The sequence below is a fragment of the Beta vulgaris genome, chromosome 8 (assembly GCF_026745355.1).
Source record: "Beta vulgaris subsp. vulgaris cultivar EL10 chromosome 8, EL10.2, whole genome shotgun sequence".
Classification (NCBI taxonomy): Eukaryota; Viridiplantae; Streptophyta; class Magnoliopsida; order Caryophyllales; family Amaranthaceae; genus Beta; species Beta vulgaris.
In genome coordinates, this window is record NC_079209.1 from 61,008,114 (window position 1) to 61,151,090 (window position 142,977).

Sequence of the window (142,977 nt, forward strand, 5' to 3'; positions counted from 1 at the left end):
TGATGATTCCCCAAGACAACCAATCGAGATTTTAGCCGTTCAACTTCACCATTAGACAAGTATTTTGTGCGATAGACCCACTGACTACCCAAGGCACGTTTCCCGGGAGGAAGTTCCTCCAATGTCTAAGTACCATTATCCTCTAACGCCTGAATTTCAGCTTGCATAGACTGTTTCCACCCGTCACTCGGCATAACATCCTTGAAGGACCTCGGTTCAGTAGTAGAAACAATAGCTGCAAACAAACTTCAAATAATTTGCAGAAAAGTTTTGAACACGAGCTCCAGATCCGGCAGAAGGTGACGGCCCAGCACGACAAACCCGAGCACCTTAGCGGGCTTGTCTTCGGTGGGAGGCTTGGTCGTGCGAACTCGTTCCTCTTAAACAACTAGTTGGTACGCACGGTCAAAGGAAGGCAAGGGATCACTTGACAAAAGTTGAGTGCGAAGACGACCATAAAAATCAGAATATAAACCCATCAAAAAATCATGAAGGCGTTGATTTTCACGACGTTCGACAAGAAGAGAACCAGCCGAGCATGGGGAGGCACATGTGCACAACATTAAGGGCTCATGTTTAAAGAGTTCATGCCATAAAACATTCAATTCACCATAATACGTGGAGACACTCATGTTATTGGTTTGTTCACATTTAGCAATAGCGGATTTTAATTGGTGAATCCTAGGTCCGTTAATAGTAGCAAATCTAGTTTTTAAATGACTCCATAGTTGATGAGCTCCGCGAAATTTGCTTAACGTACCTTTTACGTCAACATCAAGAGTGTTGAGTAACCAAGAAACAATCATTCGTTGACCGTCACCCAGTCGGCGTCGATGAAGGGGGCTATCGGACCACGCAGCGAGCCGTCGACGAAGCAGAATTTTCGGCGAGCCTCGAGCGCGAGCTGGACGCCACTCGCCCAGTTATCATAGTTGTCGGAACGGAGGTGGGTCGGAGGAGTAATGAAATCGCTGGGACGGTCGCCGGTGCCGAGAAAAAAAGGATTAGTAATATCAATCCGAAAAACAGACGATTCCGGCGATTTATCAGGGGTGTTGCCGGCCATGAGAAAAAAAATGATAAAGAGAAAAAAAAAATTACGGCTCTGATACCATGTAAAGAAGTGTTTTGGGTTTAATTGCTTGCCTTTTCTATTAATATCAATTATCAAACATATATATAATACATCAAAGTAGGAAACCATATTAACAAAGCACCCTATACATAAGAAAAGATATCCTACAAATCCTATACAATCTTTCCAAATAGATCTCTAACACCATCAAACTTGAAATCAAATTCACCATACATTGGGAAACATGTTGGTCATAGATGGTATGAATGAATAAAAAGTTATAAGTTCTTTAATAATCCAAGATCATTCATTTATGCAGAGAAATCACAGATTGATAATATTGAAAAATTGATGGAGCATGCGTCAAATACTAGTTTTATTGTCACAATTAAGCATGAGTTTCTTCCATTTTGGTGGCAGAACTTGTTAAATCAATCACCTCTTTATTTTAGGGCCTGTGTTTCCCCTGTTTATGTTCAGTTCAGTTCAGCTTTGGACAATACTTTTCCTCTCACATATAACTATTCATTTTAGTTAAGTTCAGTTCAGTTTAATTCAGTTAAGTTCAATTCAGCTGTTTTATACCGAAGAAAACATGCCCTTAATGTTGAATTATGTTGAACCCTAGTTTTGATAATGACAAAGAAACAAAGGAACAAACTAAGTAGTGAACTAATGAATTATTTAAGTGTATGGTGTTTAAGGTATCAATGCAAGGAACTGGAGAATACGAAGTCAATGAAGAAGTCAAGAGAGGATTTCAAAGGCTAAGTAAAGAAGTTTCTATGTTGATACTGGAGCAAGCATTGGATCAAGAATAATAGAAGCTAGGCGTTTTATTTTCTAGTTCCAATGTAAAGGAACAAAGAAAGAATGGTAAGGAACTGTGGCAGAATATTTGAGAATGAAGCGTTTGTTCCTTTGTAAGGAACAAACTAAGTGGCACTTACAAATATGTTAAAGGAACTGAACTAATATAAGGAACTAGACTTAGGCGTGTAACATGTGTAACGGTTAAAATGATAATGGAGTAAGTCATGCCTAGATTATAGGAAATTAGTTATTTCTAATTTCAAATGATAAAATCAGTTTTAAAAAGAAAATCGTTTTGGAAAAGATTTTATTTTTTCGGAAAATAAGAAAATAAATATCCGGTTGTTAGAAAGATTTTATTTCAAAGATATTATTTTCTTAAAGATTAAAATTCAGATTTAAAGAAAAAGAGTTTATAAAAACTGATTTTCGGATAATGCTCAAGGAACTCCTATTAATTAGGAGTAATGGCTGCATTTTATCCACGTTCATTTATAGTTCATGGGATCATGGGACATGATGTAAAACGTGTTCCTTAGGGGAAGGAACATCATGGGTAAATGGATTAAAACTGTACTCTAACATTAATCCCACGTTCTTCATGATTAACACTATAAATATAGAAGTCTAGATAAGTTCCAAATTGTGTCTGACTAAGTAATTAAGTGAGTTTAACTTATTAAGTGTCAGTGCCTTCATTCTCTCATAATAGCCATTTGTTCTTTGCCTTCTTACTCTAATTCCACTAAGCTTATTTCGATCAATTGTATTTTGGTTTTTTGGGTAAGGGAACTTTGAGTGAAGTTCTGTAAGAGAAAGGCTTTGAGTGAAGCTTGTATGTGTGAGAAAACTTCGAGTGAAGTTGAGAGGAACTGCTTAAGGGAACAGTGGTTCAAGAACTTGAGTTTAGAAACTCAATGTGGCTCGAGTTAGAATTAGGTTGTAACAGAGTTGTTTGGCCTAATTAGTGAAAGTGTTGAGTTTAAAATCCCTAGTGGTCGAGGTTGTTTCTTCTTGTTGGGCCCAAGAAGTTTTTCCTCGTAAAAATCCCTTGTGTTCCTTTAGCTTGTTTATTCGTTTAAGTTTTAATTTCCGCAAAAAGTTACGTTTATTTCTACACCTACAATTCACCCCCCCCTCTTGTAGTGTTCCTAGGTAAATAACAAATTAGATTCATTTCTCAGTAGAAACAACAATTTAAATGACAATGAAGGTAGAGACAAATTTCAAGGAGTTTTAAAAACTATTTGGGTAAGTTTTATTTGTTTCAGTAAAAATTTCAATTGAAGAAGTATAATGAATAAAAGTTAACTTTTTTTCTAGTTATTAAATGATTTATGGATTATTAATATATATTTCATCCTTCTTCTGCTTCTGAACAAATGCTCCATTTTGATTTTTACACTATTCAAGTGCTCACATAATCTGATTTGACCATATTTGCCTACATAAATATGTATAATTCAGTGTTGCTTTACAAAATATAGAAGGTGTTTCATACATATAATAATTTCAAAATATCAACTTTAATTTTATAAATTTGAAGTACTTCCTCTGTTTTTTTTATCTTTCTCACTTTCCTGTGCACATCTCCCATTGCACATATTTCAACTTAAATATCTTTCATTATATATTAGTAAAAATTATAACGATTGAATATTAATAATGTACTAATTGAGACAAATCAAATAAGACAACACATGACTATATTTTTTCTTATAAATTGAAGAAAATTGAGAAGATTATCCCTAAGTATGAATAGTGTCAAGATTCTAAGTGAGAACGATAAAAAAAAAAAAAAAAATAGAAGAAGTATTGGATAGCTAGAGAGGTTAATGGTGAAATTTTCACATATGCAAATGTCCAAGTGATAATAGATCATCTATTTAGAAGAGGGAGTACTTTTCTCCAAAAATAATCTGGAGACAATACTAATTTATCATGCGACATTAAGAGTTAGTGTCGACCTTTTAACTTTATGATAAATTAGTCTATAAAATAATCTCATATGAAATTTAATATTTTGAAAATGTATATTGAAGCACATCCAATAACATCTATACAAATATATTAAAATGTGTGCATGACAACCTCAGCTCTATGCGCCATGTGGCACCCTCCTTTTACCACTAGGATTTTGTCACATGTCTATTAACCAACAATAAGTCAATTGATCATTATTTTAACAAATATATATGTTGAAGTATGGGCTCGAACCCCTTACATGAGGTAAGGATTTCAAAAGATTCATCATCTGATCTAACATCTTTTAGTGATTCATGTTTCTATAAAATTATAGATATGTGTTGTAATTAGCAATATGACGGTCAATGCCTATATCCAACCATAAAAAAGTTTATTTTTCCTATTTGATTTCTTTTTGCAGTCATCCCCTTGCTCCATCTCATAATGATGCCTTGAATCGAACGGATGACGTTATAATAAGAATCAAGATACATTTACTACTACATCAAGTGATATATAGAGAATCATTTTAAAATTAAATTATTAATAGATGAAAAAATATAAATACTCGGGGCGGCATAGCCCGGACTTAAAAACTAGTTTTATATAACAACCAAGAACATATATAATTTTATTTATTGATATAGGAGATGTTAATTAACTAGAAAAATTCTTAAAAATTATTTATGTTCGAACATAGGAGTTGCTAAGCGTAAAATTCGGAAAAAAGAGTCGACTGTATGGAAAATACTACAGGGAGTTATGTAAGGGCTCCCTATGTGGCCTTCTTCTTGAAATATAAGTAGGTGTCATCAGTGGCTCAGTCCCAAATGTGGCCGCTATTTATGAAAGGGCATAAGCTAAAACTAGCTCAACATACACTGAAGGGTTATTGGTTAAATCAAGTTTTAGTCTTCATCATACCTCATGTAAATCAAAACTATGATGTATGTATGTATTAATGTATGTACTTAACTCAAAACTTATTTGGGAATAATTATGTGATGATAAGAAATAAGATTTTTATTAGTGTTTTTTTTTGTGGAGGTGGATTATTACTAGTATTTTAGAGCTAATAATTATTGTGGGAGATGTTTTTGTTATTGGACACATGGAATTTAATAGTAGATGACTAGATCAAGTTACTGAATAGGATTGTTGCTATATTAGAACTAATTAATTAGTGTGATGTTACTAAATACTAGTACTATTTATGTAAGGCAAAAGTTAACGAGCATTCTCGAGGTATTAGATAAGATAATTAAAAATAAAAATAATAAACCAATTGATGCATAATTTTGACATGTATTCTAAGATTTTTACCATTTCAGAAATCAGAAAATATATTAATGATTATTTGCTTTATTTAAAACCAGTTTTTTTTCGCAGTTAGTACTAAACACGACTACTATAGTGAATAATTTATTTATTTTGGGGGGTAATACTTATGTGAATAGCAGCATGCTGACCCATGCATACAAATGACGCAAATTACACATTTGTGACTTGTGCAATTTATAGTATTTAGTATAAGTATCAACTAAGTTAGTACCCATGCGATGCATGATTTTAACTAATATAATGTATCAATTTCTAATCACCACATATATATATGTGATTGCAATGGGAAAAAATGTTGTCATATATTTCAATCTAGGAAATGACTAGGCATTTTCCAAAACTACTTTTAGGTTTGAATCTAATCCATGTATATTATATTCATCACAATACTAATCAGGTTGCAAATAACTTATAAAATCAAGCATAACCTAATCAAAATCTTTTTATAATATACTATCTCTGTTTCATAATACATGCATCATTTCTCAATTTGACACTATTTCTCGATAACATCTGTCCAAATACTGCTAATTTATTTCTTGTAAATATCAGGAAATAATCTATCAATACTGCAATTAGAGCTTAATTTTTTTTTTGAAGAAATGGTCTCATTGCACTTCCCTGGACTCTCTTATACTTCCTCCGTTTAGAAATAGTTGCACTGTTTAATGTTTTTACGCTCGTCGATGCATGGTTTTAAACGTTAATTTCTTCAATTATCAATGAGTTAAAATTATAAAAAGTTAATATTAAAAAAATATATATTAAGACGAATCTAACAAGATCTCATACGACTATGTTTTTCCTAAAATATAAATCACCAAATAAAATGAAAGTGTAAGATGTGAATAGTAAACACTATGCAAATGGTGCAACTATTTCAAAACTGAGGAAGTACGTCCTACAAACCAACCAAACAACTAAACAAGCACACTTTTGCTCGCACAATAAATAATGTATTTTGGTACCTTATCCTGTTATAACGAAAGAAATAAAGCAACTAAGAATTAAAGAACAATCGACGACACTTGAATTAACGCGTGGTTCACTAACAATCCACATGTAAATGAGAAACATTTTATTATCTTTAGGAGAGAGAGAGTACATATTACAAAATATGAAGGCAGAAGTCTATTATAAAAGTGAAAGTATTGTGTCAGACCGTCTGACACAATACATTTGGTCGGACGACCACTCCTCTCTCTCAATGATGCGCTAAACATGAAACTCAAATTTTTCTTTGTTCGACAAAAACAACAATGAATTTCGGCAAAACATAAAACTTTGAATCAACAAGACCCACCAATAAATCAGATAAAATCAAAAGTCAAAAAACACAACACACAAACTTAGAAAAATCGTCGGTTCCTAACTGAGGTAGCGATGGAAATAGAGTATAATAATTTGAAAATAAAGGTAAGGAGCAGAAGAGAATTATACAATAGAGTGACTTGGTTATGTTTGGGGGATTCAAACCACCACTACTTCTATGCTTCTATGAAAGAGAGGTTTGCCACTAACAAAAGAAATATGCTGCATGACAGGAGTGGAAACCAAATTACTGATGCAGAGCGATTCGAGAATGCTGAATTGTTTTTAAACTTTGAATTTGAAGAAATTGGTGGGTTTTTTTAGATGATTTATGTGAAAGCCTTTTTTCAGAAATATTATTTAGAGGTAAGTTACTTTCATTTAGAGGTAAGTTGCTTTCATTTAGAGGTAAGTTGCTTTCATTTAGAGGTAAGTTACTTTCATTTAGAGGTAAGTTGCTTTCATTTAGAAGTAAGTTGCTTTCATTTAGAAGTAAGTTGCTTTCATTTAGAAGTAAGTTGCTTTCATTTACTTAAGTTTTGTTTTCAGTTAGAATAAAACACGTAAATGAAACAATAAGATAAGTAACTGAACTTAGAAGACATCCAACTGAAAAAAAATTGAAACCAACTGAAAAAAATTGAAACCAACTGAAAAAAAATTAAAACCAACTGAAAGTCGTCCGACCAAAGATTATGGTCGTCGGACGGTCTGACACAATACCTTCTTTTTATAAAATTGATATGGTACCCTTCTAACTAACCTAATTAAACAGAATGGCCTAAACTCGAAACTAAAAAAAACAGCTACTAAACTGCATACACTGAAATTTTCGTGCTTGGTTAATCCTAGCGCCTTCTCCTAGCCAAAACTCTAGCCATCCTCGATGGTCTCCTCTTCGCTATAGAAAAAACCTCAATATTTAAGGCGATAATCTTACAGCTACAGTTCATATTAGCTAACCAATTATTCTCCTTTGTGTACTTTACGACGTACTATTAGCTAACCACATCCTCCACAAAGAAGATTGTCCTGCTAGTTATCTAGCTTTCCTTGGCCATTCATGGAGACAACATACATGTGTTGGAGTTGGGGGGTTAGTTTTCTCGCTACAAAAGTTGCTTCAAAAGAACAAAAAAAAAAACTCCTTTTTCCACGTTGGTAGTTTAGAGTGTTTTTTAACTTCTTTGTATAGAGTTTTGTCACCACTTGGGCATGTGGTGTGGCCGGTGACGTGGTTGTGGGATATTTTAATCCAGTTACTTATTTTTTGCTAGAAATGAGCATTCGTATCTTCGCTGATTTCGTAACCTTTATTCTTTTCTTTAACTATAATTTCCGTTATCCCTTAATATCCGCCTAATTAATTGTCTTTCCTTTTTTCGGTTTTTTTTCCTTTCTCTACATATATTTTAGCTTGTTTAGTACTCTGGGAGACAAAGACAAAAATTCTTCTACTTGAAAATTTCAATGGAGTTCTTCTCTTCTTTGGGCATTGTTCGAAGTGTTCTCAAACTGTGACTATGTGCTACACCGGAGGAGCAGTGGTCGTGTATCCTTGAAGGTTGATTGCCAAGAGTTCGTGTGTATGTAACGGGGGAAATTCAACTTTAGGACAATGTTAATTCAACTTTCAAATAAATAAGTTTATTAGAATTGTTTTACCAATTATATTTCCTACAACATGGACCCTAGTACAAGTTAATTTATGTTATTTTCTTATATCAAATTAAGTATGGTCTTGACTCTTGAGTGAAGACTTCCTTAACTAGTGTTGGTTAAATTGTTTCCTAGATAAACAAAAAAAATTATGACTTCATTTATGTGAGATAATGAAGTATAGAGCAACTTAAATGTGAAAATGTTTTTCTAAACTCGTATCAAATGGAACAGTTTTGCTTTTGATCTAATGGGTTATATTTATGTAAAACATAAAAGCCGCAAATTATTTTAGGACAATATTTAGTCAAAGAAAAATCTATATATATCTAAAACTCAAGACAAACGAGACATTAAGCAATAAAAACATGTGTTTTAAAACTCGAACTCATGACCTCTCATTTGATATGCTAATGCACTAACCAACTACGCTACAAGCCTACAATACTTATGCTGATCTAGATAAAGGAAAAAATGATTAAAAAACAAGATAATATTTCTATTTTTAAAGACTTCATATGTATGTTGATAAATTATCCGGACCATATCGCCCGGGACAAGAGCTAGTAATCTTCTAAACTCCTAAAATCTTTTGTATGACTTTCAAACATGTGGTGCTCATTTATAGTCTACTCATTTATATCTCATGCATGTTTTCCCCCAAGAGAAAGTGCAGCAATTTCATACAGAAGTAGTGACCGATTGATAAGAGTTTCCTTCAACTAAAACAAAGGGTACTATTCTTCCTTTGACATCTAAAAGTAGTAAGAATGCATTTATTGAAGCCTGAATTTGCAACTCATTGCATTTAATTACTTATAAGAATAATGCTTTTCGATCTCTTCTTGCAAGTCTAACTAAATGTACGAAATCAACTCTTTGAAAAAAATGAAGCAGCTGCTGACTGCACACGTACATAGCTGGTAAAAAAAAAGTAAAAGTAGATACTTTTTGCGAGCATACAGGGGCGGGGCAAATATGGGCAAAAATAATGGAAATTCTATACAATTTCTTTAATTGAGCCTTCATCTGTTGTTTAAAAAAGATAGAACTATAAGATCGTATTTCCAACTAGCTAATGACGACTATATTCAAAAGTTTAAACAACAAAACTTTGATGAATTTCATGTTCTCATTATTCCTTCCTTTATACTTTTACTACTGATCTGAATGTTTTCTTTTATCTAATCTTCAAACAATTTACAATAAGGGTAATGTTATATGTAGCCCTTAGGGCTAAGGATAAGCATTAAATACATTTCTTAAAATGGAAACAGTTTAAGAATTCAAGACAAAATTACACATCATTTGAGGTAATAAATGCTTGATTCAAGTTTTTATTTCCATTTTAAGTTTCTTATATATTTTGGGGGCGCTATTTTGTCGCCATGATTGCATGGGCCAAGAACCACCCCTGCAAATATATGGCAAAACGTGTATATTTTTATGGGACGGAAAGGGTAACATGAAGCAAATGTGCATAAGATCATTAATAATTCCTTTCCTCTGATGTTTGCATTGATAGGTACTTCCTCGATCTATGTTAGTTCGCTTGTTTGATTTGACGGTAGGGCGTAAAACGTTTTCTTGGAAAACTATTTTCCTGGAAAACTGTTTTCCTTTATTTTCAGTTTTACATTGTTTGGTTGGCAAAAGAGTGTAAAACCATTTTTCGTTGTGGTAAAATTACTCTTATAATAACGGAAAATCATTTTTCCTTCAAAATGAAGGCAAAACTGTTTTCCGTATCTCTCTTGTACATTCCTCTCACTACCTTTTTACTTTCCCTTTCATTTTCCTTTCATTTCATCATTTTTCTTACATGGAACCAAACAACGAAAAACTAATTTTTAAATTGTGTTTTACATTGTAAATTGTTTTCCATGAAAATCATTTTACACTGAAAATGTTTTACGTCCTACCAAACGGAATCTTAATTTCTAATTAATGACAACATTACATGTTGTTTGTGAAATACTTATTTTCTAATCCTAGGTTTTCCTTCTCCAACCTTAGACTTGGCCTTCTAAAAAAATTAGCAAATACTACTTGCTATGATTGCCCAATCAGGCCTAATTTTATTTACAAACTATCCTGCATATCCATGACTCCACGTTAAATTATCCCATCATAGGACATAGATTAATATATTATGTAAAATAATTGAGCTATTATATTATATTTATAATTGCTTGACTCCCCATGTTCTAAGCAACCCCCACCACCCCCACACGAATTGAACACGGTATGTGCTTATGCCATATGACTTGCTCATATAGAATTTTTCTTATAAGAAATCACCTACTTTTAAATTAAAACTACTTATTAGGCCCGGGCTATGCCCCGGGTAAGAAAATTTTCATTTATTAATATTGTACTTTGATATGATAGCACTAAATACAACTTGGTCTAGTGGTTAAAACTTTAGTACATAAACTTGAGGTCACGGGATCAAAACCTATACTATGCAGTTTCTAATTTTTTTTATTGTACATGGATTATATGAACTAAAACTCCCTAGGGAGAGCACCACGTGGCACCGTTCCTGGTTTACGCACGCCTTTTAATATATTAGTATAGATTAGGTAATAGTAAGTCCAACAACATATATTAAAAAGAGATAGCAGCTAGGTCTAGAGGGAAGTTATGAGCATTACGTTCATGCATAACTTCCATACCAAAGTTAGCACGGTTAATGATATCAGCCATTTACTAGTTGTTGGTCCAGGTGATGCTCCTCATCATGATCATTACATGTAATTTAATTGATATCTAACTTTTTATTCAATCGTCCCTCGATTTTCTTTTATTATCAGCACAAAGTACAAGAAAAAAACAATATCATTTAAAATTTTGCTGAATTATTCCCTTCAATGTATAGTTTCAATATAAAAATTCTTCATATTCTTTAATGCATAATTAACTCTACAAATAGTCAAATTATGAAATAAGAAAGAAAAAATGGACTTTTTTAATGCACAATTAACTCTACAATTAGTCAAATCATGAAACATTAGAGAGAAAAAATGGCCTTGGAGCATACCTTAAAAGTCAAAACTAATGCTACTTGCATAAAAAACTTTTTTAAAATGAAATTATGGAAAGTGTGGTGTACTTACATGTCAGCCATGTCCATTAAACTAAATCTGACTCAAATTTAGAGGCCATTATGGAGCCACCTATAAATAATTAGGCAATAATGTATGAAAAGACTAAATTACCCATGAATATCCCATAATACCCATACCTATGAAGTTGTCCCCTATATAAAGTCCACAATTGTGAGTTCAAGAAAACATATACATCAACCACAATATAATCCTCTTAGATACTACTCCTTTAGTACTTATTTACATACATTACAAAAAAGATGTTGAGATATAAATTCTTAGTAGAAAAATATAAGCATTTTTATAGTTTTCTAAGTATATGTGTTGTGTATCTAATTACATCCATATGTTGGATAACCTCCAAAATAAATGAATTTATCATTTCTCATACAACACATTTTATGATTGAAGTTTTCTACTTCATTCTTGTTTCTATTTGTGGATTTGTGAGCTTAAAAAACATTGATCCAAGAACAAGATTATTATCATCATACCCTAATAAAAACATTAGGGATATAGATATGTTCTTCACCTCAGTTTCAGCAACAACTGTTTCAAGTATGTCTACCATTGAAATGGAGGTATTCTCAAATTCACAACTTGTTATAATAACCATTTTAATGTTCATAGGAGGAGAGGTATTCACATCCATGGTAGGCCTCCATTTTTCGGCCTCGAAACTCACATATACACCCTTAAGTGCAAGGAGTAGGGTTAACTCTGTTGCAAACCTTCCATTACCATTAGAAAGTATTGAGTTGGGAGTTATTATCCCATGTAGTAGTACTGAAGAAATTTCAAATAATCCTACAATGGAGAAAACAAAATCAGAAATAGATTTCCTAATAAAATCTAAATCAACTAGGGTTTTAGGTTTATTAGTTTTGGGTTACTTATTAATAGTACATATACTAGGGATTTCTATGGTATTTGCATACCTAAATATTTTTTCAAGTGCACATAAAATTCTTGAGAAAAAAGGTCTAAAAACATTCACTTTCTCATTGTTTACTATAGTATCAACTTTTGCAAGTTGTGGGTTTATACCTACAAATGAAAATATGCAAGTTTTTAGCAAAAATTCTGGTCTTTTATTGATTTTAATCCCTCAAATTTTACTTGGAAACACATTATTTCCATCTTTTCTTCGATTTTCGATATGGGTTTTAGGTAAATTTACAAAGAAAGATGAGACAAAATATCTTATGAGGAATTCTAAAGAAATTGGTTATCATCACTTGCTTCCTAGCAAACATTCTAAGCTTTTAGTTGTGACAGTTTTTGGGTTCATTTTGGTGCAATTCATACTTTTTTGCACTATGGAATGGAATTTTGAAGGTTTTAATGGCCTTAATTTGTACCAAAAATTAGTGGGAGTTTTATTTCAATGTGTAAATTCAAGACATACTGGTGAAAGCATTGTTGATCTCTCCTCCATTGCCTCAGCTATCTTGGTGTTATTCATCGTTATGATGTTAGTTTCTCTTCTCTATCTCTCTTCTTTTAGTACTTTATTCCTCCGTTTCATAATACTCGCTACACTTTTCATTGTGGAAAGTTCTACATTATTTCTCTCCTCTCATATATGGATCTCTTTTCTTTTTACTCTCTACATACCTCATTCTTCTCCGAAAATTGCCTAAAAGTCCGTGAATTGAGAAGTATAGTGAGTAATATAAAACGGAGGAAATATATTTATTGACATGCATATATATATATGGTAACTACTAACATGCTTATGCATCATTGCATGTGCACATGTACTTGATTCTGTACAGCGTATTTTGCGTAAGATTATTATGTTGTAGAGTGATATCATGAATGATTTAGTAAGGTCTATTAAGATATTGATTATTGAGTACGTTATTTTGTTGATAAAATTCATGTACTTTTTAGTAGTTTATAGAAGAAAAATCTTCATGAGTATAAATTTTTAGGTGTTTCTAGGAATATACCTAGAATCTATGACTTTTTTATTCAAACATGAAAAAAAAAAGTCACAAATTCAGTAAATGAATAGTCAAAAGTCTAAGGTATACCTAGTACTACTTGTTGGAAACATACTAGTCATGTTATTTGAAGGAAGGTGTAAATGTAGAAACAAACACAAATAGGTATGATAGTGAATTATATTGACGTATTATGACTGCTATTAAGCATATGACTCAACTACTTAGAACATAATAGTCATGTTGTTTGAAGGGAGGTGTAAATGTAGGAACAAACACAAATAGGACTAATAGGTATAGTAGTCAATTATGTTGACGTATTACGACTATTAATAAGTATATGACTCACTCAGGTCGTTTTTGCCTCAAATAAATATAATCATGTGGTGCTTATAAAGGTTCACAACGACCCTCACGAGGCATAGAAAGAAGATCCGGTGTGACGAGAACTCATCCAATGCGGTTTTGTTCTCTCACTCGCTCAGACAATCTATCGCTCTCAGTAGTTAAATAGAGAGAATACACAAACAAAAACTGAATATATGCAATAATTTTGATGACTTTTTTTCTCTATAATATTATATTTAATATCATTTTCTCTCTTTTTATATCACGAGGATTGTCAATTCTTAAGCTCACTCTAAATCTTTTCCAAAATTTGTCACCTAAGCATATTGCATTAAATTGATATATGACGAACCTTATGCCTAGTCGTGTGTTAGCTTAGCTCGCATGCATGCCAACATGGTCAGTACTGTTGATTAATACATAAATTCAATGGTGAGCAAAACAAGTCTATAATATGACAGAAAAGGAAGGGTCAATGATCCTTAAATTAAATTATATATATATAGTCAACGTGGAAATATTAGTCAGTTTTTTTTTTTTACACTTGCGGAATTTTATTAATTACTACAGAAAACTTGGAACTAGTTAGAGCACATTATTGAGCTATTTTATAAGCAATAGAAACTTATTGGCGATTGACTTTCAGGACACCATATGAAGTGAAGGAAGCAGCAAGAAATTGGATTTGAGTGATTATCCAATGATCACTCAAATTCAATCTCTTGTTGCTTCCTTCACTTCATGTGGTGTCCTGAAAGTCAATCGTCAACAAGTTTTTACTGCTCATAAGATAGCTCAACAATGTGTTCTAATTTGTTTTAGGTTTTCTAATTAATAGAATTCCGCAAAGTGTAAAAAAAAAAAAAAAAGCTACCAGAAATACTGGTCTTTATTCTATTAGTAGTAGCGATCGATTTTTCTTTATTTATTTCAATATCTAACACATAATTTCAACTATTTATAAGATAAGATAAAGGCTAACAGACACCTTTGAGGCGCTTGATAAGAAGAACATGTTATTATTTTTATTTGTTTATATAATTTTATTTGCCTCAGCTACCTCATTATTAAGGAAATCATTTGATAAGGAAAGAGAAAAATATTAAATAATTTAACTTTAGAATTATATATTTTCAATTATTGTATATAGATATGAGTAATTAAACACAAAAGTATATATTATTTAATTATTTTATATAAATATGATTATGTTTTATGTTTCTATTCATTTTTTGATGTTATTAAACACAAAAGTATAATAGAATAGCTTCTAGAAATAAAGAGGGAACAATAGGGGTAAAAGTCAATTTATGTGGAAAAGAGAGTAAACTATTAACACTTTGCTAAATTTTAATTCTTTTCAGAAAAAGTGTATAATAACGGGGTAAATTGGAGAGAATAATCTATTCTAGATCAAATTGGCAACCGAAGTAAACTCTTATTCTTTCAAACTCTCATACTTCTTCATTTCAAATTAGATGCGACAAATTAACCTTTTCACTATTCACACTTTTTACTTTAAGTAGATTTGTGATTTATACATAATGAAAAACATAGTTAAGTGGGATCTTATTAGACTCGTTCGTGACATACTATCATAAAATATAATTTTTACTTATATGTAATTATTGATAATTGAGATTAAAATAATGCATCGACATACGTAAAAATGAATTTGTCACATTTAGTTTGAAACAGAGAAAGTATTTAAATTTTCATATGAGACAGTACACTCATACTTCCACATGTGTACCTATCAAATGTAGGAAAAATAATTGAATTCTAGAGATTAAAGAATTGCAAAAAAAAACTATCTAGTGTAGGTTTCAGTTGACCTATATTATGTCAGCTGCTGGATTTGTCGCACAATAATTGATTTTTCCCTACCTCATTCATCTTGCATTTTATCATCAAGGGATATAGCATGAATAATATAAGCTAAGTACCACGATTGTAGTTCCTGTTTATAGAATGTATAATTGTTGACTTATTTAATTGATATGGAGTAATATTAGTATTCTAAACGAGAGATAATATATGTTATAAAGAAAATAATTAAGTACTCAATTATTAAATAATCAAAGAGACTAATAATATTAATTAATGTGTATTTGTTGAATGGTACCTTGCTTGTACTTGTTTAATTAATGCAATATTAGTTCTTGTTAATTGGTATGGAGTAATATTTAATATTTTCAACAAGAGATAATATATATTATCGACAAATTAATTAAGTACTCAATTATTAAGAAATCAAAGAGAATAATGGGGATCCCGATTGATTGTTATTATGATATTAATCAAATTAAAATAAAGGGCCTGTTCTCTCCAGCTTATTTTCAGTTCAGTTCAGTTCAGTTCAGTTCAGTTCAGCTCTAATAAGTTCAGTTCAGTTCAGTTCAGCTCCAATAAGTTCAGTTCAGTTCAGTTCAGCTCCAATAAGTTCAGTTCAGATCAGTTCAGATCAGTTCAGTTCAGTTCAGTTCAGTTCAGCTCTATTCTTTTATAACCATTTTGTTAAATATTATTATTATTATGTTGGTATAATTTATTTTACTAATTACTATTATTATTATTTAAATATTATCATTACTATTAAGTATTATTATTATTTATTATTATTATATTATTATTATTATTATTATTATTGTTGTTGTTTCTATATATTTTTTTATTGTAGCTTTACTAATTATTATTACTATTATTATTAGGAGGAACATGGTTTAGGTCAAAGCACAAATAAACCCCACTTTTTTTAGCCCATAAACCAATCAAATCGCGTCAAGACGGTTTATGATGTAATTTTCGCGGTCCGACCAATCATTATTTTTATTACTAAATATTTTTAAATTATTAAATCTAATTATGAAAATAGTAATATTAATTTACTTCTTAGATATTATTGTTATATATATCATCGTCAAGTATTAATATATTAATACAAATAATATAAAATAATTATTATTAATTATCATTACTATCATTAATTATTATTATTATTATTAATAATTTATGATTATTAATATTATTTATTTATAACTGTCATTTAAAAATATTCAAAATACTACTATTATTATTATTCATTATTATTACTTATCATTATAATTATTATTTAATATTCATATTATTATTGTTTAAAATATTATTTATATTTTTATTACATTCAATTTATTTCAATGTAATATAATTCAATTCAATTTTATTCAATTCAATTCAGTTCAGTTCAATTCAGTTCAGTTCAGTTCAGTTCAGTTCAGTTCAGTTCAGCTCTGATAAGTTCAGTTCAGTTCAGTTCAGCTCCGATAAGTTCAGTTCAGTTCAGTTCAGCTTTGATAAGTTCAGTTCAGTTCAGTTCAGTTCAGCTGTTTTATGCCGAAGAGAACAGGCCCAAAGTGGGTTAATGCATGATTTTCCTGAAATTGATTGTGCTAGACCTCAATATATCTCTTACGTAATATAATTCTGATAATATTATATGAGTAGAATGTATGTAGGAGAATATAAATATAAAAAAGGGTTCGTAATTAAAATAAATTTCATTATCTGATTATAGAAAATGGATTGAGCTAAAGGAAATGAAGAAAATTCTAAACTATTTGTTATTAATTATAAAACTTTCAAATAAGTCGAACAACCATAAATAATAAGTATGCTATCTGATACGAAATTCTTGAACAGCCACAATTGATAATATTCATTTTTCTTATATCATTTACGAAGCTTTGTCTCTTATACTTTTCTTGATCTTAAGCTTATATCAAAGAACTTTCTTTATATATCTTTGAGTTTTAAAAAAATTATCAATATATAATCGAAGTCCTAACTTTGATACATATGCACGTATATATGCTTGAAGTTTTGCAAGATTTTCACCTTACAACTTTTGGGCTTAGGATTATTCAAAAACAAATAGAGTAACTAAATAAGATATTAATGATTAAAATTATATTAGCGAATCTTTGAAAATAATTGTTGCCGAGAATAATTATCAAAATAATGCCTTCACACTTCACAAATTAATTAAATAATTATGTCAAACATAAAGTTAAATAAGTTCCTAAGTTTTGATTTTGGAATCAATCATGGGCTATAAATTATTGATTAAGTGACATGATACATGGTCTTCTCCTGATCCATCCAATTATTATTTTAATTTTCATGGACTCATTTAAAGACTAAACACATGATCATTCCTAGGATTCTTTTAATTTATAAACAATATATACTACTCCTTTTAATTTATTCTGAGATAATAGCTGTGATTATTCTAAAATTCATGATTAATTAGGTGGATTTTTTTTTTTATGTATCTTAACTATCTTCTATGTTTTAGATACATGAAATGTCTAAATTTTTATTTTGGATTGATCTAGTTTTAGGTATATTCGAGTGCATATTAATTAATATACATGTTATATTGGTCGATAGTTTGGGCAATAAGTACAAATTTCTTGATTGACATAAGAAAAATCTTAACTTATACTTCTTCCGTTTCGTTTTAAATGTAACAAAGGGTATTTTTTATGAGATATAAAATATTCATTTGTTGCATTTAAAACGAAACGGATGAAGTATTCAAATTGCAACCATAATTCTAACAATTTTTTTTTTCACTTTTTGGTTCTTCTTTAATTTATTTGCATATTTTTACTCAGGTATCTTCCACCTTATACTTCATTTGTGCCAATAAAAGATGAGGAAGGAGAATTGCCTCAAATACTATGTAAAAGTGAAAAGAAAAGCAAAATTATGTTGAAGAATATCATATTTTCTCAACTCAGTTATCTTGCCATCTTCATCATGATCATTTGCATAACAGAGAGGCAAAACATTAAAGATGATCCCCTCAATTTCAACATTTTCAACATTGCATTTGAAGTTATTAGGTAAGGATCTAATTTTCCTATTATTTTTGTTAATCACAATTAGTATTAATTTAGAGAATGCAAAAATTATTAAAAGTGACAGTCTAATTTTAATATAAAAGTAGACCTAGTAACTAAATGGATTAAACTAATCACTGAAAGAAATTAACCTAGCCGCTATTGGGCTAATTCTCTTTTTAATATTGAGCTTATCATTGCCTAATTTTAATTTAAAAATAGGCGAGCTTTTACAAGACAAACTCTTAGAAAATATGTACGTGCATGTAGCTAGAAATTAACTTTTTAAAACTTTATGAAAAGTAAAGTTTTATATCTAGTTACAAAAAATAAAAACAAATAGCTCATATTTTCTCCGTATATTCTTACTCGTAGAAATTTTAATTTTAACAATATTTTCTTTTTCTCTCTACCTCTCTTCTCGTGAATAGTTGTGTCATGATCCAATGTTGCAAGTAAAAGTAAGCAGAGAGAGTATCACCTAGAATTACTTACGTCGATCAAATTTTGCTACATAAATTTCAACATAATCAATTTATAATGACATATTATCACATTTTCCCCCAATGCTGATCATTTTAAGTAAAGATGACATTTGAGGCTTGGCCAGGCTAGGGCAAGCTAGCTTGTGCACGAGTCGTATCAGGCCAACCCGACCAAAGACTAGGGCTCGGCCACGGCACCACCCATAATCCCACCATGTTGTTTGGTCATGTTATGATTCCATGGTGGGATTATGGGTGGTGCCGTGGCCGAGCCCTAGTCACCGTTCTCCATTGTTTGCTTATTTATTAACATCGTAGAAATTTGCATTAAGAAAAAACGGAATTACAACCTAAAGCTATTACAATTTACAACAAAACATGAAACAGAAAGCAAACGAACGCTAAAACTAAATATTTATTGGCAGTGCATATGGAAATGTTGGATTCTCAACAGGCTACAGCTGTGGAAGGCAATTAAAGGCAGATTCAACTTGTGTGAGTAAATGGTATGGATTTGCAGGGTATTGGAGTGATCAAGGAAAGATAGTTCTTATAATAGTAATGTTCTTTGGAAGACTCAAGAAATTTAACTTGAAAGGAGGCAAAGCATGGAAGCTCCTTTAAACCAAATTGTTACAAAATATCTAGAAATTCTTAACTCCTCCCGATATATAATACGTCTTATTCATACGAAAATATATGTTCGTTATGATTATCTTTATATGAGTAAGGAGTATAATATCGGGTGGAGTTCAGGATTCTTTGTTGTATGTTTATTTATTTAGATTTAAATCTGAAAGTGTGTGAAATTGAGTTTGCATATCTATGTTTTTAGTTTATAGAAAAGTTTTTGTATAACCTATTTAAAAGGGATAATGTACAATAAAATACTCCAAATCCCTTGTGTTTCAACTTAATTATGGTTTTGTGAAGGGAGAACAAGAGGGGGTGTAAAAACTTTTGTTGTATTTTGGCACAAGAATGTTGTATTATAGAAGCAATCAATAAAGTTGTACTTCTTTCGTTTTATTTTTGTTCTACTGTCTAACTTTTAACACTATTCACATATTTCACTTTGACTAATTTGTATTATTTATATATAAGGAAAAATATAGTTACGTGGCTGTGAAATAATACCGTCAAAAGCCTAATCTTGATAACTCTGAAAATACTTTTCCAAATCTAACTTTAGTAGCTTTTGTATAAGACTACTTCAAAGCTTAAAAACTCCGAGCCAAACACTTCTTAGCCAAAGTATTTGAAAATTAATACTTCCTCTTAAATACTCGCAATATTTGAAATCTTCACAAGTACCAAGGAAAAAAGCGAAATAGAAAGATTAAAACAGAGAAAATATTGCCCAAAAAATCAACGTTGTAAGTAACAAAAAACTTCCTAAAATAAAAAACGTTGCAATTATTAAAAAAAACGTGGAGAAAGTATAATTTTGACTTACTAAAACACACCAAACTACGCCCAAAATAATGGTCAAACACACCTTGAAAGTTAGATAAGGTACTTCCATGTACATACAGTCATACACTGTTGCATACTTTTGTCACTTTATACCACCTATGAATTTTTTTTTAAAAGGTAAGAAGAAATCCGTTGCAATAAAAAGGAAAAATTGGGAATCTCTCCTTATAAGGGGTGAGACTCGATCCCAGGATTTTTGGAATCGGAGGTGATGCCAACACCACTAGGCTATCACTTGCCGCTCATACCACCTATGAATGTGATCCAGTCCATCCCCCCTTAAAAGAAAATAAATACTTCTAATTTATACTGTGCTAAGATTCTCAGTATCTGACAACTTTTGGGTGGATTCAACTTCAACACCACATGCATGATTAATAGTGAGCTACTGAGTAATGCATCAATGCATGCAATCAACCAAGTGACCAACCAACTGAATAAGGCGTACAGAGTTGAAACAACTAATAATGCCAAATATGTAGATGAAGAAAACAACCAACCACCTGATGAACATAATTGTTGATTCATTCATTGAGCATCTTAAAACAATAAGAGCAGAACTCCTAAATTGTCAATCTTCTGCTACATGAAGTTCTGCAAATACTTGTTTTGTTTCCAATGCCAGAATTCGCAATTACTGCCTACCCAATGCAAGATCGTGCCAAGTATCTCCATCGGCTACTGGAGTTTCTTCGTCTGTGCAGAGAAACAGAATCACAAAGCGTAACCAATACTTAGCTTTTGCAAGAAAAGTGTAGGGGAAAAACACGATTTTAACAGGAGAAGTATTTACTTAAAAATGACAATAAATAGTTGTAATGGAAACTCAATACTGGAATTAGGGTAGTTGAACACAGTGACAGAGAGAAGGGTATATCCTAATCGCCTCAAAAGAGGAAAAAAAAATCCTCCGACGAATTAGTTGTAGCAGAAACTCCCAATTCTGGAATTTGGCTAGTTGAGCATAGTAGAGGAGGACATATCTGAATCCCCTCTGAACAAAAAACCAAGTGAAAGCAAGTTGAAACTATGTATTTCAGAACAAAACTCAGCTTATGAACAGGCCGAAAGAAAATGTATATTCATCTATTCAGATTCTAGTCCATATTTTCAAATCCTCGGCCCACCCAAGAACCAAGGGGAAAGCCATATTTTAGACGTGCAACAAGTGAGGCATATAACATGCGTGCCTAAATGTGTATTGGACACAGGCACGAGTCCAACTATCCAAATCGATTATGTGATAGAAAAAAAGTTCATGGTTTTGTCCCAAAAGGAAGTATTGAAGAGTTCATATCCCCATTTTGGAGAGTTCGGGATCCAACATGGACATTGGAGGTAAAATGAAGAATCTGTGTAACATAAAGTAAATAGACAAAACTTCCCAATCCTATTCCTGATAGTTGATAAAAGAGTAGGATGAAACATACAGACGGGTTGTTTCCTAAGTTACATCTTGAAGTCAAACATGCATTGACAATGTCCTCTTTAGGAATTAAATTCGCCAATTTTGAATTTGTAACACGGTCCATAAAAACAGGTAAATTTTTGGACCATGGAATATTGAGATTTGAGCAACAAAGACTATGCTCTCAAGTTCACAAACATCTAAAGCTCAGTCCAAGAATTGGAAGGGTGATGACAAATTGGGGAGAGAGAGACGAAAAAACCAAATCCATAACACCATCCAGAAGCCCTTGGTACTGATACCACCTCAACATGGGACACATCAGACATTTGGACAACAATCCCTTCCAGTGAACAATAATGAACCCAACTTTTTACCTCAATACGGAAGGATGATTCGTCAAAGTGAATTCTTCTAGCTAAATCTTGATATACATATATCATGTGCGCATGCTTGTAAAAGGAGCACATAACACAATAGAAAAAAACCAAGTATTTCCTCTTAAGACTCCTTCCGCTAACAAGTTACCTAAGCTCTAATATCAAGCATCATTAAATTTGCAACATGTAACATTACCTCACATAGCCTAAGTATTTTGTTTACTTTTTGCGTATGAAAAATACAAAACCGGCCATTTCTCATAGGCGAACTGGAAAATGTTGCAGGAAAATATTGCACTACAAGCCCTTAACTTTCACTTGCAACATTGATCTAGAAAGAATATAGTATAGGAAAGGAAAAGCTTTTTTAAGATTACATGACAATGTTCATTATACGGAAGCACAACACTTAGCTTGTTCATTCACATATGCTGCTGTTTGTTTTCAACTCAAGAAAAGGTGAACCTTGGCAATTCATTCTCAACTATCGGACATCCAGCTAAAGGTTTAATAATCATGTAAGGAAGACAGCACGATGTCTAGTTTAATAATTGTTCAAGGTTTTCTATGGTAAAGCTGCGAAGATATCAATTTTTTAGGCGTGCAACTATTAATCCTCATGCTTGAACCTTTCCACTTGAGAATTAAGTCAAGATGACAATCTTGTAGCATTCAGCATCTAAAGCCAATGATCCTCACTCAAGACTTTTAGGCCACTTGCCCTAGTTCAAACAACGTAAGGAAAACATGAATAACAAATCTTAATTCCATAAACATAATAAAAAATAAAAAATAAAAAGAAGTTACCATCAGCCTTCCCGGACGTCATTTACCACAAAAATATTGGTGATGTACCCACATCTTTGAGCTCACCCACAAGGTTCTTAAACATGAGTCTAGATGGTGCAAAGCATCATCTTTAGTCTTCCCATAACAATCATGGACTGTGTAAGCTTAGCTTAACCAAATCAAAAACTCTAGAGATCAAGAAAAGTCTGCAATGCCCGATTTCGTGGGGGAAATGCCTATTGATCTAGCAAATTCTATATTTAAATTGGATGAGACCTTAAAATATAGTAAATAAGTTTTTTGCAAGGGAGGTCTCATTCCTCAAGCTACTAAATATATGCACTCAGGTACTAATAGATGCCATCGATCTTAACAAAGAAACATAGTTAATTTTGAAATGTCTGTTAAACTCTCTCAGTGATCATGTTGAGACTTGAGATTGTCCAACTCCGCCAATTTCACCATATCCTGTCTAAATTCAATCACCAACCTTCAAAAATAGAGGGAAACTACAATCTCTACTCTCTAGTAGTTATCTTTTCATTTTATTTTGTTACTTCACTAGTTAAGCTCCCTAAAGATTGTAAAGCAAGGCCGCATGTGAGTGTCCAAACACTCTCCATATCAACATTGATCTACTTCATGTGTCCTAGTTGTATATGGCAAAGCATATTATTGCTTTTCTCCGGGTTTCGCAGCCAAATATGTATTCTTGTCTATGATTAGCATCTGGCTATAGATAAACCGGATGAACTGGCCAGTTGTTCCCCAATTAGTTTTGCTAAGTAAATATTGTTGTGGGCTTTCTGATTATGATAGCCTAGATTTCCATGTAACGCTTATAGAAAACGACAAAAACTAGAGAAGAATCCACCTTTGTTCCTTGTTATCATTGAGGCCTTTTGAAATCTAAGATTAGACACCAGCCCACAACCAGTGAGTCATAGTGTCACCAGAAGGCAAGTACAAATATGTAATCCCCATCAAACAAATCTGTAATTGCCAAAATACTCCAACAAGACTGATTTCGACGAAAGGTAAAGCTAAGTGCTTATATGGTAGACACAACTTAGGAAGTGGAAATTCCTAGAAAGGGGAAGATTGCGAAGTTGTTTGGTGAACCAGAACATAGGAAATTGCATAAGTTAGAAAGTTCTACTTCTCGCAAAATGGAGAAAGTATGTGGAACTTCCCATGAAAGTTGCTCCCAATACTAAACGAAACAAAATTTTGAAAATGCCACTACATCAGAAAAATAATATCCTAAGACATACGGCTTCTTATGTGCAACCAAACAACTGCTAAGAACATACAAGCAACCATCATAAATCCAATGATACAAAAATTGCATTACAATCAAGTCGGAGACCTAATCAGAGAAGAACCCATGAAAATCCCAGATGCATCTGCCGTTCAGAAGAAAGAAAAAAGCTACTACAATTACAAAAATAATCCTTCTTTACTCTCATATGGCACACCGCACATATTACCCAGAAAAACTGTAAGAATTACAGACCCCTTCAAACCACGACAATCTAATAAACCACAAAATAAACTTTCTTTAACTACATACTAAACTAGCATCCATCATCACAGAAATTAGAAAACTGAAGAGGTAGAAACAGTATTAAGGACTTAATTAAAGGCAAAACAAGCACCAAAAAGACCGAGAAAGAGAGTGAGAGAAAGAGGACTTACTGGGGTCATCAGCATCTTCAGTTCGAGCAACTGCCATTGGTGGTAAGACAATTTCTGAAACAAACACAACCACAAAAAAAAAAACTGAAATTCAGAAAGAAAGAAGAACATAAAAAGAACTAAAAACAGAAGAGAAAAAGAGAGAGAAGGGTAGAGGTTGTCACCATCATGTGGAAGAGTATCTCTCATCCAATCTTCATCAACAATATCAATAAGGATACCTAAGCTCAATAACTCCGCCATTTTTCGCTTCTCTGCTAATTCTGATCATTCAGTTGAGAGAAAATTCAAGTACATCAGTTATAGTACAAAGTGGCGGATCCAGGATTTTGGATAAGGGGTAGCATAAAATTGTGAAAGTACTACTATTTGATTAAGCAACATGAAAATTTGGACTAAAATTATCTCCATTTTCATCATATGCCCATTATGAAAAGCAAAAAAATAATACCCATCTCTTGTTTTCTCTTCATGATTCTAATGATTATATCTAATTAAGAAGTCTAATTTGTAAACCAAAAAATACTTGTCAACTTAATTGTTCTTCCAAGTTTCATTTGTGAATTGCTAATTTATACACATAACACAATTACACAAACTCAACTAAGTAGAATTTCTTTCTCCCAATTTTTTACTCAGCATTATAGATACTAAAGATGTACTCAATTTACAATTACACAAACTCAACTAGTCTAAACTTTAACTAATTGTTCTTCACTTTTCTCAGTTTCTGCTTGAAACTATTTTTTCAACAAAATAGAAAATTATGTAATTAGCGATAAAAAAAAAAAAAAGGTCTGAAATTGTGATGTATCACTTACAACACCAGTAGCAGAATAAATAGTGATGTTGAACTTTGATCAGTTTGATAATCTTTGTAAAAAAAAATCATGAATTTTCACCAAAACTCATGCAAGAAGCCTCCACATTTCAACAACAAAAGAACCAAAATTTAACATCTACCTTAAAAACTCAACAACACAACAAAATTCCCAAATCTAAAAAACCACAAAATTGAATTCAATCTTCAATTTTCTTCTCTCCAAATTTTGATATTGGGGAGGTTATTAATTTGAAAAGCTTCATTTCTTTTTCTTTTGTTTATTCTGTTTGATGTAAATAGATTTGCAATTGAATTACCCAATTTACATTCTCATACCAGTAGAAACAAAGGTAAATATATTTGAGAAACAAAGATAAGACAATAAGATAAAAGGGGGAAAAAAAAAACACAGACTTCTAATACCTGTCGCAGAAGTTGTAGGCTGAGTTGCGTCGAGTAAACCGTTGGCGGTGCAGCGAGTCAGGGGAAGGAGAGCTAGACCTGGGCATGGGACAGGACGGGCCTGTTCACGGGCTCGGCTCGCGAGCTTGGAGAAATGATAGGCCGGGCCGGGTTCGAGCCCGTGAGTGGCGGACGTGGCTTGAAATTTCCGGATTTTGTCCACGTGCTTGCGGGCCGGGATCGTGTCTCTTGCGGATTTGGACCGTGTTTTGTGTTATTTTTTTGAGTTTTGGGTAGTTTTATGCTAAAATATGAAGGAAATGGGCGTTCGGTCATTGGGCCATCTAGGCGGGCTCGTGTTGATGCGGGTTTGAAATAAAATTTCTTAACTGTGATAGGCCCACGTAGCGGACAATGGGACGGGTCGAGCCTCGAGCGGGCTCGTGTCGGGATGGCCCGCGCGCTGGCCCGGCCCATGCCCACCTCTAAGGAGAGCGGTGGGCCTACTAGAATTTGACTCGATTAAAATATAATTTAGGTCTTGTTCTTTTGGACTTGTTTTCACTTGAGTTGAGTTCTGTTAATTTTAGTTAGGTTAATGCAAGTTCAGTTACATAAGTGTTATATACAACAACAACAACAACAACAACAACAAAAAAAAGGGTCAAATACAGCATCTAAATTATGCCTAACTAGAGTTGATCCTGGGCCGGATCTGGCCAAAATTTTGTATCCAAGACCCGTTATTTCGGGTCATTAAGAACGGCTTTTCGAACCAAAAAATAATTATTTTGTTTGCACAAAGCCAAAAAAAAAAAAAAAAGTCGAAGTGAACCCGATCGTGAGCCAAAAAAATTTGCCCAAACCCGCCCAAAATTCCAGCTGGACTTTCTAGATCAACTTTATGCCTAACTTAATCATGGTATGGTTAATTTTACTTTCACTTTTGAGAACGTATTGTGTCGGACTCGTCCGACCATAATCTTGGTCGGACGACTTTCAGGTGGTTTCAATTTTTTTTCAGGTAGTCTTTATTTTTTTTCAGGTAGTCTTCATTTTTTTTCAGGTAGTCTTCATTTTTTTTCAGGTAGTCTTCATTTTGTTTTCAGTTAGTCTTCTTTGTTTTTCAGTTGGTTTTTGTGCTTTACTTGGGTTTCAGTTGGTCTTTATTCTTTTTCAGGTAGTCTTCATTTTTCTTCAAGTAGTCTTCATTTTGTTTCAGTTAGTCCGACTGAAAGAAAACAAAGTCCAACTGAAAGAAAACAAAGTCCAACTCAAAGAATACAAAGTCCAACTGAAACAAAACGAAGTCCAACTGAAACAAAAGAAAGTCCAACTGAAACAAAACAAAGTCCAACTGAAACAAAACAAAGTCCAACTGAAAGAAAACAAAGTCCAACTGAAAGAAAAAAAGAACTAACTGAAGAATTAAAAAAACCAACTGAAAGATAAAAACAACTAACTAAAAAAAAAAATACTAACCGAAAGAAAAAAAGTACATTCCTCCACTCTTCTACACGTATAGATATTGAAGAAAAAACTACTACACGTATAGATCGAAAGAACCTCGTATTGATGTTGAAGAAAAAAACACTGAAATCCTGGATATTTTCCATTTGCTAATACTTGTAAATTGATATTTTCCCCTCTTAAGCGTTTCACTTGCAAATATTATGGGTTGACTGTTGAGATGTAGATAGGCGATAGGAATTTAATTTCTTCTTACCAACTGTAATCCTGGATAATGATAATGTATCGAATATGTATAAAGTTTTTGAAACGTTTGAGATTATGATGAAGCGTCATCGTGCTCGTCCTTTTTCTTTCTATGGGAACGCAGACAATAGCAAGAGCAAATCTCAGTTCTCAATATGGGTGCGTAAATGGTATTTGTGAGATGCGACGGAGTTAGTGGTGGTTGAGTGAGGAGGGAGGGGTAAAGGGAAAGAAGGGCGACAATTGTCTGCGTTCTTTTACTAAGGCCATTTGAGTATTGGGCTCAGCCCGTCTGACAATAAGTATTGGTCAGACGGTCTGACCCAATACTTTCACTTTTTTTTATATTAAAAAAATAGAAAAAAAAAAAAGCAACTTAGCAACGCAACACACATGTTTAGCTCCTTCACATATTGTTTACCTTTGAACTTTGCTAAAGTGTATGTATTAAGTTAGCACACATGTTTAGCTCCTTCACATATAAAACAAACAAGCAAGAAATATAAAAGTGTTAATGTATGTCTATGGAAGTTCGTAGAAGATGTAGGGAAGCATTAGCAAATATACATTTTGATAAATATTTCTCAAGTCCTATTTCACATAATAATATAATCACATTCATGTAGCATATTGTTCCTTCCATATAAATTATAGCACTTCCTTGATGATCGCCAAACAATTCATGCCTAAAAGAAAGAATACTCTTCTTAATAAAATCAAAATCTTAATTCTCATAACAAATGAGAGCCAAGCAAGAACTTATGCCTTGATTAATATAATTAACGACGAGAATATTTATAGTACACCTGGGTGTACCATGCTCATGGTACACCCAAGACTATTTTCTCCAAATGAGCAAAATGAACGAACGAGCAAATGAGCAAAATGAACAAATGAGCAAATGAGCAAACATTTCTACTCATTTAAGAAATGAGCACACACTTTTATTACAAAATGAGCAAAATGAGTAAATGAGTAAATGAGCAAAATGCCCATATGAGCAAATTTGGTGTCAAATGAGCACCTGAAGTTCTAATTTATTACAAAAATACCCCTAGGTGTACCATGATCATGGTACACCCGGGTGTACCATGAGTGAACTCATTAACGACTTGAACTTAATTCTAACTCATGTTTAACATTTGGATGCACAGGATGCTAAGAAGATATTTTTTAAAGGAATACACTACACAAAGAAAATATATAACTAGTTTGTGCTAGGGGGAGAAATATAACTCACTCATATTCAAAAGAATGAGACTTAATATACAAGAACCTTCATCACTTAATGACTTATGCGTGTTAAGTTGTACTGAATTCAGATATATTCGATCAAACCTCGACTCAATTAATGATTCACACTTAACTGTATTACAATAATGTCTAGCATTACCTCATTTATGCACTTTCACTAGTTTCTTGTCAAGATGGATTTTTCACCATATAACATTATAATACTTTGATTTGTGTGATTAATATAGTCTCTCAACATATTCTCATTTGAATTGGGCCAAAATATAGGCTTGATTAATAGCTAAAGTCCAATCATACATCATACGAAATATTAGCTAGTTTAAAGTTATATGAAGATATATTATTTAATTATATGATTTTAAAGCATATAAATCTAAAACTTAATCAATAAGTCAAATTGACATATATAAGTTAGTACCTTTTATTACAATGATATAAATTTTTTCAATGACAAAAACATTAATATAAAACATTACACGTTTAGGGATTTTCAACCAGATATATCACTTATTGTTCACTTTCTCTACAATTTTTTTCATGGCAAAATCTTCATAAGTATATTCATGTTAAGTTTCAAAAGTTTCATAGTGTTAAAATTTATGAAACTAATCTAAACCAATTGTTATGAAACTAATTAATCTAAACCAATTGAATTATATAAAAACTATTATATAATGAACTAGAACTTATTGAAACCTCGCTTAACTTGATGAAATTATTAAAAGTTTTTAAAAAAAACTTACTAAATCATATTGAATGAAGCAATCTAAACTTATTAGATTTGAGTCTTATTTCTTAAAGAAAACCCCTAAATATAAATTTATCTTTTAACATTCCTTTAGAAAATCTACTACTTCTTAAATAAGAGCACATAAGTTAAATAATAACTAATAATAGTAGCTAAGTAGTTAGCATTTCAACATGTTCACTTGCATCACATAAATTTAATGACCAACAATATATAGGTCCTTTTCCACATCAGAAATATCCAAATTAATCTTTCTAAACATTCTATTTTTACCCTTCCACTAATACTCCCTCTGTTTTTTTTTATCATTCTCACTTTCCTATGCGCACCTTCCAATGCACGTTTTAAAACTTAAATATCTTTCATTATATATTAGTAAAAATTATAACGATTGAATATTAATAAAGTACTAATTGAGACGAATCAAACAAGACCCCACATGACTATGTTTTTTCTTATAAATTGAGAACATTTGAGAAGATTCTTTCTATGCATGAATAGTGTCAAGATTCCAAGTGAGAAAGATAAAAAAAAAACAGAGGGAGTATTCTCTTATATCCAATTTTTTTTTATTCATATGAGCCACAAAGGCAGTACAAATTACAAAAAAGAGAATGAGAATTCGAACCTATAACCTATCGTTTACACACCTCAATTTTAACCACTAGACGAAGACATCATTGGTTCTCTTCTACCCAATATTCTAGTAAAATCCGCACCTTTCATACCCTCACTTTAACAATACAGAGGGTAAAAATGTTAAAAAAAAAACCATCTCTACTCCATGCTCCCTACTCTGATCTCATGATCAAAATAATACATTATCCGTTATGAAATAAATGAAACACTTCTCTCAATAATTTCATAACAGAGAAAGTATTATGCCAACTCCAAAACAAAAAAAAATTCCTACATAAAATTAATGAAGTATATTCTGATAAAATACGCTATTACCCTGATATATATCCGCAAAAATCTGAAGAATGAACAACTTAAGCTCTCATGTATGTACATGTGGCCTAGATTGTGAAATCCAAGCCATCCACCTGGCAATTGCCCCATTATGTCTTTGTCTTTCTCTTTCTCTCTCCTCATTACCACCACCTCCTCCTGTATTTCTTCTGCTAGAAAACCTGCTTAACCCTGTGATTTCCGACACACTTCTCTCATTAATTACATTTCTGCCACTCCCACCATTAATATTAATCCCCTGTACTCTCACCCCATGATTATTTCTCTTACATGATGATGATGAAGATCTACGGCCCTCATTCATCAACATCTCTGACCGTAAATAAAACAAATCATACGGTTGTACATCACTCCATCTCTCTTGTTGTTGGTCAATTACTACTCTTAGTACTCTCTTCTCTTTATTACTATTACTGTTACTGTTACTATTACTATTACTGTTGTTATTACTGCTAGTTTTATATGCACGCGATGCGTCTTTTGTCGGAAGCAGTCCGTCTTTTCTTTGATCGACTGCTATCATTGATCCGTCTAATGACCTTCTCATTGACGTCACGTCTGCGGTTGTTGGTGTTATTATTGTTGTGGCAGACGAGTGTCGACCCGAGACACGATTTGTGGTCTCGGGTACCGACACATCGTCTGCTGCAGGTGTCCTGTCTATTAACAGGACATCCTCCGGTTCGACCCGAAAACGACAAAGTGGACACGTGGAGTGAGCGTCGAGCCACGTATCGACGCACTCCACGTGGAAAGCATGCTTACACTTAGGCAAAAGACGGAGAATCTCCGCCGGTTCAAACCGGTTTAAACAAACCGCGCACTCCAACCCATCTTTCTTCTCCCCACGGAGCGAGCCGAACCGGAAAACTGGAAGCGACTCGATCACAATGGGATCGATCCCTGAATTTTTTCGGTCTGGACCAACAAAATACGACCCGGATGCGTCGTTCGATCCGGGTCGTTGCTTACAATGTTTACTATACATAAGAATGAGGAAAGTAACTGAAAATAAAGTTGTTACAGCTGCAACAACAACAGCTATACTTGGTTTAAACGGTGAAAAATACGGCGGTGGTTGGTTTTCCGGCGATGGTGAGATTTGGCGGGAACTAGTAAAAGATGAAGACAGTAAAAAAATGATGAAGAAAAAAAATGGTGAATGTTTTTTCATGGTGTAAAAGAGAGAATTATATGAGTTTATGGAACTGAGAAATATAATGGATGTTCCATACGATATGATATTAGAGAGAATAGAGAAGTGAGAGAAAGTAGAGATATAAAAAGGAATGCCGTTAATGGAAAATGGGAGGAGGTTGTTAGAGTGGCATTCATTGTATAGGGAATGTTCTTAAATTTTTTTTACATACACTCTTTTATGGTTTGAAAATTAATACTGTAGTAAGTTGGGGAAAAGTATGTAAAAGAGGTAAAAAAAACAAAAATAGAAAGAGGTTGCGTTGCATGTCTTGCATCACTCAATTTTACTTTATATTTTATTTTACTATATAAGTGCATGGAAGAGTACATGTATGAATCATGAAGTAGTTTTGTTTTGGTGTGTTGTTGTGTATATGGGATGTACTTGTAGTTGTATAGTATACAATAAATATGGGTTGTTACTTGTTAGTCACATTGAAAATTGAAATGTTTATACTTCCTCCGTTTTTCATTAGATGTTACACTTTTCAAATCACGGACTCCTAAGTAAATTTTGGAGAGGAGAGAGATAGAGAGAATGAAAAACAAAAGGGTCCCATGTGAACATGTGATAGGAGAGAGATAGAGAGAGTTTATTACCCAAAATAAAAGTGTAACATCTAATTTAAAACTTCCTAAAATAGAAAGTGTAACATCTAAAAAAAATGGAGGAAGTATATGAATCTTTTTTATGGAGGTAATTTATTTGGTACCTGGCATATGTATAATCAGCCAGGTTTTCAGGTCAGATTCCTTGGAGGAAGGATCGGACATCAGAGGGAGAATAGTAAGAAAAACTTCACCCCAAAAAATCCCTAATGACGCCAAACTTTTACCACTAGATCAAGCGTTACTTGATCCCTGTTTCTACATTCTAAGCAGATGAGAACAATTTTTTTTGGCTATAAGCGCATACAAGTATGCCAGGCCAGCGCTACATGTTTTGGTTGTGTTAGTGTGTGATTCAACGGGATAAAAAAAAGGTTTGGGGATAGAAATCATAGAATGAAAATGGGACAATGGTTGGAGTTAGAGATAAAAACAAACAGAAAGTACTGCAAAAGAAAAGGATGGTTGGGGAAAAGGAGAAACGGAACACAAGGACTAGAAAAGAGAGACAATGAAGATGGGAAAAATTAGGGTGGTTGGAGGATGAAATTTGTACACCCTTTAAGTTGTCTACTTAATCTTGTATATATTTTCTCCGATTTTTATTAGTTATAATCAGCGACGGATCTAGAAAACATATTTAGTGGAGTCAAAGTCACAATGATATTGTACATCTACTGGGTGACTGGGTTCAACTTGTTTATACTACTAACAAATCATGAAATATCTCAAATTTTGTTAGAAAAAACCCGAAGAATTTTAAAATCAAGTGGGGGCAATAGACCCCTTTATGACTAAGGTGGCTCCACTCCTGGTTATAATGTTTTGTCTTTCATATTTATCAATGTATAACTTTGATCATAAATATTTGAAATTAAAATTACTAATAGTTGTTGATTTTTTTATGATTTTTGTGTGTACATTGATTTTCACTTTTGCATAATTTATGATTTTCTTACTTACGTTAATGTATAATTTATGTATAACCTGAATTCGACTTTTAGCCAATTGTATTATATAGGATTTTCTCATTGAATAAATGATTGTTAAAAATAATAGTAATATTTAGATTATTTGTACTATATAAGATTTTCATATGATTATTAAATTAAATTATGATGATTAGATTATTGTATTATAGAAGACTATTCTATTATAAAAATAGGCAGAAAAATAATTATGATCAGGTTCAGTGTCAGATGTTCGGATTTTAAGTCGGGTCGGATTTAGAGACGGGTGTTTGGATTTTAAGTAGACCGGATTCAGATTTTTGGATTCAGATCGATGTCGGGAGTCGGATTTAAAATTCGACTTCTTATAGGGTCGAAGTCGGATTATGTATAATCCGGTCCGTCTAAGTCCGACTCGTTGCCATTTCTAGATGAATTCCATGAATTGCATCAAGATACACATGATATACTTGCTAGTTGCTACTACTACTTAAGAGTTAAGACCATTAAATGAGCTAGTAGCTAGCTAGGCAGCCGCCATGCATTTTCTCACTAAGAAATGTCAATATCAAACAGAAAAAGAAACTGTAAGAAACTTAAACATGCATGCACTTATCTGTTGGTTGTTAACTTACCACTATAGGAGAAGAAAGAAAACGAAGGATTTGATTGTGGTTTGATGTGTAGAACATGGATATACAAGGACACAAATGCTATTCAGTATTCATTGGGACCTTATGTAGTTATGTGCATGTTGTTTGTTTGTGATTAATATCTAGTCTATGGTGTTTTTCAAGATTTTTTTTTTTGCAAATACTGTTCTTTTACCCCCTTTATTAATAGGATACACAGAAGATTAGTTTAAGGAAATTAAACAAACATGTAACTCAAAGTTATTGGGCTGAGCTCGAGTTTCCATATATACGTTAATTAATTTGGGTATGAGCTAAATTCAAATTCGTGGAGTTTAATTATTATTTGTACTCATCTTGACTTGTAAAGTCGTAAAAATAGATCTAGTGGTTGTTTGGTTGACATTAGAGGTGATTAAGATTAACATACCCCGATTTTGGGTTGGTTTTTGGCACATTTTTCCGGCCCGCAGCCAATCCGAGTTACGGGAAACCTGTATTTGGAAAAATAGGCCAAATTTCGGCCCTGCCCAAAATATCGAGCTTTGGCGCGGTTTTTTTTAGGTTGAAACAGGCCACTTTTTGGGCCAAAGTTCGGCCCGGTTCATGATCACCTCTAGTTGACATAAGAAAATATATGAAGTAGAATTTCCTGAAATTTGAAAATGAGAAAGTTGTTTGGTTGAAATAGGAAGTAGAATCTCCTGAATTTCTTCACAAAACCCTCTTAAAAGTTATAGTAGTTAGTAATATTAAGTTGATCCTTGCCAAATATAATTTTTTAAATATTAAGGGTGCATATAAAAAAAACAAGATTTTAGTTTCTTCGAAGATAAATTTGATTAACCTTGTTTAATTGTATTTTATTTTTCTTTAATATCTATTGTAGTATCTATTGTAGATGCCGTTTGGCATTTAGTTAATGAAATTTCTCTTTAAAAAAAAAAGATTAATGTAAGTTCAATTAAGTTTAGATAATTTCAATTAGTTCAACTGTTCAAGTAAGTTATAAGCCTTGTTTGGTAAAGAGAAGTTTGGGGAAAAAATAGAGGTTTAAGCTCATATTAGAGGATTTGACTAGTCAACCTTCTAATTTGAGTGTCGGTAAAGAGAAGTTTGAAATAGCTGTCTGAGTCCAAAAAGCTCTTTTGGAAAAGTTAGGAGAACAACCTTTTGACATTATTAGATGTTCAGGAATGAGTTTGTAAATTATATGTATATCCTAAAAATTTTCAAAATTATATTTATAAACAATAAAAAGTACAAAACAGAATATCCTCATTTCCTTATTAGTCATTTTGCATAATAAAAAACAATCAACTATTATCTACTTATCAAACACATTTATACAAACAACAAATACAGTTTGCTAGTCAAACCAGCTAATACGATCAACTGTCATCTACTATAATCAGGTAAGAACTATCAACTATTCACTAATTGCCGAACCAATATAATTTCGAATACCTTATAAAAATAACTTACAATATGTTCATTAAAATTTAGATCAATTGAGATAAGTTTAGGAGAATTTCGAACCCACCATAAATGCTAGGAAACATGAAACAACTAAGTCGAATTGAACCGATTACAATTGAACTGATTACAATTGAATTGAACTGAATCAAATTATAACTAATAGAAATGATATTGAAACTAAACTTAACTGATTGCAACTAAACTAAACTGAAAATAAGTTGGCGAGAACCTACGACAGAGGGACTACAATAGGAAAGGGTGAAAAAACAACTGGTGAAGCATTATATTGGTTAGCAACAAAATCAAAGAGATTCAAGAATGCTGAGTAACCCACTAACTAGCATATCAACATTTCCCAAAATCAAAGCAACCAATTTTCAGCAATTTAATTATGATAAATTCAATTACATCCTCCCTAATTATCATTATCCCCTGAAAATTAGAAAATTCAGTTGTTGTTGTACCAAATTCAGTTCCTTTTCCAGGTTAGTTAATTTAATCAAGGTTCTTCTTTTCTTTTCTTTTCTTTTCTCTCATCTTTATTGTCAATTATTGTACCCTTATGAAACTAAATTACCCAGTTGTTGAATTATATAATTGTAATCATCCAACATATATCTAATTACCCACTAATTTATGTTTGATGATTTGTATATAACTTTAGTTTATCTTAATACAAGCAAAGTTTTGTTCTTTTTCATATAGTAGTATATGTTATTTTTGTAGATAATACTCTATTATTTTGTGTGGAATTTGTAGATGATTGTTAGTCATCCAACATATTTCCGATTACCCACTAATATATGTTTGATGATTTGTATGTAACTTTAGTTTATCTTTAATACTATAAGCTAAGTTTGGTTCTTTTTCATATAGTAGTATATGTTTATTTGTAGATAGTATATTATTTTGTATGGAATTTGTAGATGATGGAACAAAGGAAGGAAACAAATTTTAGTGTAGATGTTTGGTGGGTCTCAAATTCTGGATTTAGGGGATTTTGTTTTTCAAGTTGATATATGACAAGTTGATAACAGTGAACAGATATGGGGTTTTAGGTTTTATTAACAAAAAGAAAGACTAATGTTGAAGTTTATTATTCTGCCCTAAAGTTTTTGGAAAGTGTCATTTAGCCGTCGAATGAGCATTAAAGAACCTCCTTTTTGTGAAGAATGGAATCAATGATACTTTGTGGAGCTTGGGTTGGAAAGATAATCTTTTACATGGAGGAGTTTATACAAGATGCCAAACACTCTAAGGTGATGAGATGAAATTTGGATTTTTGTTGTGATTTAATCTAAATCATTAATTGAAACAAGTGAAGTTCGGAATGTGAGTTGGTTTAATATAGTGTTACCTGATTCGCGGTACAAATAGGAGTATGGGGACGTAATTCGCTACTTAATGTTGTTAAATTATCCCAAGAAAGTACCATTTACATGTCCCAAGCAAATCCCTATTGGGCGGGGGGGGGGGGGGGGGTGTTGTCGAATTGGGTAACACTGGGTTAAATGATCAAGCTTTGAGCTTTTCTCAAGTCTACTGCTAGAACTGGGGTGAGCTGATCAAAGCTCTGAGGAGATCGACTATAAACGAGTCCTGTTATCACAAACCCGGCACTAATCTTGGCGTCTAAGAAGTGGTGCGAAAAGCCCAAATAAAACATTGGCTTGGACAACACGAAAGATATTGGAATAATTTCCATGCTAGGACTCTTGTCATATCTCATATAAAAAAAACATGTCTGAAAGATATACAAAGTGAGATACACAATCAACTAGAATATTCTAAATTGTTTTTACAGATTTTTGCATATTCCATCATTGTGTAAGTGGAAAAATTAGAAGTTTTATGAGGCCCTGAAAAGATTGCCATATGATAGCTGAACATTGTGCTTTATTAGAAGCAAGAACTTGATGTGATACTGATAAGAGATTTCTATTCATCTTCAGGAGGTTTCTGGACTGGACATCTGTCCATGGCAACTTGCCGAGATTGGCTTCATGGATCATCTCCTTATACTTGGTTTTCCTTTGTCCGGATGCAAATGCCGAAGATCATTCATCATTTCAAATTAAGTATGCTTGTGAAGATGTTAAAAGTTATTATGCTAGCATCAACGATCTGAAAGGTAAAGCGTTAAGTAGAAAATTGAACTCCGTCATAGCTGGACATCACTCCTTATCATACAAAGAGGTGCTTATGAGATTCTGTGCGCTTATATATACTTTACTTTTGCACTATTTTCATCTCTCTTTGACCATATTTTCTAACTAATATTACTAAACAAGTGTTATCATGTAAAATATTATTGGAATGGCGTCAATATATAATTTTAAAATATCTATTAAGATATTGATGGTCAAAGTTGTGCATTTGCAAGCATGAAAGTCAAATTGTTGTAGTTTTCGAGAACATAGGAATGTTGAGTTCTGTGAAACTGAAATGGGTCTACCTTAAAACAGGTGTGGGATGCTCTTAAGATTCTTGATGCTGCTGATTTGGATGAACCAGAGGCGTCATCTGGGATGTATGTCCACCTATCAATAACTCTGCTGGATGTTATGCTGTTGAAATATACACCTATAAATGAATATATTGCTGAATTCTATTGTACAGAGTTGAAATCTACTCGGGCAGAATTGTTCCCAAGGGTCTAGCTGGAAAACCTGAAGGCTGGAACAGTGAGAGACTTTCCTTGTATTTTCGGTGTTTATTATCCTTATTTCGAAGCTCAATGTGCATGATTATGATACATAAGAGAATATTTTAAGTATAAGATTTCATCTCATGAAGGCTGGAACAATGCTTGCTTTACACAACCAATTTTTCTTCCTTGGTGATTTAATGCAAATGTCCCATGCTATGCAATTGCATGTACTTTCAGTGACTATCCAATCCTCTTTCAGGAGAACATCTTTGGCCTCGTTCTTATGGAATTACGCGTGGTCCATTTCTAACAGATTTGCATAACATTCGTCCAGCAGATGTAAATGGTAATCAGTTCTAATTTCACTCTAACTTGATCCTAATGAGAAAAAATCTCTTTCAAAAAGGATTTTAGCTTATTATGTGACTCATGGTTTTGAAATTCTTTTGCAGTGAATTCATCTAGGGGGAACAAGTATTTTGGTGAGTGCCGAGTTGGGTCAACACACTGTATGAAGCCTGCGAATAAGGAAGCTGCTTCTGACACAGAAACAGATACGAAGATATGGGCACCACCTTACCAGGTATGTGCCTGTGTTCTTTAGGGGTTTTGGGGGGTTGCTGCTCCTGTATTGGTCACAGTTAGTAGTCTCAGCTACAGTCCCTCCACTCTAGAACCTCCTTGGATGCTTTTACAAGAGCCCTCTAGAACTCATTCTAGAAGTTTCGGACGTCCGAGGCTTTGATTCCCATGTTCAAGGGTATTTCACATCCATAGCAATCCCATCAGAATTCAGAGCCATCATTATTCGTTATGTGTCTGTCGATTCAGTGTCTTCTGGTAGAACTTAGCTTTGAAATAAGTCTCTCTATAGAGAAATTGCTGCTTGGAGGCAGCACTTGAGCATGCCAATGGAAATCATTATGGCTCATCGCTTAGTGATTTCCGGGGTGTCGGAGAGGACCCATAACATAGTATTCCTGATTTAGTTACAGTAGATATTGTCATCTATGATTTCAAACAATGGGGGGAAAAAGGAAAGCCTCATGAAAACATAGTTCAAACCATCAAGATTTTCTGAGAATGTCCTCTCTTGATGGTTTCATTTCTTGAGTGGTGTCTTTTGAAAAACTTGTTCCAGGTTATGTTATTGAGCTCATGCTTTCCAGTGTTGAAACTTAAAAGTACTATATGAATGATAATAATAAACTAGGTGCATTATTGTTCATCTCAATGTCTCCAGGTCAGAGGAGATGTTGCAAGAGCAGTGATGTACATGGCTGTTCGTTATGGGTTTCACCAATCTGCTGAAGGTCCTGTTCTTCGCCTATCAGATTCTCCAAGCATGGGTAGGTCGGAAGTTGAATTCTAAAGTATATGATGAGTCTTATATTTCTTTATAATGGTTGTGGAAAGACTGTGAGAATGAGATTGCCTAAAGATGGAATTAGCAGAATTTGTAAGACATCCTTCAACATGAAGCATAAAATTTTCAGCACGTCAATTTTTATTTTGTGCAACTCCGGAGAACTAGGCTGTCAATGACCTTCTTAGAAGTAGACATTCTGCCTTGCAGGACATGCTTCCTGGAGTTCAAGTAAGCTTATTATTGTTTAGGAGTACAAGTCTGAGTTTAGCTTTGATAATACAACATATATCAAATATTGTGCCTTATAATTTCGGAAAAATTGAAGTGAATAGTTTCAACTATGACCCCTCAACTGCGGACGTGTCTTTCCAAGTCGCATGCCTTACGACTTCTTAAATTCGTATAACAAGGTGTATTGATAGGCCAAAAGGGGAGAGAAGCATTTATTTTTTAAAACAGGCCAGAGTTTTTTTGTAGAGGAGGGGGCATAATTAGGATTATAGGTATCAATTTTCGTATAATCATAATTCGCCGGAACTTTATGTGTATCAACCATCATAATCTATCAACTTGATCTAGTATTCTTGTGGTCACATGTGGTTATTTACATCTGAGTTTAAACTTTTATCATTTTGTATGGTCTACGTTTTTTTCAGTGAAGAAGGAGATGGGATTACTCACTACTTTGTTGGAATGGAATGAGTTAGACCCTCCATCTCAGGAGGAAAAGTTGAGAAATGAAAGAGTATGTAGGCTTTTCCAGCACAATAGAAACCCATTTGTAGATCATCCAGAGTATGCCAATCTGATATGGAAACATGCCGTTTCAAGTCACCGGAGATCTTCTTACATTTCGAAGCCGGCGACAACCATTCAACGATGACGACTCTGCATAAATTAGGTATGTAACAGAGTCACTTAGACAAGGATAGTCCAAATGTCCAATATGTATGCCAACTTTTGTATAGGTTCTAACTTCTACATGTGTTCTTCCTATGTTCTTACTAGAAGCTCATTGAGATCTCAAGGGCTTATTTATTTCATAGCCATTACTTAAATCAAGTGATGGGGAGAGGATGGAAATCACAGAGCTTTTATAAAAGGTCTTTTTGTTAAATCGTGGCGCATCCTTAATCATGAGGAGGTGTTACTCCGCCACCTTCACTTACCTCAAAAACCGGGTGTCTTGTCGTGTCCAACTCGACGCTTCACTTGGGTACAAAATAGTCGAGCCGGACACTTGGACACCTATATCCGAGTAGACACTCAATCCGTGTCTGAGCAACATAGATACCCACTACGCTACGAAGTTTCAAAAAATTCTTGAGAAAATCTCCTTGTGCTTCAGTGATACAGGGTTTATCTATCAACAAAGGTAACATCAGAATTTCAGAAAATTAATCATGAGAGCTCCCCAATCTCCATTTTTATGCTCTTACAACATCTTGTGTAATTCATTCATGAAAATGTTGCAGACTTGTAAGACATGACCATATATTCATAGTGTTTGTTTAGGAGGTGGCGTTCAGGATCAAATCTCGTCTATATCATGTTTCCTTGCGACTAACTATTGTAAGTTACTAGTCCTTTACCCTTGGAAAAAGCCTTTGGCCCACATATGTGAATTGTGATGGTCTCGCATCCTCATTAAGGCTTTGGCCCAACAATGTCTAAAAAAAGTAGCGATCACTGCTCAACCAACATTGCCACAAATTATCATCGTGCAATGGCCCCAATTTATTAGGTAAAGTATTTACATTTCCTCTAATAAATTGCAAAAAGTAATCTATAGAGTAATAGTGAATCATTTTGACTTGGACATAATTGGAATTACAATACGTCTTGGGTGAATCGAGTTTAAATTGAATATATTAGAAAGAAAATTAACTATGTCATATAAAAATTAACTATATCAAAAAATTGTCTATGTCATATAAAAACTAACTAGATAACTGTTGGTCTTGTAAGAGATCGTTTACTATTAATTTAAAATTAAGTACGGTTCAAGTCTAATATTAAGAAGAGAAAATAATAAGTCAAAGCTACTTATATCGATTGATGCGTGATTTTATCATATATCATATGCTTATTGCAATCCTCATGTATGCATATATCATTAGATTCATTACGACATTGCCCATAATAACTCATAGAAGTAATACTCTCTCATTTTCATAATATAAGACACACACGATATTCGAGGTCGAACTGTGATAGTTCATTACATTCAATTCATGTTGATAAAAACTATAAGTACATGGTATTAATATACACCATCCGTTTCAAAATATAAGACATTCACAATCTATGAAAATTTGCTTTGACCATAAATACCTCATATAATATGATAAATAAACGTTATAAAAATTATACCGTTGGATTCGTCTTGAAAAATACTATAATAACATTATTTTTTAAAAAATTTCTATCAACATAACTAAAGAGTAATTAACGGTCAAAGTTCAACCTCAAATATCGTGCGTGCCTTATATTTTGAAATAGAGGGAGTAGTTTTTTCAAGATGAATCGTAATGACATAATTTTTATATTTTTTCAATTATAGTAAGAGATATATATATATATATATATATATATAAATATATATATATAATATATATATATATAATATATATATATATATATATATATATATATAGTCAAAATATATTCTCATAAGGTGTGCATACCTTCTATTTCCTCTGTTTTTTAGTTGATCCGTTATTATTTGGTACACATATCAAAAACTACAAAATAAAATTGATATTATGAAAATATATATTGAAACGAATCTAATAAAATTCCATATGACTATATTTTTCCTTAAGTACAAATTAAAAAAATACTCAAAATTATACTTATGAATAGTATCAAAAGTTCGGACTTTGAATCATTTAAAAAAACGGAGGAAGTATATTTTTTTGGAGGGTGTAATAAAGGTTTTCAACTCAAGGCCAAAAGAATGAATACCTTCCAATATTTCACGTTGATACATTTTTTAGGGTTTCAACTCTAAAACAAACACTCACTCAAACTCAAACACAAACCCTCCATTTTCTCCATTTTCTCTCTCCTAAAACCTTCATCCATGGATTCCGAAGAACCATCACAAGAATCCCTAGGTACGTCACTAATCAAAGGTTTAGCTTCCTGCAACTCTTCATCTCGATCTAAATCCCTAAAAACCCTTCTCAATTGGCTTTCTTCTCAAACCCTAATTTCCGACGACGATTTCAAAAAGCTATGGAAAGCCCTCTTTTACTGCATGTGGCACTGCGACAAGATTGAAAATCAAACTAATCTCATCAATCGTCTTTCCTCTCTCCTCCCTAATCTCCCATTTCCACTTTCTCTCTCCTATTTTTCGCACTTTCTTCTCACCATGCGAAGAGAATGGCCTGGGATTGATCACTTAAGGTTAGATAAATTCTATCTTTTGATTCGTTATTTTGTTAGGAATTTGTTTGTTTTGTTGAAGAATATGAATTGGGATTTATCTGTTTTGAGGGAATTTGTTGCGGTTTTGGAGAAAAGGGCTTTTTTCTTTGTTGATGATGATGGAAAAGGGGATAATGGGTTGGGTAATGGTGTTACTTATCATATTGTATCGGTTTTTTTCGATGAGATTAAGGTGTTTTTGCCGTTGAATTTGGAGGTGTTGAATTTGTTGTTTAGGCCCTTTTTGGGGGTTTTGAGTGTGAGTGATAATAAGGTTTTTGTGGGGAAAGTTAAGAGTCATGTGTTTGATTGTTTGATTAAGAATGGGAAGGGTTTGTTGAGTGCTAAGAAGTTAGGCGAATGCGGCGAGGTTGATGGTAAGGATGAGAGGGTGTTGTTTGGAACTATTGCATTAGTAATGGGATTCGGAACGAGGCTTTATGAGTTAGGTTCGTCTCCTGATTGTGTTCAGGGGAATAGGAAGGTTTTATTTGGTTTGAATGATGAGTTTTTGAAATTGGAGAAGGAGATGGCTTCTTTGGGAATCGATGTTTCGCTCCCTGAGGTTGATGATGAGGTGCCGGAGTTGGTTCCTATTAATGGCGAAGTTCGCGGGAATGAGAATTCGAGGAAAATGAATGGGGTTGTGGAAGTTGAACCTTCTAAGAAGAAAAGTAAGGAATCTAAAAAAGCTTCCAAAGAGAAGAAGAAAAAGAAGAATGGGGTTACTAGCTCTGGTGGAGCAAGTGGGAATGGTTCTAATAACGATATTGAAATGGTTAGCATAAGTGACAGTTTGAATACGAAAGTTGAAGATGAAGTGGATGCACTAGAACTGAATGAGGTATCGATTTCAAATCTTCAAAAGCAGTTTGAGAAGATTGCTGCTGAGTCCGGACTAGATGGTGATGGTGTGAGTGCACTTGAGTCTCCAACAACAGTTCAAGTCAATGGCAAGGCAGGTAAGAAGCGTAAGAGATCAAAGGCCGTGGCTAATGGTGACCAAGATGATGTTGAAAAAGAAGAAGTTGTGCCTAATGCAGATGATAAGAGTTCAAAGAAAGTTAGATTTGCCATGAAGAATAATATTGTCTGGAAACCTCATAGTCCTTTACCTCCACAAAGCGTGAGGATACCTCCATCTTCGACACCTAGAGGTAGTGCCCTTAAGAAGGGTGTGTCTCCTGGACCCATTAGGGATACAACTCTAGATGTTAAGAGGGCTAAGAAGAAGAAACAGAGTCCTCTTAAGAAAGCTCGAAAGGTGAAGAGCATATCTCCTTCGGTCAAACGCACCAAAAAGAAGAAGGTTAAGCAAATGTCGGCCTAGTTTCTGCTTCATCTTGCTGGATCATGGTTGCAGCAGTTGAAGCTCTCTTGTGTTTGTTGGTGTGGAATTCATGAGGTGACTGTCTTAACTTGTGGATTTTTGTCTTGTTATCAACAAGATAGTAGAATGTTCAGTAAGCAGTGAGTGATGCTTATATAGTTGAATTTTCTATGGTTAACATGATATCTATGATTGCTTGTTGGTCATATCAAAGATAGAAAATTGAATTCATTCTTTACCCATGATTTTAAGAAACTTTTTATGTCACGAACTAATCAGCTTTGATCGGATTCATACCAAGTTTCAGGTGAATTTAGCATAATTTTATTTCATTTCATGTGACTTATGAGAATGTTCGACTTTGTATTCTGAAAATCCTTCTTAGATTCATCTTCAAGTTTGTTACATTGTAAATTTTTGTTTTTCTTTGAGTTTGCAACAAATATTCTTGGTCTTCCCCGAAATTTGGGTAGTAAATTTTCTCACAAATTGCTCTTCATTGCAATAGCTATTCCTTCATGAAAGGGTAAACATGCAATTGAAATATTTACACTTTTGGCGACGTTTTGGTCGTTTTTCTAACCTGTGAAAGAAAAATTTGCAATGGTCTGAACATTTCATACAGTTTTAAAAAGAACGGTAATATTTTTAACACAATGATGTGTTTTCCTATCATGACCTCTTGGACTTGTAATCTCTGTTCAAGAGACTTGCTTATCATGGTTTGCATCACTGTGTGGTTCGCCTCGAGACTTCCTCATTTGCTGATATTGAGGGGTATGAACCCTAGATCTCTTGTGTTGAAGAAATTTAATTGTCGTGGATGTGAAGAAGAATTTGTCTGGCATTCGATCCCCTCGTTCTTTTGAAACATACAATATCTTGCTATGAAACAATTTCCCAAATTTTTATGTGCATTGTTGTCTTATGAAGTTGTTTACATTTCCTGTCTTATGAATCATGATGTGTCTATTAATTTTGCATTTTGCACAAACAATGTAAAGTGGTTGTTTGCTTGAACATAGGGTCTGATAGGGATACGTTTCCTTCACCTAAACTTATCCAACGTGAACTTATAAGACTCGATCACGTGTAATTTTACCTTATGTTTACACCTGATTGAATCTCATCAGCCTTGAAGCGTCTTTAAATTTGTTTGGTTGATTATGGATGTGGTACGCCTTCAAGTATTAATTTTGTCAACCAAACCACTTCACAAGTTGTAACTTCCTATAAATTTGTTGCCAAACTTGATAACCATTTATTTCCTTTAGCATTGTTTCTATCCATGGTGCTAAAAAATTAGTAGCTAAATTAAGTTTCATGCTTGATTACTTTTTTGGGTAATTTCATAGAGAGAGTATGATTTGGTTTGCCATTCGTATGAACATAGGTTAAACTATTTTTGTGGAAAATGTTTGAGCTCAACAGAATGATAAATCTACCTTGTTATTTCTATAACTAGCAATATCATAGTTAAGAAATCTTAATCCTTCATATTTGTTTCTGACTTTCTTTGCAGTGAAGTTTTCAATTATTTAGTATCTGTTGAGAATGTGACGTATACTTCGTGGTGAATAATGGCATTCTGTAAACTGTAGCAATGCTTATGTTGCCTTCTCTTTTTTTAATTCAACAAATAATAATTGAATACTGTGAATTCAGTTTGATAACAACGGTCGTCTTTCGCCACCACTACCTTCAAAGATGGTTGTGCTGGCCATGGTGGCCGCTGGTTTACATGTTAATATGTTGCCGGTAGTGGCGGCCACTTGCTTACATATTAACATGTTGCCGGTAGTGGTGGCCGCTGGTTTACATATTAACATGTTGCCTATGTTGTCTTCTATTATGTTGCCATATCAGTTGTGAGTTGTGACATGACATGATATGTTCTTATGTATTGAGCTTTATCTTTCTTCCCTATTGAAATAAGAATCTCAAGTTACTAATCCCTTGGTCTCAATATAACATGACCTAATAGGGAGGCTTATGCCTTGTTATATACTACGTCCGTATTTTTTTTAGTTGCATCATGTGCTTTTTGACACTATTGATCAACCAACTTTGTTAAGTTAATTTGCACCGTTATATATGAAAAAACATAGTTAAGTGGGTATTTTAAATTCGTCTCAATATGATGATTTTAAATATCAAATTTTTACTTACATACAGTAAGAGATATTGACATTCAAATAAATGGCTCGATAATTGTGAAAAAGCAAATGTTACGATCAAAAAAATACAGAGGTCATATGAAGTGAGCCATACTTTTTAACAAAGTATGACAAACCCTTGTTAACGAGTGATAACTTTTGCTACCTATAATACTTTCTCCATTTCGTTTTATATGCATCAAAGGAATATTTTATATTTCATAAAAAAACATGGAAAAGAGAAAAATGGAAGGGGAAGGGAGAGGATGGATAAGAGAAGGATGAAGAGTTAGCTCATGTGGTAGAACACTCCCCTTTGATCTCTGAGGTCAGGGGTTCGATTCTTACCCCCAGCATTATGTAGGGATATTTTCTTAGCATGCTTTATCAGTCAATTTCTAAGGAAGAGGGAGGGAAATGTGTTTTCCCTTCTTTTTAAAAGGAAAATGATTTTCACCTAAAGCTCCCCTGATGAAAATATTGACATTCAAATAAATGGCTCGACAATTGTGAAAAAAAGCAAATGTTACAATTTAAAAAATATGGAGCAAGTAAAGCTAATTATTGGCAAGGACTAGTAACGTTAGTAAAATTATTCAAATGCCATTACTACCTAACATAGAAAATTATCACATGTAATAGTGTTACTGCTTATAAATCTAATACTTCTTCCATTTTATTAAGTCTGTAACATTTTATTTACAAGTTTACCAATGCATTTGGTCATAACTTATATTTATTGGTATGAATTATAAATTTTGTAAATATAGATAAAATTCCAACAACATCTTACTGTAGTCTGTATACCAACCAAAATTTTCTACTTAAAGTTGATACCTAAATTGCAAAAATTAAGACATTTCAACCCCTAAAAAGTAAAAAATCAGAGGAAGTAATTGTTAAGAGTAAAAGTTATCGCTTGTTGTTATGGGTTTATCATTCTTCCACTTTTTTACCCATACAAAGCTGTCCATCGTACTCATACACTCCATGTGGATGTGATTATAGGCCATAGCTTAATAATAACTCATGACATTAGAATTTTGCTTTCTTTTATTTCTATTTTTGGAATTAGACCACTAATTTTCCATCATACATACATTCAACTTTAATATAAAATAATTTTTTTTATGTTCTATAACATTGTTTCTCTTAAAATTATGTGGAAAAAAAAAGGGTAAACTAATAAATACCGCAGGGAGTAATTTGTATAAATTTGCCTCATAATCCAATGGTTGGAGCTCCCACCTCCCAACCTTATGATCGTGAGTTCGACTCTCATCATCCCCATATTTGAGTTATTTGTGTGGATATATACTTTTGGGTATAAAGAGGTGATCATAGGCCGTGCTGTGGCAAAAAAATTTGTCCATTGGTCGGGCTGGGCCAAAATTCCGTGTCCAAAGCCCGCTATTCCGGCTTAAAATTAGCGGGCTTTTCGGGCCAAAATCGGGACGGGTCAAAGGCGGAAAATTTTGGATCCGGTCCGACCGCAGGCCAAAAATTCTGCCCAAAACCCGACCCAAAAACGGGTCGGGCCAAAATGATCACCTCTAATATAGGTTAGGATCTCCTTCTTACCTCCTATCTTATAAGGTTGAACCTGTTTGGACCTGTTAATTACTGATTTTTTTTCCCTCCTAGCCTATGGGAATGGAAAAAAAAACAAAGGAAAATGGGGAGAAAGTATACTCCCATATTCGGTATGGGAAAACTTTTCCCATACCATTTACTTGATATGATTAGATGTAGCCCATATATGATTTAATAGCTAACTGATATGATAAGATATTGTTATGATATGATATAAGATTTCAACTAACAAGCCTCCCAAAAAAATATATGAAAAACAAGAAATTTATAATTTTTTAATATTACTTTTGTCATAAAAATTACATAAATGTCATGGTATTGGCCCATACCTGGTATGAGAATATCATTACTCGAAGGGATAAAAAAAGCACAATATTTAGCTTAATTAGTACAAGAACAAGTATAAAAGGCCTAAAAAGGGCCTTAAAATAAAAGAGAGATATACCCCACAAGTAGGTCACTTTCTTGGGCTTTGATTCTATTGGCCGGTCACCGTCCTCTTCTGTCTCTCTCTCTCCTCACAAAGCGGAAGTCAGCAGTAGTATCAACCATAAAATCATTCTTGGAGCATCTTTTTTCCCCTCAAATATTCCCTTACATCCCCAAATGATTAATTAATTTAATTAAGGAGTACTAATTAAATGTTTGTATTTTCAACAAGTTTTAGATAAAGTGGATGTAAATAATCAATTAATCATTAGTTCATGTGGATGATAGGTTTAAGACATGATACATTTAAAGACTAATTTTGCTCATTTGAAATTCTCATTTTTCGGAGATTTTACATGTTTGGATGATTTTTATTAGCTATGAGCAAAGAATAGCCCTATGTATACCATGCTTACGGTACATTCGAGTGTATGCTACAAATTTAGTACTATAAAACTTTAAAAGTTCGTCCTGTTTTTTGTAATAAGCATAGTTTAGCTTTTATGTTTCACAATATAGAATTTTAACCACTATTATATTTATATTTATGAACAACAAAAATTAATGAAAAGTTGATATTTAAAAAATATGCCCGCATGAATTTAACAAGATTTCACCCAATAAATTTTTTATTTATAGATAGATCACAGACAGTAAAAATCAGAAAGTGGGCAAATTGAAAAGAAACGGTTGAAAAATGTACAAAGATTTACATTTGAATGAAAAATTACGGATATTGTTCGATAAATAATTGTAAGTCCGCCTTATATAAGATTCTTTGTTATAATATTTTGTCTTTACTAATCTTATAAGAAAATGTTAGTGTTATCTTTATTTCCTTGTCCGTATATGAACCAAAAATAAACAGCAAATTTCCACCTGTAAATGATTCGTTGTAAACAAAACCCAATTTGGCAAATCACCCATTTTTTATTTTTAAATTTCTTTGATGATTTCCCATGTTTTCCCATGTTTGTTTCCTTAGTTAAAATTTCCTCCATCTTCAACCTTTTTCTTCTCATATGCATATCTGGGTGATTCTTATTTTTATGTCTTCATAAAGTATGTTTGATTTCTGATTAATTAAGATTTAATTACCTAAAATTTATAGTTTTTTTGATTTAATTACATCAAATTTATAATTTTTTTGTTCAACAGATCATCTATGTTGTGTGGGGTCCGTTAGTGATAAGCACGCCTGGCAGTCTCATAATTCCCTCCAAACGCCTTTCTCTCTCTTCCTCTCTTTCACTTTTCTTTCTCTCTCTTCCCAACCCTTTTGATGTTCTTCAATTGACAATTTTTATCATCAAGATTGAATCTTTTTTTCAATTTTGTTTTTAAAGTTCTTAGCTTTGGATTTGTACCATCTTCGTGACATAAGGTTGGTAATCTAATTAATCTTGATATTATCATTCATTTGTTAGCTTTATGTTGAATTTGTTTCAATTTGAGAATTGTGTTATGTTTGAAGAGATTGTTGTATATAGGAATTGTTAATTTTTGGTGGGATTTTTGAGAACTTGGGTGTTGATATTAATTTAATTTAAAATATTGGGTTTGTTATGTTTTTGAGTTTGTTTTTTTTTTTGTTAATGGGGGGAGGTGGGTATTTGTTAGATTTGGGTTTTGATTGGTTTTGAGTTTAGCTGATCTGGGAAATGGATTAGGTTGATATGGGTGTTCTTTTTTTTGGCAAATGTGATTTGATTCATTTTAGAATTTTGATTGGTGTATTGGGTGTGGAATTCAATGATTTTATCTGGGTTTTGTTGATTATTAAATAAGGTGAAGAGGGTGGATTTCAGTGCCTTGGAGAAAATGTTGTCTCTTCAAATTGGATGGTTGTGGAAATTTTTGGCATTTTCGAGATCCAATGAAGATGCATCTTTCATTTCTTGTGTCTGATTGAGTGATAAGTCTTGTCACCTTGCCATTGTCTTATGCTTTGGGATTTGTATGATATTAGGGTCTGATTGTCTATTTAGCTGCTATTTTCTAAAGGTTTTGTTTCTTAGATAGTACCCACCAGATGCTGTCATTTCCTTTTGTTTGCGAGTTCCCGGACCTGTGAATTCGGTGTTTGGCGGCTGCAGCGTTTTACTACATTCGAATGTTTTGTGGATATAGTGTAGTGTATCTAGATTATGCTGTCTGCCACACTTTGCTTCTCGGCTCATTGTATGCTGGCACTATGTAACTGTCAATTTGGCCTAAGATAGCTTCAAATTATGTACTGAAATTTGATGAAAGGCCTGAAAATTAGATTGCAGAGCTTATTTGGTGGGGAGGGGGAGGGAGGGGTGGTGGTGTGCTGTTAGTTTTACAATATCCTGAAGTTTGAGTGGCCTAGGTTGGGCTAATACCGGATTCTTTTTAGAACAATTCCTTCAGAGGCTTAAGTTTAGTTGCAACTTGGGGTTATTTTCAAAGTCTGCATTTGCTGCTATCTGCTGGGAGCCTGTGACTATTTTCTTGGAAGCTCTAGAAAAAAAATTTAAATGTGTAAGTACGGGAGAAGACTAGGTCAACAATAATGAGGTTCAGCGTGACAGTGAAACTTGTTTTTAGCTCTTTCTTTTGGGCCTTAATGATCTTTTGCTACTTCGTTGAAGTCACGAGAGGCAATTTGGTATGTTATAGGTGCCTATGCTGTGCATATTTGGATTTATAACTCTTCGAACATCAAATCCGGCTATTCAATATATAATGCAATGTATGGTAACTGGTGAGTATGGACAAATTGAACAGAGTTGAATCTTTTATGAAATGCACAAGACTGCTTGATGAGAAACCATACGGATGACCCAAGGTGGAGTCTAAGATCTATAAGCGGCACCATTATGATCAACTGATATATCTTATTCTTCCCCCTAGTCAAAGGCTTGTTGATCTATTGTTACATTGTAATGGCTATATTAGACCTGTCCGATGTTTCTGTTGAAGGAAATATTTTTTGAGTTGGGTTTCAGAACTAAAAAGGTTGTGAACTTGTGCCTCCTTGATAGGTTCTTAAAATTTTTGAAATAGTTTCCCTTAACTGGTACTTGTATATATTCGGATAATTTGTTCTCAGTGCCATAATGAAGAAACTCTATGAAATTACACTTGTAGCTTTATAAGTCCAGCACTCCAACTGGATTAGAGTAGAGGTTAGTTCTTGAAGAAGAACTCTGCTTAATTCTTCTAACTGACATAGCAATTCAATTCGGGATGAAAGGTTTTATCTACAAAAATTTGGTCTCAGAGACTCAGATTATCTAGGGAGTATTGAGGCATATTTTTGTTGTTTATGCTTTTTGCTTGAGATTTTTCTATCCGCAGCGAGTCTTTAGAACCTTTTTTTTTGGGGGTATCTGTATTACAATTTTTATTATCTATTCTGTGATTTGCTTCTATTGTTATTTCTATCTTTCTTTCCTCTTCTTGACCGTCCCTTTTATCTTGTCGTGCACTCTTAGTGTAGATAGTTAGAAGAAACGAGAGTACTTGAAACTTACTTCCTGATGCCTTTGTTTATTTTCCCAGGTTCTATTGTCTGCTACTTGAAGCAATAACTTTCTGCTGCAAATATATCTGTAAATTTTCTACATCTTACAATGTCAGTTTCCCTGAGAGATCTTGATCCAGCATTTCAGGGAGCGGGTCAAAAGGCGTATCCTTTATCTTATGAATATATTGGAGTATCTGCTTTTTAAGTTATCTTTTCTAATTCGAACATATTTTTGCTGAACTAAGCCATAGTTCGTGGAACCTTTTTTTCTGTCATGTTTTTGCTGTGGTGGTGGTTATTATTGTTATTATTATTAATATTATTATTATTATTATTATTATTATTATTATTATTATTATTATTATTATTATTATTATTATTATTATTATTATTATTATTATTATTATTATTATTATTATTATTATTATTATTATTATTATTATTATTATTATTAGTTGTAGTAGTAGTATTAGTAGTAGTAGTAGTAGTAGTATTAGTAGTAGTAGTAGTAGTAGAGTAGTAGTAGTCATGGCCCCATCACAGAGGTACATATGCAGAAAGACAAAGCTATGCCAAATGTCGAACAACCAGGATATCTGGTATAAACCCACAAAAAATTATAATAAATGGAACATAATTTTAAAAGCAAACAACGATAAAGAACAATAAAGCATTACAATGTTGAAGAAATGGTTATAGGAGTACCCCCTGACATGTTTTAAGTATATGAGACACAATGCTAGACTTAACAAATGCATCACGAGACATGTTGCTAGACATAGCAGCCATATTCAGTCCTTAGCAAAACATATTGGAAGACCTTTTTCTGGCAAATCTAATCGTCTATCCTAATTCTGGATTTTTAAGACCTTGTACTTCTGTTCTTTACACACTTTGTTATAACATAAGTTATTTTGGAATTGGATATTTTGGCTTTCCATTCTCCATTGAGCAAGAATATGTATGCACCATGTCTTTGTTGACCTTGACAACTTGTAGAGGACTGGAAATATGGCGCATTGAGAATTTTCGTCCTGTACGCGTTGCGAACTCTTCCTATGGAAAATTTTATACAGGGGATTCTTATATTATTTTGAAGGTAAATATTCTAACTCCCTACACATTTTCCAGCTGCCTTTTGTTTATCCATCTGTCTATCTCTTCTCAGGACATTCTCTATTATGCAGTGTGCTATATGAAGTCAATGAGCTACTTGTGCGCTCTGTCTCTCCTCTTTGATTGAATTTAAATAATTGAGAATGGCCTATGATAAGCATTACATTATGTGGTAAAAGTTGTTTGTGACAAATGTGAAATGATGATGATATTTTTATGGCTTGTTATAGAATATTGGGGATATTTAAATAAAAGTCGAGGTGGACCAAGGATGATTGGGATGGAAACGGCTAGAAAAGGACATGAAAGAATTGGGTCTCCAGGATCATACTGTACTTGGGCATAAGTGAGTAAGGATCACATGAGTGACTCATGGGGATGACATCTTGGTTCATGTGGCTAGCCCCCAACTTATTGAAATTGAGGCTGCTCTGATGTTGTTGGTGTTGGTGTTGTATGCACTAGGATATAGTCCAGCTTTCAAATTTGATGCTGGAAACATGGTGTATATCATGGGCGTTTGATATATATATGTGTGTGTATGTGTGTGCAAGCACGCGTGCGCGTGCTTGTGTATAGTTCTCATGGTTTAGTATGCCTTATTGTCTTCATCTTGGTTATGGGAAAGCTTTCAATATTCATGCCCGCAATTTATCCTTACAGAAGCTTTTGACCAATTTCTTTCTTAGATCAGCTAGCTAGATATTTGTATTGAAAATATACAGGCATATAGATCCATTTGGAATCTCCTAGATTGATATGGCAATTTTAGTCTTGGCATTAGTTTGGGGGTTAAAGTTATCTATATCTTTTGTGATGAGAAATTCTTCTTGGAGTTTAGTTGGGAATAAGGGAACTCATGGAAGATTTTGATGTAGTTCTAGCTGTGTGTATGTCGAATATCTTTGTGCTGACACTAACAGAAGTGTTCTTCTGTGAGGTTGGTAGGATGAGATATCAATAAGTTTTCGTGGGACACGAAATAGATAGGCTGCCATATTGCAATGTACATATTACTACCAATTGATACTAAAGATCATAATGTTGCACATGCTTTTACACTCATTTCAAACGTAGTGGATATTGTTAAGTTTGAAGCAATGATGAAAAGTAAAACGATAGAGGTGGAAGTTAGGTCTCAAAATTTTGGCATAGGGATATTGGAAGTCAGCTCTGTGGTTTCTTAGCTGGTGCAAGGATCCTTATTGTTCATGTAAATAGGAGGTTATATGGGTTGTTGAACCTTGTACCTTTTTATGAATTGTGAACTGTTTAACGCTTAGCTGGTAATCTTGGGGGGACTAAGAATTTTGCTTGGTGTGTCACTTGTCAGTTCAATGTGAAAATATTCCAAATTAGTATCTGGGGAAGTTTTAAATATTAGTATGCTGTATTGTACATCAAAGTAGAGCGAACGGCATCATTGTAATAGTCTCCAGTGTTCTTTGTTTTTTTCACCTACCATTATGTCTGATCACTGATGCTTGTAGCAACTTCTGTGGGAGGCCCCTGGATCTGGACAGGGTATTCTGCACTTGATTTCGAGAATGTACATCATGAGGTTGCAGTTTCATAAGCTGGTCTAGGAGATGAATTCTTGGAATACCATCTCTGTTTATGTGCTTAGATGTATGTTTGCAGCGTTGCCTTTTTGCCTATGTAAATATGAGTATGTTGGTGTATTTATATCTTTCCCTCTCTTCCCCGTGCTTATGATCTTGCTATTGGCTTGCTTGTCTTCTTGGCCTGTACACTATGTTTTGGGTAGATTGGGGTTTTTTTTTGCACTTCTGCTTCTTCTTTTGGTTGTATATATTCCCCTGAAAAGTTTTTAGTTTACTGACCCTTGTATTGTTTGCTTTTGCTTTGTCAGACAACAGCATTAAAAAGTGGTGCATTACGTCAAGATATACATTATTGGCTCGGCAAAGATACTTCTCAGGTAAGTCTCATTCAGTCTTTCTATCCTTTCCTAGTCTTGGTAATACATTTGCCTGTACCAATTGAATTATTGAACAACAGTTGACTAGAATGGTTGTATTTTCTTCATCTTGTGAGTTGCCTATAAATCTTGACTATACATAGATAATCTAGAACTTTTTGTGGGATAAATATACATCAAAAGTTTAAGGATCTTGATTCTCGTAATATAGGATGAAGCTGGTGCTGCGGCCGTCAAAACTGTGGAGTTGGATGCTGCTCTGGGAGGTCGTGCGGTCCAATATAGAGAGGTGCAGGGCCATGAAACTGAGAAGTTTCTTTCATATTTTAAACCATGTATAATTCCCTTGGAAGGTGGAGTTGCATCTGGTTTTAAGCATCATGAAGCTGACCAATATACGCCACGCCTCTATGTTTGTAGAGGGAAACATGTAGTTCATGTAAATGAGGCAAGTTAATAACCTTTTCTTTTATGATGCTGGACCACTGGAATAATAAGTGAGTTTGACATGTTACAACTCTCTGTCTAACGAGATGATACTGTGCGTGCAGGTTCCTTGTACCCGATCTTCTCTAAATCACGATGATATATTCGTTTTGGACACTGAATCCAAAATTTTTCAATTCAATGGCTCCAACTCTTCCATTCAAGAGAGAGCTAAAGCATTGGAAGTTGTTCAGTATATTAAAGATAACAATCATCATGGAAAATGTGATATAGCTGCAATTGGTAGGTCTATTTTCTGAAGGAATGAAACTCTTTTAATTTGTTGTAATTTGTCTTATCTAAAATTTGTCATTGTGCCCCTACCTGTATCTTGGGATCTTTTATGTGCTCTGTCTCACAGAACGAACCGGGCAAGAATTAGGCAACCAAGTCCTACTATTAGTGATTGAATACATAGGGATAAAGAGAACTTCCTTCACACTAGAACATTATGTTCATTTAGGGCTAAGAGAGAGACCAACTGATAGGAGTCCTGTCTCCTGTGACAAAGAGCCCGATGCCGGTCCTTCCTTTTTAGACTAGTGGCAAGACCCTAAGGTATTAATCTAAAAAGTCTTATCTGGAAGCCACACCAAGCCCTCTTACACCATTCCGTTACAGGTGTGCATAGGTGGTTGGCAGTAATCGTCTTTAGTGGAAGATGCTTTTGAATACTGTTTCCTTCAGTAAGAAATTATCAGAAGCATGCACTGGATTTGGGCTTCCTGAAGTAGCCCTCAAAAGCTTATATCGCATCTAATTCTCTTTGGGTAAAGTTTAAGGTGGGTATGGGATATCGGTGTATGGTCATGGTAGAGTGGCCCTTCTTCATTCTCTTTCTTGGTTAAAAGTGGTGGTATTCCTTTTCAGAATATCCGTTCTTAGAAGGACTCCTCACCTTGGCAAGTGGGGATTTTTTTTTTAGGCGTGGGCATTAATTAGTGTTTTTTCTTCTTTGTAAGATCCAATAGCCTATGGAGGCAGATTCGTCTTCTATTTCTGCAGATTCCTGAAAAGCACACCTAAATCCTGCCTTTTCCTAGCTGCAACTTATAATTGGAAATATATGCCTAAAATAGGTGAAGGCTCTCATTTGGGCTACCTACATGCATTCATTAGAGTTGAATAATAGTGAATGATCGCTGGCCGAAGAACTGATGCCACCTATTGCCGTTTGTCTTGGTGAGGAATCAATTTTAGGTGTTTGTTTTTGTATAGCAAACTTACTACTTATATAGCAAGCTTATTACCTATTTAGGGTGCATTCTCTTCACTTGAACTTACCAGACGTTACTGAGTTGCAAGGATATCTTAGATGTGTCTTGCATCTTCCATACGAGTTTTGGTAGGCATAGATGGTGGAAGATCCTCTGCTACTCAGCTTCTTTGGCTGATTTATAGTGTTGGTGGCTGGAGAGAAATGATAGTATCTTCTGAAATCAAGTCTCTTAATCAATTATCTAGACAGATGGAGTAGTAATCCTTTCTCTTCAGAAGCCTGCTTCGAGGGTTTCCTTTTAGGGATCGTTTGGTTCAAGATATGGAATGGAAAGGTAATGGATACAAATAGAGGAGGGGAATGGTAACAAAGATGGTTACCTTTATTGAGTGTTTGGTTCAAGCCAAGGAATGGAAATGAAGGGTAACCATTAACTTCAAGTAATGGATTTTGTTACTTGAGGGGGAGGGAAGGTAACAAATTGGGGGAATCCATAACCATCAAGTAATGGTAATGGATTGATGAGGGGTTGAACCAAACAAGAAAAAAGAGAATCGGTAATTGATTCCGTTTCTTGAAACCCAAAAATAGTGAACCAAATGACCCCTTAGAGTTTTTCTGCCTGATCTACAACATGATTGTTGTTCTTGAGTTCTTTTTTTCCTAATTAGACATGTTTTCATCTCCAAATTCTGTAATTTTCCCTTCACTATTAAGTTTTATTTCCTATGTAAGAAAAAAATACTTTCCAAAGATGATGTAACTTGTGATTGCTTCTGAGTTTGTTCTGCAATGCTTTCCCAGAGGATGGGAGGTTGATGGCTGATGTTGAATCTGGTGAATTTTGGGGTTTTTTTGGTGGTTTTGCTCCACTACCAAGAAAAACAGCTACTGAAGGCAATATAATGGCTGATCCTACTCCTGCTAAGCTTTTCCAGTAAGGCCTTTTAATTACTGTTAATTGCTTTTGGTTCTCTTGTAGTTATTCTGTGTATTGGCTTTCAGAGGACCAATGTAGTCTGCTCATGTATTTTATCTGTGTGCATTTCAAGTGTTGAGAAGGGACAGGCAGAACCAGAAGAAGCTGATTCTTTAACAAGGGATCTACTAAATACAAATAAATGCTATATTCTGGACTGTGGTATTGAAGTTTTTGTATGGATGGGAAGGAATAGCACTCTCGATGACAGAAAAAGTGCAAGTGGAGCAGCTGAAGTAAACCCTGATCCTCTTTTTTCCCAAAAAAAATTCTTTATCCTGCAAACCTTGTATAATCCTCTTGTCACTACTGAACAGGAATTGCTTAGGAGCCTCAACCGACCAAAGTCTCATGTAATCCGTGTAATTGAGGGTTTTGAGACAGTTGTCTTTAAAACAAAATTTGATTCTTGGCCTCCAGCGGTCGAGGTTGCTGTATCTGAAGATGGAAGAGGCAAGGTTGCCGGTAAGTGATTTGGATATACTGATAGATCGTGTTCTGAAAAGTATTAAAATCAGGCCTTGTGCCACAAGATAGCGCTTTTTTTTTACTCCATTGTTTTGGATGGTGATTTTCTTCAATATTTTACCTTTTGTATGTGAACCATCGAACTTTTATTTGCCTATCCAGCTCTTCTCAAACGTCAAGGTGTCAATGTGAAAGGCCTTGTGAAAGCTGAACCCGCAAAGGATGAACCTCAAGTATACATTGACTGCACTGGAAACTTGCAGGTAAAGAACATATATAGATGCCATCAGTTAGATCATATCTGATAGCACCACATTACCCCAAATTTTGCAAATGGGGACTTTGTCACTGTTTTATGAGTTTGTATGAAGCACTCATAGAACGTAAAGACTTTCATATTAGCATGTATTTTTTATGTTTATTTGTTTGTATATATTTGAGGTTGACCTGCTTTTGAATTTTGAAAGCCTTATCTCAAGCCCATCCAAGTGCATGTTGCATAGCTTCTTCTCCTCTTTTTATGTTCTTATGTTTTCCTGTACCAGTATGTGTTTCAAGTTATAAGGCGTTTGGCACTTCAGCCCATTCATATGTTCGAATCCTGGTTACAGACTTACAGTTATTATTGCAGCAACGGTTGCCTGTAGGCCCTGTATAGATATATAGATACATGCATTGTTTGTGGCTAAGGGTTGAGGTCAAAGTGATATCTCTTAAAGTTTCTTTTGTGTACCCGTAGTGGCAGATCTTCGACTTTCCATTTCAAGCTAACAAGATGTTCATCTAAAATCATGTTTTTAGATCGTGATTATAGTTATAATAGTTGTAACTTGTAATGATTGCCTGCTACGGAAATATGCAATGTTGACGTCAAAGGGTCACGGTTTTAATGTTCTTTGTGTGTACCTGTAGCGGCAAATAGTTGACTTCCTTTTACAACTTGGAAAACACTGGCACAAGTTGTAAATTGAAGTGTTGGATATGGATGTCATCACATGTTGGATTGTTGAGTTGTCTAGTACTCGAGATACAAGAAAGAGTCAAGTTTACTTAGAGTGTTAAGACACTGTCAGATGCATAAAAGGCATCACATTTACTCTCACGGCCCGTTTGGTAAGAGGTCATAAATGGTGGGAATGGTAATGCATTATACTATTATAGTGTAAATTTGTACTAGATATCCAATGTCATTACCTATGGTAATGCTACTCCATCCCAAGATATCCATTTTCTTCTTAAAATCTTATTACTATCCATTACCACTTGGGAAGGTGCCAGGTGGTGTTGGGTGGTAATGGAAATTTATAAAGGGATGCCCATGTTTTGTGATAAAGTTTCATTCCCATGGACATTGACATGAGAACTTATTTATAAATTTACACTAAATTTCATTACTATTACCACTATTTATGACCACTAACCAAACGCGCTGTCAGGGGAAAGAAGATTGGTATATTATAGGGTATGTGACATTCCTCAATCTGTAGGGTATAGTATTGAGCTGTCGTAAGTTTATGGCCTTAGGAGAAGATTATTAGCGAGATTGCCTGTCATTACAAGCATTTAAAGCTGACAGTAATAGGATACAAGCTCTTGAACATACATCTAATGACTAATGTCTCCGCTTGTAGCCATAGGCTAGTGATAGGTCAAGGGTGGGTTACGGTGTCATATTAACAGCATGGGAAGTTGCGTAGGATTTGTTACTCGAAACTTCGTATGTATATCAAAACCTTGTGTATCTAAAGCATTGTCTCTAAGATAATGACTTACAGTGACTTGATGAGTTCCCAGAATTTCGACCATGGGCATCTTCTTATAGCAGTGGATATTAGTAGTCTATTGGTTTGAGAATAAGGGAATGACTCTAAAGGTGATGCTCCTGTGATTAAATGATGATAGGAGCTTGTAGGATCGGTTAGTGTGAAATGATGGAGGGTTGGCTTCCGACCAACATGTCTCCTAAACTTTTCACTCCCTGGTATGCATTGTTTGGCCCTACCTTTTCTTTTGCACTTTACCACCTGGGAAGCATTGTTTGGGGATCTAATAGTAGCAACCATGAGCCTACCTATTGACGTTACAGGGCATGGCAAGTTTTGTGGGAGAGAAGGATGCTGTAATATGGAACATTAGTCTTAAAACATTTTCTGCATTGATTGCGCCAATTTAGAAGGTGCACCCAGTTGCAGAGTGTTCATCATGCACCCTGTTATTTGAGTTTAAACTGTATGTTCTTTTTATTCAATGTTCTTTTCATTACAACCTATGTTCTTTTGAACATGTTGTTGTACGAAAGAACTTGAACCTATCCATCTCCTATAGGTTGCACAGAGATGGCTACGGGTACAAGTTCGGATTTGGGTACGGGGATGGGAAACGACGAGATTTCCAAATTTTAGGAATGGGATGCGTACCCATAAAGGACATGTATGGTACCGGGTATGGATATGAGTATGTGACCTAGTAGAAGTACTCGTGCTACATAGTCTCCCAGTACATACAAAAAGTATATGAAGCAATATGAAGAAGAAAATAAAGATGTTTAACAATAAATAATAAGTACAATTCAGAATAGGTATGTTTATAATTTAAAAGGTTGAATTGAAAAATTTCTAATGTTTTAAGTCTTGCTGCAATTGCATCGATGCACAATGTACCCCTGCAAGATGCCACTTCTGCAACTTTGTGGCCCATACCACAATTGCTGGGCATACAGAACTTTTTCTATGGTCACGAATACTTCTTCTTCTATAGACTTCCTGAGTGATAGAAAATCTTATGTTTCAATTTCTAATGTTATTTGTTACAATGTTGTTCAGGTTTGGCGTGTAAATGGCAACAAGAAGAATCTCCTCTCTGCTTCTGAACAGTCAAAGTTCTACAGCGGAGATTGCTACATTTTTCAGTATTCATACCCTGGAGAAGATAAGGAGGACCACCTTATTGGGACATGGTTTGGCAAGCAAAGTATTGAGGTTAGTGTATATCGTTTCCTTATGTTAGCAGTCTAGGGTTTGTCTGATTATTTTTGAAGCTGTTTGTAGATAAAAAGTGTATTCTGAAAATATAATAGAGCTCAAGGGATGGGGGTTGAAAGAGATGGGCACTAGTGGCCATTCAGTCAGTGGGCCTGTGGTTATTTAAGTGGTGTTAAGGGTGGGGAAGGGGAGGTGGAGGCGAGAGAAATGCAGAAGGGAAGGGAGGGTGCGGTGGCAGGGATTTTGTAGCGTCTGATATGGGCTTGCAAGAGGTGTTTGAGGGTAGATAGTAGGCTAGGGTTCATAGAGGGAACAAGAGGTGGGAGTTATGGTAGCCCTTGTATTGGTTTCCAGGCGTGTGAGAAAAGGAGTTGAATATAAGAGCTGCTGGGCTAGCCTCTGATATGTCCGAGGTTTAAGGTTCAGTGTTGGGTTCTCAGTTCTCCCAACCTCATTGTTGGCTGAGCTGTTGTAAATTGTAATCGGCTTATGGACCACTAAATAGCCTTTTGGGCTTGGGTCTGGTTTCCCTTCTTTATCTCCAGCCTTTCAGATACTGCCCTCCAGGGCTTACTAATATGCCAATCTAGGAGGAAATAATGGTGTGCAGAAAGACTGAATGAGCTTATTCTAAAAGAATTTGATTCAGTGCTCTTGCTAGTAAATATGATCTAACTTGATTCTCAATCTAGGGAGGTTTTCATGGGTCATTGCCTTGCATGGACATATTTATGTGTATTGCATTTCTAATTATCTATATTTATCCAGACATATACGCACGTAGAGACAAATACATAGAATTTTTTGCCTGGTAATGACCTCCTTGCTTTGCGCTGATCATGTAAATTATATATGCATACAGGAGGAACAAACATCAGCCACAGCCTTGGCTAGCAAGATGGTAGAAACAATGAAGTTCCTGCCAACTCAGGTACTCTTATACAACTTTTTTGTCCTGATTTTTTCGGGAGGCAGAGTTTTCTTTTTTCCATTATTAATCTATTATATATCCTTGAACTGATTTCTAATGCATTTGTTTCCACATATAGGCTCGATTTTATGAAGGAAGTGAGCCGATCCAATTCTTTGCTATCTTTCAGAATTTTATTGTTTTCAAGGTGGTCACTCAAATTTTATATTATTATCCATTGGTCTCTCTTCTTTGATTGTGCATGACATTTTGTGAGATATCAACCAGGGTGGACTCAGTGAAGGGTACAAAAACTATGTTGCTGAGAAAGAAATTCCCGATGATACATACACAGAGGATGGTGTTGCTTTGTTTCGAGTTCAGGGTTCTGGACCTGATAATATGCAAGCTATTCAAGTAGAAAAGGTGTGTATGTTTACTCATTCCCTGTGTAACACTTGCTTGATTATGACATGTCCAATAGAAATCCACTTTTGGTCTGGGGTAGGTTTAGGAGCCTGGAGTTTTGTAATGCGGTGACGCCCTCGAAGAAAACCTGTCAACTCCAAACCTCAGGAACTTAATCTTAACCTCTGAAGCATCCTTGAGAAATAAGAAACTTCTTTCGTCTGATGTCCATATGAAAGTTTTACTGTAGCTCCTAGAATGCAACTTCAACATTCTATTGCTCCTGTAATATTTCCCAAGAAAGCACTTAGTGGAAGAATATACTTATTCCTCCTATATTCCACATGTGTAACGTTTCATCCCGAATTCGTAGCAAAATAAGTCCAATTTTTGCAATTCACTTGCAGATATCTCTGCCATAAATGTGAAACAATCTCAGAACCACAAAATGAACATTCTCTAGTCACTCCTTTCTTCAGCTCACATGTTGTCCTCTTGTACAAAAACTTTTAACATTGCGGCGCTGTAAGTTTCCGTATGAAATTGGAGAGCGAAAGAGGATTTTATCTTCTAGATCTCTAGAGATTGGAATACCCTTTTCCCTTACAGTATGCTCCATGCTGGTTTGGCACAATTTTTAATATTTTGTTAAGTTGAGTTGGTCAAAAATTGAAATGGTTTGACCAGATGTTTATGTGAGGGTGAAATAATGTGACCCATTACCAAAAAAAAGGAATGGAGCAATCATTTGGGAACATCCTGCAAAGGAGAATGGTGAACACTATAAGGGATGGAGGGAGAATGAGTTAAGAAGAAGCACCACAAGATCTTCCTTCTTGCCTTTTATGTGGGAAAACAAAACCTTAACACACTCACAAATTAGTAAGTTATACCAGTTTCCTGTCTTTTAGGGTTTTGTCCATGCGCCTAGCTTGATTATCTGATTAACTAGTGTTTCTTGCAAAATGCAATGTTCAAGAAGAGACTACTTGCATCGAGTTGGCAAGAAAATGTTAAGGTGTCCATTGGGTTCATTTGGAAGATGCTTGCGTTACCAAGCAGGATTGGACATGGGTGACACCCTCTTTTGTCTAATTTATGTTTTTATTACTTGTTTGGAAACGAGAAACCTCAAGATGGGGTCTATGGTATTAGAGCTTGCTCTACTCTTGAGGCAAAGGGGCTTTGAAGGTTGCTGATGATAAGCGTATGTTATGGAAATAGGTTTTCTAGCTGGAATATGGTATGCAGAGGTTGGGTTGGTAGACAAGGAATTAATAATGGGATCAGCATTTGGAAGTCTTTAGCTTACATTGATTGCAACTCCATAGTCTTGGTGTTTTTCAAAGTCAACATGTGATTGATCCAAGCTGTGGTTCTGGCATGATGTTTATGTGAGCCCAACCTTTGATATTTCGTAGATTTAGGATTGCTTCATTCGAGGATGTTACGTCTCAGAATGGTGTCCTTGGACAGCATTTAAAGGAATTAAGATATTACTTTTGCAGTCTGTCCTACCCCCAAAGATTGAGAAGAAGGTTTATGTATTTGAGATGGATGGATGCTTTTGAGTGTCAGGATGTGATGCATCCAACTGGAGGATTGGAGCTTTTGCAACTCTACTGAAGGATTTGTTTTTCTCGAGATCTCTTCCAAAGCTATTCTGGAGTCAAATGTTCCTCTAGAAAGCCTAAATATTTTGTTCAGTACCACCTATGTGTGTGTTTGTGTGTGTGTTTTACTTTTTAGGGATGGGAAGGATGGGGCTATTGCGAGGCTCTTGGGAAGTGTTAAAATGTCAAAATGCGTTATTCCAGAGAATGCTGTACTTAAGAGAGCATACTTCAGTGAGTCAAGTCTGCAAGTCAGTGTAGCTTGTGTCAAAGGGGAGAATTGGCTGATACCTCTTGTCCTTAGGTTCCCTCGCTTTGCCCCTAACTATTCCCTCAGTTCCTCTGTCTGAGACTAATCTTCCTCTCTTGAAGTTAAACTCCATTTGGACCTTACACTTGGCCAAGGGAATGAAAATAAGGATGATGACTTTGCACAATAAAGCGTTTGAGCAGCCAGAGCTCCAAATCCAAGTGCCTGCAGACCATGCTATGTCTGGATGTTGATTTCTCTGCCTGTGTGATCAATGAATTAGGTTGTCAAGAGAACTGTCAAAACCCATATATCCGTGACAGAGGCGTCTCTTCCAAAAGCCGAATCTATATCCTGTCTGATCTGCAGACCAAATTTTCAATTCACATGATGGTATGTAGAGCAAAATACAACTCGCAAGAACAATAAAAGGATTAGAAAAGAACGTCCTTCAATACCAGAGAGTATTTTATTAGGTTTACTTGCTTTTACTCATTGTTGCTTTTTTATAAATTTTGTCCAGTAGTAACTTGTGTAGGTCTAGTTCTTGTTAAAATTTCATGATGAATTCATCTCCTGATCCATGCCTATACTTAAATGTCACCTCTTTGTAAATTTGTATTTGAGTGGCATATTGGCAGGTATCCTAGAAAGTTTGCCAAGCCATGATTGCTCCATAATTACTTTAATGGGCGTATCACATCTAGTTTGGATTTGTTGAATGCTAAATACTGGCCCCTTCAATGTTTTTTCCCCACATAGGCATAAAGCTGGAACTAGATTAATTTTCTATATAAAGAAGGTTTTTCGGGACTTTATCTTTAATCTTGCCAAATTAATTAGTTTTTCCAAATATTTTTCAGTAATTATGAATTATTATTTTGAGTGAATAATTCCTTTTCAACTTGAAACCGTTTGACAACAAATCTTCTGTTTTTACATACGTATATTTCCTGTTCCTAAATCTATATTTAGAGAACTTCATATGCTATACCATATACTCCATCCGTCCCATAATAGATTGAGCACGCAGAGGAATGGCACAATGTTATAGGAGAGTATAGGTGCTATTTCATATTCTACTCATGTTGGACAGTTTCTTCGCACCATTTTTGTTTTGGGCGATTGCTACTTATATGTATATACTTTCTTGCACTAGAGGTATTTGTTGAACTTTTAACTACAATCAAGGTCCTCTAACCAAATTGAGTGTCATACAGTTCTCGCTTTTCATTGTCATCTGTACATTTGGTGTTTTGTGTATTATCTAATCATGGTATATTGCTTCAGGTTCCAACATCTTTAAATTCTTCATACTGTTACATATTACATAGTGGCTCCATTGTGTTTTCATGGTCTGGAAATCTCACGTCATCAGAGGATCAGGAGCTTGTCGAGAGGCAGTTGGATATCATCAAGGTTCGTATATCTCTCTTTCACCCCTCCTTCAAGGAAAAGGTCAAAGAAAAAATGCTTTTCTTGAATATGTGGTGAGGCCATGTTACTTAATTTGCACTTGCTTATTGTTATTAATTTTTAACGGCAAGTTCATATGCTCTCGGTAATGGACAACGGGATGTTTGGATTTGTCTCCTATAGCTTATTAGTGACGCAGCCGATGTTTAATGAAGTCTACATGGTATATTCTGCAGCCAAATTTGCAGTGCAAAATACAAAAGGAAGGAGCAGAATCAGAACAATTCTGGCAGTTGTTAGGAGAGAAAACCGAATACCCAAGCCAGAAAATTTCTAGAGATCCTGAAAGTGATCCTCACTTATTCTCATGCCACTTCTCTAAAGGTATTTATCATTATTATTCATTATACCTTGTTCCATCATATATTGCTTGGCATTATATTTCTGCTGACTTCTTCCTGTTTTTTTCTTCGTTTCATCGGTGGTGAATTGTTGCTGATTTGCAGGAGTTTTGAAGGTGTGTATATTTGTAGCTTTATCTTATGTGAAGCAATTTTGTTTTTCAATATGCTATTCTCTTATTGTTCACTGTTGCTGATTAAAGTGGTGGTATAATTCGATCCAATGTTGACTTTAACATATTCATGAATAAAACTGGACTAACCTTCTGCAACTTCAATCCACTTCAGTTAAAGGGGACAATGAAAACACACCTTCGTGTTTGCTTTTTTAGCAATACGACACAGTATAATTTGACGTTGTAATTCATGAACTGCTTAGATATTTTTTTAAGAGATATTATTAGCAGATTCTAGAGACAGCTGTGGCTCACAAAACCTAAATATCAGATGACTGCGTGTGTTAGTACGATAACTTGTTTTCCATGCGAAGTTCACAGTTCACTAACAAGTGTGACTACAAACTTGCGTGTTTGTTGATATTCATGGATCTGTAATAGCGTAAATGATAGCGAAGAACTGTGCAATAGAGATTTTAGTTGTTTATTTGGAAATATTTGCATTCTTATATGATTTATTCAACGATGATACCAATTAGTGCAATTGAAGAATTGAACTTTAACTTTTCACACTGATTTTGTGGTGATGAAAGCATAGATAACTGTACAATACATTTACAGTGAATTTCTCCATATCTTGTAGTTCTTAATTATCTATGAACTTGTAGCTAATTGAGTGCTTATCACAGGTGGTAGAAATATATAATTTCTCTCAGGACGATCTAATGACTGAAGATATATTTATATTGGATTTGCGCTCGGATATCTTTGTTTGGGTTGGACAGATGGTGGATTCCAAGACCAAACTGCAAACTTTGTCAATTGGAGAGGTAAGAAATTTATAATTTTGTAGGAAGCTGTTTGTTGCTTAAACTGTCCTAAAATTGTTGCAATGTTGTTAAATGTATTCAAGATAAATGTTCTATGTACTGGATTAAAGGGGAATATCTAGTGTAGCAAAAGAGGGCAAGGAGACCTCATAAAGCTAGTAAAGAAAAATTGCTTGCCTGACATGCTAGATGTCATTCAAATATTTCACTACTGAACGCCAACTTGGGAACATGTTATTTATATCCTATCAGATTCTAGAGAATGGCCAAGCATGTTGCATATAGATCCTCTAATAGAACTTTCTCCCTTATCTCTTCAGAAGCTAAGATAATTAATGTGTGAATACAACAAGAGTTAAGTGTTTCTGCGAGCTAGCCCATTGGCCAGGTCCACTCCATCATCCAACATTAGAATGAAAGAGAGAAATAATTGATTATCTGAACATTATCTGTACTCTTCATGATATCTATGAGTGAAAATCTTATCTTTTAACATTTCTATGTTTTATCAAGGTTTTATTCCCTTGTGATACTTCTAAACTGTGATCCTGGTTTGTGACAGAAATTTGTGGAATGTGATTTTCTTCTAGAGAAGCTGTCTCCTAAAGTGCCCATATACGTCGTCATGGAAGGGAGTGAACCCCCTTTCTTCACTCGCTTTTTTACGTGGGACTCAGCAAAATCTGCTGTTAGTATTCTAATTAATCTTTATGGAATCAACTGCTTTATCTGAAACTCTGCATTACATACATCTTATTGTTTGTTTCATGCAGATTCATGGAAACTCATTTCAGAGGAAGTTCGCATCAATGAAGAATGGTGGGACCCCACCAGTAGACGTAAGTATCCGTCAGTGAAATACTTCAGTTGGCATATCCATCCTTGTTATAATTCATCTAAATTGGTATTGTAATTGTCACTGTTAAAGTCTTACATCTGCATAATTGTGGGTTTGATGCATTAGAAAATGCCTGTTGTATGTAAAATGTCTAAAGATGTTTACTCTAATATTCCCTTTTTTAGATGCGTCCTGATTGTATATATATCTGATGTAAATCCAGAAACCAAAAAGGAGAACCCCTGTATCATATGGGGGCCGGTCTAGTGTGCCAGACAAGTCACAGGGTCGTTCAAGGAGTATGTCTTTCAGCCCGGACCGTGTCCGTGTGAGAGGAAGGTCTCCTGCATTTAATGCGCTTGCTGCTACTTTTGAGAGCCACAATGCCAGGAATCTCTCAACACCACCTCCAATGGTTAGAAAGCTTTATCCAAAATCAGGCACCCCAGATTCTGCTAATTCAGCTCCAAAAGCTGCTGCTATCGCAGCACTTACTGCATCTTTTGAGAAAACCCCACGAGAACCTCTTACTATACCCCGCTCTCGTAAAGGTGAGCGTCTTTGAAATTTTCTTGTATTGGTTATGATTTTTCTTCTGCATTGAACTTGTAAAAATCTTTTTGTTCTATGCTAAAGTGAATGTAGAACCTCCAAAAGAAACACCATCCCCGGAGTCAAACTCAAAGGAGAATTCCATGGGTAGCATAGTAGAAGATTCCAAGGAGGACGAGGTTGAAGATGAGGAGGGACTTACAATACACCCATATGACCGTCTGAAGACGATATCGACTGATCCTGCTCCTGATATTGATGTCGCTAAGCGGGAGGTCTTTCTCTTCAGCTCTCTTAATACTTATTTGAGCACTTTCTTCTTGAACTTCACGCCTCCCATCCTACAAAATTACCCAAAAAGAGTGAAAATAAGATAAAATTTAAATGGAATAAGTTTATATGAATCTAATAATGTGGTAACCACTAATCATTATAGAAATTTAATAATCTTGGGTACTTATGACCCAACCAGAGGTACCTGGTGCTCAAAAAAATGGGTACCTGGTAAATGAGCACACAGATACACAGGTACCTGGTTTTCTTCTACTCGTCAAAGCGGGTACATTAAAAACTTGGTACCTGGTAATGAACGAGTTTATTTGAGTTGTATTTACCTAATTAGTGCGTCGTATAACTTAAATTGTGCATCTTTGCAGACTTACCTCTCTGCAGCGGAGTTCAAAGAAAAATTTGGAATGGCAAAAGAAGCTTTCTACAAGCTACCAAAGTGGAAACAAAATAAGCTAAAAATGGCCTTGCATCTGTTTTGAGCATCAGCAAGGTCTTGTTCTTCTGTTGCCGCAGTGCTTGACAGCCATTCTGACTGTCTCGTGTTTTTCTGCAGTGATACTTCTTTCATGTTGGTGTGAAGGGACAGCATCAGTGTTTTTAGGCTGCTTCTGCTCCCAATAACTTACCTTTTTATTGCACTAGATGGGTTTTGTTAGGAATTGTTCTCTGAATATATATTTTTTTATCCTACCCCTGCGCGGGAGCGGGTGGTTTGGTGCCTAGTTTTGGTTCTTTCAATTTTCTGTCATATTCTTTAGGTCACAGCACTGTTGTGAGCTTGCATTTTTGTTTCATTTCGGTCGAGTCTGTTAAAGATTGATTGAAGAGGAGGAATTATAGGATTTTCAAGGTCAATTCCTTTTTAGGTTGTACTGAAGAGCCAAGGTTAAAGGTTTGTACAGAAGAGTGTAAAAATTCTAGTTCAGAGCTCACATTTTTTTATAATAAGGTGTGCATTTCAAAATACCATTCATATGACTGCAGTTCCATAGATGTTTGATTTCTCTATTTCTTGTTTGTATGATTGGTGCAGATTTATAGTTTTGTACTTCGACTTCTTATTTTTGTTGTCAGATTCTGATGTCACAACATATAATTTGTTGCCATACAAGAAAGAGGGAAAAAAATGGGGCCAACTTCAACCATATTGTGTGCACCAGTAGTTTCTTCTGTTCTCTTGTGACCTTGTCTGCTCACATTGTTTATTACATGCATGATTATAAGACGAAACAAACATAGATAGTTGGATATCCATGCTTCAACTTACAAATTTATGCTTTACATATATAGACTTTCAACGACCAATTACATGAAACAATTGATGACATAAAATATGGAAAGTTTCAAATGAGGTAAAGTAAAGAGTTATTACATCTCAACTCAAGTAAACTTAAATAGGTCTTCCAATGGTTGGAGCTCCCACCTTCCAAACTCATGGTCGGGAGTTTGATTTTTATCAATCCCATGTTTGGGGTGTTCGTGTGGATTTATGCTTCTGGGTAAAAATTCCCAGTTTCCAGTCTCTGGAAGTTTTCTTATGAGTTAGGATTTCCTTCTTACCCCCCTAATTCATAAGGGCTGAGCTTGCTTGGGATAGTAAATTACCGAATCAAAAAAAATAAATTGTATTGGGTTGTAACATAAAAATGTATAATATTTTAGGAGGCTTATATGATAGAAGAAAGATAGAGAAACATGAAAAGAAGTTTTCATGTGAAGCGAGAAACAACGATAATCATATGCCAAGAAGGCATGGTAGAACTAATTTGAAATCTGAATGGGAAATTGGTGAAAATCTTAAAAGAAATGAAGATCGAAGAAGAATCTTAATCATTTTCACATGATTGTAAGATCTAATATTTGCACATCCTTAATGACTTGTTTCGTAGATGATAATAACAATGGATTTTAGTGTAATCTTGTAAAGAGAATCTCCATAACAAATACCCATGCCAAAAACTATTGGAAAAATGGATCAGAATACCCCCAACTTTGGCCCGTCCGCTTTTAATACCCCCAACTTTGGATTATTTTTAAATACTCCCAACTTTGGGGGTGGTCCGCCAAAAATACACCCAGATGACTTGTAACCTGTTAACAAGGTAATTTTTTTATTTCTCTATTATTTTTAATTTTGACTCCTACCCACCACTTCAACCACCCTCCTCCCACCCCAGACCCTCCTCTCCCCTCCCCGGCTGCAAACCCTCATGCTAGCCCAACCATCCCCTACTCCCACCACCCCAGAACCCCCCACTCCCATCCCCTAGCAGTCCCCCACTCCCTCCACCCCGCACCCCTCGCCACTCCTAACCCAGCATCCCCCAATCCCCACCCCACCCCCACAGTAGCAGCCCCCCTGCCCTAACACCCTTCGGAACCCCCCTCCCTAACCCCCGTCGAAATCTCCCTCCCCTCGATTTTCGCCACCCCTCGCTACTCCTAACCCAGCAGCCCCCAATCCCCCAACCCCCACCCCCTAGCAGCATTCCCCCCACTACCCTAACAACCTTCGGAACCCCCCTCCCCTAATCCTCGTCGAAATCTCCCTCCCCTCCCCCTCGATTTTCTCGGTTTCTGACCTCTTCCTTCGTCACAGTACTGAAGTCTTTCGGTGGGGGTTTGCTGGAAATCGAGGGGGGTGCAGGTAGGGGTTTCGAAGGGGGTTAGGAAAGGGGGAATTCGATGGGTGGTGGTGGTCAGGGAAGGTGGCAGTGGGGGGTGGGGGGTGGGGGGATGACGAGAGGAGAGAGAGATGAGCAGAGGGGGGAGGTTTTTTGGTTTACCAGTTCATCCGGTCATAACAGGTAAATGGTGCATTTTTGGCGGACCACCCCAAAGTTGGGGGTATTTAAAAATAATCCAAAGTTGGGGGTATTAAAAGCGGACCGCCCAAAGTTGGGGGTATTCTGATCCATTTTTCCAAAACTATTACTCTGAAAGTTGTAGATTAGACGAGTTTTGCTATATATTACCATGTTAATGTTTAAACATATTTAGTTTAGCTAAAACTTGTTCAAGCTCCAACATTATTCATGTTTAAAAGTTTGCTTAAGTTTGGTTTGTCTGCATTCTATTTTGGTACGCTCAACTCATTTGTTAACAAAGTCGTGTTCATAAATAACTTTTAAAATTATACTATAATAGAAATAAATCAGTAGATAATGCAAAAATAAAGTGAAAACTAACCCACTAATAATATGAAAAGGTTATCTATCAAAGAACCAACTCAATCAAACATGATGCTTAGAGTACGAGAAATAGTTTATATAATCTATCTAGACCTAATCAAAGTGAGCGCGGCTCGGAAAATGCTTGGACTTGGGCAGACTTGTTGGATCTCAGGTTTCAGGCCCGATTGATCCAAAAAAATTTTTGTTTGTTTTAAAGAGGTTTTGAACAATCTAAAAATGACTTTTTAACTCAAATTTTGACCGCAAAGCCCGTTAATTTAGAAATCAAAATTCTCCCGAAATTTTAACCAACGATTGGGCAATTCTTTTTGAGACGGTCCCGACCTAGCTCGACCCGTCTTTTGATCACCTTTAAACTCTATGTGCCAACATAGTCCAAATATAAGTATATATTTTGCACCTTGCTTGTAAGATTCTCCATTATATTATATCTAAGACCTTAAAACCTCTTTTAAATTCTCTTAACTTTTTTTGCCATCAAAATTTTCATAAAATTAATTTAGTTTTCCACTTTTCGCAATTTCCTCTAATTTGCTGGAATTAAATTTCTTCAATTGCGTCTCAATTTATCATCATCGGTTGAATAAAAGGTTTGATCAGTACTTTCTACTTGTTTTTGTGATATGTAAAATTATGATTTTTATTTAGTTATTGATAATTGATTTTGCAGAAATCGAAGGTTCATATGACGAATCGTAAATCCTGCTGTTGTGGAATATGTGAAACTTCAAATCTTGCTTCAGTTTGTACAATTTGTGTAAACTTCAGGTGAAATTGAAGTTGAAATCTCTTTAATTTTCAGTTTTAAAGCATAAAAAATTTCGTATTTTGATGTAATTGGTTGATTGATTGATAAATTGATTGATTGAATTCAGATTAAATGAGTATTACACTGTGCTGAAATCGTTCAAGAGTCGCCGCGATCAACTTTACTCCAGGCTAACAGAAAAGCTTGTTGCCAAGGTTTGATTTTAATTGCATCCTATATTTTCTGTTGATTTTTTTGATTTTGATTTTGATTTCTATATTTTCTTGTTGAAATATTAAAAAGGGATTGAGTTGTGTTGGTGATTTTGTAACGGAAAGGCGTAAATTTAACAATGTAAGTAGTGGGGATGTTGAGATTGTAACAGCAGCATTTTGACTGAACATTATCTGTGCTATTGCTTGTAAAGTATAGGTGTATTAGTCGTATGTAAGCGCATTCTAGCCTAGTTATGGTCATATTGGCTTACTTACACGGTGTGATTGATAGGCGGTAGTAAATGACTGTAATGATAATGAATTCATAGGTAATTTATAAGGAATATTTCTTGCCGTTACTTTGGTGGTGGCGTCTCATCCCCGAACATGTGATTTCTTCACAAATTGCCATCCCAGTTAGTGTCACTTCTAAAGTGTTAATGGAATTTTGTGAGGAAAATCACAAGTTTGGGGGTGGACAAGTATTATCATGGACATTGACATGATACTTGCAATACAAAATTACGTATGAATTTATTACCTTTACTACCATTTATTAAACGGCCTACAAGGTTTTTGGAGGTTGAGAGCGAGAGAGAGTAAAAGTTAGAGGAACTTATGTGTTTTGGTTGGTGTACAATAGGGAAAGGCAGATGAGCAGCTTAATTGGAAGATTGTTCAAAATGAGAAGATTGCTAGGCTGAAGGAGAAGCTTCGCAAAACACGAGGAGAACTTCTGCAGGGTTGGACATTTGTTCCCACTTTACATAATTTTGTTGACCATTATTCTTTTCACGGTAGCATGAAAAATTAACAGTAGTCCATGAATGGCAGGGAAGTCTAAGTTGGAGAAAGTGTCTAGTGATCTTAAAGTGACATATGGGCTGCTTGATTTTTCACAAAAGATGGTAACTTCCTGCCCCCCTCTCCCCTTCTCTTTCTTCATTATGTTTCTGAATGTTACGCTTTTGATTGGTTTAGAGGTCATTTTGTGTTTCCTAATCTTTCAAACATAGTTTAGCTGAACATTTTGCATTTTCTGAATTTGTGTTCAGTTAGAAAAACACCGGGTTGAACAGCTGGAGAAGTCTTATCCTAATTGGATATGCACTCAGAGTTTAGGGCATGTAAGTAATTTGCTATATATGCCCTTGTGTTTTGCAACGGACATGTTAAGCCAGCCAATAAGTTGTCTTGATATGGCTCAATTGGAGTGTTATAATGTTCTTGTCTCTCTGATGCTTGATCTTCACTATGAACTGCAGATGGCAATAACCTCAGAGCGCTTACATAAACAATCAGTTGTTGTAAAACAAATCTGCAAACTGTTTCCACAACGCCTGGTAGTTTCCATAAATCTAATTGTTTCAGACTTCAGTCATTTTTCGCATTTCCAGTGTTTGACATGTTCCCTAACTTTTGTGTCCTTTCGTCCATGTTACCTTGGTGCAATTTGTGTAATGTTTAGTTCTCAGCTTCCACCAAGCCGGTGGTACAACTACCCAGGGATCTCTTGGACATGATAACTTTATATATTGAGCTACTGATTATCAGACAGTATATCAAATATAGGCTTGTCTAAACTGTTGCTAGTCGAAAACTTTTTCTCTTAAGTCTGCTTGCTTGTTAGTGCTATTCTTCTTAAATCTCATATTTTATAGCTTCAGTCAGCATGCCAGGAAGGTGGTGATTGTAAAGCAATTATATTGACAAAAGATTAATAACAGGAATTTTTTTTAAATGTTGATCAGTCACAAAGGAAGGGAGAATCATCATTGCTAAATGGAGGGAACAATAGTTTAACGGGAAAAAACCAATGCCCTCCTCTCCCCTGCTCTTTTAGTTTCTCTTTCTTTTTCCTTCGGTTTGTTTGGTTTGCTCCCTCTCCTTTGGTATACAGGTATTATGTTAACTTAGGTTAACTTTATGAAATCTCAGATTGAATGACAAGTTGCTATTATTTCAATTTTTTTGGTTCTTTTCTCGATTTCATTTGTGAAGTTTCTGAACAATCTCTCTCCATAGCAAACCAAAACTTTGTTTGCTTCTTATGGATATTTGCAAACAGTTTTAGTGCATCATAGAATTTGTGCAATACAAATAGCTGCTTGCAATTATTTTCTCTGCTCTGAATTTGCTTCTGCTTTTCTCAGGTGAAAGTGGATAATGATAAAAAGGATGGATTTAATGGCCAATATGATGTAATTTGCAATGCTAGGTTACCACGGGGTTTAAATCCTCATTCTGTTCCATCAGAGGAGCTAGCAGCATCTTTGGGGTATACTTTTTTATTTTCTTAAAATTTTCAATGCTTATTCCTTTGCTCCATTGATCAAGTTTGTTGGTTAACAAAGCCACTATCGTTGACAGTTCTCACTTTTTTGTTTGTTCTGCCAATTAACAGAACATAGAAAATGATCACAAACTAAGATGACACCTTGATTTCTTTTTTGTTCATTTTGTTCTGTCTTGAAAGTCTTCTGCTTTAGATATTGTATCTCATGGTATCATTGGCTGGACTTCCAAGGCAATAAGCGAACTGCGTCCTTATTTATGTGTGCATGGGAAGAATAATATAATGTCACCCGCCACAAGAATTAGATGAATATAAGCAACATAATTATATTGGTAATTTATTTTAATAAACAGGTCCAATGAGGTTTTCATTCTTTTTGGGTTCAGTTAGCCAGATAGGTATTTATCTTGTCAGGGGAGACAAATAGGTATTAATATAAACATCTGATGACATGTAGGTCCCTTTTTTTACTCGGAGCTAGCACGTGGTGTAAGAGTCTTTTTCTTTCTCCTAATCTATTTGTTTGTATCGATCTATTACCTCAATTCCCTAATTTATTGTCCGGCCCAACTTTTTTCGTCCCGGACATGCTTAGGGGCCTGGCCCCAGGGTGCCGAACGATGCCCCTCGGTGCCTCAGACCTTCTTTCTTTGCCCACTTTTGCCTTCTCTTGTCTCCCTAGGCTCCGAGGGGGATCTTGATGGCATTGCATACCCCTTCCATGGCATGAGTGTGCCTTCCAAGGGATTCCCACGGCCTTAGGATGTACCTCATGGGCACTAGTACCTGGAGCCGTGGACTATAATCTACACCTTTACCCGTTTTTGGGCCATTTTCGACTTATCCGGGCCGACGACTTTTTTCGTCCGGGACCTTCCTAGGCGACCCGTGATGCCTAAAGGTTCTCTTGGGTGCATCATACCTTGTTTTGTTTCCCAGTTTTATCTTCCCTTGGCTCGTTTCACCCCATTGGTAGGCTCTTAGGGCCTCTAGATGGCATTGCATTCCCCTTTCCAGGCACGGTGTGCCTTCCAAGAGCCTCCCACGGCCTTGGGGTGCACTCCATGGGAATCCGTGCCCCGGCCCCGTGGGAGGCGGAAGCCGTGGACTATAATCCATACTTTTTCCCGTATTCGGGCAATTTTTTTGACTTCTCCGGCTCGGCTATTTATTTTGTCCCAGACCTCTCTAGGGGGACAGGGTGGCTAAGCATGCCCCGGGTCATCATACCCTCTTTTGTTGCCCAGTTTGCATTCCCTTGTCTCGCTTGGCACCGCATTTGCTAGGCTACAAAGGGCCTCCAGATGGCATCGCATGCCTGTTCCAAGGCACGATTGTGCCTCCTTAGGCCGTGGGCTGGGTGCCTCAAACCTCCTTTCATTACCCACTTTTGCCTTCCTTGGCTCGTTAGGCTCCGAAGTCAAAAGAGGATATCGATGGCTTTGCATGCCCTTTCCATGGCACGAGTGTGCCTTCCAAGGGATTCCCACAGCTCTAGGGTGTACCCCATGGGCTCCCAGTAATATACACTTTTGCCCTAAAAGGGCAAGTTTTTGATTTCTCCACTCCCGACGACTTTTTTCGTCCCGGACCTTCCTAGGGGACCCGACATGCCTAAGGATTTCCTCGGGTACATCAAACCTTCTTTTGTTGCCCACTTTTACCTTCCCTTGGCTCGCTCACACTATCCTCGCTAGGCTCGGAAGGGCCTCCAGATGGCATTGCATTCCCTTTGCGAGGCACGATTGTGACTTCCATGGCCTTGGGATGCACCCCATGAGAATCGGTGCCCGGAGCCGTGGACTATGACCCACACTTTTACCCGTTTTCGGGCAATTTTCTACTTCTTCGGGCCCGGTGACTTTTTTCATCCATGACCTCCCTAGGGTCCCCGGGGTGCCTAATGATGCCTCTGGGTGCATCAGACCCTCTTTTGTTGCCCACTTTGCTTTTCCTTGGCTTAATTGGTAGCGCCTTCGCTAGGCTCCACAGGGCCTCTAGATGGCATCGAATTCCCGTTTCGAGGCATGAGTGTGCCTCCCAAGGCCTTGGGTTCATCCAATGAGTATCCACACTTTTTCTTGGTTTTTGGCCATTTTTTTACTTATTCGAGACCGGCGACTTTTTACTTCCTGAACCTTTATAGGGGTCCCGAGGTGCCTAAGGATGCCCGTGGGTGCCTCATACCTTCTTTCGTTGCCTACTTTTTCCTTCCTTGGCTCGCTAGGCTCCGAAGGGACTCTGGATGGCCTTGCATGCCCCTTCCAAGGGCTTCCCACGGTCGTGGGTGCACCCGATGGGCACTGGTGCCCAGGTCCGGAGCCGTGGACTATAATCCACACTTTTACCCGTTTTTGAGCCATTTTCAGATTCCTTCGGGACCAATGACTTTTTTCTTCACAGATCTTCCTAGGAGCCCCAAGGCACCTTAGTGCCTCATACCTTCCTTTGTTGCCCACTTTTACCTTCGCTTGGCACCTCCCTCACTAGGCTCCAAACTCCGAAGGGCCTGTGGATGGCATCTCATGCCCCTTCCAATGCATGAATATATGATTCATATATGTATATTGTAGTCTTATCATATATTTACTCAATTTCGTTTTAAGAAAAGACTTTAACTTTTGCATTATTCACATACTTCACTTTGACCGTATTTTTTTTTTGCTAATATATAAAAACAAAAATGTTCATATAAAATGTTGCTGGATTTGTTTCCATGAATATTTCATAATATCAACTTTTGTTAACTTTTACAAATACATAATTAGAGATATTAATGGTCAAAGTTGTGCGTTGGTAAGCGTGAAAGTTATATTGTTGCACTTATTTAGAAACGGAGGTCAATTATGTGCATTGTAATCATTGCCAAGTTGTAAGTGCTAAGTCTATGATGTAGATGTATATCGTAATCATATATACAATATCTACCGATATAGCATCCGGCAGGCGTGGTGCATCATCAATCATTTCCCCCTAAAGACTTGCTCCAGATAATAAATGGACCTATATTTCTTCTGATATTTAAATTAATACCTATTTGTCGTCGTTGACAAAATAAATACCAATGTGACAAAGGTATGTTAAGTACAGTACCTATATGGCTAATTGGCTGTTCTTTTGGTTGCAACTTGCAATCATGATGTTCCTACTTGGTCAAGAGTTGATCTTATTATGTAGCTGAAGTTTCTCTGTATGATTCCTAATCATTATCAATACAGGTATATGGTGCAACTGCTGAATCTTGTTGTCAAAAGCCTTTGTCTGCCTGCACTTCATAACTCTGGTTTTGCTGTAAGTTGTCTTAACAGATTTTTGATAGTTTTATGACCTTATAGATTGTTCTCTATCTCATTGTTGGGAATCTATTTTTTATATACCATGTGAGTTTGTTATAATTGCTGGTATCAGTTTCCTTGTTATATTCAACATCTTCTAATTATCCCACCAGGGTTCTTGCTCTCGAATATGGCAACGGGATTCTTATTGGGATGCTCGTCCATCCTCTCGAAGGTATTGTGCTATTATATGTAAATTTACCTTAATGCTCAATTACTCTTTAAAAGCTGTTGTACATTAGGATTTATGGCTTCATTGCTGTTGCTGCATTGCTTTTCAATAACCCATCTTAAAAGTGATTATTTTCTGTTATCTGCAGCAATGAGTATCCTCTTTTCATTCCCAGACAAAATTGTTGCTCTACTGTTGGAGAAAACTCATGGTCTGAGAGATCAGGCCATTTTGAAGTGGCATCTGTAGAATCTGAGAGGAAACCAAAACTGGATCCTTCTGGAAGTATTAGTTTCAACTATTCCTGTGCGTCACCACATACAATGGAGACCCACAACGACTTGCAGAAAGGGATTGCTCTTATTAAGAAAAGTGTTGCTTGTATAACATCATATTGTTATAACTCTCTGTGCGTGGATGTTCCCACTGATGCTTCTACTTTCGAATCTTTTGCGAACTTGCTTGCAATTCTTTCTTCATCCAAGGAAGTCCGATCAGTTTTCTCCTTGAAAATGGCATGTTCAAGGTTGTCTAGCAGTACTAACATCTTGTTCCCTATTTGCCTATCTATCTTTTTTCTGCATCCTTTTCATTTATGGCTAGAAAGTCAATTGCTCGTCTTCAGTTTCAGAAAGAATCGTATTGCTTAGGTCTGTTTGATGCTTGTTCAATCTTGAGGCTTATCTGCATGTGAAGAAAGCAATGAGTTATGAACTATCATATGTACCAAAAAAATTATTTTTTCATTAATTTTTGTACCTCATTATATGTGTCCTAGTATTTGAGATGCACTTGTTGAATATTACTTTTATGTATTTATTTAGTGAACCCAGTTTCTTCTACTCCCTCCGACCTCCGTAACGAATTACTAGCAACAATTGATAATTTTACCTCTCACAAATAATACCAAATGTTGCTAGTAATACGTTATGGAGGGAGTATGTCTTTGATATGCCTTCTCTAATGGTTTTCCTGATTGCTAAAGATGGTGCATGTGCACCACTGCTTGATGTGCTCTGCTCAAATTTTGGAAAGTTAGATGTTACGTGCTTGTTGTTATAGACTGTATGATCTATAAGTTCATTGTGTTATTAGTGGAAAAGATAATCTGTGGGATAAAGGACTTCTTCTTCCCCCCTTCCTCCTGCTTGATGAAAGATGAGCAAGGAATTTTTCTAGTTCTTACTGTTACTTATATTAGTCATACAAGAAAGGGGGAGAACACAGTTGCAATACACAAGTGGTTTCTTTTAGACTTCTACCTTTTGGCAATTCTCTTAAGCTGCTCGGGGTTTGCGTAGTTTTATGGCGTTATTATTTATATATGCAAAATATAAAAAAAGTTCCATTTCGCGAATTGATATATTCTTAATATCTTGTCTCATGCTCCTGTTCTGTAGATCCTGTAAACAAGTTCAACAACTGAACAAATCTGTGTGGAATGTGAATTCTATGATGTCAAGCACAATGCTGGAAAGTGCTCATGCACAACCTGCAACGGTAAACGTTTCAGCTACAATTTGGTTCTGCTGTATTTTCTTTTGTACTAGTAAGCATTAAGAGCTCCACCCCAACTCCCAAAAAGGAAAAAAAGAAACCAGAATAATCATGCCATCTTGTTTAAAGTGGAAGGAAATAGTTCAATGATACTCATGCCAACTTGCCTTACGTGTTATATACAGTCTTGTTCCCATTGTATATGTGGAGTCGACTTGGCTAGAAGTCTTGAATAACTTTTATCCTTCAGTAATGGCACTTGAAATTATGAGATTGAGTAGAAGTGCTACATGCAATTAACACTTCATAGATACCATAAATGGAGGGGCTGCCTTATAGCTTCATGCTGCACGGAAAGAATATGATCCCGGCCAGATGGCCAATATATATTTACTGTAATTAGGTGGATTGGTAATTTTTCAAATTTGTTAATAAAAATAAATATAGCTATTTCGTATGTCGGAGGGGAGGTAGTATAATCACTGGTCAATGAGGTAGGATAATCACTGGTCAATGGCTCATGTAGAAAATGGACGGAAACTAGTATGTCAGTGTCTTTAAACTCATAGCAGTACTTTGCACTGTTTCATATGGTTGATATTTCAGATATTTTATGTTTCTAAGGTTTTTTCCCCCTGAATGGCGTATTTTTTAAGATCAACTGGTGATATTGCTATGGTAGTCATGTATTTATTCCCTCAATTTACTTTTCCTCATACAGAGAAATATGTCTGATAAATATTTTCCAAGCTTTGATATTGCTGACGTTGGAAAGAATGAGAGCCTCTTTGATGGATGGGACCTTGTGGAGTATCCAAAATTTCCTCCACCACCATCTGAAAGTGAAGATATTGAGCACTGGACTCGAGCCATGTTTACTGATGCCACAAAAAAGTGATTGATGCTCAAGGTCTTGTAAGTTTCTCTATTACAATGATATACAAGATTGTGATGTAGTTTGTAAGTGGACAAAGCATTGAACAGTTTTATGTTGCTTGCTTTTTAATTAAAATAAAAATAAAAATCTATTGTTTGTGTTGCTACCCCTTCTCCTCATCATTAGTTAAGACGGTTTTGACAGCCACTATACCTTCCTTAGGAATTTTGTAAAGAGTCTGAGCCCCTTTCTGAGTTCAGGAAACCTTGTGTTCAATGCATATTGTAGCATAGATAAAAGAAAATTTGGCAATAGGTATGTGTATGGGGCCATTACACGTTATGTTTCAAAGTTTTGATTCCTGTACTTAAATGTTCACGTCCTGATCAGTTTCTTTGGCTCCTTGGCTTGATTCGCCTCTGCAAATATATGAAGGGTTAGCTCAATTTTGTTATCTTACCTTTCTTTTCTTAAGTTAGGTCTTTTTTGTTAAGGCAAAGCCTTCTAAACAAGAGGGATTCTAGCCTGCAACTTTATATTGCTTATAAGTTTTAAGTCATAACTTTTTCTTCTTTATTTTTTGAGATGTGCTTATAATTCATAACTCATATAGCTAGCTTTTAACTTTTCTTCAGGAGATGAACTTATGAACACACTCTGTGAAGAGCTAGTCTAAAAAGCCTTTGACCATAAATACACGGATTAAGTACTTCTTCAATTTCTTTTTAGTTGATACGTTTTAATTTGGCATTATTTACATAATGTACACGGTCATGTAGTATCTTTTTAGATCTATCACAATGTTTATTTTCAAAAATATCAGTTTTTTATAATTAAGGATATTAATAAGAAAAAATTTGTATCGGTAAGCATGAATAAGGAAACAGGTCAACTAAAAAAGAAATGGAGAAAGTATTTAACTTGTCCATTTTGCTCTCAAGTCTTTAGCTGAAAATCCATTGATTTTGGGCTTCATTCATTACCAAGATGGTTGATAGTGATGATGTCAATCTCCTTGGCACATTCTTTTGTCAAGGTAGCAAACTTTTGCTATACTTAGGAGGATCAAAGCTTCTTGATCCTCTAATTTACTACTGTAATGCGTACACTGCAAGACCTTTAATTTTTTACGACCTAGATATGCTTCGTTCTTTGTTTTATAGTAGTAGGATATCAATGCTTTAGAAAGTAGTGTGCTCCTTTTCTGTTGTTTTTAGTAGGATATCAACCACCAGATTTGCTTTCATTTCTTCTGTTTTCAGTTCAATCTAATATCAAAAAATTGTCTTCTCAGAATTTATGCTCAGCCTAATGAATCCTGTGTTTCTACTGCAGGTACATATGATATTGATATGGCAGAAATGATAGCTTCAAGTGGTGTCCATTTAGGGGTCGTTTGGTTCAAAATAAGGAATGGAAAGGGAATGGAATGGGATGAAAGGATGGAATAGAAATGGAATGTGTTACTTTAGACACTTGTTTGTTTTGATGTAGGAATGGAATCATTGGCCTAATGACTCCCTTACTTTTTGTTCCCTATGGTGTGAGGAGGGTTTCAAGATGGGGGAATCAAAATTGGGCTAGTAAGGGAGTGAAAAAAATGGATAACCCAACCAAACATAAAATAAGGGAGTGTGTTACCTCAATCTATTTCCAAGCCTAAAATATTTGCAACCAAACGGACCCTTAGGGAATTTTAACTTCAGCCAGTTGAAATGTAAATATATATGATTTCCGCTTCTTACCCATGTAAATGCATGCATCTTTTTTGGATGTTGTAATTATAGGAACAAGGAAGTTCATGATACTATACTAACTGATTTACCATGTGTATCATGACTGGTTGATGAAGTAAAAAGAAAATCTTTATGTCCAAAATTTTCAGTGAATTTGTGATTGATTCCAGTCTGTTGTATTATATAAATTCCTGAAGATACCTTATTATTGCTAATATTGTCGATTGCTTAGCTTATGACATCTTTTTTGCACTTCTTAATGGTATTATCTGTCAGCTTTATTAGCAAAATAGTAAGTTAGATGTTAATTTGTTCAGTGCTTTCTTTTCTTTTCTTTTTTGACATCTGAAAAGGTTCAGTGCTTTATGTGCAATTATATATCTGTATTCTGTGTTATAGACTTATAGGGGGGGATTGTAAGTCATTTTGCTTAGCACTAATATTTGGTACTTGAGTAGTACGAGTACTATCTTTTCTTTTCTTTTTTGAGGGGATGATATTGATACTTCTATGTTTCTTAGCAAGTCTCATGAAAAAAAAAAATCCTCCGTTTTTTTTCTATTGTAATAATTACCACTTTGGGTAGTTGTACATCTATTGCAATAATTTCACTTTTGGTAAAAAAAACAATTTTAGTTGATAATATTGTCTTTATTTTATCTTATTAAAATCATCTTTAATTACTCGCTTTGTTTATAAAGTTGTTTTTACTTTATTAAAAAACATTTATCTCCTATTATAGTGAATTAAAAGGGTATTTTTATACTACTTTTTCCACTTCCTTAAAAACCGTACACAAATTCATTGTTGCAATAGAAATAGAATGGAGGTAGTACTTTGAAAGTATTTTTTTACGGTACATTTGTGTCATTCGCTTGTTGATTCATCCGAAGTTCATCCCATCCTTAATAAAAATTCCTGACTTAAATGTTTGAAGAGAACTCTATAATGATTTCAATCACATTCAATCGAAGTTTAAGCAAATGAGCAATCAATATTTGATGGCATTTTCATAACCTTCAAAATCGGATAAGTGGATTTTTGTAGGTTCTCATACAAAAGTTCTCACCATAAAGCTCCTTTAATGCATTATTAAGCCAAAATATCTGTCATGCATACATATTACAGTTAACACACACACACCAAGATCAAATAGAAACACCATTATGATGCACCTAGTCATAAATGACTGGATTGAAGTAATCTTGGTACACCCCTTCTTGCAAATATCTTCTAAAATTCTGATGACCATTTTCTTCATTGAAATTTTTTCGAGATGTACTGGCAAGAAAAGTAACAGATCTTTGGCCGCCTTCAATTTCTCCTAAAACCCAAATAATCTTATAATGGACCTGGTTATTAATCACCCCTCAGCAGGTTTTGACTTATAAGATGCAGGTTATTGCACATCTAGGTAGCACAACGGGCAGTTTGTCTAACTCCGCATTAGGCCACTAGGAAGCTCCTAACACCATCACTTGAATTAATACAGCAACCACCTCGCCTTGTTTTGCTTTTCAAACAAGGAACCACAAGTTAATAATGGAACCAGAGCCTTTTCAACCTATTTGACTTGTCTGAACTCTCTTTACCGAGGTTAGTTGGTCATCACATTGTAAACACGCTCTTAAGACACATATATCAGCAATATCAGTTGTCACGCCCTGGGAGCTTAGACCGTAGTGACATCTCAATCTCCTCAAGTGATCGCCCTTGAGTTTCTATTATGAAGGAATAGCAAAATATTGCTGATAGCAGGGACACTCCACCGAAACTCATGTAGATTGGAGCAACACCAAACATCCTTACTAATTCAAGGAAAAATAGACCCACCAGGAAGTTGCAGACCTGAGCCACACCAAAAGTGCAGAAAAGTTGCGTCAAAAACTAATAGGTGATGACAAACATTCCCAAAAAAACAAGCGAAAAAAAGAGGCACTCTTTTTAAAAAAAACTATGAATTCCATTTCTCAACATTATACATAGTAAGTTAGTTTGTCATCCGGAGAGGAACTAATGGACCCATGATGGTAGCAAAAACTGGAGGAAATGTTCAGGCATACAGAAAATGAAGATGTGGACAATATAGCAGCTTCCGCAAATCAATTTCTCACTTCCACTGCAGATGAGAATTTCAGGAAAATATAATTATTGTTTTTTTAAAAAAACTTTTGGTAGAAATGAGTAATGACAATTTTTCCTCTAGTGATGTCATGATCATGTTTATGCTACCCCTGGAAACTGGTTGAGATATGTAGCTGATACTAAGAAAAAGAACGTCATTCTGAACTCATAAGCAAAATTAGCTCAGTGGCAGCTTAATCATGGCTCCCAGGCATTTGAACCAGGGTTCAACACCGATCCTCAGAGGAATCCCAGCCCCAAAGATTTCTTGAGATAGGACATCTGAGGTCCGCTCCATACCGAAAAAGAAAATAATAATATAATAACCCAACCATAATAAGAATATAGAATAAATTGAGATCACAAAGTCTGATGTGGTCTTGAAATCACTCACTTCCCCATTTTTCATAGCAAAAAAACTAAGAGATCATAGGTGTTTAAGTGGACTTCATCACCATCTATTTTGGAAAAACGTCCAGCAATAAGGTTTGGAAGGAGTAAATAGAGGTGTCTCAGGAGTTCAACAAGCCTAGCAATTCATACTGGCTCAGAGAAAAAAAACAAATTCTGTATCAGTGGCGCATCCAACATTTCTTTGGGGGGTGGGGGGTTTTTTTTTTTGGGGGGGGGGTTCCCAAGTCTTTGCAGATGTGTTAAGCATGGTTGCCACGCCAATTTCTTGTATTAGATTCTCTTAGAGTGGACCTTGTTCTCTATGTTTGTACTACTTATTTCTTTAACAGAAGTTATCCTAATCTGTAAAAATTCAGACATACCCAGTGCACAGAGAAACTGAAACTCATAATTTTCCCTCGCATCCTACTGCTGCTAAGCTCTGGAATAATAATGCCAGTCACTGGTCCAGCTCCAATCGCAAAGGAGTATATGTACCTAAAATATAGAAAAGAGCCATTCAGTATATTTTCTTCAGAACAGCTGTATAATTAAAATTAAGGAGTTGTGGCAAATCGGAACTACAGATAGAAGTATAGAACACATTCTAGCAAATCAAGCTAAGAGCCATCTAATTGAGAAAGCAACAAACAACAAAAGCTCCTTCTTTGCATCTACTTTAAGAAGCATCCAACAAAGTTCATTGGGTGCACCCCAGGGGTTTGGGTGGACCTTTGAAGGCATACTCGTTCCCTAGAAGGGGCATGCAATGCCATTCGAAGGCCCTCTTACGCCTAGCGAGGGTTGTGCCAAGCAAGGCAAGGGAAGGCAAAAGTGGGCAAAGAAGAAATGTCCGAGGAACCCGGCGAGGCCCTAGGAAGGTCCGGGACGAAAGTCGTGGGGCAAGAGGACCTCGAAAACTGGAAAACGCGTGGATTATAGTCCAGGCTCCCGGCGCCCACGGGGACCGAGCAACGGTGTTATGAACTGAGCGGGGGTAGCGTTTGTACAAAACATCTCTAGCCAACCTTCTTGCACAAGAGATTTTATTTCCCATAGCGTGCACTCCATGGCTGTGTGAGGCCCCATGAAGGCACATGCATATGGAAGGGGCATATGATGCAATCTAGAGGTTCTTAGGCCTAGTGAGGGCAGTGCCAAGCGAGCCAATGGAAGGCAAAAGAGGGCAATGAAGGAAGGTTCGAGGAACCCCTCACGCGCACAAGGGAGCCAAAGAAGGTCCGGGGCGAAAATGTATTCGTCAGGGAAATCGAAGGCACACTCGTGCCTTGGAAGGGACCGGACACCGATGCCCATGACCGTGGGAGGCCCTTTCAAGGCACACTCGTGCCTTGGAAGGGACAAGCAATGCCATCCGGAAGACCTCCTAGGCCTAGCGAAAGCTGTGCCAAGCAAGCCAAAGAAAGGCAAAAGTGGGAAAGGAAGCAAGGTTCGAGGGACCCAGGGGCATCCATCCTTAGGCACCCTAGGCCCCCTAGGAAGGTACTGGACAAAAAAAAAGTAGTTTGGAGAATTCGAAAAAAATGACCCAAAAACGTGAAGAAGCAAGTTCGGTAAGAAAAAAGTCTTCATGCCCGGAGAAGTCGAAAAATGGCCCAAAAACGTGAAAAGGCATGGATTATATAGTCCACCGCTCCGAGCTCCCTCCCGAGCCCGGCACCGGTGTTCATAGGGTGCATCCAAGAGTTGTGGTAGTCCCTAAGAAAACACTCGTGCCTTGGAAAAGCCATATGACGCCATACGGAGACGCTACGGAGCAAAGGCGGCTGAAAGCTAGCCAAGGGAAGGCGAAAATGGGCAAAGAAGAAAAGTCTGAGTCCCCGGAGCCATCCTTAGGCACCCCGGGGACCCTAGAAAGTCCCGAACAAAAAAAATCGTTAGCCACGAGAAGTCAAAAAATGGCTCGAAAACGGGAAAAAGCTTATAATCCATGCATCTGCGATCGGGTCAAGGCTCCGTTGCTCATGAGGGTGCACCCATGAGTTATGGTAGTCCCTTGGAAGGCACACTCGTGCCTTGGAAAGACCATACGACGCCATCCGGAGGCACTATAGAGCAAAGCGATGGTGGTTCCAAGCGAATCAAGGGAAGGCCAACATGGGCAAGGAAGGAAGGTACGAGGCACCCGCGGCCATCCTTAGGCAGCCCAAGGCCCCTAGGAAGGTTCGGAATGAAAAAAATCGCCTGGCTCGAAAAAGTCAAAGAAATGACCCGAAAACGCGAAAAAACGTGGATTATAGTCCACGCCTATTGGCTCTCATCGGGGCGGGCATCGGTGCTAATGGGGTGCATCCGAGGGTTTTGGTAGTCCCATGGACGGCACACTCGTGCCTTGTAAGGGCCATACGACGCCATCCGGAGGCCTTAGTGGTCTGAGCGAGAGCGCTTTCAAGTGAGCCAAGGGAAGTCCAAAGTGGGCAAGGGAGAAAGGTCTGAGGCATCCAAGGCCATCCTTAGGCACCCCAAGGCCCCTAGGAAGGTCCTAGGAAAAAAGTTGTCGGACTTGGATGATTCGAAAAATGACCAGAAAACGGGAAAAAGCATGGATTATAATCCACAACTCCGGGATACCCCAACACCGGTGCTCATGGGGTGCACCCAAGGATTTTGGTAGTCCTTAGAAGGCACACTCGTGCTTTGGAAAGGCCATAAGACGCCATCCAGAGGCCTTACTGGACACAGCAAGGCGGTTTCAAGCGAGCCAAAGGAAGGCCAAATTGGCTAAAGGAGGAAGGTCCGAGACTCTCGAGGAAATCCTTAGGCACTCTGAGGCCTCTAGGATTATCCGGGACAAAAAAAGTCGTTTGGCCCATAGAAATCGAAAAATGGCCCCGAAAACGTGAAAAAGCATGGATTATAGCCAATGGCTCCGCGCTCCCGTCAGAGGTTAGGCTCCGTTGCTCGGGTGCACCAAGGGTTGTGGTAGTCTCTCGGAAGGCACACTCGTACCTTGGAATGGCCATACCACGCCATCCGAAGGCGCTACGGAGCAAAGCGAGAACGGTTCCAAGCAAGCCAAGCGAATGCCAAAGTAGGCAAGGGAGGAAGGTCCAAGGCACCCGGGGCCATCTTTAGGCACCCCGAGGCCCCTAGGAATGTCGAGGACGAAAAAAGAGTTCGATCCCGAAGAAGTCGAAAAATGGCCCGAAAACGATAAAAAGCATGGATAATAGCCCACGGCTCCAGCCTCCCGTCGCGGCTGGCCACCGGTGCTCATGGGGTGCAACCAAGGGCTGTTGTAGTCCCATGGAAGGGTCATGCGAGGCCATTCGAATGCCCTACTAAGCAAAGCGAGGGCTATTCCAAGCGAGCTAAGGGAAGGCCAAATTAGGCAAGGAAGGAAAATCCAAGGCACTTGGTGCCATCCTTAGGCACCCCGGGGACCCTGGAAAGGTCCGAGACGAAAAAAGTCGTCGGGACGAAAAATGGGCCCAAAACGGGAAAAAGCGTGAATTATAGTATATCCAATGTTATCAGGATCGGGATCCTACTTTGGATCGTAGGGGCTAGTAGAATCGAATCGGTGGGATCGGATCGTAGGATCGTAAGATCCTACAATTCGGTGAAATAGAGATAATTATACTAAAATATGGTGAGAACCTCATGTTAAAAATTTACACATATTAATAATGATTTTCTTTGTTAGCAAATGATGATAGTTTTTCAATACAATAAGATTGAACTAACATGCGATCAAAAATAATAGGAGAAATATAATATGTGAAATTACTTTATGATATTTATATGGTAGGATCGGATCGTAGAGTCGTAGGATCGTAGAATCGTATTAAGATCCTACCATGTGATTTTTTGTGGTTGAGCAGGATCGAAAGATCCTACAAAATTAAGATCCTACGTAGGATCGGGATCGGTGAGGTCCTCCAGGATCGTAAAATCGTAGAATCTTAAGATTCGGATCGGGATTTTAACAACAATGAGTATATCGCTCCGGGCTCCCGTCGAGGCCAGGCACCGGTGCTCATGGGGTGCACCCAAGTGTTGTGGTAGTCCCATGGAAGGCACACTCGTGCCTTGGAAGGACCATACAACGCCATGTAGAAGCCATAGTGAATAAAGCGAGGGTTGTTCCAAGCGAGCAAGGGAAGGCCAAATTGGGCAATGAAGGAAGGTCTGAGGCACCCGGGGCCATCTTTAGGAACACTGAGGCTCGTAGGAAGGCCCGGAACGAAAAAAGTCGTATGGCCAGGAAAAGTCGAGAAATGGTCCGGAAACGGTAAAAAGCGTGGATTATAGTCCACAGCTCTAGGCTCCCGTCGGTGCTGGCCACCGGTGCTCATGGGGTGCCTCCGAGGGTTGTGGTAGTCCCTTTGACGGCACACTCGTGCCTTGTAAGGCCAAACTACGCCATCCGGAGACCTTACGGGTCTGCGCGAGGGAGGTTCAAGCGAGCGAAGGAAAGGCCAAAGTGGAAAAAGAGAAAGCTTTGAGGCACCCAAGGCCATACTTAAGGCCCCTAGGAGGTCCAGGAAAAAAAAAGTCATCAAATTCGGAAAAGTCGAAAATGGCCAGAAAACGGAAAAAAGCGTGGATTATAGTCCACGGCTCCGAACTCCCGTAAGGGCCCAGCACCGGTGCTCAAAGGGTGCACTCAAGGGGTGTGATAATCCCTAGAAGGTACACTCATGCCTTAGCAAGGAAACGCCATCTGGAGGCCTTAGGGAGCAGAGCGAGGCGGTTCCAAGCAAGTCAAAAGAAGGCCAAATTGGGACAGGATGGAAGGTTCGAGGCACCCAAGGCCATCCTTAGGCACCCCAAGGCCCCTAGAAAAGTCCTCGAAAAGAAGTCGTCGGACTCGGAGAAGTTGAAAAATGGCCAGAAAACGGGAAAAAGCATGTATTATAGTCCACGACTCTGGGCTAGCACCGGGTGCTCATGGGGTGCACCCAAGGGTTTTGGTAGTCCTCAGAAGGCAAACTAGTGCTTTAGAAAGGCCATACGACGCCATCCAGAGCCCTTACGTAGAAGAGCGAGGCGGTTCCAAGCGAGCCAAAGGAAGGCCAAATTGGCTTAAGAAGGAAGGTTCGAAACGAAAAAAATCGTTGGGCCTAGAGGAGTCAAAAAATGACCCCAAAATGGGAAAAGCGTGGATTATATAATAGTCCACGGCTCCGGGCTCCTATCGAAGTCGGGCTCCGTTGCTCATGGGGTGCACCCAAGGGTTATGGTAGTCCCTTGGAAGGCACACTCGTGGCTTGGAAGGGCCTTACAACGCCACCCGGAGGCGCTACGGAGTAAAGCGAGGGCGGTTCCAAGCGAGTCAAGGGAAGGCCAAAGAGGGCAAGGGTGGAAGAAATGAGGCGCCCATCATTAGGCACCCTAGGTCCCCTAGAAAGGTCCATGACGATAAGAGTCATAATGGTCCAACATACTAATAAAACTACAATTAGAAAAATAGACATGCTTGGTGGCAAAGCAGTATCACGAACGGTCAAATAAGACATAACAAAAAATAAACACATTAGCGCTCCCTCGATTTATGATGTTGTATTTAACAGGTCCTTAAGGTTCTTCCAAATATAAGAAGATTATAGGCTGGAAAAAGCTTAGCCAAACCCATCTTCAACACAAGAAAGTTGCAAATTTTAAATAAACAAGAAGCATACCCTAGTGTACCCAAGATTGAAAGGTTGTGACTGACATCCTCATCTGGGAAGCTGATACCATATGCTATAAGAAACATCGACACACCCTGCAACAAGACAAAGGTCACATTAGTGTGTTGTCCCAAAACCCATAGACAAGCTCATAAAAGATCCACATAACCTCTCTACATCCCAACCTTCCCATCCTCCGTCCAAGAGAATCGATCACATTTAGTAAGTTAAATTTGAACTTCTCCATAGAACCTTAATGATATCCTTATACGAATTTCAAAAAAAGATTACATTTTCATGATTCATAAGGTGAACATGCAAAAATCTAAATAGTGAGGTGTAGTTATGATACTTTAGCTAAACTCCTAACCCCAAATTAAATGTGGCCTATTATTTGACGACGGAGAAAGTAGAGGAAGAGAATAATCTACTGCTTCCTCTCCATCTCTCTACAAAAAGTATGTTTTGTCCTTCAAAATCTGACATGTAAGTAGCTTTACTTTCTGTAAGTAGGCACCTATTAACATCATGAATAGCACTCACCATTCCCAAATAACTTCCAATTAGAAGTTTTCGCCTTCCTTGCTTATCAATCAAGAACAATGCGGAAAGAGCACCTGAAGTTCAATAGCCACTTAGTGACAAAGTTACAGACATAACTAAATTGGTGTAAGCAAAAAAAGAGTGCAATATATCCTATACTTTTCAATGATTCAGTACAGTTTATTAAAACAAGAATAAAATAATCCTTTCCACACAAAATTAAAATATTGAAATACATCCTCCGTTTTGTAATACTTACAACATTTCTCAGTTCAGGAAGTTCTTATTACTTGCAACGTTTGACATTTTATGGCAACATATTCTCTCTTTCTCTCTCCTAGCACACGGGTTTTTTTCCTCTCTTTCTATCTCTAGATTCTCCGAAAATCTAGCCAGTCCTTGGTCCTTGTGCACATTTCAACATTGCGAGTATCAAAAAACGGATGAACCAGACATCAAAGAATCAGTTTGCTTTTTGACTGGTAAGTAAATATAATTAATTTCATATCCATCAATATAGCGTACATTTCTTCAGCTAGATACATATTAAAGAAGTAGCAAATACTATGTGTTTCTGAACCTGCAAAATTGGTGAGTCCAACATATAAGCTTGCTAAAGCAGCACTTGTGATCCCAACATCTTGAAAGGTTAAAGATGAAAAGTAAAGGACCCCATTAATCCCTGCAAATTGTTGCAATAGAAAAAGAGAACCTCCTACAAGCGCAACTGCAGCATTCAAGAACAGTGCATCAGACTTTTGTGGAAAATGAAGTTCATTATGTCCTCATCTGAAACAAGAGAAAAGAACTTGACAGCACAATGAGTGCGGAAACAGTTAAACTTTCTATTCATATATAATGCTGCAAAGAGAGAACATTTTTATCAGATACAATTACTTTCTATCAATTATGAGGCAGCAACAAAAAATGACCTCCTACCTCATCCTTAATGAAGTAACAAACTTAACCTTGTCCTGAGTGAGGCAACAAACTAACCAAAAGCTTAGACTCATGGAGGGAGGTCTAACTTTTGGCTTTACCCTCCACAACACCCTCTCATAAAATACTTAGGTCCTCCAGCGATCAAACCTACTGGTGATTTATCCCACTATTGGAATTAGGCGCTCATGTGAATCAAACTCAAAGACTTTATGGTCCTTATTGCTTCGATATGATATGAAGATACCAATACAATTAAAGAAGCTTAAGCTAATGGTTGAAATTACCTTTATGATTTAAAACATTATTGTTACTATAAACCGAATCGTACTACAGGTCTGAGCGTAGTGGTACAATATGATATAATACCCACTATGTAAAAGAGTATAGTAGTCAAGCTATTGCATAAAGATTTCGTAGTTAGGAACCAGTGAGAAACCTCTGTTATATTACAAGAAGACATGCTAGATATCAGGAAACAAACCAGACAAATCTATCTTAGTTTGGTTTACCTTTCAGATGCTGAATACTTCTTAAATACAAGAACAACTACTTTAACAATTGCACCAGATACTCACATAAATGCTGATACAACCTTTATAGTTTGGCTCCTCGAAGAGTTCCAACCAGTTCGTACTGTTATCTCCTTCATTTCTACTGAATACTGACTGAAACTCTTCTATAGCACTATCAACTTCTGATGGACCCCAAAGGTTACGTATAATAGATTTAGCATCATCAAGTCTCCCCATCTGCATAGATATTCCACTCACAGGATCAGAAATCGTTGAAGACAATCAAGCAACAAGATTGCCTCTTCATGTAGAAGACATACTTTACATAGCCAACGAGGGCTGTCCGCAGCAAACTGCATTCCAATTGTAAGAATAAACCCAGGGATGCTTGCAATGTAAAGCATTGTCCTCCACCTAGAAAGAAATTTTTAAGGGAATGAGAGATTCAGGAATCAGAGGACTGGCATGTAGGCTAAGCATCTATAACCATGTCAAATAGAAGGGGAAAAAAATATACAGAACACAGAAGTCGTTATGACCTCGAGCCAGGATTCATTGGATGCAAATTCATAAAGACAGACCAAAAAAATCCAATGCTCCCCCCCCCCCCCCCACACCCCCTTGACCATCTCTGAAACAGTATGAAGAAACTTTAGACTTGCCCATCATAAACTACTATTAGCACCTACTATGCCTTTCTAAGGAGAACGATCACAGAGCTCAAATATAATAGTAATTACTACTAACAAGTAACACCTATTATGTCTATTACTAATAGCGTCTTTCTATCGACTTGTCGTTCCTACTAGTACTAAATATGTTGAATTAGGTCTTTTGATATTATTTGTATAATAGCGAGGAAACAAATAGGAAAAAAACTGACAGCGTAAAAACAGATGGGGAAAGTCGAAAGCAAATCAGGAAGCCCACGCCCGCTTTCCTTGGTGCTGTGTGGTAGGTCAATTAGATTATTTTGGAATTATTCAGAGAATAGCGGAGTTTGACTGACTTACCAGTGTGGATCATTTTCTGCTGCAGTTGCTATAAACAAAGAGGCTATAATCCCAAGACAAGTGCCAATCTGACACAAAGATCCCAAAGATCCCCTATATTTCGTCGGAGCAACCTACAACAAGAACTTCAGTAAGTTGATATAGCACCAGTATAAGTAGTGGCAGAGAGATCTCTCTTCTCATCTGCTGTGTCATAGATATTATGGGGAAAAAAACTTAGGCCAGGTCAGTTCAACTTTTTTAACACTGGACTCCGGCACTTTACAAATTGCTTCCCCATATTTCAAGCTCTTTGACAAAGCTCTGAATAAAAAAAGATTTTTCTTATGAGATAAGTGAAAAGGCTTTAGATGTTATAATATTTGTGGCCTTCACCATATAAAAAGCTTAAGCTTGAAGCCAAACCATTGCTAATGTGTTTATAGGTTACTTTCAGAACCTTGAGCCAAATTTTCCCTCAAAGGTTCCCAGTTTAGACTCGCTCATGAATGAGTGGTGCTCAACCCATTTCTACTGCCTTCACATCCCTGTCATGCTGCCCTTTCAGGCCTCTCTAACGTGCTCACCAAGACGTGTGCCCAGACCCACATGAGAGGCACTTTTCCCACATTGGCCAACGACATGATCCACCGCTCTCAACTCTCAAGTCTCATGGCCTCACAAGCTCATGAAGACAAGAAGTGTCATAGCCAAATGGAGTGCAGCAGCACAATTAAGCGAAGATTGGATGCAAATCGTTCTATGACGTGTATGAGCAAGTCAAACGGAGTCTCACATGGAGCGAGGAAAAAAAAGGGTGATGAGTTAATAAGTATGGCAAAATCCCAATCAATTAGCATAAGCATTTAGTTACTTTAACTTGCTCATAAGTGATCCTCACCAACTCCAATAAGGGAAATAGTATCATTAAATCATGTTCATGAACTGGTAAGAATACCTCTAGCTAGAAATCTTATTAACCATACATTTCAAAGGTGGGTGGCCCGCCCCACCTAGAACAGTCATGTTTGATTGGGCTTCTCACTGATTAATAACTTGCTACAAGACATATAAGGCCTATCAGATTATAGAATGCACGTAAAGACAAGGAAAGAATTAACTGGATACTTATAAAACAGGAACAGGGAGAGATTTACCCAAACAAACGTCTTAACGGTAAATGTAATATTAAAAACAAATTGATTAGTAACTATATCCATAGTACCTCTGATATGTAAATCGGTACAAGAACTGTGTTCACCCCAATACCAAGGCCCACAAGAAATCTTCCCCAAAGTACTTCATCAGTAGAGTGTGCTTGTGCACTGTCAAGAAATGAAAGCAGACAGCTGAATAAGTACAAAAGAACTCTAGTGTTTTAGAAATTTACTCCAACATTATGATTTATGCAGCCTATATACAAAGGTAAAAATAATTATAAATTAGAGAAAGAAAAATAAAAATAAAAAAAGTGACAAACAGGAAATATTCTTGTCAAACTATATACTTCCTCCGTTTCATAATACTCGCTACACTTTCCATTGTGGGAAGTTTCACATTACTTGCTACACTTTCCAAAGTACTTTAGCCTTTAAAACATTGGAACTGCTACAATAATCAAAGCCATGATGGGTTATTTTATGCAAGAAGCTGTTATAAATCATTCAGCAATTACCTCAATATTGCACCAATAATCAACGGTATTGTGTCAATCTGAAGTGTGCGCCGACAGCCAAATTTGTCAGCCAAGGAGCCAGAAAACAGACTCCCAATGAAGGCACCGCCAATAAAAATACTCACCACAAGGCCCTCTATGATAGAATTGCCCTCAAAACCAAGTTCTCGTGCCACTGATACAATAGGACCGTTCATGACTCTGCAAAACACTTGTCATCAGAGCCAAAATCATGGCAGACAGGGGGAAGAAAAGACTACACATTTATGTATAACAATAAAGCAACAGAATATGAATATAAAACGCGTGGAGCAACAAATTACAACATCTCAGAAAAAAAAAAATTGCTTATGGACCATTGGTCCACCAAAACTAAGGAAATATCATGTTCCTTCTAATCCTCAATTCTTGGACGATCAAGGAGACCAAGATTTTTTTATATACATTTGTTACTTGTCTTCACATAGTCGCAAGTATGTGCTTCAAACATTTATTGGAAGGACGAAAGGACAACACATACACATATACAAGACTGAAAAAAAAAAAGAGCACGTGAATAAATTATTAATGTTTCAAGTATAATGGGAAAGTTCAATAGAACACTTCAGTAAAGACTTTTCTTTTCAAGTACTTCCAGTACGCGTACTATCATTCAAGAGCAAATAGGCATATAGTTCAGTCCTTCAACATGTCAGACACTGTAACATGCAAACCAAATCACTATACAATGCTTTAATACGTGAGGAAGGTCAGCTTCGACAATTAATGCTTAGTTAGAGTTCAAGAGAAATGAATTTAAATTTTAGGCCCTCTACCAACCAATTTAAGCAGCCTAACTTTTGAAGGTCCACAAACAAATCCATTTGAACCCCATGATTGTTCCCAGAAATATAAAGCTACCTCACAATGATCCCAAACTAATGATGTTTAGGCCTTTTCCTGTACAGTATGCTGGACAGTTTTAAGAGCAACTATAATCTACAAATTCAACAACCTAACAAAAGTATTTCTCCCGATGGATGTCCAGTGGATTGCTCACCTTCCTTATGGTGCACTTGGAGGTCAATTACACTACTATCAGGAGTAATAAGGGATGGAAGGCTCTTCGAAACCAGCTTGCTCAGAGACACCTACGACCTCGTGGTTAGAGATATATCATAGAAATTTAAGCAACAGGAGTACAAGAATTAAGTGTATGCTCCATAGACCAATAGAATGGCTGTATAAAAGATAAAACATGGTAAACACATGACAAATCAATGTGATAGGTGAAGATTTACATACATATACATAGCTACATAGAGAAAATTATTGGAATTATTCTAAGCTTAGAGTAGAATAAAGGCCTGAAATAATGTACTTGTTGCAGGTAAAAACGCGGTTGTTGCTTCAATCAATAGCCAAAAAATAAAACCACACGACCAAACAGCAGTTAACATTAATAGGAAATACTTCCTCATAAACTTACCCAATGTGATATCCAAAGAGAAAATTAGCCATGGATGCTGTCAAGACATGAGGAAAAGCAGGTAACCATCCCAGATCAATCTCACGTGCACTACCATCTTTCCCTTTCAATAACTCCTCTGCTTTATCATCTACATACATCAGAAACCACATTTCATAGCAACAGTCAGATTACAGTGGCGAGGTTATGTTGGGGCCTAAGAGGACCATGGCCCCTGCAGGCCTCAACATAGCTTTGAAGAAAATCAATGGCAATCAATGGTCGTATCTTGCTTTATTGGTAAACTAGGCCCCTCCACAACTATGTTTAGAATTCTTTGTTAAACTCCCCCTCCACAACAACCAAGTCTGGCTTCGCCCCTGAGTCGGAATTAAGCAAATAACAATCCAAACACTTTCATCTCTCCTTTTGTGTCTTTTTCCCTAGTAAACTATTCTGGGTTTTGTTTCAAACATGCAACAATTTAAGGTAAGGAGAAGATCCCATGCAAGTATGGAGATTTGGGAATCCCACTTTACAAGGGGCAAGAATCAAACCCGAGTCACATGAACAAAATGAGGGCCTCAACCAACTAAGCAGGCCATGATTCTTATCCAACAACCTATCTAAAACTACATCAATGAATAAACAGTGCTCATCATCCATATGGGAAGTAATAAACAATTGATAATTAATTAATTTTCACATGCGGGTTTTCCTCCGTTTCAAAATACTTGACACATAGCTCTTTGACACGTACTTTTAGGAGTATGATAGACAAGGTAAACGATTGTAACACGGGTTAACTTGATCACTCCTCTATCCATAAAAATATAATACTTCTTCCCTAATAAAAAGAATGCAATAATTGAATATATTAAACCTCACGAATAATAGTCAATTGTTGCATTTTTTCTGTTACGGGGAAGAAATTTTAAAAAAAAAACAGACAACAATCTACATGGAATGATTATAAAAACTAAAACCACTCATCAAATATTATGAAATGAAAAAGTGAAACCTGAAATTGGTGTACCCTTGTGATTATTTTCAGAAGCCAAAACTAAAAACTGTTTCTGGGTTTTAAAGCGACGGAATTGCATAGAATTATGAAGAGAAACAAACATGAGTTTGGTGGAAATGAAAGTGGGCTTCGAGGAGAAAGAAACAAAGGGACGATAACATGGTGCTGCCTCCATTAGAACCTTCAACTACTATGTATGGAGGTCCGTTGTTTTGATTGTTTTAATTGATTGATTTGGTTGACTCGTTTAGTGGTAGTTGCAGTTATTGAGTTTGAGTCATCTTCCAGGTTTATGATCTCAGGGACTATTTGGTGGTGTGGTGGGAGAGAGTGATTTTTTGGGATGGAAATGGTAATGCATCAAATTTAATAATTCAGGGGGTGTTTGGTTCACTAGTTTTAGGTATGAGGTATGGGTTTGGAATGAACAAAACCCATACCTAGTGTTTGTTTAACTTATTTCTAAATTTTAAATCTATACCTCAAATCCATAAGGTATGGGGTTTAGAAACCCATGGGGGGAGGTGGGTATGGCTCATAACTTACCTCTAGGTATCAAATAAAAGAAAATTTTTCATTCCTAAATGAAACCAAACACAAGGTATTAAGTATCAAGTTCCAAACCCATACCACCTTGGTTTCATTCCTGATTCCAAACCCATACCATAATATAAACCAAACGCCCCCTCATGGGTTATGTTTTAACTGAAACTAGCTATTATGCTCGGACTATGGGCGTATTCGGCACAAGTTTTTAAGTAGTTTTTAGTGTCTTGACTAGGTCAAAACACTAATTAGAAAAAAATAAGAGTGTTTGGCAAGGTAGTGGTGTAAGTAGCTTTTAGTGGTACAAGTAGTGTTTCAGTAGTGTTTGTCAAAAGCTACAATTTGTAGCTTTTGGGTAGCTTTTAGTGGTGTATGAATTCTATGTTAAAGTTTTATTTGAAATTTTAACTAGTTATTTTTAAACAGCTACTTTGACAGCTTCTTTTACCGAACATCAATATTTTACACAGCTACTTGGACATCTAACAGCTAACAGCTACACACCAACCACACTAACAGCTACCACCACAGCTAACAGCTACTCTCACAGCTAAAAGCTACCACCACAGCTAGTGTTGCCGAACACGCCCTATGTCCGGGTAAGAAAAAAAATCATTTACCAATATAATATTTTGTAATAATAACACTAAATACAACTTAGCCTAATGGTTAAGACTTTAGTCTTTAGTATTGTACTTGAGGTCTTGGGATCAAACCCGGCTTACGTGAACTAAAAGTCCCTAGGGAGAGCGCCACGTGGCACAGTTTCTTGTTTATGCACGACTTTTAATATATTTGTATAGATATTAGGTGATTTGACGTTATTTATTGATCAATTTTGACTTTGATATATCGCCATTACATAAAGAAAAGCATAGTTAAGTGAGATCTTGTTAGATTCGTCTCAATACATACTATCAAATTATAATCTTTTTACATTTTTTTTACGTGTGCGCAATTAAAGATATTAATGATTCTATCAATTTTGACATTTCTTGGATTGTGTGAAAAAACAAACATTTCATTTAAAACAGAACGAAGAAAGTATACGGTTACATACGGTTCAGTCAGGTAAGTCATAGTACAGCTACTAATACATTCCGCAAGATATTCCATACAATAACGGGGAATGAGGGAAATCCTAGCTACGTTGTTACATACTATCAATTCTTCACTCCTAATATAATTTTTTGTCATTAAATCTGCAACATTGTTAAGGCTCTGAATATGGTGTATGATCTTGAATTCCTCAAATTTCTTGGCTAACTCCTTGCATTCGAGTAAAATATTAGTTTGGGTGACCTCTTGATCAATAAGTTGTGTGGCCACGTTACAGACTGAGAAAAGAACCAATTGTCAAGAGTTTTTATCATGGACATCCCATATATTCTTAAACTCGACCAAAAGGGCATCTCTTGCATAGGTAGATTTCGTGAACCCAAAGAGCCATCTCCCCTCACTATTTCTCATGACCTGCGCCACCCCTGTTATTTGATGTATGTTTTTAAAAGCATCGTCTACATTTAGCATGGTACAGGATGGTGGAATGTGGTGTGTTAGTCGATAGTTGTGGTAGTGGTCTAAACTTATGCGTGAAGGAGATTTGCTTGGGAGTAATGCATTGCGTTTCTCCATGCCATAGCAATCACCTCTTCGACTTTTAGGGGAGGTTTTATAAGGTTAAATATTGCATGGTTTCTCTTTTTGAGGTTACAATGCTACCTACGAGCTTGAGCTAGGGATCAACTTTACCTATCAATCACTTTATTTACAAGCAAAACAAATATTAGAGTTTGAGTCAAATTTCAAATTAATTTTCTATGTTATATGTTATCTCATTTCTTCTAAAAGCATTGGATTATTGTTAACCCTTGTAGAATTGGGCATAAAGTAAAGGCTACAATGAGCTAAAAACTAGTCATCACGTCGGGTCTATAAGGAGTTAAGGAAAAGTCATATCACGTTGGGATTATAAGGAGGTAAGGAAAAGTCATATCACGTCGGTATTAGAAAAAAGTTAAGGAAAAGTCATGTAGTCCAAAATTCCAAAAAATAGGGCCATGACCTGCCTGGCCCATTTGCCACTTTTCTGGTTGAAATTGAGCGTGACCACAATGCACGTCTATTAGACCCGTGCGAAATATTACAAATAACATTACTTTATGTCCATCAACATGTCTCTTGTCCCATGTCAAGCTAGTAGTAGGCTCCCATTGCATCAGGGCAAACTCTTGCCGGCCTAATCCATGCCTAATTCTACGTGTATCACACTTAAATCCACTACCACACATCTATATACTTCCTTCATTCTGCAATAAATGAAACGATTCTCTCTTTATGTAAGAGCTTTTTACGGGAAAAGTTCCATTTATTTTAGAACGAAGAAAGTATAAAAAATTAGTTTTCAATATTGAACAACTTAAAAGAGGTCGAGTTTAATAATTATCATGTGAAGTGAATAGGGCCTTTCCAGATTCCTTACTCTAATATTCTAATATAACCCAACTGACCCGGCCCGTTTAACACGTTTAGAAATGTTTATTGTTTGAGGAAGCCGGAGGTAATAAATAGGAGTATATAATGCGGACAAAATGGCCAAAAAGAAATCCAGTACGAAAACTTTACAGATTTTGTTACCAACTGACAAAGAAGGAGAGAGAAAGAAGAGAGAGAGAGAAAGAAGAGAGAGAGAGAAAAAGAGGTAGAGAGAGAGAGAGTGAAGGTGGAGTGAAGTTTTTCTCAGAAGATAGCTATGGCGTCTTCAACAAGCGAGCAGAAGAAACCTGTGGTTCACGTAGAGTTCACTAAAGGCTTCAATGGTTTCGATAAGGTCATTCTTCGCCAAAGTCGTGGCATCTCTGCTGAGGTATTTTCTTTCTCTCTCTCTCTTCTCTATTTTGTACTTCGCTTGTATTTGCTGCATTTGATTTCAACTGCCGATTTTCCGGCGTTCTTGTCGTTTTTTTGATCTGTTTTGCGGTGAATTTGTGTTGATTTTGTTATATTACGTTTTGATCTTCTGAGTTCTTGAAGTTTCTTGTTGTTGTTTTGATTTTCTTGCGGCATTTTGATGTTAATCGGATCTATTATGCGTTTATTTGATCGGAAATTAGCTCGTTAGTTTTGTGATGGAATTGAAAATGGAGTCGCTGATTTGTTGCTGTTAAATCGCGAGATTCTTGAATTATCTGCATAATGATGATGTTTAATCGCTATTTTCGACTTAATTTGTTTTCGAAATTGCTTCAATTCAGTTGTTAAACCTTTTCGCGGCATTTGGATGTTAATCGGATTCTTGAATTTAAAAAGTGTTGCTACTTTTCTCATGTCCTTAATGTCGTTTATTTGCATAGTTTCTTATATTATTGTCCTCTTTTGAAGATTTACCTATATGGCGCTCATGTGACTTCTTGGAGGAATGAGCTTGGAGAGGAGTTGCTTTTTGTGAGTAACAAGGTGAGAGCGCGAGATCAACTTTTCTTTTGTTTTAAGCTGAAGAATATCATATTTTGTTGAAAATGCCTGTTGATCATACATTCTTTTACGTTATTATCCTGAATTTTAGTGTAGTATTTATTTGTTGACATTGATGGAGTTACATCTCTCATTTTATTGTTTGAATTATCTAATTGCGTTACAGCATTAGTCAATATTGATGGAGGTTTTAGTATCATCTGTGCAAATGCTGGATTTGATTTTCTTTTTTATCTTTAGTTTATTGCTTTGAGAATGCAATAATCTTGCTGGATGCAAAATCTTTTTAGTTGAATGATTTTGAAGTCAGTTTTTAACTTGCATCTGATTTTAGCGATATATGTTATCCTGTCCAGGCTATCATCTTCGAGATGATACACTCATTTTCGATATTATCCTGAATTTGGTGTAGTGTTCACTAGCTTTGTCAATGATGGAGTTATTTCTCTCATTTTATTGCTTGAATTATCTGATCGCGTTACAACATTAGTCAATATTGATGGAGATTTGAATATCATCTGTGTAAATGCTGGGTTTCTTTTTTATCCTTATTTTCTTGCTTTGGAATTGCAATTATCTTGCTGGATGCAAAATCTTTTCAGTTGAATGATTTGAGATCAGCTTTTGCCTTTTAGCCTTCCATCTGATTTTAGCGACATTTTTCATGCTGTCCAGGCTATGTTTAAGCCCCCAAGAGCAATTCGTGGAGGCATACCATTATGTTTCCCTCAGGTATGTGCTTCCTTTTTTCCCTATGATATTATATTTTGTTTCTCCATCTCTCGCCATCTCACACCTTGATGCTATATGGTACAGTTCAGCAATTTTGGATCCCTTGAGGCTCATGGATTTGCGAGGAACAGAGTTTGGATTGTTGATCCGGAGCCACCACCACTTCCAACAAGCTCACCTAACAAGGCTTCTGTTGATTTGCTGCTGAAACCCTCTGAAGATGATCTGAAGATTTGGTCTCACAGGTACAGATCCCCTTCGTCTGTGTACATGAATGTCTGAAATTTGGTGCAGACAATAAGGTTTACTTCAGATTTGTGCTCTTAGTCACAATCAGGGACCAGAATGCATTTCTTCTATTTGTTAGTTAATTATGATCCTGTACTTACTGAAACTACTCTTATCTTTTGTAGTTTTGAGTTTCGTCTGAGAATAACCTTGAGTCCTGGAGGAGATCTGACGCTGACGTCACGAATTAGAAACATCGATTCAAAACCGTTCAGCTTTACATTTGCTTATCACACCTATTTCTCTGTTTCAGATATCAGGTATTATAGCCTTGTGCCTGATTATTTAGCTTTTTGGTTTCCCCATTTTTATCATTATGATCTGGATGATGCCTCTTATGTTTTATTTTATATTCTCTTCCCTATGGTTGAAAATATGATATATTAACCTGGTGAGGAGAGAGCTGCAACACTTTTTTTTTCCCTTGTCCACCTTTATCGATAAGTCAGTCTCCCTCAAACTAATCTAGTACAAGAGTAATCATGCTTATTACCTCTTCTGACTTTGCCATTGCATGTTGCCGGATGACTGGGGGTACATTGTTCTGAACTTGAAGAGGAAAACAGGAAAAGGCTGTGATAATTTTGTATTTTTATAAATATTTCTTTTTATGTGTGCCTTTTGGTATTGAGTGGCTGGTTGAATGTAATTTATAGTTCCAAGCATGATGAAAGCTAATGCAAGGTCAATATAGGTTAAAATAAATGGCAAGTATGACAAATTTTGCCTATGATTAATGGAAGTTCTGCCGTTCTGGTCATAGAGTAGCTGTGCCGCATGCCCTGATGCCCATAGGATATGGTTAACAAGCTTCACGTGTTCCTAACTGTTTCACAGCTGAGGGCTACATATATGCATGTATACAGTTTATTTACCTGTGTTTGGTGCTTTTTTCATTAGTAATGCTTTCTAAAAGCATCTACTGGCCTACAACTTGAGAACAAAAGAGGTAGAGAAGCAGTAAGTGAGAGTATGAGATTCAATTTAGTACACAGATAAATTAAACATTAAAAGTTACCCATTGCTGGTCTTGGCGCTTTGTTTTGAAAATGAATGAATCTGTCTTGACATGGTTACTATTGGAGCTTTGTGCTGTCATTTTGTCTTGAGGGTTTATTTTGAAGGTGCTTTTAGGTCCTTACCAGTTAGTCAGTGTTTGCAAATTGATTTCATAGTTGGATAATTGGATAAAACATATTTGCTTGAAGAAGGGCCAATTTCAAACATCATTATTACGAAGCATGCAGATGATATTAGTTGTAGATCAAATTTCTGTGTGAAGAAATTGCATCAAGATCTTGCCTTATGAGTTTGGTTGTTTGTATTCAGTGAAGTCCGGGTAGAAGGATTGGAGACTTTGGATTACCTCGATAACATGAAAAACAGGGAGCGCTTTACTGAACAAGGAGATGCCGTCACTTTTGAAGGAGAGGTGAGTGTTCCCTTTCTTCTTTTTCTTCAACCTTTCGTCTGTTAAAGTATGAAATTTATCAAATATGTATGTGTATGAATAGATTGACAAGATATATCTTAGCACGCCCACTAAGATTGCAATCCTGGATCATGAGAGGAAAAGGACATTTGTGCTTCGTAAAGATGGACTACCAGATGCTGGTAAGAAAAAATATTTAATCCTCTTTCATTGGAAGATCTCATAGTATCATTCTTGTTTAGTTTATTATCGGAAAAAAAAAAATTATTGCGTGCAATAGTAGCAATAACAAATGGATATCTACTTATTCACTTCCCTTTCATCTGGCAAAATTTTCTGTATGTAGACTATGTACCAACTCAATTCTTTGTTGTTTTAGTGAGTATCCGTAGATGCCTGTGGATAAAACAAGACTTTCCAATATATATGTTCTGTTCCCTCTAGTTGTACTCTTCTGAAGAGTATGTAGTACACTTCTGCTCTCAACTTTATGAAGTAATAATGCCTGTGAACACAACAGAAACTCTCAAATAAAAGAGAGAAACATATATTATGTTCCCTCTGATTGTTCAAACTGCAGATTGGATGTTTTAGGCAAAATATACATGAATCTAGGGACTACAAACGTAGTGATTTTTCTCCCTGAAGTCGGTGAACTAGTTTTCTCTTCTCAGAAATTAATGTATCATTCTTTCACAATGTGAGGTTGGGTGGATAGTGCGTTTTTGCGCAGCTGTAACAATAGTTTGAAGAGTTATATCAAATTCTTTATTTGCTTAAGTTGAAATTCCTTGAAATCATTGACTGGTCTTAATCGTCTAATATTATCATCTTTTGCAGTGGTATGGAATCCTTGGGACAAGAAGGCTAAAGCCATGGCTGATTTTGGAGATGATGAATACAAACATATGCTGTGTGTGGAAGCTGCTGCAATTGAAAAGCCAATCACGCTCAAGCCAGGCGAGGAGTGGAGAGGCAGGCAGGAACTATCTGCTGTTGGATCTAGTTACTGTAGTGGGCAGCTTGATCCTCGGAAGGTTCTAATGGGAGGCTGAAGCTTTTACTGTTGTCATTAACATCCTGTACAGGTTCTTCCCCGAAATCTATCTCCCTTTAGTCGTGCAGATTGGCTAATCACATTTAGGTTTGTTAGGCTCTGTTTACAAATTATTGACTGTACTATATGCGTTATTACAATAACAATCTCTAATTCTCATTAAAGGTAATTTTGCTTATATGCCTATCTTCTTAGTCCATTGACTCGCTGGATGTAAATAGATTCTTGGGGACTTTTGTCTGACAGAAAGAAATTTTAATGCAGAGGAAGGTTTATTTCTTGTGAAGCTTGCAATTTCCCACGGTAACTCTCACTTAACTTTGGGGGTGGAGGGGGGGGGGGGGGTAGTTCATTTTGTGGGAAATAGGACTTCCCAGTTCCCACAAAATGTCACTTTCCGTGTTTATGCCAACCAAATAACTTCACAAACTTTCACTTCCATGCCTTTTCTCATGTCGACCAAATAAGCAATAAGGCTAGGGGTATATGGGAAATTTCGTGTGCTGTGGGATTATTGTATTCAGCAGGTTTTCTCGTTCACTTAACAAGCAGTTATGACTTCTCAGATATGCAAATGACTCATATATCTGTGATGTATGCTTTTCTTATGTTTGGATCCTACTTTCTTGTTGCTTTGTCACTTGATTCTATCTCATTAAGAATAAGATAAAATCATCTCATCTTCTGATTTATTTATTTTTCTGAGGAGGGATCTAAATTTTCTGATACGCTTTTGATTGTTTTTCCCTTTTGTGCAACAGATGTGTCTATGTGGTGCTCTTTGCATAATGAATTTGGAGCATTGAGGTTGGATTCATGCAAGTTACTTCATCAAGTCTTTCTTTTCCTGGTTTTCCTACAAACGGGTATATGGCGGATTATTGAGTTGAAAACTTGGTCGAATAATGTTCGTAACTGGGTGACTATTTTTGGTGGCATGTCAAAGCGGAACGCATGTGCAGACTACTAGAGTCAATACACCACTAACTGTGGTTATAAAACTTGCATCATGTAATATCTTGCTTTCCCTCTTTGACATAAATTTTGAAAGCATGGATCTTGAGGCATATAAATTTCTTTTGACAATTTATACGTGTCCTTTATTGTTGTTGAATCGCGTTTGGGTTCGTAGCTCGATGGTTGCATATATGCTATAATATGTTCAGGAGTATTATTGGGGATAATGCCCTAAATGCAGGAAACAGATGAAGTTGATCCAGTGATCTTATTGTCTTCTCTAAACTGCGTAATGCAGTTATGTTTGTTGCTTTGCTTATAGGTGTCTTCCTGCAGTGATGATATTTATAGTGTTTTCCGTCATAGTCTTGATGATTCTGGTTTTAATCATTTTTCTTAGTTTGCTTTGTAGAGAGGAAAATGTGACATGCCTCTCTATTAACTTTTATATTAGGTTTGGCCGTTTCTTTTGCATATCCCAAGTACAAAATTCAATCCAAGGAATTTGATCTTGCATATCCCATTACGATTGATTAAAGCATAAGCTAAATAGAGATTCAATATATGGTTTTCATATTTTAGTAAATTGTAAACATGCAAAATGTGTAGTTCCTACACTCCTTGGCTTCTTACAAGGATGAGATAATTATAGTCATGAGAACTTCTATCTACTATGACTGTTACCTCCAAATCCAATGCTTAATGTCAAATCCAACTCACTACTTTTATCACTACCATCACCATTGATGCTTAGCTTGCCAAACCCCACGGGACTGGAGCAACTATCGGACTGGCGCGCATGCGTTTTGACGTCAAAATAGTTTGTTACAGGTGATCTGCAGGCCGCCGCAGCAGTATCAGAAGAGCAACTCCCACCTTTACTTTGCCTTAATGAAGTTTGATCGTCATCTTCTTTCATATTATAAACTTGTGCAACAGTAGGTTTGGAATAGTTTCCTAAGTGATTTAGATAATTGGGAGGTTGTTCTTTCGTTTCTTGATTCAGCTCATCCATTATACTCCTTTGTACACTGTATACCCGATGCAGCTCCTTAACCTGCAAGAAAAAATATTCCAAGTTTATTGATCAAACCAATGGTGCAGCCAACTATTTTTGCCTCTACACTCCCTAGGGGACTACATCCATGCTCAACAAATCGTCGACCCTATACCTCACAAATAATGCCCAATTTATGCATTCTTTCTATTACGGAGGAAGTATATGTACTCTACATTACCTAATAATTCATCTTTTTTTTGACAACTTAGGACACGACATTGTTTAATATAAGTACCTAAATCGAAGCCAAGGAGGTAAGGCTACTTCATCACAAATCACAACAAAAAAAAAAAACCTTTTTTATGTTCATTTAGAGGTATCCACAAAGAAGAAAACATATTCGGGATATTTCATTAATGTATTACTCCACTCCTTCATATCAATTGATATGTTTTGATTTTCACACATGTCAATGCACAATTTTGACAATTGATATCTTGAATCATCTATTAGTAATAATTACAAAAAGTTGGTATTTGAAAATACACATAAGTACAAATCGAACAACATGTCATAATACTAACACTTGTCTTCTACATTAGTTACATATATATGGTCAAAGTAGGCTTGTGAATGTGGACATAGCCAAACTGTATCGATTAATATGACATGTTAAACCATCACTACCATGTATAAGCTACCAAGCAGGCGTTAAACGGTTGTAAAAGTTGTTCTTATGCCCATTCAAAGCCGTGGCAGTTCTTAATATAGCATCCCATATCCCCTTGAGCCATCCCACGACATTCGGTGCACGGGTCCCGTCGACGTTCAAAGGCGTGACTTAACCTTCAATTTTGACCGCTTTATGGCTCCTCATGCCCGGTCATATTTTTCGCCGAAAAAAACCTTCCTATGGGGTGCAGCACGACTTATAATGCATCTCGGGTGCTTCACACCATCTGAATTGCCCTAGAATGCCACCAAACGACCCATTTATGATTATGTGGTGAAGCCATGGAATGGCCCGAAACGGTCGTAAAAGCTGTTTTTATTCCCGTTCAAAGTCGTGGGAGTCCTTAATATACCATCCTATGTCCCCTCGAGACATCCCACAACATTCGGTGCACGGGTCCCGTGGACGTCTAAAATCGTGACTTATAGCCTTCAATTTTAACAGATTTAGAGATTCTCCGGGCCTGGTCAGATCTTTCCCCGAAAACTTTCATATGTGGTACGACATGATTTATAATGCATCCTGGGTGTTTCGCACCATCTGAATTTTCCCAGAATGCCATCAAACCAACCATTTATTATTTTGTCGTGCAGCTACGGAATGACCCTGAAACGGTCGTAAAAGCTTTTCTTATTCTCGTTCGAAGCCATGGGAGTCCTTATTATACCATCTCATGTCCCCTCGAGGCCTCCCATGACATTCGGTGCACAGGTCCTGTGGACGTCTGAAAGCGTGACTTATAGTCTTCAATTTTGACCGTTTTAGGGCTCTTCCGGGCCCGGTCATTTTTTCGCCGAAAACCTTCCTATAGGGTGCGGCACGACTTATAATGCATCCCGGGTGCTTCGCACCATTTGAATTGCCGCAGAATGCCACCAAACGACCCATTTATTATTTTGTCGTGCAGCCACGGTATCACCCTGAAATGGTCATAAAAGTTGTTTTCATTTCCGTTCAAAGTCGTGGGAGTCCTTAATATACCATCCCATGTCCCCTCGAGACATCCCACAACATTCGGTGAACGGGTCCTGTGCACGTCTAAAAGCGTGATTTATAACCTTCAATTTTGACGGTTTTAGGGCTCCTCCGGGCCCCGTCAGATTTTTTGCCGAAAACCTTCCTATAGGGTGCAACACGACTTATAATGCATCCCGGGTGTTTCCACTGTCTGAATTGCCCCAAAATACCACCAAACGACCCATTTATTATTTTGTCGTGCAACCACGGTATGACCCCGAAATGGTCGTAAAAGCTGTTTTTATGCCCGTTAAAAGTCGTGGGAGTCCTTAATATAGCATCTCATGTCCCCTCGAGGCATCCCACAACATTCGGTGCACGGGCTCCGTGGACGTCTAAAAGCGTGACTTATAGCCTTCAATTTTAACCGTTTTAGAGCTCCTCTGGGCCCGGTCATATTTTTCGCCGAAGAACTTCCTATATGGTGCGACACGCCTTACAATGCATCCCGGGTGTTTCGCATCATCTGAATTGCCCCAGAATGCCACCACACGACCCATTTATTATTTTGTCGTGCAGCCACGGTATGACCCCGAGATGGTCGTAAAAGTTGTTTATATTCCCGTTCAAAGTTGTGTGAGTCCTTAATATACCATCCCATGTCCCCTCAAGACATCCCACAACATTCGGTGAACGGGTCCAGTGGATGCCTAAAAGCGTGATTTATAACCTTACATTTTGACGGTTTTAGGGCTCTTCGGAGCCCGGTAATATTTTTCGCCGAAAAACCTTCCTATAGGGTGCAACACGAGTTATAATGCATCGCAGGTGCTTCGCACCATCTGAATTGCCCCAAAATGCCACCAAACGACCCATTTATTATTTTGTCGTACAACCACTGTATGACCCCGAAATGGTCGTAAAAGCTGTTTTTATGCCCGTTCAAAGTCGTGGGAGTCCTTAATATAGCATCTCATGTCCCCCCGAGGCATCCCACAATATTCAGTGCACGGGTCATGTGGACGTCTAGAAGCGTGACTTATAGCCTTCAATTTTGACAGATTTAGGGCTCCTCCGGACCCGGTCAGATTTTTTGGCCGAAAACATTCCTATAAGGTGCGGCACGACTTATAATGCATCCTGGGTATTTCGCACCATCTGAATTGCCCCAGAATACCACCAAATGACTCATTTATTATTTTATCGTCAAGTTATGGAATGACCCCGAAACGGTCGTAAAAGCTTTTCTTATGGCCGTTCAAAGCCTTGGGAGTCCTTAATATACCATCCCATGTCCTCTCGAGGCATCCCACGACATTCGATGCACGGGTCCTGTGGACGTTTAATAGCGTGACTTATAGCCTTCAATTTTGACAGATTTAGGGCTCCTCTGATCCCGGTCATATTTTTCGTCGAAAACCTTCCTATGGGGTGCGGCACGACTTATAATGCACCTCGAACCATCTGAATTGCCCCAGAATACCACCAAACGACTCATTTATCATTTTGTCTTGCAGCTAGGGAATGATTTCGAAACGGTCGTAAAAGCTGTTCTTATCCCCGTTTTAACTTTTAACCCGTGGGAGTCCTCAATATACATCCTAAGTCCCCGCAAGGCATCCCATGACATTCAATGCACGGGTCCTGTGGACGTCTAAAAGCGTGACTTATAGCCTTTTATTTTGACCATTTTAGGGCTTTTTCAAGCCCAATCATCTTTTTTCGCCGCAAAACCATCCTATGGGGTGCGGCACGACTTAAAATGCATCCCGGGTGCTTTGCACCATCTGAATTGTCTCAGAATGCCATCAAACCACCCATTTTTTATTTTGTGGTGCAGCCACTGAATGACCTCGAAACGGTTGTAAAAGTTGGTCTTATGGTCGTTCAAAGTCATGGGAGTTCTTAATATCTCATGTCCCGTCGATCCATCCCACGACATTCGGTGCACAGATCTCGTGGACGACTAAAAGCGTGACTTATAGCCTTCAATTTTGACCGTTTTAGGGCTCCTCGGGGCCTGATTAGATTTTTGGGCGAAACACTTCCTATGGGGTGCGACACGACTTATAATGCATCTTGGGTGATTCGCACCACCTGAATTGCCCCAGAATGCCACCAAACGACTCATTTATTATTTTGTCGTGCAGCTACGGAATGACCCCGAAACGGTCATAAAAGTTGTTTTTATTCCCGTTCAATATCGCGATAGTCCTTAATATACCATCTCATGTCCCATCGAGGAATCCTACGACATTCGGTGCACGGGTCCCGTGGACGTCTTAAAGCGTGACTTATAACCTTCAATTTTGACCGTTTTAGGGCTCCTCCACACCAGGTCATATTTTTCGACGAAAACCTTCCTATGGGATGCGGCACAACTTATAATGCATCCCGATTGATTCGTACCATCAGAATTTTCCCAGAATGCCATCAAACCACCCATTTATGATTTTGTGGTGCAGCCAAAGAATGGCCTCTGAACAGTCGTAAAAGTTGTTCTTATGTCTGTTCAAAGTCATGGGAGTTCTTAATATATCATCCCATGTCCTCTCGGGCCACCCCACAACATTCAGTGCACGGGTCCCGTGGACGTCTAAAATCGTGACCTGTAGCTTTCAATTTTGCCGTTTTAGGGCTCTTCCGGGCCCGGTTATATTTTTCGGCAAAAACGTTCCTATTGGGTGTAACACGAGTTATAATGTATCCCGGGTGCATTGTAAGTCTTGCCAGCGTTCATGGTGAGGCTTCTCCATCACAATTCACAAAAAAAAAAATTGTCTTTCTGTTCATTAAGAGGTAGTGGAAAGCTACAAAGAAAAAAACAAATTCAGGATATCTCATTAATATATTACTCCATTCGTTCATATTAATTGATACATTTTGATTTTCTCGTATGTCAATGCACAATTTTGTCAATTGATATCTTGAATTATCTATTAGTAATAATCACAAAAAGTTGGTATTTGAAAATACGCATCAGTACAAATCCAACAACATGTTATAATACTAACATTTGTCTTCTACATTAGTTACAAAAATACGGTCAAAATAGGCTTGTGAATGTGCACATAGTCAAACTGTATCGATTAATATGAGACGTTAAACCATCACACTACCATGTATAGGCTACCAAGCATGCGTTAAAGTAATGTACTTTCTCCGTTTCATATTACTCGTTACACTTCTCAATTTACAGATTTCTAGGCAATTTTTGGAGAAAAAAGAGGTAGAGAGTAAAGAAAAAGGACTCATATGAGAGGAGAGAGATCGAGAGAGTTTATTGCCCAAAAAAAAGTGTAGCAAGTAATGTGAAACTTCCCACAATGAAAAGTGTAGCAAGTATTATGAAACCGAGGAAGTAAGAAATATAGCACACCTGCAGTTTGAAAGTACAATCCTGCATCAACATTGTCCTCATGATAGCTTGTTTATCTTGCTGCTCGAGTTCTGGTCCTTCTGGATCCATCAATCAATTCCGAGGATTCGATCTCGTGACCTCAAACTCTCCTCGAACTTCTGCTGCAATCCTTGTATATAGAAATACTGCTGCTAAACAATGGACTGTGTATGGGAGCTTAGTTTCCATATCTGCAAATTTATGAAATAAGAAATGATCAACATTTTTTATGTATGGCAATATGGCATGATACAGTGTAACTAGGCTAGATTAGAACAACTTATGGGTTAGAAAAATAATGTCAATATACATTTGAGTACATATCATAGATTTTTTTTTTTATCCATATGAGCCACGAAAACAGTACAAAGAAAGGGAGGGGGAATTTGAACATGTGACAAAGTACAGATCATAGATGTATGTGATATAAACTTGATCATTAAACTACATAAATGCGTATAAATTCATATATATATATATATATATATATATATATATATATATATATATATATATATATATAAAGCATACTTTTGTTACCTTACAAAAAAGGGAGTCTGAATCTCAAGATAATGTGAAGAAAATCAGTTAACATACTCTTAGGAGTCTAAGTTAATCTTAGAACTTTCTGAGGGTTGGTTAGCATAAAAGAAAGGTCATTACACAATATTTTAAGAGTAAATAAGAAAAAAAAAAGTTAATAAATTAAGGTTAGAATTTAATAATTCTAGTTTGACAACCTGTGGATTTGAAAAATATACTTTATTTTAACATAGTAGTAACTTGGAATTTGATCTAGTGCAAGATTATCAAATTAATTAAGATAGCAAATCAAAAATAATGCGTGAACTAAAGATTCTTCCAGATTTATTCCCATGATGATGTCCAGTGAACAAGATATTCCATACAGCTAATGTAAGAGACAACAAATCATAGTCCAACCCATTTAAATGAGCGAGCAAGCTAATTACTTTCTCCGTAATAAAATAGATTGAACGAGACACACCCTCCAAACATGGCCCTATAAGCGTCGTGTTCCAGATTTTTTTCCAAGCATGATGCGGAGAGGAAGTCGATGGATTGGACGACCGAAAAATAATCCCCAAATATGGCCCTATAAGCGGAACGAACTGAATATTTCCCATCCTTCTCAAGATCCTTAAAAATAGTATCCATAGGAAATCGATGACTCAACAGGATACTCAATGTTCTAGCTTGTTCGCGTGATTGGATGAATAAGAGAGCCAACATCAAGGTCCGAATTAGAGTCTTCCATAGGAGAAACAATCGTCGGGATTGATTGCTTGGAACCCATGCATCTTTTCACACTTTGACACTTTCATCACTACTCATCTAGCCTCCCAAATTCCTCTCCATGTATAACTTGGTGAGGAAAATTGAATAGTTACAATAATCTGCTCAAGTTTTATAAGAAAGAAGGTTAAAAGTTGAGTGATATTTTGGTGATTTTTATCACATTAAACTTACATTTGTCATTGCCTATTACTTTCGCTATCTAAATTTGTTCATATTGTTTTTCATTAGGCCTTAAAGTTACCCCATCACAAAACATCTCATCTCTTAGAACAGTTGTATTGGGTGAGAATAAAATGAAAATTTGTAAAGATAATCACATGTTTAGGATTGAAATTTCATTATCACAATAATGAGTAGAAGAATACATACGATCTCATTACCATTACCATCATTTAGTACTGCCTATTAAACAAGCGTTCATGGTATTTGATAAAGCCCGCAAAGGAATGAGCTCGAGAGTTTAACCAGTTTGATAGATGGCAAAAAAGTAGACAAAAAGAAACTTGAAGACACAATTCCAGCTGATATTGTTATAAATCTTCAAATAACCTAATCCACAAAAAGAAGTGGTCAAGAAAATGATAGGCCACATCTCATTTTGATGGAAATGTGGAAAAAATAACTGGCAAAACGTGCACAATCCAGCTAAAAATCTCGAATATTTCATTTCATTGATACCCTTCTCCAAAGATAAAAATCATCCTATATGTACAATGTCACTAACAAAATCATCTTCATCATGCTCCATAATTCACCTTACAAGTGGTATAAGCAAATATTCTGCGTAAAACAGCTGCAACCAGAAACAAAAATTTCATAATGGTTATCTATGCAATAATCTTTGGGAAAAGAATGACAGTCATGAAAGATAATAAATTGTTGGAATGATTGAAAACGAAAGTACCAAAATTAACATCATACCTACAAATTATTAATGTCTCCTAGACTCCTACATACATTGTTTCTCATTATAGTAACGTGTAGTTTGAGCGAATTGCAAAGGTCTAAGTTACATGTAGGCAGTCGACTATCTTATGGAACCTATCTCGGGGTGTTCCCTTATTCGCGTTTTTAAGGCATAAGATTAGTAACTTCACTTGTGTAGGCAGTCGACTATCTTATGGAACCTATCTCGGGGTGTTCCCTTTTTCGCTTTTTTAAGGCATAAGATTAGTAACTTCACTTGGTGTGCATTCACACCAATTACTAGTGAGAATGTTGAAGGACCCAATCTCATCTATTTTTTCGGGTTCATCAAGATAAATTGTTATATAGAGCACATAATGGCACTCTTTCTCCACCTCTAGCTTCTCTTTTTTTCCGAGTTGTTAGTAACAAAGACTTTTGGGATATATTCTTGCTCGGGGATTCCTAGTAGATTAGGCCAAGGGATGCGAATAACAATTTGTGGTGAGAGAAGCAAGATGTGAGTTGTTAGGTTACACTAGTTAGGGTTTGGGTCATCTCCTTTGAGAGAAGGGTGTCCTAACTCTACTCATGTACAAAAAAAAAAAAAAAAAAGTTAGGGTTTGGGTCAAGGCACTGTTTGCATGATTAAGAGGGATCTGAGTCATAGGGTAATTTGGTCAGATCGAGAGATCTTGAAAGCCTTGTAAATCATTGTATCATACACATCGTTGGAACTCCTAAAGAATTGTTGGGTGGCTTTTCTCTGGATCCTAGGGCTTCCACATTAGATCTTCTTAGTGTGTTCACTATTATTGTTTCTTGTATATGTTTCGAGTTATTACTTGCAAATTCACAATGGGATACGTCAACAATCCCAACAAAACAAACCTTGAATGGAGCTGGGACTTATCACAGCAAATTTACAGTGTAAACAGCATTCTGCCTAGAATACTGATCAATTTAAATATAAGATGGGAAGCAAAAAGGATCATGTCTAGCAATGAGGTTATAAATCTAATGTTGCATATAAGATCCATCCCCTCATGAGCATGGCCTACCGAAAAAATGCATGGCTCAAATGATCTGCAGATTGGGATGTGCACAAAGATCGATGATACAAATGTCATAGGAGTATAATCCTTGGGGATGAGGTTTTCTGGATTGGGTGGGGGCCGGGGTACTTGTTCAGCTGATGTGATGTAAATTTCTCAAATCTGAAACCCTGCATTTTATTAATTCCCACTTCCTAAACCTAATACTTAAAAGACATATTTGTTGAAGGAATTGAAGTGAAAACTCAGTTCCTAGACCATGCCAGAAAAAAAATACACAAGTTATTTCCCCTTGTTGGATCAGTAACTCAGGGCACTAAAAAAGCGAGTAGGTATCAGAAAGAGAGGAGAAGGATTACAGCCTCAATGCCTTACCTTCCATATGAACATGTAGAAAGAAGTTATTGCAGCTTTCTTGCTCAGATCAGTGGACTTAGCACTTCTCCACAGTAAAGCAGCCAATATACTGTGACCAGCAACCTACAAGAATGGAAATGAAGGAACAAGGTCAACCTTTTCTTCATCCCTACACCCCATTCTTTAAAGTTCTAAAGAATGGATTGCACATAGCACTTCTATAAGTTTTTGAACCCTCAGATAACACCTGGCAGAGTTGACCTGAATTCAAATACCCAAATTGAGACGCAATTTAGACCCGAAAAAACAACCCAAAACGACAACCCAAAATAAATCAAACCTAACTGAAACTGACCTGAAACTAACTTGACTCTATACCTGATTTGACCCAAACCAAAAGTAAACCGATAACCAAAGTGACCCAAATAACCCAAATTTATTTGAACCAAATCATTTTAACAACACAGTATTGTTCAAGATTAATTAGAAATATTTTCATAAAAGTAGGAATAACTCAAGTGACTAGAGGGACAAATGACAATTTAGGTATATATATCATATTATCATGACTCAATCTAACTAAAAAACGAAATTGACCGTATATTTGACCCCAAAACGCGTACATTCAAAAGATGAGCAGATCCAACTTCCAAGATCCAATATTCACCCGATCTATATTTACATGAAGCCCCAACCCGATACCAAAATGACCCGAAACCGATCCTGATGTAAATAGACCTGAAATGACCTGACCCAAACCCAATCCGAACAACTCGATTGCCAGGTCTACTTGTGCTAACCACTTGATCTCTCCTTTGCAAGGATCACGTCAACTTGTACACTTTCCATGTTAGAGTTTATAAATACAAGTAAAGACGTCAGCAAACTTAAAAGTCAAAAGCATCAAAAACCAGACCTACCGTGACAAGTTTGCTCCAGAGAAAGGAAGATGATGCCCCGACTAAAATGGCAACAGTGTAAGCCATTTGAAGTAGTACTATACAAATCCAAAATACCTGTCAGATTTACAATAATTGGGAAAAGTTAGGTAAGCTTGTGCACTGCAAATGTTATGTAGGGTATGAGTAATTAAAAACTAACCCGTTTTTGACCCAGTCGTACTGTAAAGGATTTGATACCATATATCTTATCACCTTCCATGTCAGGTATATCCTACATATAACAGCAGTAGAAACCTGGACTTGAGCATTCAACATTGAGAGCATAATGTACTGGACTCAAATTAAATCACAGGAGTGGCATATTTTAAACTGTTTCCTTTAATACATCCTTCCTTTGTGCGTTGTCGATTCTATGTAATAAGCTGAATTTTTGAAGTCACTCTACTGACAAAGACAATGCAAGTTGAACAACTTTCAGCAATGTAGATAATTTTTGAAGTCACATCAAAAGCAAGTCAGCGTGAACCCAAACAGGTCAAGTGTATGCAGAAAGTTCATATTATGCAAAAAGAACTTCTAACAGTCAAATTTGCAGTAGTAGACCATTGTAAGGCCTATCTAGCATCCTACATCCACCTATCAAACTTCAGTAACTTTTAATTCTCTAGAAATAATAAACCACTCGAATAAGGACTCGTTTAAGTAACATAGTCAATGCTGCTGCAACCTCCAAGTTGATCCAGCAATGTAATACAACATAGACAAGGCACAAGCTGATGCACATTCTCTGAGGTGCTTGACACTCAGTAGCCGTAAATCTCTCAATTGAATCACTATTTCATATGGAATCCATATGGAAATGAGATTTACCTTAAACAATGCTATAACCACTGAAAAGAAACTCATAAATGCAGTTGCAAAAATCAATGGCCTGGAAAAAACAGCTGGCCGTCCAAAGACATGCATCTGCACAAGTTGTACGCAAACCAAACATCTTTAGAGATAGTAGATAATAAACAAAATTTTATGAAGTTAATGTATAATGAAATTATACTTTATTCAAATTCAAAAGCATTCTTATACAGAATGTATGCTCTAACAACTGTGAGTCAGTGCCTGCTGCATAAGCAATTTACCTATCTCAAGGACTCAAGCTGTACTTTAAATTTTTCCATCAGGAGTAAGGTGCTTAGGTTATTAGTCTTTACAACCTTCTTTATGTGGTGCTTAGGTTTTTAGTCTTTACAACCTTCTTTATGAGGCAAGGGGGAGCCGAGAAGTTTCATGTAAAGGGAAGAGGGGGGGGGGGGGGGGGTCAACTGCCCTTCCCGACGGGGAGGAGAGGCAAACACATATTTGGTAGTTGCAATTATGCGACAAGACTTCAAGGAGTTAGTATATTTTAGCAAATTGGCGAAGGAAACAGAAATTAACCAAAAAAGTTATGGACTTCCTGTGTTCCTTTTCTATTGCAACATATACCCATTTTGATAGTTTCATATTTATTGCAACACCTCTTTTGGTTAATAGTATTTGCTAGAATATGGAAAAGAGCCCTTGATTAGACATATGTATTTACTTTCAATTTTAATATGAAATGTTTTGCATAAAAGCTTGTCCAAAAGTAATTCTTCATAAGAGAATGCATATAAAAAAACCAAAAATAATTATGAGGGTCAAAGCAACACCTGCATGTGCAGGAAAAAAGCAATCTGAACAATTACTGCCCGAACCGCCAAGATGCACATTGCTGCGACGACAGCAAATCTCTTCCATCTCAGCATAGGCAGCTGAAAGTCCAGAGCAAAGACCGTAATATTAAAATAACCACTCCATATAACAGTTCAAAAATATGAGAAATAAAATACCATACTTATCAAACTATAAAGAAGCTGACACAAAATTGCAGAAAGGCCATGGGATTTTCTATTGATTCTTTCACGAAATTTCCACATTCATAACTGCAGTTTTTATACAATCTGTTTTAGATAATTTTTATGCAAATTCATATATCAGCTGGCTTTCTGTATGCGAAACAAGCAGCTAGATAAATACGAACACAAAGATATATATATTGTTTACAATTCTTTACTGAAATAATATGGACAAGAACCTTGACACTAGTCTTAGTTCTCAGGGTACCAACAATATTTTGAAAATTTGACCAATGATCACACCAGTTTATAAATCTCAGTTGCTATGATCAGGGGCTACAATGGTGTTGTATAGTCAAAGCAGAGTAAAAGCTAAGTGAACAGTTTCTAGTTAAAAGGTCCTTGTCACAGAGGCAATTCATTTGTCTGCATTTAAGAATTGGTTTGATTAGGTAGCAAAGGAAAACCATACATGTCCCAGACAATCCACTTAGCATTAAACATGTCTTACATTTATGGAATATGCTGTACCAAGCATGAAGCTGACAAAAAGAGCCCAGAATAAGGGCCATGAGCCAACAACAGACCAGAGCCAAAAACTCTGCACGACAGATGAACAAATTAATGAGAAAAATATTTTTAAAAAAAAACTTATCCAAAGAAAACAAGTAGAAATCATCTTCAGCTTTGCATTCTTTGATTGATATGCCAGTAGACAAGTATGTTATCAAAGCATCATTATAAGATAACCAAGACAAATTTCTCATTTTTAATGCTTTGCCAGAAAAATACACCACCCAAAGTTGCAAATTGCACTTTTAAACTATATAATTTAATGGGAAGCCAGATGTAATCCCCTCAATACACTCCTTTTTCAGGCCGGCCTGTCAACTGCTAATTGCTAAGTGGTTAACATCAAAGCAGCTCCCTCATAAGAGGCTAATAGCAACTACCAATTGTAATTATCTTGTAGTTTGATGATGCTGAAACCTGTAAGCCCGTGACGAGGAGAATTGTGGATGGGACAGAAATTCTATCGCTGATACCTCTATTTTCAAAACTGAGAAAGAAGCCATACCATGGATTCTCAAACAAGCAAAAGATCACAAAGTAAAGATCAGAAAAAGTTTATGGTAACTCTTGGTCTTGAATATCTAATGCATCCGCTAAAAGAACTGAGAAATGGTCCAGGTATACTAGCAACACAAACGATATCAAAAGTCAGAAAGTAGTAGCACTTACTGCATAATGCTAGGCGCCTAGGCTAATTTTAGATTATAAGTTATAATGTATGTTACAGGTCAACTCAATAAGATAGATGCATAACTTGGCAAACCTAGGACTACACTGTTAGACAAGATAAATCAAACTCAAAGAAAAGTATGATTTGACTCCTGAATTTTATTTAACAAACACAGGAGTGCATAATCCATGTGTAGTACATCATGGAGATCTGATATACCTTCTCTGATATGCTGCACCTCGATCGTTCATCTAAAAAGCAAAATACAAAATTCTAGAACATGATAGATGCAGGATATAGTCAACTGTATTACCTTTTGATTGGATCACAAGGAGTCAGACATAGATAGACAATGACAGCACTGTTTGCTGTATTACTATTACATTAAGGTGTTACTTATGTAAATGTGGATATTAAAGGAATAGAAAAGCATTTATGTATTATTGTGGAGTAAAGCATCACTAATAATAAAGCTCAATGGATAAGTCTTCTTACTTCATCCACATGGTTTCATGTTCAAGCTATGTAAATTACATTCACTTTGGTAAGTGGCTGATGTGGAGGATGACAAGGCACATTTCCATTGCAAGAGGGAGGTGCCACATGGTGGATATCCTGACGTCCATGCGTCACAACAACTTTGGAAGGAAGAGGAAGAGCTAAAAGTGGAAAAGGGACGAACATTATTCTTTTATTGAGACAACACAAACAAAGCGGAAAGGATGGGGAGGGCCAAGCTGCTTTTCCAGTCCAAGTATTGACAACTTTGAAAAGATTTATTGTCAAAAAAGGAAGGAAATTTCCCTAAGGCAAGTAGGCAACACACTACCTCTCTTCTCCTAACTTCCAGACCCCCTCACCCACCACACTCTAATTTTGGTTGAAAACTCTGATATAGAGGTTTCTCATGTAGAATAATGAACATGGAATTGAGAAAAGAAACCTAAGATGTAATGAGCATAGATAGAGAAAACATGTGATATTATGCATGCAATGCATGGACATCAATGATGAAATATTGTCTACAAAATGATAGGGAGAACAACAAACAAAAAAGAAAATAGAACGGACAGGTAATAAAATACTTCCTCTACTCCACAAAGAATGCAACACTTGAACTTTCATGGTCTCCTATGCAAAACTTTGACCATAGATATCTTTAATTACGTATTAATAAAAAGATCAAAAAAAATTACAATTTGAAACTACACATTGACATGAATTTAACAAGATCTCACATGACCATATTATTATTTATGTAGTGGTGGAAATTTGTGGTCAAAGTTTGTAAAGTTTGACTCTAAATATGCAAGTGTTGCATTCTTTTGGAGTGGACAAAGTATGTCTTTAGTAGGCATCCCAGAAAGTTGGAAGCATATCCTCATAGGCTAACAGGAATCAAGTATGTTGGAACTTACCAATATGGCAAATGAAGTGACAATGAGGATACCAGTCCCCGTGGAATATTCGCCGGATGCTAATGGAAGATATGGCTTGTTTACCTGAAACCGTATATGGTTATAGACACATTTGATCACGTGTCATATGAACAGCATGTTAAAGGGATATCAATAATATTTACAGTATCACACAACAGTTACAAATACAGTTCAGTGATATACTTCGGGAAAGTATTGGCACATATTCCAAGTCTGCTATTGTACATATTACATAGAAGCAAATCAAGGTCAGCTATACACGATACCTCCTCTCATGGTTCTGTAGAAGCTAAGATTGTAATGCAGTTTTGTACATCAACTGACATCATTGTCGCAATAGCAATAAGTTTGCGTTCTCTCTCCAGCATATTCCAATATATGTTTGAAGATGTAATTCTCTATTATTCATCAGGTGGGACCCACCACTGGTTTATCTCTCAGGATATCAAGTGGTGTTTGTATTCCCGTGGGAGGGGAGAATGAGGATCAACCTTCTGACCTCAAGGGTAGAGGGGGGGGGGGGGGGGGGGTAGAAGCCACTGCTCCACAGCCCTTCCTCATACAGTATTAAAGATATTCTTGCAAATTTATGATGTTACAATGTAAGTAATCAAAAGGCAAGATAGTTTCAAGTACCTCCGTACCTTGTCTATCTCTATGTCAGATATCTGATTCAACCCCACAATATATATATTCATGAAAAGAGCAGCAACAATGGCCTGAAAAGGAGTCACAAAAATTTAATTGAGCAGGGGAAGCATTTTTTTTATAGAGAATACAATTTAAATCTGCCCAGTTAAGAACAATGACTACATATTCCAAGCATTACCTCAAACATTCCAGTGAAAAACACAGGCGACAAATCAGTAAGCCTCTCCACTGCAAGTAGAGAAACTGAAACTATGCTCAATGCCTGTCATCATATAAGAAAATATCCAAGCTTTACTAATTAGAATTCAAGAGCAAAGGCATATAACAAATTAACAATAAGAATGAACTAGGAACGCAGAGTTATGTCTTGTCTTAATGACAGTAAACGTCCAAAATTTAGAAAACTTAACTGTTCCTATGACCGTGTGAGGTCTTGAAAACCTATAAAAGGCATCCAGAAAGTTACTTAATGAATTCCAAAGAGTCTTAGAATCATAAACGTCAGGCTCAGATTCAAGCGGTTGTCCGCAGCATGCTACTACCAGACGTTTTCTACTATATGTTGGGCAGACTATAGATCTCTTCTGGCCAGTTACAGTCTGTTTCCCCACCAAGTGTCGCGGGAACCTCACACTACAAAATCTCTCCAAAAAACTCCATTCTTTAGACCTTGAGCCTTGGATTGCTAGATTAGAAACATCAACCTTATCATTAGTCTAGCACACATATCAACTGCAGACAATCAAAAGACACTTATCATATATTCTAGGACAAAATATTTAGTGCCAGAATATGGTCACAATCCGCATGGCCAATTATGCTAAGTTTAGCAAAAAAATCTTATACAAGGCCGAGTTACAATAATATATTGTAAAACTGGGATAACTTCTCTATTTTAGGGGGTGATCCCTTAGTACGTATAGAGATAATATTTAGTGTCTTACAACAAGTTACTGTAAGTGGACTTAACATAAGACTTGTTAAAGTTTCAATCTGCATCCTCCATAATATATGTTTTTGTTTGGTTTCAAATTTAAGGACAAAATCATTAGTAACTAGTCTAGGGGTGATTAACAGGTCGGTGTACGTCAGGTTCGTGATCTTGTGGATAGTAAATAGGTTTCAGAACTTAATCCTAGCACATCCTATTTACTAGGGTTATCCATTTAACCCGTTTAACCCATATATCTAATTATTCTTATACTTGAATTAAGCAAATTATTTTTAACTAAACACAATCACTATATCAACTATGCATGATTAGAATTTTTTTTCAAAACATCATGGTTAGTATTTCTTAATTCTTATATCTTTCACTATTTTTACATTCACCAATATGAGCTAAATCAGTTAAAACATGTAAATTTTGTAATCGTCAATCCTAACCTAACCTATTTAATCGTTCGTGTGGGTTATTGAATCCAACCCTAACCCGCTATATTTTGGTTCATTTCTGGGTGTGGTGAGCTTTTCCCAGCACTATTTGTACTACTAATACTAACTACACCAAATAAGTATCCATAGTACTATATGAAAAACTTCCACTACAATTACTGCTTTAAAAGTTCAGAAAAACCATATGAAGTTCATTTGTTACACTAACTAAACCAACATTTAATTTAATGACAAACAACAAACAACCATCACAATCTTCTACAGTATGTTCTACTTTACTAATTTAGAAACAAAATCAAGCAGCAACACACCTAACTAAACCCACATTTCATAAACATATTATCATCAATATGAACCAACAAAAACAACAATCAAACTTGAAAAAGGCAAAAATAAGGACACCCACAAAAAAAAAAATTACCCAAAAAAGCACATCAAGAGAATAAATATTTCAAGCAACACCCACAAATGGAAATAAAGTAAAGGACTTCAAGTTCATAAATTTATCTAAAAAAGCAGTAAATTTTTCTTTTTTTAAGATTAAAAACATACAATTTCTGAGTGAAGGAAGATGAACAGTTGCTGGAAATGTGTGCAAAGATTTAGATGGTCTTTTCAATGAACCAACTAACATTGAATCCATTAGTTTCTCAATCTCTCTTTTTCTTTCTTTTGCTTCGGAAAATTAGAAAGAGAAGCACCACAAAATTTGATGTGAACGCTTGTTTCCAGTTGTAGTTGCTACTCTAAGACTGAGTAAAAAGAGTGAGACTTACAGACACTGACGAGGACACTTGTCTTAGAAATTAATTGCATGAAACAAGTATCTTCTGGTGTCGTATACAAGTATTTTAGTTCTATTTTTGTAAGGTAAGGAAAAAAGGTGGAGTTAGAAGATCCTCCTTATGGCCGGCAAAATTGACACGTACCCGTTGACCCAACTCGACTCGAAATCCATTTTCACCCGAAATAACGACCCGAATATGACATGAAATCCGAAATAACCTACCCGACCCGAATTAAAATAGACCTGAACCCGAATCTACCCAAACCCGAATCTACCGACCTGAAATGACCCAATAATGATGACCACAACCCAAACCCGACCCGAAAAGTTGTCATATTAGTTACTTTTTAATTAAATTTAAGGAAAATATTGTATTGAAATATTATATATAATTTAGCCACTGTCCATGAATTCTTTAATCTACTCTCATTAGTTTTATATGTGTTTTATTTATTAGGGAGATTGAAAACCCGATCTAACCCGATCCGTTTTAACCCGACCTGTTCCAACCCGATGCGATATGACATGAAATCTCATGGACTCGATATTGACCCGTACCCGAACAAAAAGTTGACCCGACCCGTTTTAACTCGACTCGTACCCGACCCGTTTGCCACCTCTAAATTCCTCCTCATGAGGGGCACCTTTAACACATTGGTTATAAGAATAGAACAAAAAGCGGAACTATTACAAAGATTAATATGGAAATAATTGGCAACTAAATGGCCTACGTTGTTAGTTGTCCAATATGTTGCTCGTTTTGCTTCACGATAGATACGTTGGATATGAGATGAGTTGAAACACTTAAGAAGAAAGGATGTATCCTTGATAATAATGGTTATTTACTCTAAAGAGCCAAGGGAGTCTAATATGAATATGAAGAAGAGAAATAGCTCTTAGGTCAACATTGACTCAAGCAGGTCCGAGAATATATCATCAACTGAGTTTGTGTTTAAATTTTAGTCTTACTTCTAGAACATGTCATCAATAGCTCTTACGGAATCTAGTTATTCACGTCTCAGAGTTTGTGCTTAAGTTTCAGTCTTACTTCTAGAATATATCATCGATGGCTCTTAGGTTGAGAGTGGAGTACACATTAGAAAAACGTTTAAGTATTGAAATGTTACTAAATAAGGTAAAAATTTAATGAAAACAAGCAAGTTTTTCCCATGATAAAATAATTTTTGAAAGATATTCAATAAAAGGCATATATTATTATGGCAACTGGCATTTATGTTATAAGTGTCATGTTAATGTACCTCTATGTATTTAAATTTTCAAATGATCAATCAATAATAAATCAAATAGTCCACGGCAAGCGGCTACTACTACTTATATATAACCACTAAAAAGAATATTTAGACCCTCAATTTTAATAAATCTGGATCATTAAAATTATTATTACTCCCTCTATATATCTTATTATTGTTCGTGTTTGCATTTTAAATCATTTTTCAATGCATATATTTAAACAATAATATGGTAAGATACATGTCATAAGAAATTATAAAAATATATTATTTTGAAACTAACTACACTGTCAAATGAATCTAACAAGATCTTAAATTAATGTGTTTTGTTGCATATATATATCGACCAAAAGTCATTATTTTTGTTCTTTCAAATGGAATATTACAGTATGAACATTAAATAAGACCCGACGAAATATAATGCACAAGTGTAATTTGTAAATATTATAATTGAACTATTAATATTCTTGATTATATGTGAATCATTCATCTTTATCTCCCAAGGGAGAAACTCGACAAATCAAGAAGAATAAGTTGATCTAAACTAGGCTCGACATCAGTATTGACATATAGCAAGGTAGTTTTCATGCATTGTAAGTTTTTTGGACAAATTTGAGTCCACATCAAAGAGTTTATGTCTAGGTATAAGACTTCATGAATCTACTATCAATAGCTCTTAGATTGACAGTATACTCCTTTTGTTCTCTTTTCAGTCTCTACATTATGTTCTTTACAGTTTTCGAGACATGATTTTGAACCTTAATTCTCGAGTTATATATAAGAGAAAATTATAAAGGTTACAAATTTGAAAAGTATATTTTAAGAGAAATCAAATAAAATTCTGCATGATTATGTTTTTGTTCATGTATATAAAATCAAAGAAGGTCAAAGTTGTAATGTAAATAATACAGTAAGTAGAATGTAGCAATTATATGAAGTTAGTTGTAATATAATTCGACAAGTTTTCTCCATGATAATGAATTTCTAAAACTTCTACCATAAATGACGTGTATTATTATGAATTTATGACCACTTATCCTATAAGTGCCATGTTAATGTACCACTACGTTAGAACTTTAAATGATCTACCAATAATAAATCAAAGAGTCTACGACGAGTGACTACCATTACTTATAAGTTATAATCACTAAAATGAAATTTAGACCCTTAATTCTAAATTTAATTCAGACCATTCATATTATATTACTTAAAATGTCAGGTAGTATATATCTTTATATTTTTGACGATGGTAACTTGGTAAGCTATAGGTGGGGAAGTACAAAAGAGGGTTCAAAAGTATTTTTGACGATGGTAACTTGATCGATTATTTTAATTTTTTTATAAGTGAAAATATAGTCATGTGTGGTCTTGTTAGATTCGTCTCCATATGTAGATTCATAATATCAAATTTTTATAATTTTTACTTAAACGAAATAAGGATATTAAGGGTTAAATAATGCCTTAAAAACTGTGCATAACAATGTAGGAAATACAAAAAAGTAGAGGTAGTAATTGAACAGGCGGGGAATTGGCATAATATATAAACATTGAAGTATGTGTTGCCTTACATAACAAAAAGTTTCCTTTTAAAATTGTCCTATACTTCTAATCAAGAATATTAATAGTTTAGATCTAATATTTTACGATTTACTCTCATGTATTATATTTTCATCCATGTCTTATTTAATGTTCCTACTTGAAAATCGGAATATTTTATCTTAAAACAGAGAAATGTTGACTATGAGTTTTGATATATATATATATATATATATATATATATATATATATATATATATTATATAAGGGAAGGGGGGAGCAATGGTGTCCTCTTTTGAAACGCCTATTTTGCCCCTTCTCTTACTAAATTACAAAAGGAATGTCAAAATCAAAAAAATACCGAAAATAAATTTACAACATTCACTCACAAATCATTTAAAAGAAGAAACTTTACAAATCACCCATACAATTGAGAAAATCACGTTATAAAAATCACGCAAATCACTCAAATAATCAGGAAACTTTATTAAAACTTAAAATTAATATACAAACTAAGGGCCTGTTCTCTTCGGCATAAAACAGCTGAACTGAATTGAACTGAACTGAACTGAATTGAACTGAACTGAAATGAATTGAACTGAACTGAATTGAACTGAACTGAACTGAATTGAACTGAACTGATCTGAACTGAACTGAATTGAACTGAACTGAACTGAAATGAATAGTGATATGTGAGAGTAAAAGTATTGTCAAGAGCTGAACTGAACTGAACTGAACTGGTCTGAACTGAACTGAACTGATCTGAACTGAACTGAATTGAACTGAACTGAATTGAACTGAACTGAACTGAACTGAACTGAAAATAAGCTGGGGAGAACAGGCCCTAAAACTAATAACCTAGAACGTCAATACATACAAATATTTACTTATAAATCACTATTCTCAAGAACCATTCACAATTAATGGTGGGTCATGATAAAAAATAGAGGTGTATTTGTAGTGAAATCATAATTTAGAAATTAGACAAGGAAAAAAATTATTTACTTTTTTTATAGTGTTTCCTATATATAATGAAACTTTTACATATATTTGGACGTATTTTTTTCTATTATATATTAGCGATAAATTATCAAGGTAAAAAGGTTTATATAAAATATCATTAAAGAATTAAAGTACAACATATCTCTATTATATAAGGGAAGGGGGGAGGGAGCTATGGTGTCCTCGAATGAAGAGACTATCTTACCCCCTTCCCATTCTAAATTACAAATTTACTTTCAAATCAAAGGAGGCTTCAAACAAAAATATCAAAAATATAATTATAATAATCACTCACAAGTCAATTAAAATCATAAAATTGCATAATTTACGTTATGCAAATCACTAAAATGATGAAACTTTATAAAAATTAAAAAATTCACTTACAAACTACAACCTATGAAAAAATTGACTCGAAATCAAAGCGCCTACTTTCTTTACAATTTATGAAGTACCGTACTTAATTCAAAAATCAACTAAAAAATTATAATATTAGAAATCATAAATAAATTCAAAAAATTTTCTATTTTATTCATAGGATTAACTTTGAAAAGTAATAAAAAAAACAAAAAGAATGGTGAGAGACTTAAGTGACAGAAACTAAACCAATCAAATTTTGCAACTAAAATCAATTATACTTCGTATGTCTAATGTTCAAATTTTGACTCTTATGCCGAAAAAATTGACTTTCTGTTCGAAAAAAATTCAAGCACGCATCGCGTGCAAAAAATTCTAGTATATATATAATAAAACATAATCATTTGAGATCTTTTGGAGGTGTGGCTTCAAAGTATTATATTTTCATAATTTTTTATATGACATGTATTTTAAGATATTGTTGCTCAAAGTGCATTAAATGAAGATGATTAACCATTAATTAAGTGGTGAAAAGTGAAATTACTGACCTTAAAGCCCAAGTACTGAGAGTTGTTGAGAAGGATAAAAAAGTACAAATTTTTTCCACCTCATGACCTTTAGTTGGCTGGCTGGGCCCCTTTATCAAGTCCAAGACCAAAATTTCATTACATGCCTCATTATAAACGTTTGTTCTTGGCCCCGGATACATATAAATTTCAGCAAATTAAGGCCTTGAATAACTAAGCCTAGAGGGTCTCTTCTATACTGTTATTGTTCAAGTTTTGGTTTCAAAAATTTAATTGTCATGTTATTTGATGTCCGTACTTATTGTATATCGTTCATATTGATACGATCTTGTTTTTTTTTTCCTCCCTGTACGCCCCTCTCCTCTACCTTCGTCTCTACATTCCCCCCGCCCCACAACCACCCAACCCCCACAACCCCCCTCCCCGCACGCTTCCTTGTCAGCCCCCCTCTCGCGCAGCCTCCCTCATGTGTCAATACGCCCAACAAATAATGTTAGTCAGATTACTATTTTTACTTCTTTTTCATAACTTTTGAGTATTTTTTTGTAACTCGTTAGAGTATTTTTTCGTATGTTTTAATTCAAACTAAACTTTTCTCTAACGAGTTAAAAGGACGATGCCCCTCATTTGTTGGGCTATCTCAGATAAGTTTACTGCCCCTCATTTGTTGGGCTATCTCAGATAAGTTTACTCCAACACTGATATACTTTGGGCATAGGAGCATTATTTCCAATCAAATATATCTTTCTTCTATATTGAATATAATTTAAGCATTTCTTCAATCGCGCTAAATTTTGTCTCCATCTTCTCAAATCCAATACCGGCTTATGTCGATTTCGAGCTGGGTTGTTTTCGAGGCTAGCTAGTTTGTTAGGTTTAGCTAGCTTGATGAATACATTTTCAGTTTTGCTTTAACTTCGGGCCTTCCTTTTTAGGTTAAAATCTAAACCTAAAACGAGTAATTGAAGTTAAATCAATAATTCTTTTTAGGGTAAACTGTATCTATGGAAAACATTGACATTACAATTGATCAAGTCTACAACCATGAGATGATCATCAACTTAGTATCCAAGTTGAAGAATCTAGTACTGACTATATATTATGCAAATTCTCTTTTGAGTCTACTAAGCTAGATTTGAAATTAGTTAACTTCTCAACTGCATTTCAATTATTATCCCCTTGTTAATCATCTATACTAATGTATTAAAAGACATATGCCACACGGCTCATTCCTTACAATGCTTAATTTTATATAGAGGTGATCATGGGCCGGGCCGGGCCGGGTTCGGGCCGGGCCGCGGCCAAAAAAATTTGCCCATTGGCCGGGCCGGGCCGAATTTTTGTGTCCAAAGCCCGCTATTTCGGGCCGGGCTTAGCGGGCTTTTGCGGGCCAAAACGGGCCGGGCCAAAAAATAGACTAAAAGTCGTTTTTTGCTTGCCCAAAGCCCGCCCAAAAACAAAAAAAATGACCGGGCCCGGTCCTGGCCCGCGGGCCGAAAAATTCTGCCCAAAACCCGGCCCAAAAACGGGCCGGGCCGGGCCAGCGGGCCGGGCCAAAATGATCACCTCTAATTTTATATAATCAACACACAATAAAAAAAATAGAAAATTTATTGTATAAGATCTGGCCCATGATCACAATTCACAAGCATATATACTAGAGTATTAACGAGTAAACCAAGAGATACTTGATGATATCATTGTAAAGTAAAACATTATAAATAAAAAATATAACTACTCGAGTTATAATCCGAAAAAAGAATTCTCTTGAAAGCTTAATAAAGCGTAACTTCCTTACCTTAAGACATGAAATTATCAGAAGAAATAAAAAGGTTATATATCCTAGTCACTAGAGGCTAAATGAAGAGTCTCATCGCTACCTTAAGAAATCAAATAATTGACTACTCGAAGAACATTGCACGAATTGTTGTCTAGTCTAGTGCAAAATTATGTTACTCACACCCATCTAAAGTGGTTGAGCTTTTCCTTAAACTTCCATGTGAGGCAATGTGAGTTTCTTTACTTCTTAGCTTGTAATTGTAAAGTGCATGTTTTTATATGGTTATTAGTTCTAGCACATGGGACATGGCGTTGGCACAACCTCCAATTTAACTACTTTCCCATCATTGGTTGGCAATTGTACTAATACTCCAATATATATGGTAGTACTCATATCATATGAGGGGAAACTATTGTGCAAATAGTATACACCACAACGAAAATTTTGTAATATTTAAGGATAAAAAAGAGCCAATTTTTTTTTTTTATATAAGGTCTTGTTTTTTTTTTGTGAATCTCTAAGATATTTTTAATTTCGGCAAAATATATATATATATATATATATAATATATAATATATATTATATATATATTATATATATAATATATATATATAATATATATATATATAATATATATATATAATATCATTGTAATATGGTGTTATTTTAAATTAGTATGATATATCAGGACAAATACTAATTTGAATGTTTTTTGTTTATATGATGTAATCATATCACAAGTTGGCGAATGAGATGCTTGTTTATTTAATAGAAAGAAAATAGTAGAAGTTGTCATGATACGGAAGAATATAATGTGGAGTTGCTTAGTGGCAAAAATATAAGAAACTTGTTTACTATGAAGTGGAGTAAGTCGTTTTTTTTATCTAGTCTCCATAGATATCTAAGTTGTTAGGAGGAAAATCCACCTATGAGAGTCCCAAATTGAAGAAATAGGAAATGAGTGACTAATATATATAATTGAAATGAGTTACTTAATCTATTGTCAATTAGTTTTAGGATGGAAGTATAGAGTCCTACTGAACTTATATGTTGTCGTACTCCATTTAATTAGTATATGCTTGTGAGTGAGAGGTGATAGCTTAGTAGCATACCACCTCGAATTATAGGGCATTGCCCAGGATTCGAATCCTCATCCAAACAATATGTTGTGCATTTAGTATACGCTTGTGAATGAGAGGTGATAGCTTAGTGGCATACCAGCCACCTCGAATTATATCATCCAAACAATATGTTGTGCATTTAGTATATGCTTGTGAATGAGAGGTGATAGCTCAGTGGCATACCAGCCACCTCGAATTATAGAGCATTGCCCAGGATTCGAATCCTCATCCCAACAATATGTTGTGCATTTACTTATGGGTTGTTTAACCGTATACTCAACCTCTGAGCTGGCTACCCTGTAGGTTATTAACCTAACAAGAATTCGTTTTCGGACCAATGAGGAAACATCAATAATATACTTCTATATCATGACATCTAAGCCCAGAAAACCATATACTTGTTTCACTCCTAGTAACATTTTAAATCAATACCCAAGGACAAATGTATGTATTTCATAGACCACCGTCTGTTTCTAAGTCGTCATATTTTTCACACAAACGCACGCCATTGCAATTTGCACATTAGCATGCAACAAACTAGAATTGTAAATGTGATGCATTATTCAGCCTATAAACGATTTAGAAGAAAAAAGGTGATCTCAGCTGTTTGAAATTTTAATTTGAACATGCACATAGACTGATGATACGACTTAGTAGTTGTTTTTAAGGTATGTAGATGAGTAATTGAGTTGACATATATATTGAAATACACCTCAGTTGTGTGCTAAAATTTGTTCGCAATTCACAACTTATATCTCTTAGTTTTTATGTTTTTTTTCTATTGTAAAAAAAAAGAAATATAGTTTGTAAAATAATAATTATTTTAAAAATTATGATAAAATTATGGGGAAACAATCTCATTAATGATTAATAATTTATGTATTAATTTGTCTTACTTTTAACTTTTTTTAGTGTTATCTTATTTTGTTGGCATGAAAAATATGGAAATTGAAGTAGCAAAACCTTAGAAATAGAGGTAGGATAGTAAAGCTATTAACTAGTTAAATAAAAAGTAGTAAGAGCTATTACTATTAAATTAAAAGAAGACAACAGTTAATAGTAAAAAAATCATTACAAGTTTCTTTAAAAGTTAAATAGTTGCAAAGATAATCTTAAAAGTTAAGATTTTTTTTTAAGGGACTAAAAAAACCTTTTGGCGTAATTCCACTCAGTAAAAATTCATGGTAAGTATAAAAAAAATTGTGTAATTGCAAGGTATTAAGCATGTGACTTTTGAAATGAAAAGTAAGAGCTTAACCATCAATATACTTTAACTTTATCGTCTAATTTTTGAAATAAAATATGATAAAGTTTTATAATAAATATACTTGACTAAAAAGACTATAATAAGTATATACATCTCTAACACTCTTATTACCTAACTAACAAGAGACTATTGATGTCATATTCTCTTAATGCAATTCCTTTTAAGCTATTATCTTCAAACTTAAACCTTTCACATTTTTTTACTTATTACGTCATGACATAAACTTTTCAATTTCTTAATAGACAAAAAATGAAAAAATGCAAAATATATTATGAAATTTAAAAATAATCACACATTTGTTTATTGTAAGTTTGTAACTCACACGAGACATCATCCGGACTAAAATACTAGTTTATACATTTTTAAAAAATGAAAGAATTAACTTATCTAACCCCATTTAGACTTTCCTCACAACTTTCGATTCATGTATTCAACTAAATTACTTTTATTTTTCATGTGACATACAACTTTTAAGCAATATACATTCAACCAAACGACCATTTACTTGGAGTGCAGTAATATTTTGAAATCCTTTTACCTTTCATAATTTAATAAATTCAGAAAACAGAAACACTATTAGATTCTTTTGTCACAAGATAGACAGGGTAGACATTCCATTACTAATTAACAGATAATATGATGAAAGTTTAAACTTCTTTATCACATGGTCAGTCTTGAGAATCCTAAAGTTGAACTTTCATTTATTTACGTATGTATTATTTTTGGTTTTGGCTTTAAGTGTTATTATTTTAGCAGTATAAAATCCTTGTTATCTTATGATGGGACTTTTACCTGTTAATTTGGATGGTAGTAGCATATCACATATGGTTTAGTGCATGCCACCATGTGACGAAATTATAATTGAAAGGGGAATCTTGTGTTGTGCGCAATTACGATGTACGGAATTATATATAGATGACAAAATAATACGGATGCATCCCTTGATTAAATCATCATTAGCATGTTGATTATCATAAATTTTTTAACTTTATTCAAGATAGTGGCGTGTATTTGAAATGTTTCAGTGTATCATTAAGAGTTAAGACAAAATGGTGGTAACTTTAATGTTGTCATGAAAGTACACAATCATCGGTACTCCTTTCGTTTCAAATTATAAAGCATTTTAGTTAAAATATTTTGCTTCAAAATATAAAGCATTATACAATACCAATGTAAAATTAAATGCAATTTCATGCTATCAATAAGATAAGGTAATAGGTACCAAGGATGAGAATATTTATAATATACCTGGGTGTACCATGCTCATGGAGTCATGGTACACCCAACGCTATTTTCTCCAAATGAGCAAAATGAGCGAATGAGCAAAATGCACAAATGTGCAAATGAGAAAACATTTCTACTCATTTAAGAAAATGAGCAAACACTTTTATTACAAAATGAACAAAGGAGTTGAGCAAAATGCCCATATGAGCAAATTTGATGTCAAATGAGCACCTGAAGTTCTAATTTATTACAAAAATACCCCTGGGTGTACCATGCTCATGGTACACCCGGGTGTACCATGAGTGAACTCACCAAGGATGTCTTAGCCTAATGGTTAAGATTGAGATGTTGTGAACGATCAATCATAGCTTCAAATCCCCCTCCCCTTCTTTGTATTTTGTACTGCCTTTTGTGGCTCATATGGATTAAAACAAAAAAATAAAATTATAGGTTATTTTGTATTATCAATACAATATTTAATGTTAATTCTTATTACTTATGCAAATCTAACTAAAAGTAACTAAATGAATATTAATTAATTAATTTTTATTGCCTTTATATCTTTAAAGGATCTAATTAAGATGGGTGCTCAAAAATTTTCCCAATTATTATCCACTTTTCAGGAATAATTGCGTCACCCAAATTATATTAAAGTTTTTCTAATACTCCTCAAGAGTTTATTCTATAATAAAATATTTTCAAAAATAGTCGTAGTAGTCTTAATATAGCATACGCCATGAACCAATAAGAAATTAGAATCTTAAATGATATAGAATATAGAAAGTGGGGAGAAATATAAGCTTATAAATTATCATTATCACGTAATATGGGTACATATATTCACCTTCTCAAAAACTTAATTAGCTAAATATCATAGTTTTGGAGAGATTAGTCATGCATATTGCATGCTTCATTCAAGAAAATAACATATTTCATGCTAAATATCTAAGAATTAGAAAGAAACTTACAACCAAATCAAAGCCAATCTTTCTCGCGTGGATCATGACATAAGTAACAATATTTCATGTCTCCTAGATATCAAATCTAGCTTATATCATCACCTAACATTTTATAGGAACCAATTTGCCTTTTTGATTTTAAAGTGTTTTTTTTTTCTTTTCTTTTGTGAATGCTCTAAAAGATTTTAGGTTTCACAAATCTAACTTTAACCCATTAATTTAGATATGTGCGAGATTTCTACCTAATAGGGTCTTCTTTAGTTTTCTGAGTTAACTACCTAGTAAGGACCTAAAGTATGAGAGTTTTTTCCAGCAAGGACCTCAATAATTTTTTTGATCTACTAAGGACCTCATATTTACTATGGTTACATTTTCCATCCAATATTATTAACTTTGTTTTCGTTTTGTTTTAAAAAATTGAAATGGCCCCACCAACTCAATTATTCTTTATCTCTTTCCATATTCCTCTTAATTTGACTTTTAACTTTTTTTCCATAAAACTATGAGTATTTTTTATCAAATTGGTACTTTAAGTTACATTATTTGATCAAATAAACATATTTTAAATAATTATCACATGTGTGTACGTATTTTCAAAGATTTTCTTTAATCATATGAGTATTTCTTAGAATTTGGACTACTTATAAGTATTTGATAAATCTTCATTGACCATATAAGCCCTTTAGCTAATGTTATATATTCACCTCTATTTACATCTTATATATTCTTAGAGTAATTGTCTCAAAAGAACTCTAAAGAATCGATAATTATATCTCTCTCAATTCTTTACCTTTTTTCTCTTTTCTCTCTCGGACACTAATAAAAAGTCTCGGGTCAGTAGTTAATGAATTCATGCCACATCTATTCACAAAAGCAGGAGAAATGGCAAAAATAAGGGGTAAAAGAAAAAAAAATACAGAAATATAAAGAAAAATAAGAACATGTATTTGCAATCTAGTATGATTAAAGGTGGACGCCAACATATGTTAAGAACTTACCATACGAGTATTTAAAGAAATTACTACGGTATATCTGTTTTTAATAAATTTCTACAACATCTTATATGTAGTCGAAATTTTAAGAAATACTCATCATATGATTAAAGGAAATCTTCAAAAATAAACACATGTGGTGATTTTTTTTAAAAATGATCATATGATCAAAGAATGTATCTTAAAGTACCAATTTGACAAAAATACTCATAGTTTTATGGAAAAAGAGTTAACGTCAAATTAGGAGGAAGATGGAGAGCGATAAAGAATAATTGCGTTGGTGGGGCATTTTCAATTTTTTAAACAAAAAATAAACAAAGTTAATAAAATTGGATGGAAAATGTAACCATGGTTAATTTGAGGTCCTTAGTAGATCAAAAAAATTGTTGAGGTCCTTGTTAGAAAAAATTCTTATAGTTTAGGTCCTTATTGGGTAGTTAACTCAAGACTAATAACAGATATCCCTTCAAATAATATAAAAAAATACACCTCGCATTATATCTCTATTATATAAGGGAAGGGGGGGAGCAATGGTGTCCTCTTTTGTAATGCCAATTTTGCCCCCTTCTCTTTCTAAATTACAAAATAGTGTTTGTATTTTTTACTTTGCTAAATTTAAGAGCTACCTATATTTGGCAAACTGTATTCCTCCTTTTTTTCACTCAAAAAGATGTTACCATATCCAGTTCCCACAGCCACAGTCAAGAAAAAAGATATTTTGTGCCATATATCATACAGGTTGCACGGATTCGATTATGGGCTTATAACTACATGCACAATACTACGATCTAATAAATTTTTTATAACTCAGAAGAGAAGCTCCAAACAAAAGAGGGAAAAAACTAAAATAAATTTAAAACGGTAAAACTTAATAGGTCATGATTAGATTAACAATATTCGTGCATTTCCAGAATATTATTATGTTCGCAATGACATTTTCTGAAAATTTCAATGATATATAATTTTTTTTTCTAAAATGTTCAAATTTTGACTCTTATGTCGAATTCTGATTTGAAAAAAAATTCAAGCACGCATCGCGTGCAAAAAATTCTAGTTATTTCTAAACGATGTAGCAACAATTTAAGAGGGAATAGTTACTAGGCTAAGCTACGCTCCGGATAAGGAAAATTTTCATTTATTAATATCATATTTTAAAATGATAATACTAAATATCACTTATTCTAGTAAGTAAGACTTTAATATATATAAACTTCAAGTCATGGGATTAAACCGTATACAATGCAATTTCTAATTTTTTTTTATTGTACGTGGATTACATCGATTAAAATGCTCTTAATTAATTAACGACAGTGTCACGTAGCATCAATCCTTATTTAGTAACGTGTTTTAATGATATCAATATAGATAATAGAGCCATATTTTTGTATCTGTTTTTGTTGTTACAATGTTGGTTCCGTTACAATCAAGTGATCAATAATGATCATTCGAGTTCATATCATATGTTCTGACTGATTTAATCATATATGTGTAAATGTGCTCCTAGAATTATGAGTACATGTGAGTGCATGAGGACAGATGGTGCTATTATTTCATATTCTACGGCTCTAGTGGAGATGGATATATATATATACGCTAGCAAAATAATTTGATTTAATATTGAAAGTATAAGGTTTTTGTGTAAACTTATTTGAAGAAACTTGATGCATGATTTAACTATTAGTAGATCGTCAATGCATAAGTAAAATAATATTATTGGTACGATCATGAAATTTCTCCGATACTACTGAGTATATAGTACAATTATATTCCTAGAGATGAGGAGTTTAGCTAAAGAAAATTTAATGGGTGAGTGTTCAATTAAGTTTTCCTCAAAATTTTCGGAGAGGTTCGAGCTAATTGTAACTTAATTAGTTAACTTTTTATTAAAATGCAATACAACACAGTCTCTTAACTGTAACTTAATTATTTAATTTTCTATTAAAATGCAATACAACACAGTCTTTAACGAGAATTGCCCGCCTTTTTATTTCACAACCGGTATCCCACAAGTTATTTCAAAATTTTTTATGGATTAGTAATACATTTACTGATGAAAGATAGGAGTGTAAGTGTTTGTAGTTGCAATTTTCAAGGATGAAAGATAAAAGCTTTTGCAGATAAAGAAAAGTGATTGGGGTAGTAATAATAAAATTATCCTTTATTCATATTATATCTTTCCAGGAAAAGGGATTATTAGCTTTTTTTTTTTTTTTTTTTTGTTATAGAGATAAAAGTTTCCACTTTAAAAAGGTATGTAAAATAAAGTACATGCATGCCGATGAGCGTATAAGAATTATTTCACAAATCACAAATGCTAGTGCATATATGATATATGATATATCAGTTGTATTCTGTCCAACTTTTTTTTTAAACATAAAATAAAAACTAATTTACTCATGTGAAGTCATATGATATCTATAATAAATAATATAGAATAGCATCACCTTCTCTTGGAATTACGCGAAAGAGAGAAGACATTAAAATTCACATAAGAGAATAGAGTTTCATTCAGCAATTATTTATTGTTGCAACAACTTCAAAGAGGATTTTTTTTTGCGTTAAACTTTTGCCACATGGATCTTCATTTTTCTTTCTAACCAGCTCGTCGAATCATGGAGCATGGCTTCGTAATGTGGTACAATGCTGACTAGAAAAGACTTTTTTCTTCCAGCTGACATAGGTTTTCAAAGCAGTATTAAGATTAACATAATACATGCATATTAGATTGGATCACTATAGTTCTACTATGACAAAAATCACAATTATTGATGAGAATAATTATCACTTATAGAAACCCTTTTTCACAATCATTTGTTTGATACAACACTCCACATGAAGGTCTATTAATATCTTATAGTTTTGAATAATTCACTTAATTGTAGACGAAAAACTAACATATGTATGTAACGACACTGTATAAATTTCTATTTAATTAGGAATCATCGAATCAATTTGTAGCATAAAACAAAAACCCAAAAACAAAATCTTCAACCTAATCCGTATATATATGTAAATACAATCCAATATATACATAGATTTACTTTCCGTTAGGGAGAGGTTGATACTGAGGACGAAGTTTTAAGTTTTGATGTAGAAAAAAGGTTCATGTACATTTTGACTAGAGTTGATCATGGGCCGTCCCGGACCGCGCCAAAAAAATCCCCATTGGTCGAGCAAGGCGAAAATTTTGTGCCTAGAACCCGCTATTTGCGCCAAATGAGCGGGCTTTCAGGTCAAAATCGGATCGGACCAAAAAAAAAGACTAAAAAGTCATTTTTGGCATGCCCAAAGCAAAAAAAAATCGGGCCGGACCGGACTCCACCACGGGCCAAAAAACTATGCCCAAAATCCAGCCAAAAAGCAGGCCGGATCGGGCCAAAATGATCTGCTTTAATTTTGACAAATAGATCTTAACAAAAAGTAGTTCATTTGGTGAGCTCGAGCCAAGTACAATGGTTTTGATATGTTGAAAAACTAAATTTGGTAACTTTTGTGATGTGTTTTTGAATGTTGGTTGTCCTTGTTGGTTGCTTTGGGTGGTAGGAATTGAAAGCAAATTAGGCAAGTTGAGCATGTGAAATTGGCGCTTATTCTGGTGGATGGCTCATGGCAGGCCCACTTTGGGTCGATGTTTTGGAGGATTTGGGCGGTGAATTTTGGTGTCCATTATCCATTGGTGGTAAAGTGTTCCCTACAACTAGAGGAGTTGGGTGGTTATAGTGGAAAGAGGAAACATTTAAGGGATTAGGCATGCTTGGTAGACTAAATTAAGGGAAAAATCAAAGTTAAGGGCTCGTTTGATATTACTGTGGTTTTCTGTTTTTTGATTTCAAAGTCATATGATTTATGTCCTATAATAAATAAAAAAATTAGTCAAATTAATTGGGAACACGATGATTTGAAAATTGACAACTGAAAAATGAAAATCACTTTTTCTGGTTTTTCAATTTTTGGTTTTTAGTTTTCAAAAAAAAAAAACTTAAAACTGAAAACTGAAAACAAAAAATGATAACGAACGGGCCTTAGGGTAGTAGAAATTTGGTCTTTTGAAATTTTTAAAAAAAAGTATGTTCAGGTAAAATCTTATTTGTTTTTAATTTATTTTTGTTAAAATCACTTTGTATAATTTATTTTGTGAATGGTTGTCTTATATGATTTGTTATTGGAATATCTATCATGTTGTTTGTTTTCGGATAATACATTAAACATTCAGTCATTGACCTCCCTTTTTCTCTACTTTTTTGTAGGTCGGGTTTTGGCCAAATTATGTCGTGTCTTTCTTGCACAAAAAGAGAAGGAAAAAAGGATGGTTAATAATTAAATAGTTTGACTTTTTAGCTAAAATCTAATGACAAGGTAGATAACTTGATTAAAAATTTTAGATAAGGAGTATTCATCTCACAACAACATATAATTAAAATGATTTTTCATATATTTTTTTAACAAAATAACATCTATTTGATAATTTTTCTCTTTAAACACAACCTTTTTTAAAATTAAGTATATTCTAACAATCTCCCCTTCTTTGTTATTTGTGTCTAGATTTTACAATTGCCTTTCTTTTTCTTACTTCTCTTTTTCATACTTCTCTTTTTCAGTTGCCTTTACTAATCTCATCTTTTAAGTTTTCATCACTCTTATCTCTTTCTTTATTTTCCTTTTACTTCTCACACTCTTTCACATTTTTTGTACATAAGGAGACAGCCTTAAACTATAACATAAATCAACAATAGTCAAACATTCAATAATTGTCGTCACAAAGCTTCTCACTAGGACACTACCCATGTGTTGATACATTTGCCAGGTTCATTGAAACTCCTAGGAGTCAATGATAAATATTTATAGGTTACAAGAAAATATATCCTACAAAATTTCTATTCTATCACACTCCAAGTCACAATGGGAAGAGAACGTACGCTTTAAATTCCAAAAATAATTGTCGCAGAACACTTTCTATGAATAAGACCCATACCTTGAAAAAAATATGCAAAACCCGTAATTATTGAACCAAACTCCTTTCTCTATTAGCTAATTTATTTGCTTAAGTAATAATTTCATCTATCACACAAAAATTAGAGTCAAAAACTACATAGGTGAACAAATTTTGTGTGATAGGCTATTTGAGATTAGAAGGCTTATTGGTGGCTACTCTAATTACAATCAAATGCTTTTAGAACGAAACCAGTTAAACTTGTATGTGGTTAAACTCTCCTCCGCTTAAAACTCTTATGCAGCCATGCAGGCACGTTGAAGATTTAACAAACTCGGCATGAAGGAGGAGGAAATGTAGAAGCTTGGTATCTCCCAAGTCAAGAAAAGTTCCATTCACCAATTTCTTGTGGAAGTGTTGAAGTTAAGGCCATGTATGTTCTTGATATCAATGAAGCTTAATTACCAGTATCAAATTCAAACTGTTTTAACTTGTGCATAAGCTTTAGAAAACAAAAAAAAAATGAAGAGAAAACTCACATCTTTTTGAAATTGGAAAAGAGAAATTAAACTTATCTTTTGGAAATAGTGTAAAAGTCTATGTTATTATTGCTAAAGAGAAATTAAAGAACTTGAAAAGACTACTAGGAATAAACTTATCTTTTGGAAACATAGAGTAGATATGGGATAAAATGCCTTGAGGTGAGGTTTACATCAATTTCTTCTGTAGACGTGAAAGAAATGTCTAGGGAAATTTAAAGTTAGAAAGAATGGAAATGCACTATGTAGGATACTTTGGTCAAATATTTCGAGAATTCGAGTTATATACTTACTTTATATAGAAGAGTTGGTTAGGCAGGCATGTCACTCACTACGTACCATCACCCCAACTCCAAATATATATATACATTTTCGTTGTGTTTGGAGAAGCATTTTAGTTACCTTAAATAATAAGGTGCTGATATATTTTAGTAGTGTTTGAGAACTGAGAAGTAGCTAAAATAAAATTTTAGGCGGTTAAGTTGACTTAAAAAGATGAGTTAAATTTTTTTACCTTTTCAATATTAGGTGATTGAATTTTTGTAAAAAAATTTAAAATTTTGATGATAACGAATCTTAGTAAAATAATCTATCAACTTAAGCAACTAATTTTGCCAACTAATTTTACCAGAAGGTTAAGGAAATTAAACGAGGTGGGGGAAAGAGGAGCGAAATTCGACGGCGGTGTGTGGAGGGTAGGGGAAATCGGCTCGGGGGCTGCGGGGGGGTGGGGGAGGGTTGCGCGGCGGAGGGGGAGAAGGAAGGGGGGGGGGGTTGCGCAGTGGAGGGGAGAAGGAAGGGGAGGGGTTACGCGGTGGAGGGGAGAAGGAAGGGGGAGGGGGTTGCGCGGTGGAGGGGGATATGGAGGGGGTTGCGTGGTTGCTTCATGG

General features: G+C 35.6%; 11 protein-coding genes across 26 annotated transcripts; 6 read left to right on the plus strand and 5 right to left on the minus strand.

Annotated features, from left to right (window-relative positions):
* The first annotated feature begins 11,475 nt into the window (after positions 1–11,475).
* LOC104902377 (cation transporter HKT1;3) lies at positions 11,476–19,968 on the plus strand. Its single transcript, XM_010690137.3, has 3 exons — positions 11,476–12,748; positions 18,227–18,457; positions 19,365–19,968. Exons 1-3 carry the CDS (start codon positions 11,535–11,537, stop codon positions 19,561–19,563), a joined length of 1,644 nt encoding a protein of 547 aa, XP_010688439.2. The 5' UTR covers positions 11,476–11,534; the 3' UTR covers positions 19,564–19,968.
* Positions 19,969–20,867: 899 nt separating this feature from the next.
* LOC125492281 (anaphase-promoting complex subunit 13) lies at positions 20,868–26,190 on the minus strand. Of its 3 annotated transcripts, none has more exons than XM_048634506.2 (4): positions 25,937–26,190; positions 24,855–24,953; positions 24,691–24,744; positions 20,868–21,111 (listed from the first exon to the last, which is right to left on the minus strand). In XM_048634506.2, the coding sequence occupies exons 2-4, from the start codon at positions 24,931–24,933 to the stop codon at positions 21,050–21,052; spliced, it is 195 nt and encodes a 64-aa protein (XP_048490463.1). In that variant the 5' UTR covers positions 24,934–24,953; positions 25,937–26,190; the 3' UTR covers positions 20,868–21,049. The 3 variants fall into 3 exon arrangements, with proteins under 3 accessions (XP_048490463.1, XP_048490465.1, XP_048490464.1); XM_048634508.2 differs by lacking the exon at positions 25,937–26,190 and adding an exon at positions 25,654–25,835; XM_048634507.2 differs by lacking the exon at positions 25,937–26,190 and adding an exon at positions 25,512–25,653.
* Positions 26,191–29,968: 3,778 nt separating this feature from the next.
* On the minus strand, positions 29,969–31,971 carry LOC104902379 (RING-H2 finger protein ATL43). Its single transcript, XM_010690138.4, has one exon. The coding sequence runs from the start codon at positions 31,777–31,779 to the stop codon at positions 30,634–30,636; it is 1,146 nt and encodes a 381-aa protein (XP_010688440.2). The 5' UTR covers positions 31,780–31,971; the 3' UTR covers positions 29,969–30,633.
* A 3,770-nt stretch (positions 31,972–35,741) lies between these two features.
* On the plus strand, positions 35,742–41,008 carry LOC104902380 (uncharacterized). 3 transcript variants are annotated; one of them, XM_010690140.4, is made up of 9 exons: positions 35,742–35,960; positions 37,428–37,671; positions 37,941–38,005; positions 38,095–38,159; positions 38,385–38,471; positions 38,578–38,708; positions 39,369–39,474; positions 40,151–40,395; positions 40,506–41,008. In XM_010690140.4, the coding sequence occupies exons 1-8, from the start codon at positions 35,794–35,796 to the stop codon at positions 40,375–40,377; spliced, it is 1,092 nt and encodes a 363-aa protein (XP_010688442.2). In that variant the 5' UTR covers positions 35,742–35,793; the 3' UTR covers positions 40,378–40,395; positions 40,506–41,008. The 3 variants fall into 3 exon arrangements, with proteins under 3 accessions (XP_010688442.2, XP_010688441.2, XP_048490872.1); XM_010690139.4 differs by having other exon boundaries at positions 35,743–35,960; positions 40,503–41,008; XM_048634915.2 differs by lacking the exon at positions 35,742–35,960 and adding an exon at positions 36,411–36,734 and having other exon boundaries at positions 40,503–41,008.
* A 1,425-nt stretch (positions 41,009–42,433) lies between these two features.
* Positions 42,434–44,649, plus strand: LOC104902381 (uncharacterized). Its single transcript, XM_048634642.2, has one exon. The coding sequence runs from the start codon at positions 42,580–42,582 to the stop codon at positions 44,257–44,259; it is 1,680 nt and encodes a 559-aa protein (XP_048490599.1). The 5' UTR covers positions 42,434–42,579; the 3' UTR covers positions 44,260–44,649.
* A 4,641-nt stretch (positions 44,650–49,290) lies between these two features.
* On the plus strand, positions 49,291–69,715 carry LOC104902382 (villin-4). The gene is made up of 24 exons (XM_010690144.4): positions 49,291–49,499; positions 49,596–49,821; positions 51,966–52,092; positions 52,930–53,029; positions 54,920–54,988; positions 55,200–55,436; positions 55,540–55,717; positions 57,498–57,630; positions 57,746–57,908; positions 57,990–58,137; positions 58,303–58,403; positions 60,963–61,118; positions 61,984–62,052; positions 62,171–62,239; positions 62,320–62,457; positions 65,593–65,721; positions 65,955–66,102; positions 66,225–66,235; positions 66,925–67,065; positions 67,628–67,753; positions 67,839–67,904; positions 68,127–68,454; positions 68,540–68,730; positions 69,112–69,715. The coding sequence occupies exons 3-24, from the start codon at positions 52,037–52,039 to the stop codon at positions 69,223–69,225; spliced, it is 2,871 nt and encodes a 956-aa protein (XP_010688446.1). The 5' UTR covers positions 49,291–49,499; positions 49,596–49,821; positions 51,966–52,036; the 3' UTR covers positions 69,226–69,715.
* A 2,649-nt stretch (positions 69,716–72,364) lies between these two features.
* Positions 72,365–82,969, plus strand: LOC104902383 (hypothetical protein). Of its 5 annotated transcripts, none has more exons than XR_002040763.3 (15): positions 72,365–72,530; positions 72,611–72,708; positions 72,816–72,903; positions 73,547–73,646; positions 73,738–73,811; positions 73,959–74,030; positions 74,169–74,246; positions 75,057–75,181; positions 78,418–78,490; positions 78,648–78,709; positions 78,855–79,232; positions 80,107–80,206; positions 80,925–81,118; positions 81,716–81,786; positions 82,416–82,969. XR_002040763.3 is itself a non-coding variant. In XM_048634571.2 (14 exons), the coding sequence occupies exons 2-13, from the start codon at positions 72,626–72,628 to the stop codon at positions 81,099–81,101; spliced, it is 1,410 nt and encodes a 469-aa protein (XP_048490528.1). In that variant the 5' UTR covers positions 72,365–72,530; positions 72,611–72,625; the 3' UTR covers positions 81,102–81,113; positions 82,416–82,969. The 5 variants fall into 5 exon arrangements, 3 of the variants coding, with proteins under 3 accessions (XP_048490528.1, XP_057247082.1, XP_057247083.1); XR_791371.4 differs by having other exon boundaries at positions 80,925–81,113; XM_048634571.2 differs by lacking the exon at positions 81,716–81,786 and having other exon boundaries at positions 80,925–81,113.
* An 854-nt stretch (positions 82,970–83,823) lies between these two features.
* Positions 83,824–98,453, minus strand: LOC104902384 (probable plastidic glucose transporter 1). Of its 5 annotated transcripts, XM_019251495.3 has the most exons (13): positions 98,102–98,451; positions 97,102–97,231; positions 95,759–95,834; positions 95,634–95,671; positions 95,184–95,283; positions 93,980–94,092; positions 93,287–93,380; positions 93,047–93,203; positions 92,093–92,239; positions 91,513–91,586; positions 90,979–91,064; positions 85,717–85,831; positions 83,824–84,664 (listed from the first exon to the last, which is right to left on the minus strand). In XM_019251495.3, the coding sequence occupies exons 1-13, from the start codon at positions 98,277–98,279 to the stop codon at positions 84,467–84,469; spliced, it is 1,506 nt and encodes a 501-aa protein (XP_019107040.2). In that variant the 5' UTR covers positions 98,280–98,451; the 3' UTR covers positions 83,824–84,466. The 5 variants fall into 5 exon arrangements, with proteins under 5 accessions (XP_019107040.2, XP_010688449.2, XP_048490342.1 ...); XM_010690147.4 differs by having other exon boundaries at positions 95,634–95,834; XM_048634385.2 differs by lacking the exon at positions 98,102–98,451 and adding an exon at positions 96,673–96,763 and having other exon boundaries at positions 95,634–95,834; positions 97,102–97,233.
* A 2,799-nt stretch (positions 98,454–101,252) lies between these two features.
* LOC104902386 (putative glucose-6-phosphate 1-epimerase) lies at positions 101,253–106,719 on the plus strand. 3 transcript variants are annotated; one of them, XR_007269012.2, is made up of 9 exons: positions 101,253–101,516; positions 102,032–102,106; positions 102,800–102,856; positions 102,941–103,101; positions 103,270–103,404; positions 104,474–104,576; positions 104,659–104,758; positions 105,417–105,720; positions 106,395–106,719. XR_007269012.2 is itself a non-coding variant. In XM_048634844.2 (9 exons), the coding sequence occupies exons 1-8, from the start codon at positions 101,403–101,405 to the stop codon at positions 105,629–105,631; spliced, it is 960 nt and encodes a 319-aa protein (XP_048490801.1). In that variant the 5' UTR covers positions 101,253–101,402; the 3' UTR covers positions 105,632–105,658; positions 106,395–106,719. The 3 variants fall into 3 exon arrangements, 2 of the variants coding, with proteins under 2 accessions (XP_048490801.1, XP_010688451.1); XM_048634844.2 differs by having other exon boundaries at positions 105,417–105,658; XM_010690149.4 differs by having other exon boundaries at positions 101,254–101,516; positions 105,417–105,664.
* Positions 106,720–107,176: 457 nt separating this feature from the next.
* Positions 107,177–112,867, minus strand: LOC104902492 (uncharacterized). The gene is made up of 2 exons (XM_048634845.2): positions 112,660–112,867; positions 107,177–107,647 (listed from the first exon to the last, which is right to left on the minus strand). Exons 1-2 carry the CDS (start codon positions 112,747–112,749, stop codon positions 107,255–107,257), a joined length of 483 nt encoding a protein of 160 aa, XP_048490802.1. The 5' UTR covers positions 112,750–112,867; the 3' UTR covers positions 107,177–107,254.
* A 1,652-nt stretch (positions 112,868–114,519) lies between these two features.
* On the minus strand, positions 114,520–124,670 carry LOC104902388 (homogentisate phytyltransferase 1, chloroplastic). 2 transcript variants are annotated; one of them, XM_010690150.4, is made up of 12 exons: positions 124,372–124,668; positions 122,835–123,109; positions 122,603–122,686; positions 122,418–122,492; positions 121,753–121,836; positions 119,603–119,692; positions 118,906–119,007; positions 118,088–118,183; positions 117,417–117,488; positions 117,236–117,331; positions 116,334–116,438; positions 114,520–114,790 (listed from the first exon to the last, which is right to left on the minus strand). In XM_010690150.4, exons 1-12 carry the CDS (start codon positions 124,460–124,462, stop codon positions 114,749–114,751), a joined length of 1,212 nt encoding a protein of 403 aa, XP_010688452.2. In that variant the 5' UTR covers positions 124,463–124,668; the 3' UTR covers positions 114,520–114,748. The 2 variants fall into 2 exon arrangements, with proteins under 2 accessions (XP_010688452.2, XP_010688453.2); XM_010690151.4 differs by lacking the exon at positions 121,753–121,836 and having other exon boundaries at positions 124,372–124,670.
* Positions 124,671–142,977: the final 18,307 nt, after the last annotated feature.

Bases quoted from the DNA above. Each gene is read 5' to 3' on its own strand.
- LOC104902377 (XM_010690137.3), top strand. From the start codon at position 11,535: ATGTTGAGATATAAATTCTTAGTAGAAAAATATAAGCATTTTTATAGT. The intron at 12,749-18,226 runs GTTAGTTTCTCT...ATTTTTACTCAG, and splicing joins GTGTTATTCATCGTTATGAT to GTATCTTCCACCTTATACTT. The intron at 18,458-19,364 runs GTAAGGATCTAA...ATTTATTGGCAG, and splicing joins ATTGCATTTGAAGTTATTAG to TGCATATGGAAATGTTGGAT.
- LOC125492281 (XM_048634506.2), bottom strand. From the start codon at position 24,933: ATGGCGGAGTTATTGAGCTTAGGTATCCTTATTGATATTGTTGATGAA. The intron at 24,745-24,854 runs GTGACAACCTCT...TGTTTGTTTCAG, and splicing joins AGATACTCTTCCACATGATG to AAATTGTCTTACCACCAATG. The intron at 21,112-24,690 runs GTAAGTCCTCTT...TTCTCTGCACAG, and splicing joins TGAAGATGCTGATGACCCCA to ACGAAGAAACTCCAGTAGCC.
- LOC104902379 (XM_010690138.4), bottom strand. From the start codon at position 31,779: ATGAAAAAACATTCACCATTTTTTTTCTTCATCATTTTTTTACTGTCT.
- LOC104902380 (XM_010690140.4), top strand. From the start codon at position 35,794: ATGCTGAGTAACCCACTAACTAGCATATCAACATTTCCCAAAATCAAA. The intron at 38,160-38,384 runs GTGAGAGACTTT...ATCCTCTTTCAG, and splicing joins AAAACCTGAAGGCTGGAACA to GAGAACATCTTTGGCCTCGT. The intron at 39,475-40,150 runs GTAGGTCGGAAG...CGTTTTTTTCAG, and splicing joins ATCAGATTCTCCAAGCATGG to TGAAGAAGGAGATGGGATTA.
- LOC104902381 (XM_048634642.2), top strand. From the start codon at position 42,580: ATGGATTCCGAAGAACCATCACAAGAATCCCTAGGTACGTCACTAATC.
- LOC104902382 (XM_010690144.4), top strand. From the start codon at position 52,037: ATGTCAGTTTCCCTGAGAGATCTTGATCCAGCATTTCAGGGAGCGGGT. The intron at 67,754-67,838 runs GTTAGTATTCTA...TGTTTCATGCAG, and splicing joins GGGACTCAGCAAAATCTGCT to ATTCATGGAAACTCATTTCA. The intron at 68,455-68,539 runs GTGAGCGTCTTT...TCTATGCTAAAG, and splicing joins TATACCCCGCTCTCGTAAAG to TGAATGTAGAACCTCCAAAA.
- LOC104902383 (XM_048634571.2), top strand. From the start codon at position 72,626: ATGACGAATCGTAAATCCTGCTGTTGTGGAATATGTGAAACTTCAAAT. The intron at 78,491-78,647 runs GTAAGTTGTCTT...TTATCCCACCAG, and splicing joins TTCATAACTCTGGTTTTGCT to GGTTCTTGCTCTCGAATATG. The intron at 80,207-80,924 runs GTAAACGTTTCA...TTCCTCATACAG, and splicing joins CTCATGCACAACCTGCAACG to AGAAATATGTCTGATAAATA.
- LOC104902384 (XM_010690147.4), bottom strand. From the start codon at position 98,279: ATGGAGGCAGCACCATGTTATCGTCCCTTTGTTTCTTTCTCCTCGAAG. The intron at 97,232-98,101 runs GTTTCACTTTTT...TGATGTATGTAG, and splicing joins CAAGGGTACACCAATTTCAG to ATGATAAAGCAGAGGAGTTA. The intron at 93,204-93,286 runs GTATGTCTTCTA...ATATCTATGCAG, and splicing joins GCCCTCGTTGGCTATGTAAA to ATGGGGAGACTTGATGATGC.
- LOC104902386 (XM_048634844.2), top strand. From the start codon at position 101,403: ATGGCGTCTTCAACAAGCGAGCAGAAGAAACCTGTGGTTCACGTAGAG. The intron at 102,107-102,799 runs GTGAGAGCGCGA...CATGCTGTCCAG, and splicing joins TGCTTTTTGTGAGTAACAAG to GCTATGTTTAAGCCCCCAAG. The intron at 104,577-104,658 runs GTGAGTGTTCCC...GTGTATGAATAG, and splicing joins CCGTCACTTTTGAAGGAGAG to ATTGACAAGATATATCTTAG.
- LOC104902492 (XM_048634845.2), bottom strand. From the start codon at position 112,749: ATGGATCCAGAAGGACCAGAACTCGAGCAGCAAGATAAACAAGCTATC. The intron at 107,648-112,659 runs GTGTGCTATATT...TTTTTCTTGCAG, and splicing joins ATTGTACTTTCAAACTGCAG to GTTAAGGAGCTGCATCGGGT.
- LOC104902388 (XM_010690150.4), bottom strand. From the start codon at position 124,462: ATGGATTCAATGTTAGTTGGTTCATTGAAAAGACCATCTAAATCTTTG. The intron at 123,110-124,371 runs GTATGTTTTTAA...TTTCTAATCTAG, and splicing joins TCTTCCTTCACTCAGAAATT to CAATCCAAGGCTCAAGGTCT. The intron at 121,837-122,417 runs GTACGGAGGTAC...ATACGGTTTCAG, and splicing joins CTGACATAGAGATAGACAAG to GTAAACAAGCCATATCTTCC.